Source organism: Halichoerus grypus, chromosome 12 (genome assembly GCF_964656455.1).
Source record: "Halichoerus grypus chromosome 12, mHalGry1.hap1.1, whole genome shotgun sequence".
Classification (NCBI taxonomy): Eukaryota; Metazoa; Chordata; class Mammalia; order Carnivora; family Phocidae; genus Halichoerus; species Halichoerus grypus.
In genome coordinates this window covers 2,188,257-2,328,900 of record NC_135723.1, presented here as the reverse complement: position 1 = coordinate 2,328,900, position 140,644 = coordinate 2,188,257, and the positions used below count along the sequence as shown (strand labels likewise).

General features: G+C 54.9%; 1 protein-coding gene and 1 long non-coding RNA gene across 2 annotated transcripts; both read left to right on the top strand.

The window, feature by feature from the left end:
• The first annotated feature begins 3,367 nt into the window (after positions 1–3,367).
• LOC144379641 (uncharacterized) lies at positions 3,368–9,779 on the top strand. Its single transcript, XR_013442967.1, has 3 exons — positions 3,368–3,455; positions 7,006–7,079; positions 9,673–9,779. It is a non-coding gene; the product is annotated as an uncharacterized LOC144379641 (long non-coding RNA).
• Positions 9,780–20,485: 10,706 nt separating this feature from the next.
• On the top strand, positions 20,486–126,371 carry PKD1L1 (polycystin 1 like 1, transient receptor potential channel interacting). Its single transcript, XM_078059866.1, has 51 exons — positions 20,486–20,532; positions 20,638–20,936; positions 27,169–27,342; positions 29,056–29,175; positions 29,637–29,805; positions 30,252–30,491; positions 31,772–31,904; positions 35,824–36,030; positions 41,519–41,700; positions 44,007–44,228; positions 45,210–45,370; positions 47,113–47,400; positions 48,097–48,162; positions 50,230–50,406; positions 51,194–51,271; positions 52,540–52,682; positions 53,744–53,864; positions 56,353–56,464; positions 59,213–59,408; positions 60,114–60,170; positions 66,013–66,225; positions 67,217–67,459; positions 68,947–69,057; positions 69,151–69,305; positions 70,489–70,589; positions 73,736–73,928; positions 74,392–74,475; positions 76,166–76,373; positions 77,393–77,499; positions 78,182–78,404; positions 79,820–79,993; positions 81,131–81,250; positions 81,339–81,384; positions 81,798–81,844; positions 82,481–82,634; positions 84,776–84,914; positions 85,849–85,956; positions 86,134–86,482; positions 86,734–87,374; positions 90,677–90,787; positions 95,435–95,558; positions 96,305–96,388; positions 97,140–97,312; positions 98,156–98,390; positions 99,034–99,138; positions 99,403–99,543; positions 101,059–101,193; positions 104,077–104,286; positions 107,896–108,057; positions 109,065–109,235; positions 125,189–126,371. The coding sequence occupies exons 1-50, from the start codon at positions 20,486–20,488 to the stop codon at positions 109,221–109,223; spliced, it is 8,247 nt and encodes a 2,748-aa protein (XP_077915992.1). The 3' UTR covers positions 109,224–109,235; positions 125,189–126,371.
• Positions 126,372–140,644: the final 14,273 nt, after the last annotated feature.

Here is a 140,644-nt window from a genome sequence, read left to right as displayed (position 1 = left end):
GCAGTCCTACCCTGCTCGGTGTGTATTGTGGACCCTACGAAATCCCCCCAATCTGTGTGTTTTGCTTCTCTTAATGACTGCCTTGGAACAAGGTGAATGCAAAAGTGCTTATGTTATTTTCCTGCTCATAATGTATTTTGTAAGAAAAATCAAAGTGATCACTGAAGTCTTCAGTGCTGAATAATGACTTCTGTGATGATCTGTGTCCTGTCAGTGTCCCTGTGACTTTGCAGAGAAGGAGAGGGTAAGGGGGGGTGGGGGAGAAGGGGGGGTGGGAGGGGAGAGTAGGGAGGGGGGAGAGAAGAGATAGAGAGGGGAAAGGGAGGGGGTAGAAGAGGGAGGATGGGGAGGGAGGGAGGGGGGATGAGAAGGAAGAGGAGGGGAAGAAGAGGTAGAGAGGGAGAGGAGAAGGGAGGCAGGTGGAAGAGAAGAAGGGAGGGAGGAGGTAGAGGGAAGAGGGGGGAGAGAAGAGGTAGATGGAGGGAGTGGGAAGAAGAGGGAGGAGGGAGGGGGTAGGAGAGGGAAAGGCGGGAGGTAGAGGGAGGGGGAGGGATAAGGGGGAGTAGAAGAGGGAAGAGGTGGGAGGGAGGGGATAGGAGAGGGAAGAGGGCAGAAAGGAGGTGGAGAGGGGGAAGAGGGAGGGGGTAGTAGAGGGAGAAGGAGGGAGAACAATTAGGAACCAGATCAGGCCGTCAGGTTGGCAGCCCTACCGCCCCGGGTGACCAGAGCGCCCCAGGCATTTGGGCTTGATCACTTATGAGGGTGTTTAAATACTGGTTTATGGATATTTAATTTTCTTTTGAAGCCCGTGGGGAGAAGAGGAGATCCTAGAGGGACAGGTGCCGTACTGACTCAGCGAGTGTTGGAGTGTGTAGGACGGTCGCTCTTCTAGCGGCAGGAGTAGATGTTTCTCGTACCTGGAAAAGGGCTTTGCCAGCGTCCTGTCCTGGCCTCTGCTGGGAATGCAGGGCGCCCCCTCGCTGTCACCCTCACCCACTTTATACGGCGCCTCCCTGGCTGGACCTACACTTTCCGCTGCACGTTCACACCAGGTAGGACGGCTCCTCTGAGGGGCGGATGCCCCTAGGCCTCGGTGGGGGGAGGGCGGCGGTGGGGGGGGCGGGGAATGGGTGGGTGACACCCTAGTTCCCCCACCTAGCAAGCTCCCTATTGGCCGATGGGCAAGGTGCTGAGGGCCAGGCCCTCTGCTGCTGGGACAGGGGAGAGCTGTCCGGCGATACAGGCCCATTGTGGGTGCCTGCCACGGTTTGGGGTGCGAGCAGGAGGCCCCATGGGAGCGGTCTGGGGGGGTCCGGGCTGGAGGGTGCTCCTGCGAGTCCTGCCCCTGCTCTTCTTGCTGCAGCCCTTTCCTGGGGTCAGCTCAAGGGAAGGTAAGTCTCCATCTACCAACGTCTTAGCAGCTCCCCTCACCTTTCCTGCAACACAATTACTGAATCCACCCCCCGCTCTGTTGCTGTGTGCTGGTGGGGGGGGGCTTGGGGCATCTAAAGAGGACAGTGAATGTGTGCATGCCCGCGGGTGCGGCCACTGGGAGCAGAAGGCACATGAGGGTAGGAGTAATGTGCCAGGTGTGAGCCCAGCAAACTCCATCCAGGGGCAGGGAGGGGGTAGGGAGTCCTGCTGTCACAGCAGAACCCGGATCTGCACTGAGGTGGACGGTGTGTGGACCATGCTGCCCTTGTGCACTGGGCATTAAATCCCAAATACGGAATTTGTAGTTTAAAAAATTCTAAATAGGTGGCTTTTATTCATTGAAATTTAGCAAAAACCACAGAAGATTGGAAGGCTGCATTGGGTACTTTGCTTTCTGGAAGGTTCTCCCAGGGGTTCAGTCCTGGTGCAGGGAAGTTGTGGGGGGAAGCCTCCAGGAAGGTAGGTGACTTCCTGGCGGAGTCGTGGCGGCTCCTCGTGAGGAGCTTCGATGTCCGTTTCTTAAAGCCACTAACTGATTCCATCCGGAGCATCTGTCCTAAAAGCTCCTATGACATTGTCCCATCTGCTGCAGAGCGGGCCACCCTCACCTCCGTGGCGTCCCTGCGTCCTCACGCTTCCTGTTCCCGGGGCGGCCTGGCCCACAGCCCCCACCGGTTGCAGGGTCTCCTGGCACCCAGAATGTTCTGTGTCCCACACTGACCCTTGAAACGTGGCGAACGTGATGGAGACATGGAATCTTATTTTAATGAAACTCAGCCCCAGGCGGCTACGGCGTGTGGGACGGCGCAGGGACATTTCCTCTCTCCGTGGGTCACTGCTTGGCTCCTTACTGTGTCCCAGCATATGGGGAGCTTCAACCCCGGACCCCGGGGCCCGCCCAGGAGGGAACACCCAGGAGCGCATTGCCTAATGCCAGCTCGGGGTGGTGGAGGTGAGCCTTCATATCCCCCCAGGAAGGTGACAGCTGCAGAGCTTTGGAGAAGGGCTTTGTTTGCCAGCTCGGTGGGTATTTGATTGCAGTGGATCCTTCCTGTGTGCACAGTTCATTTGAAAGCCTTTAGTGGTAAAGCTGGAAAGTACAGTTTCCCCGCAGGGAAGAGCCAAAGGGGGCTGGAGGCGCTGGGGAGGCCGGGGGGCGGGCATGCAGGCCCTGAACCCAGCAGGGGCTCCAGGCCCTATGTACTCACCTGCCCGATCGTAGGGCCCCAGCAACACTCTAGAAATCACAGGACTGCCAGAAATCTGCTCCAGGAACTGGTAACCTCCTTAGTCTTCCTCCCGGGACCCTCCCACCCTCCCCACCTGGGAACCAGCTTCTGCCACCAAGCGTGCCCCCACGTGGCACCCCATCTTCTCCAGGGCCTTGCGCACCCATAAACACTCCTGGAGCAGACAGAAAAGTGGTCTAGTTTTCTAGGGAAAACACGAAATAAAACTCACTTTTGTAAAATCCCTATTCAATTAGAATGTCAACATAAAGAATTAAGGAAATTGACAAATAGATGAAGAAGAGAGACTTTTATCCCGAGGCTAGCCCCGGGAATGGTGAGCAGCGGTGGGGCGCAGGTGGGAGCAGGGACAGGGTGGCGCCGAGGGGCCACGGTCCCCCGTCAGTCCTCCTCCCTGACATGGTGTCTGTCGTGGGTGCTGGGGTTTCTCTGACTCTCCGCCGCCAGACGCCCTCTTCCCCTGGAGTGCCGGCCCGGTTCAGACCGACTCACAGAGACCCCTGCACTTAATAAGAGAAGCTTTCTGTGAAAGTATTAGGGAAGCAAGCTTTTCGGTGGGGAGCATATTATTGGCAGGGTTTCCGCTCCCCCATGTGGGACGGGTGTCCGGGTATGAGCATAAGCTCCCCCCGACCACTGTCTTCCAGGGGACGCAGGGGGAAGCCAGCGGGCTGACTGCTGCGGCCAGAGCCCGGACCCAGTGACACCGGGAAGGACCTCGGTCCCGAGGGCCCAGGGATCCCTGAAAGGCGTTTCTGATGATCCGGAGAGGTGAGCGGCGCTGGTCTCAGGGACTTTGATAAGCTGTATTTTAAAGGGTGCACTTGGGACTTTTTCTTTCAAAAGGAGTATTTCACGGAGTTAGGCTTAACGTGTTTGTGTATTTGCCCATGTGTGTTTGCCTGTGTGTGTTGTGCTTCTGTGTATCCATCATGAGTGTGTGCTGTGTGTCTGGGTGTGCGCTGGCCTGTTTGTGAGTGTGCACACGGGTGTGATTACACACCTGTGCTTGTGTGTGTGTGCTCGTGTCTGTGAGTGTGCATGTGTTCTGTGAGTGTGTGAAACTGTGCCGTGTGCGCGTGATCTCTGCCCCCTCGCAGTCCCGAGTTCTTCCTCATAGGACCCGCGGTCCCCTTACAGCCACAGGGCTCACGGGCACGGTCCCTCCCTTGGAAACCACCCGGAGGCACCGGACATCCACGGCCTCTGAGGATTCTGTGACGGCGACTCTTGCCCAGGAGGTGGTGGGGGGTTGATCCTGTTGAAGGACCTTAGCAGGGGGCGTTCCCGGGGCACAGACTCCTAGCCCAGCCACCCAAGGAACAAACACGGGGAAAGAGCTAAAGGCAAAGCAGATAGATAGCGCTTCTGGGCAGTTTCCCCCCAGGGCCTGGCCAGATGCAGATTCCTCTGTTCTTCCGCCAGGTGCATCTGTTCACATGTTGGGGGGGGTCTCTGCTCTCCCCCCGGTGCATCTGTTCACATGGGGGGGTCCCTGCTCTCCCCCCTGGTGCATCTGTTCACATGGCGGGGGGTCTGTCATCTCCCGCCTGGTGTGTCTGTTCACATGGGGGGTCCTGCTCTCCCCCCTGGTGTGCGTCTGTTCACATGGCAGGGGGTCCTGCTCTCCCCCCTGGTGCATCTGTTCACATGGGGGGGTCTGTCATCTCCCGCCTGGTGTGTCTGTTCACATGGGGGGTCCTGCTCTCCCCCCTGGTGTGTGTCTGTTCACATGGCAGGGGGTCCTGCTCTCCCCCCTGGTGTGCGTCTGTTCACATGGCAGGGGGTCCTGCTCTCCCCCCTGGTGCATCTGTTCACATGGGGGGGTCTGTCATCTCCCGCCTGGTGTGTCTGTTCACATGGGGGGTCCTGCTCTCCCCCCTGGTGTGCATCTGTTCACATGGCAGGGGGTCCTGCTCTCCCCCCTGGTGCATCTGTTCACATGGCGGGGGGTCTGGCATCTCCCGCCTGGTATGTCTGTTCACATGGGGGTTCCTGCTCTCCCCCCTGGTGTGCGTCTGTTCACATGGCGGGGGGTCTCTCATCTCCCGCTTGGTATGTCTGTTCACATGGGGGGTCCTGCTCTCCCCCCTGGTGTGCGTCTGTTCACATGGCAGGGGGGTCCTGCTCTTCCCCCTGGTGCCTCTGTTCACATGGGGGGGTCTCTCATCTCCCGCCTGGTATGTCTGTTCACATGGGGGTCCTGCTCTTCCCCCTGGTGCCTCTTCACATGGGGCGGTCCCTGATCTCCCGGCCCCCCCCTTGCATCTGTTCACATGGGGGGGTTCCTGCTCTCCTCCCTGCTGCGTCTGTTCACATTGGGGGTCTTACAGTTTTGGGCATGTGTAGGTTTTCCTTGATAGAGCTGATCAGCAGAAATGTCCCCCATACCACCTTCTGTGAGTCCCTGTGCCTCTCCCGCCCTCGCCCCCGCCCGCGGAGAGAGGCCAGGCAGGTGGGGGTGGTGCAGTCAGAGTCAGAGCCCCCGTGGGGTCCTGGGCTCGGCCACCCGGCCCAGCTCTGGGGTGGAAGCTCTCATTCTTGGTGCTCGTGGGGTCTTGGTGGCTCCTCGTGAGGAGCTTCGATAGCCGTTTCGTAAAGAAAGCCACTAACTGATTCCATCTGCGTGGGGGGCAGGCGCCTGCAGTGGGTAGAGGTCCCGTGGGGCCTTCCCTGTCTGATCTGCCCCCCGTCCTCGCAGAAGTCCCTCTAGTTTTGCCGTAGGATGTGCACCGTTCCAAACAGTCTCGTTTCTGCTTTTTCCTTTTCTCAGTTCCCTGGCCTGTGGGAGATAGGTGTGGTCAGGGGTGGGCAGGAAACCCTTGGGGTGACTCATTCAGCAGCTGAACAGAGGCCCTCAGCCCGGACCGTCCCCATTTGTCAGAACTCCCCGGTCCCCCCCACCCCCGCCCGGCTCCATAAAGGGTCCTCGTCTGCCCTCTGCTGGCAGCTACCTGGTCATTGCATCAAGAAGCTGGTTTCGTAAAAATAGTCTTCCCTTTGCAGAAGTCCTTGCTTAAAGTGTATATACCCTCCTCGCTTCGCAGGCGCACAGAGAGGTAAGAAACCGCTCGCTGCAGTCTGCACGTGTTCTCACGGGGAGGCGAGCCCCAGCCTCAGGAACAGGATTAACACCTGCAGTGCAGATGCATGGAGCCCTGGAGGTGGGGGCGGGCCTGGGTAGCATCCCCGAATGGCACGCCATGTCTGGTCAAGACCCCAGTCCCTGCACCTCAGTTCAGGGCTATTTGATTCACTGCACATGGATCTTTCTGGAAGGCCAGCGGCCCCGTGGACGCAGATGCGGGTGCCCCTGGCCCTGAGAGGCCACAGCATGTAGGGGAATGGCCAGTGGGCCCCCCCCCACTGGGCCTCCCAGCAGAGGAACGTGCACCGCTGTGCACCGCTGTACACGGGGCCGCTGGAGCTGTGTCCTGAGCTCTGCAGGCGTCCCCTCTGTCCCCTCTGGGAACGTGGGAGACTGCAGTGAATTGTTGTGTCTGGAGGCATCACGTTTAAAGGCGGTGTGGCTGAGCGGAGCTGCCTGTCTTCCACAGCCGCCCCGATCTCACCTTAAAACGTACCTGCACTCTCCCTCCCTGGTCCACGGTGGGGATTACACGGGAGGGACACACTGGCGCGGGCTTCGCGACTATCACGCGGTGCATAGTCTCATCCCCGCTGGCCCGGGCCCTTCTAGTCCATGGTGGGTCAGGTCCATGCAGAGGGGAAGGAAGGTGGCCTGGGGACAGGGGAGGTGCGGCGGGCAGGGGGGCCACGGGCCTGACCTGCTCTGCTCTCTGCTCCTCAGTGCTGAAGCTGGAGGGAGCAGGGAGGGAGGGAGGGAGGGAGGCTGTTTTATTTTATTTTTTATTTAATTTTTATTTTTTAAGATTTTACTTATTTTTGCGAGAGAGAGAGAGAGAGAGAGAGAGAGAGAGCATGAGTGGGGGGAAGGGGCAGAGGGAGAAGCAGACTCCCCGCTGAGCAGGGAGCCCGATGCGGGACTCGATCCCAGGACCCTGGGATCATGACCTGAGCTGAAGGCAGACACTTAACTGACCCCCCCAGGCACCTGGGAGGGTCAGTTTTAATAGTAAGATGAGCAATCTGTTTCAAGTCACGGTTTGAGACCAGGCCCCACACTTGGAAAACACAGTCAAAAAACCATAGAAGGAACTTTCCGTCAGTGTGCAGCCAACTGCGTCCTTCGTTCGTTTGGGCACAAAGTACAGATATGGACGGAAGAGAGGGCACAGGCTGTCTGTGAATAAAACTGTTATTGAATGCAGCACCCCTTTGTTCGTTCCCACCCCATTAGGTGCGTCTGGGCCGCCTGCTTCTGGTCCTCCCGTGGCGCCGCGCCCCCAAGAGCCTCTGATGGAGTGCCAGTCGGTAAGGGCCCGGGAAGGGGAGCTGGGGCCAGAGCCGCTGACTGGGGCTCCTTGTGCGGGGATCCCAGCGAAGGCCACAGCCCTGAGTCCACCCCAGCCCGCACCTCCAGGGAGGGGCCGTCCTAGCCCCGTTTCTGGTGAGGAAGTATGGAATAAAAGACACAAGGCTGCTTGCCCCGAGCTTGCCAGTCAGGGACACTTCGGGCTTCGGAACTGCTGTCTGGACCCAGACCCTTCCTTACGCACCTCTCCTGGGATCTCCAAACTCGAGGGCATCAGACTCACTGGGGGGCTCATTGAAACCAGATTATGGGGCCTGCCCCGGACATTCTGCCTCCGGGGGTCTGGGAGGGGGCTGCTGCCGGTCCAGGGGCTGTACCTTGAGAACCACGGAGTCTGCGGGGGGATCCCGTAGAGCCACGTGATGGGGGTACCCAGGCTAGCGGCGGGGGGATGCTTCATGGCCACAGTGCTGGGGTTTCCCCCGTGCTAACACAGGACGATACTTCCATTATTAATATTTTAAAATAAAAATCTTAAACGGTTGCTTGAAACTTAATTTCCAGTGTTACTTTAGGTCGAAGGAATATTTGAGTTCTCCACTCGGGCCATGCCCTTGGCAGAAATGAGGAGCTTTAAATACTAGCAAGGTGGATGTACCCGGTGTGTGTGTTGGCAGGAGCAGGGCTCTGGCATCCATACTGAACCCAACACAAAACTAACCCTCGTGATTCTTATGTGAAGATCGTGGGGAATGGATTTTATTTATTTGACAGAGAGAGACAGCGAGAGAGGGAACACAAGCAGGGGGAGTGGGAGAGGGAGAAGGAGGCTTCTCACGGAGCAGGGAGCCCGATGCGGGGCTCGATCCCAGGACCCTGGGATCATGACCTGAGCTGAAGGCAGACGCTTAACGACCGAGCCACCCAGGCGCCCCTCACTCAGTGAATTTTTAAGAAGCCTCAGGAACATGGCTTGTAGGTTAATTTGGGTCGCCTTTTACTAGCATGAGGGTCAAATCCACTGGAGTCTTGATAGTAAATAGTGGTGTTGACTCAAAATATTTAAATCAGACTGGATGTCGTCCTGGGAGGTTGGGGAGGTTGAAGGCCAGTGTTACTGCCTGGGCGGCGCTGGGGACAGCGCTGGGGACGGCGCTGGGGACGGCGGGCTCTGGTGGCTAGGCGTCAGCACCCACAGCTTGGCTTCCTGCGTCCAGTGGTGACGCGGCTGATGGAAGCCAGGGGCTGGGTGTTGGAGGGGCCCAGAGGGAAACCAACCCAGAGCACGCCCTCCCTTCCACCCGACATCCCGGTCCTGCTCTGGGGACCTGCTCTGGGGGCTGCGTGTCTCCAGGTACAGGGTCCCAGGCTCTGCGATGGGCCAGGGCTCCGTAGAAATACTTCCTTTAGCTTTTGATTGTGGACGTTTCCAAGCATCTGCAGGACTAGAGAAAATGGCATCGCAAACACCCTTGAACCTGGCATCAGCTTCAATGGTGTTAAACCGTGTGCAATTCTTGGGTTAAAAATCAAAACTCCAGGGTGCCTGGTTGGCTCAGTCGGTGGAGCGTGTGACTCTTGATCTCGGGGTCGCGAGTTCGAGCCCCGCGTTGGGCGCAGAGATGGCTTAAAAAAGAAGTTCCACCGAGTAAGTGTGAAGATCTAATTGGCTTTGTTAAGCAATTCATGACTCTGGCAACATCCCATCCAGCAAGAGGAGATATGCTCTCAGGCATAGTGCAAAATGGGAGATTTTTATAGGAAGGATGGTGGGACAAGGAAATTATTAGCAAAGGACAAGCGAGGATTGTTCCAGGCAAGGTCACCTTCCCTTAGGGGAAGGGCAGGGGGTCTCATTAGTTGGGTCACCTCATCTTCCTTTGGCGGGGGCTGAGGGGGCCTCGTGACAGATTACATCACTGATGCTGACCCGGAAATTCCTGACTGACTGTTAAGACGGCTTTTGGAGGAGGCTGGAGGCGCAGTTAGGTTACGTATGAAGCCCTGGTTTGCTGACTTGGCCTGAGCGGTTCCATCTGTGGCCTGTGGCCTTCTTTCTAACGCTTGCTCCATCTGCTCCCAGCAGGCGAGGCAGGTGGATGCTGGCCTGGCTGGCCCCGGGAGCTGGGCAGGACACATCCAGAGGCCTCCTGTGGGAGCATCCCGGCTCTTAAACTTTGGGGCATCTTACTGGTTTTCACGTTGGCCTAGCAGATCCCTGCCTGGTCTTTGGGACTGTGGTTCCCTCCGTTTTGTGCCCATTTCCCTGATTTGGAAGCCTTGAGCCCTGGAGGAGAGAGGGACGGCCCTCTGGGTGCGGTCGTGAGTGTGGGCTCTGGCCTGGGAGCTCCCCGACATTGGCTGGCATTGGCTTACCTCCGAGACACTGTATTAGTGAGTTAGAAACAGAAGAGGTACCAAACGCGGGCACGGCCCCCACTCAGAGGCAGATCCCACAGGCACCCGACTCCATGACCCCCCGGGAGGCAGGTGGCATTAACCCGAGTGTGACTTTTGCTCACGGCATGCAGGATGTGCCCTCTCCTGGCTGCACATTGCAGTCTCAAGACCTGGTTTTTCCTTTTTCTCTAGAGGTCTGCGCTAATCCCGAGCCTTTTAGGAGCACTGAGAAGGTGAGCCGTCCTCCGGGTGCGCTGATACGTGGGAAAGAAGACGCAGGACTGGAGCGTCCACCCCCGCTGGTGTCCTGGGACGAGGTATTCCTGAGAGCCAGCCACCTCCGTACTTGGGGAGCTCGGGCTTTGCTTCCGGAAACCGCATGTGTGTCCCCTTACTAAGGCTGGACTAGCTGGACGTAGGAGCAAGTGTATCTGTGCGTGGCCGTCGGATCAGCTGCCAGAGGTGGGGCGGTGGAGGGCGGGACAGGTGGTCTCTAGGGTGTGAGGCAGTGTCTGAGCCCGCTGCGGTGGGTGAACAGTGCTCGTGGCCCAGAACAGAGCTGCCTGTGCGTGCGTGCGTGACCCTCTTCTGCTAGGACAAGCTCTGACTGAGCGGGTGGCGCAGTCCGCCCAGATCATGCATTTCTTGTCCTGACGTGAAGGAGCCAGTCCTGCAGGTGCTCTCGGAACCTCCGCACCCCCTGGCAGAGATTATCCTGCAGCTCAGCTTCCAGTGCTCCTAGTGGGGGCCCCCAGTGCTCCTCACATGGGGTCCTCAGTGCTCCTGGGGGGGGCCCCCGGTGCTCCTCACATGGGGTCCTCAGTGCTCCTGGGGGGGCCCCCGGTGCTCCTCACATGGGGTCCTCACTGCTCCTGGTGGGGGCCCCCGGTGCTCCTCACATGGGGTCCTCGGTGCTCCTAGTGGGGGCCCCCGGTGCTCCTCACATGGGGTCCTCGGTGCTCCTAGTGGGGGCCCCCGGTGCTCCTCACATGGGGTCCTCGGTGCTCCTAGTGGGGGCCCCCGGTGCTCCTCACATGGGGTCCTCGGTGCTCCTGGGGGGGGCCCCCGGTGCTCCTCACATGGGGTCCTCGGTGCTCCTGGGGGGGGCCCCCGGTGCTCCTCACATGGGGTCCTCGGTGCTCCTGGGGGGGGCCCCCGGTGCTCCTCACATGGGGTCCTCGGTGCTCCTGGTGGGGGCCCCCGGTGCTCCTCACATGGGGTCCTCGGTGCTCCTGGTGGGGGCCCCCGGTGCTCCTCACATGGGGTCCTCGGTGCTCCTGGTGGGGTCCCCCGGTGCTCCTCACATGGGGTCCTCGGTGCTCCTGGTGGGGGCCCCCGGTGCTCCTCACATGGGGTCCTCGGTGCTCCTGGGGGGGCCCCCTGTGCTCCTCACATGGGGTCCTCGGTGCTCCTGGTGGGGGCCCCCGGTGCTCCTCACATGGGGTCCTCGGTGCTCCTGGGGGGGGCCCCCGGTGCTCCTCACATGGGGTCCTCGGTGCTCCTGGGGGGGGCCCCGGTGCTCCTCACATGGGGTCCTCGGTGCTCCTGGTGGGGGCCCCCGGTGCTCCTCACATGGGGTCCTCAGTGCTCCTGGTGGGGGCCCCCCCGGTGCTCCTCACATGGGGTCCTCAGTGCTCCTGGTGGGGGTTCCCAGTGCTTGTCATGAGGATCCCCAGGATTTCCCATTGGGGGTTCCCCAGTACTCCTCATAGGGGTCCTCAGTACTCATCATGGGTGTCCTCAGTATTGCCCACAGGGTCCCCAGTACTGGTCATGGGGCCCGCAGTCATGCACACATACCTCTAAGGGCATTTGTGTCTGAAAAGTAACTGCATCTCAGTCCACCCCGTTCCTGTTGGGAACTCTTCCAGGCTCACCTGCTACTTTGGGAAAGTTCAAAGGGGGTTTTCACCTGCCTGTGCCTTTGGGGTTTCTGTGGTTCTCGTTGAGCCTGAGCTCACCCGCGCCCCGCACGAGCCCCCAGGGACCTGCTCCCTGGAGCCCCAGCCTCAAGTGATGGCCACAGGGAGCTGCACACCAGGGCCCTGGGCGGGTTTGATGATGGGGCGTTTTTGTAGCATCGCCTCATGCAAACTTGAGACTGTATCAGCTTGTAAAATGCTTCTGCTCCCCGGGAAGAACAGATAGGTCTTTCTAACTTCAGGAGGTTATGTCGGGTGTCTCCTCTTGGTGGGGTTGATTACACCTCAATTAGGTAACAGCCACATGCCATATCGGGATTTAGAAGAAATACAGATTGGTCATTCAGATGAACAAACTATATTTCTCATATGGATGTGGTCTTTGTTCATGGCTTCGGGCTCCCTGCTCCCCAGACCCTTGGACTCCTGGGTAGCAAAGGGCCAGAGGGTGTTTTGTGTTATGTTACGGAGACTTTAGACCCCTCCCCAGGGCTGGGAGGGCTGGTTGCCAGGGGAACCAGCCCTGTGATTCTTGGGTTGAAACTCCCAGTCCCACCCCTCGCTCCCACCTCTAGCTCCCTAAAAACCCCTGAGGACGGGATCACAGAGCTTCCAGGTTGGTGAGTACATGGAGATTGGGGACAGTAGGCCCTCCAGGGGCATGGTAGCCCCACGCCCCCTTCCTTTTCCATCTAGCTGTAGATTCGCATCCTTTATTGTATCCTTTACTGGTAAACATGACTAACAGTTTCCCTGAGTTCTGTGAGCTGCTCTAGCGAATGGAAAGAACCTAAGGAGGAGGGTGTTGGAACCTGCCATCTGTAAGCAGGTGAAGCAGAGGTGACAGCCTGGGGCTCCTGGCTGGCGCCTGAATGTGTGGGGGGCAGCGTCGGGGACCGAGCCCATCACCTGTGGGGTCTGACGCTGTGTCGGGTAGACGGTGCCAGAAGTGAGTTGAATTCTTGCTGGTATCTGAGAATCGCTTGGTGTTGTGGGGGGACCCCACCCCCCACTCTGGAATTGGGTCTGGGAACCGTAAAAGATCATAGTTCGTAGGTTAAATGTTACATAAAAAGTTGAAGAGCAAATTTGGTTTTCTAGAACAAACACAAATGAGTCAATACAGTTTCTTACCCCAAGTGAATGTTATGGGCAGTTAAAGTTATAAAACCCACTTTTGTAGTTCACGTGGCAGATCGGGCGTGATTTTTGGTAAATATATCTTGAGTTTAGAATGACAAGACCGGACGCACTGGGTGGATGAGCCGGGTCCTCACCCCATCCTGACTTCTGGCAAATCCTGGGTTTTTCAGGAGGGGAAGGCATACACCCTGTCTCCTTGTCTTCAGGACAGAGCAGTAAGGACTAGCTTAGCACTTTCTGTTCTCAGGATGTCTTGTTCTCCTAAAAACTGCTTCCCGTTAAAGCTTGGGGCCCCCTGATAGGAATTATGTTTTCATTAATGCCGAATAAAATATTTGCACCTTTTAGTAACGTTTGTATGGTAGTCAGTCCTGCCTCCCACAGCCTCAGGGGGCCCGTGACTCAGGTGTGGGGGGGTCCTCGGGGTCGTGGGAGGAGGGTGGCCCGTCGGCCCTCCCAGTGTGGTACCATCTTGCTCACCAGCCCTACCAGCCCGGAGGCATCTCCACCTGGTTATCTGTTGTTCCTTCGATTTGTCAAGTTTACCATTAGCACGACTCTTTCAACACAGCTCTGTTCCTGCTTAGAGCAGCCGTCCTGTCCCGGGGAGAGCACAGCATGTAAGTTCCTGCGGAGGCCATACGCTCTGGAGAGAGGTGCACAACTGGGCCTTCTCGTGTGAACTGGGGTGGGACGCCACCCTGTGGACCACCAGAAGGTTCCTAGACATCTCAAGCCTTTCAAAGGCAAACGGTGTTTAAAGTTGCACTTGCTGATTTATTTTGTGCATAATTTGTTGGGTGCTGTAAATAGAAAATGGGTATGAATGCAGCATCGAACCTCGTAAGGATTCTTTTACACCTTTGTATCTCCCTAGATACGGTTTCCTGAGGTCCTCCTTGGGAACTCTTGAACAACCTGGGCCCTTCCCTGGAGAGCTGTCCTGTGGTGGTTTTCCCCAGTAGAAAGCCTGAGTCTCAGCATATGCACTGCACGCTCCCTCCCCCCCCAAATTCCACCTTCTCAACACCTGGAGGTTTTCTTCCTCTGGGGAGCAGAGCATCTGGCCCGCACTCAGAGCAGGTAGAGGGCGCGGGTGGACAGTTCCGTGGGATGGGTCCCCGGTTATAAATTGGCTAAAACCACTTGTGCTAAAATTATGTCAAGCACTAGTTGAAGCTTGGACCCTCAGTCCAAGGATGGTGGGGTGCTGTTTGGGGAGCTGGGGGCTCTGTGAGTGTGGGACATGAGGTGGCAAGCCCAGAAAGTTCTAACGGCCCCTCCCCCAGCTCCTCCCTGCTGTTTGGCTCAGGAATTGTGGATTTTTGTCTCGGGAAGCTGCTCCTGCGGGGCACGGGGAGGCCAGTGACGGCATCACGGCCTGGTCCCCTCCCGGCGGCCCGTCTGCGCCCACCCAAGCCCTGAATTTGCCAAGCCCTTGGCCTTGTCCATTTGTTCTTTCTCCTGCTCCATCCTGCTTCCGCCCCAGCAGCCCGTCCCGCCCGTCCTCGCTTCTGCTTCTACGGTGTCCCAGACCGGGCCCGCCTCCCCGCCTGCTAGACCACCACCCTGGTGTGGCCACCTTCATCGGAGCCAGTGTTCTGCACGGGCTTCCCAGGGCCGCCATGACAAATCTCCGCAAACTGGGTGGCTACACGCAACAGAAATGTGTTCTGTCTCCTCAGTTTTCTGGGGCCGACGTCAGGGTGTTGGCAGGGTCACGCCCCCAGGGAGGCTGGGTGGGGAGGGTTGTGCCTTCTTCAGCTTCTGGTGCGGCTGGCATTCTCTCTGGTGAATGAGCCCCAGGGATGAGGCTCTGGGTTGATTTTCGGGGTCTGAGCCCAGTGGCTGCAGGAGGCAGGGATTTCTTGGGGGCCAACGTAGATCCATACGCAGCTCGAGCTGGGAGTTCGAATCCCTGAGCTCATTCTTTCTCTCCCTGCTTTGTCCAGCGGTTAGGAGTAGCCAGCTACTCTCATTATACCGACGGGCCCCCACTTAATGATGGCTCATCTTAGGATTTTTCGACCTTATGATGTTATGAAAACAGTAGAAACCATACTTGGAATTTTGAATGGGGTCTCTTCCCGAGCGGGCGATGTGCGGTACATCCTCTCTGGGGTGCTGGGTGGCTCCCCAGCAGGTGCACGGTCCCAAGGGTCAGCAGCCGATGCCCTGACAACCCTCTGCTCCCACGCAGCCGCTCTGGTCCTCACCTTCAGTACAGCATTCAGTCAGTTACAGGAGAGAGTCAAAAGTTTACTATAAAATAGGCCTTGTGTTCAAGGATTTTGCCCAACGTAGGCTCATGAAGTGTTCTGAGCACACTGAAGGCGGGCCAGGCTAAGCTGTGATGTTCGGGAGGTTGGGTGTGTCAAATGCATTTTCCACTTAACAGTGTTTTTAACTTACGATGGGTTCATCTGGATGCAGCCCCCCTGTAAATCAAGGAGGTCTGTGCTGGTTAGTTTGACACATGTCCTGCGGCGCCCTGCCTCTCGGAAGGATTCCATCGGGGTGCCCAGTGGTGCTGCCTTACCCATTTCAGCCCTGGGAACAGAGCCACTCGTGTCTCTAGGGCCGATGCAATGTCTGAATTGAGAGCCAATTCAGAATATCTCCCTTGGGATTCTTGCCTCTCACATCCTTTTTCAGTATGGTGGCCAGGCCATGGGTCAGATTATGCCACTCGGGTGCCCACACCTCTGTCTCATTCAGAAGGACATGCAGAGTCCCAGGTTTGAAGACCCCATCAGACCTCCCTGCCTCCCCCGGGACCCCCTACCTTCCTGGTGTCCACAGCTCTCCTGCTCTCCAGCTGGCTCCCCATGACCCCGAGACCATGGGCTCCGGGGGGACAGAGGGCTAGCCTGCTTTGTTCTCTGCCCGTTCTCTACAGCCCAGCAGGGCCGGCTGCTGTCCTGTGAGTGAAATAGTGTTACTTTCCCAAATTCACTGGGTTCTTATAAGCAGCTCTCAAGTTACTACTGTTTGTCCCCCTCCCAGAACATTTTGGAAACAACCAGCAGAGCAGTGTTAAGTGTTGTCAGCAAGAGGACGTGGGCTGCTTCGGATCGGGGTGACCATGCCGAGAGGTATGTCTGCGAGCCCCAGTGGAGCTCTGCTCTGCACACGGGCATGCGAGCGAGGACCTGCCCGGGCCGGGGTGAGCTCTGGAGCGCCGTCTGGGGTGCGGGAGGTTGCAGAGTGCACAGAACACCGATCTTGGTGGAAGGAAGAATGGGTGACTGGTCTTCTCGCGGGTGTGACACGGGTAAACTTGAAAACAGTGGCATCAGAGGGAGCCTGAGCCCGGGGCGCTAAGTGGAATAAGCCAGTCATGGAAGGGTGGATATTGCAGGATTCCATGTGCATGAGGCCCCTAGAGCAGCCGAGTTCCTAGAGACAGAGGATGGATAGTGGGTGCTGGGGTGGAGGGTGGGGACTAGAGGACCCGGTGTTCAGTGGGTGCAGGGTTTAGGGTCCGCGGGATGTTTAGGATGAAAAATCCTTGGGGTATGTTTCACAACACCAGGAAGGTACCAAGCACTGATGAAGTGTACATTTCAGAATGAGAAAGACAGTCGATTTTATGTTACTATTATTTTTTTTGCCACAATAAGAAAGTAGCATTGGGCCATCAAAAATTGGAAGTGAGTGTGCTTCTAAAAACACGTGGCGTGCTCTTGGACCTCATGGTAATCCGGAAATCTATGGTTTTACTCACCCTAATGAAAATTAAACATTGACGCATACAGAAAACAAGGAAACACCGGGTGCCCGGATACAGACGTTTCTTTGTCCTTCCTGGTGATTAGTGCATTTCCACCATGTTCACTGATGTGAGCCCCCCTGCCCCCTGCCCCCTGTGGCCCACCTGCCAGGCTGCTGGAACAGCCGTGTTCCCCAGGTCTCCCCAGGGACCTCAATGCACCTGCTCTCCATTTATTTGCACGATTCCTCCTTCCCCACAAAACCCCACCATTATTGAAGCCCTCACCCTATGAGGCAGAATTTGGGTTACAGAGACTAATAAGATCCTGTCCTCAGCTGGGGGACCCTCAATCCAGTGCAGGAGGGAAGCGTAATCCAAACAGCAAATAGGGCAATGTGGGGCCCTTCTGACTCTACGGAGATGCACGGGGGGTGTCGGCTGTGCCCACGGAGTCGGGAAGGCCTGGGACTGGGGACTGAGCTTGGGGAGTGAGCCGGAGGTCCGTTAGGTGGAGCCAGGGAAGGAGTCATCCCAGCACAGGGGGGAACGTGGCCCGTTTGGGGAAGGCGGGTGGATTGTAGGGACAGGTACCCAGCCCTGCCGGCAGCGCTGCTGGGACAAGCCGCTCTGTCCCGGTGGGGCTTGCCCCTGGTGACAGAGGCCCTTTTCTGTGTCCCCTGTGCCTAGATGAGGCCCTGCCCCTGCGGCCTCTTCCTTCTGGGGTCTGGCTGAGGGCAAGCTGGGTGCAGATCAACAGTTGCACCTCCTGACGGCCCTGAAGCCTCTCTCAGGAGCGGTTGGTGTCCCTCGGGTGCGAGTACAAGTCCCCGGCAGGGCGGGGACCCGAGGCAGTCTACCCCACTGCTACCGGAGCGGGGGAGGCCAGGGAGGGCCGGCGGGGGAGGAGGAGTGGGTGTGCAGGAGATTTCGGCTCTGCGGCTGTGGGCTGGCAGGCTTCCGCAGGGAGGTCAGGTTTATGTGTGACTCGGACTTGTCACGCGCACGGAGCGGGTGCACGTGGCCTTCTGTGTCCCCGCGTCGCCCCGCCGGGCCTCAGCCGCTGCCCTAACACTGCAGAGAGCAGATTGGGGGGGTGGGTGGAGGCCCACCCTCACAGAGCACACGCACACGGCAGGGGACCCAGGCCTGGTCCGACCGGTGACTATGGGGACACGGCAGGTCAGCCACTGTAGGAAAACCCAGAAGAACAAAGCCAAAGAGGGCCCCTGCTCCCCACACCTGTCCTCGTCCCGGCTCCGCCAGCCCCTCCTCACTGCTGGCTGCAGTCCTGGGGCGAGTGGGACCTGCCAGGTGGCCTGTGAGCCGTGTGCCTGGGCGCGTGGCCCAGGGCTGTGGTGATTGGAGTCCTCTGTGCCGACCGTAGCCTTCCTCCCCTGGGGGGGACCGTCCGGGCGTCCGCCTTGCAGGTGTGGTAGCTCCGGCCCGTCCGGCTGGTACAGGTCACTGGGCGGACTGACGCTCCTCTGGGGCCCCAGCTGAAGACTCCGTCTTCCTCCAGTGAGGAACTTCGGGGTTGATTGCTGCGGAGCGATTTTGGAACTTAGCCGGTGTGTAAGTAAACGTGTTCTGCTAGAGAGAAACCCCCGGTTGGAATTCGTGCTCTTGTGCGCCACCAGGCCCTCAGCGGGCCGCGGGCATCCTTGGTCCTCCGCTGCACCAAGCAGGGGTGCTGGGCAGCCAGTCTCAGCTGCGCACGCGTCGGGGGAGGGGGCCTTCCTCCCGGAAAACTCTGGAAACAGGTTTGAGCAGAGCAGCACTCTGGGGAGGCGCTCCCTGTCCGTCCTCTGGAGGCTGTGTGAGCTCAGTGGAGACCTGGGGGTTTTAAGGAACATCACTGCGTTAACAGCTGAAGGGATACGGGAACGGGTAGGAAGCCAGCAGCCAGGACAAGCGGACTAGGAACTGTGTCGCGGGAGGACGGCTGGCTTGACTGGCTGGAGAGCCCCTGGATGGAGAGAACGGGTGACCCTGTGCGGACAGGGAGGGCCTGGGCTCATGGGCCCTGTGGCATTTGTGCTGTGATCTGAAGTCTGGGCCCCTTGTGCCATTATCACAGCTGGAAGCTGGGCGCCCGGAGCCCACATACTTCCTGCCCAGCGTTAGGACAGCCTGGGCCAGAGATGTTCAGCTTCACCGGCCCCAGGACAAGGACTCGGCCCTGTAGCAGAGGAGGGGGACGGCGTCCGTGTCTGAGTGCCCTGGCCCTGACCGGCCTCGGCACATCCCTCCTGTAGGCCCCACGGGTCGAGGTAAACGGGGTCCTGTGACATGGGACATGAAGGGGACCCTCTAAGAGGTCCTCATCCTTGCTGGCTGTGGTCATGCCCCTCGCATCCCATTCACAGAACCTTGGAGGGCACCAGACTCGGTGAGCTGCCGCCATGCACGGGAGCAGCCCCGAGTCACAGGTGAATCCTGCAGAGGCCTGACTCTGGCTCAGGGGACAGATCCCTGTGACCCGAGCCCAGGCAGCCGCCCCTGGATGGCAGAGCACGTTAGGACAGTGACCGCCCTTCAGGTGAGCCATCTGAGGCGGGGTCCCAGCTGGGGACAGATGTTAGTAAATGGCCTTAAGTATGCTCCTCCTCGGTGACACTCCTTCCCAGAATGCTGGCGCAGCCTTTGCGGGTTCAGCTTCTACCTGCAGACACCCCGGTGTGACCCGGGCCGCCGATGAGCAGGTGCGGGTCACAGAGAGGCCTCCCGTGGTCGCACGGCCACACGAGTGAGCGAAGCACGGCCAGCCTTCCTGTCTCTGCCTTTTCCCCTTCGGATCCAGAAACTCCTGGGGACCTTCCGTGACAATGGCGAGCTTCTGGGGCAGCAGTGGCCCCTGTGGCCGACGGATGTGTGCGGCTGGGAGAGCCAGCGGTGACCTCTGTGGTCTTCTCCAGGTGGGTGTGTCTGCCTGGCGTGGGGGAACATCTCCGGAAAGCTGCTGGTGGGTCAGGCGGCCCTGGGGCTTGGGGGCGAGCCGTCTTTCCAGCTGCTAGTCCTTCGGACGCTGCTCAGCCGGTTTGAAAGTGTGATATGAACTGGATCCTCACTAATGGAAAATGTGCACCGCATTTTTGATGTCTGCAAGAGCATCCCCGCTCAGCCGTCCCCTTTGATGTGTAGCTGACCCTATAAAGGAGCTCATTCGTGGTCGCTTCGCCGGGAGCAGCGTGAATTCGGGACAGCGATGTCTCCCCAGGCTCCGGGTGGTTGCCGCCGGTGTGCCCTTGGCCACTGTGCCGGCTGGTGTGAACCCTCTCCTGCACCCCGTCTGCAATGCACGGGGCCACCCTGCGCTAACCCACCTGGATGAGGGAGCCCGCAGCCTCACGGGGACCCTTTATTCTCCAGCTTCCCGACCGTGCAGAGACCAGCGCTGACCGATGGCAGCCTAGACCCCGTCATGACCCCTTACTCATTCACCTCTTAAATTCCAGTGCACCTGTCCCGCAGTGGGCTCCCGCAGCGTGAGCACGCAGATCCCCGCCTGTCTCCCGGGACGGCAGCGCTCTGCAGAGGACGTGGCCCCGGAGCGGCTTCCAGGGACCGAGGTCACGGCGGCCACCGTTACGATGGGGACCCCCATCTGGGTGGCTGCGTCTGTTCAGACCCACACTCCGACCGCACCTTTTCCTACCTTACCGGGAAGGTAGGGTGAGGGTGGCGGGGAGGCCTGCGTCCGCCCTAGACCCCGATTCTGGAGGCATGCCCCGTGGGCTGGCGACTTCACTGTCTCCCTGTTCACCTAGTGGTGGCTGCATTTGTGACCAGTTCAGTCCCAGCGCCCTGGACCACACAGCTGGCCATTGTTTTCCCCACCAGAGCCCACGTTACTGGGTGGGCTTTGTATTTCGGGTTGGGCACACGCCCATCCAGACTGGAGTTGTGAATGATTGCGTGTTCCTAGCGGACAGGCAGGGCGCTCACAGCAGGAAGGGCCGCCGGTGGAAAGGCTGGTGCCCAGCCCACGTCGGGCGTTTTCACAGAACTGTCAGAGGTAGTGACTTCCGGGGAGCATGCCTTATAGGGCCCTTCCTTCAGCGATGAGGGAGAGCATTTGCATCGCGGCTGGGATTAATGCAGCCGGAGCGGGGGCTCTCAGATGGTAGGTGCCCTCAGCGTCCCCTCCTCAGCGTCCCCTCGGGCTTGCGGGCCCACGCGGGGCTTCTGACTCCACGTCCCTTGCATTTCTCACCAGGGCCCGCTGATGCTGCTGCCACTGGGCCCGGGACCCCACTATGGGAGCCGGGGAGAGTAAGCCCTGCCGTCAGGCTCCACAGAGCTTGCTCCCCTCCGGTCTGCGTCCCTCCCGGTCGGACCGTTGTGTTCTCTGAAGCTGTCCCTCCTCTCTCCCCACAGCTCCCTCGGCCACAGTGGCTCAGCGTCCTGGCCTCGTCCCAAGCAGCTCTGTCCCCTTGCTCAGTGTCACCCTGGGGCCATCTCCGTGCAAGTTCCTGCTGACACAGTGGATCCCGCCATCCGTGCCGTCCCAGACGCGGACGCCCAGGCACCTCCAAGTCTGGGCTTCCGGGGCCAGGTGGCTTCCCAAGCAGCTCTGTGTCTGGTGATGGATTTTGGGGACAGCTCTGGGGTTCCAGTGGCGATCCGCAATGTGACCGGAGTAGGGGCGGTCACCGCCTACCACCAGTTTGGGAAAGGTAGGGTGCTCGGTGTCAGGTCTGAACCCAGGTGGGGAGTGCAGGTGTGGCGAGACCCCAGAGATGGCGCTGGCCACACTGGGGCTGAAAGGAGACCCCACTCGTTCCTGGCGCCCCCTGCCCCCCCTGCCCCCTCCCCGGCCCCCCGTGCGTGCGTGTTCTGATGACGAAGGCCCGGGAGCCTGCACTGGGCCTGCTCCCGTACACTGTTCCTCACTGAATCCCGCCATCGGCCCTGTTCTCCATCTGGAGGAGCACGGGAGGGCCAGAGGGGCAGGGATTTGTCCTGAGGTCACACACCTAGTGAGCCGGTGACCCCCTCCACGGGAAAGCTCTGAGCTTTGGTGTGAGTCGCTGACACTGTCCTGTGGGTCACACATACACACGACATTGCACGCTTAATCTTCTGCACTAAACTGTCAAACTCTTTGCATTTAGACAAAGTCACAAAAACCATTTTTCTCCAGAGTCTTGGTGCTGGAACCCGTCTTCGTGGAGAAGCCCCCAGCGCTGATGTTGGGGGGTGGGAGCGGGTCAGTTCCAACCTTGTCCTGCTCACCAGCACCATGTCACTGTCTGCTCGCTTTTATTTTTTTAAATTATTTTTTGAATATGGTACATTCTCGAAGTTCCAACCCGCACCTTACAGGGAGGCGTGTGGTCACGGGCGCCCCCTCTCAGGCAGCACCGCTCTCTATCTCTGAGATGTCTCATGCGTGTGCAGTACCCCTGTGATCTTTCTGGAACACACACACGTGCACCAGGCGGAGCCCCGCTCCCTGTCGCTCACGTGCTCGCTCACGTGCTCGTCCGCATCCAGAGCTCTTCCCACGCGTGCCTGTGGGTGCCGAGGGGCCCGGCAGTGCAGTGCCCCAAATCTGTCTCACCGTTCTTCTACGGGTAGACCTTGAGGTTGTTTCCTAATCTTTCAATATTGCACACAACGTGCATGTATGTGCTGTTTCATAGAAAAGAGGAATTACTGCCTCAAATGCTAGGTTCATTTGTAATTTGCTGGTTGTTGCTAAATTGCTCCCAGGAAGGGTTGGCTGGTTTACAGTCCCCGGAGCAGTGTAGACATCAGTGTAAAAGGTGAAAACGTCTTTCTGCAGTTTTAATTTGCCTCTTACTAGGTTCAATCCCGCGAAAGTGCCAACATTTGCCGTATTTTACCAAGAAGAAGGGTACTTTCGTGGTTCAACCTGATATGCTGTTTGTATGAGCACTTTTAGTAATCATGAAAATTAGTCCTTTTCATCAGGTATAAGCTGCAATGAATGTTTTTCTCATTTGTCATTTGTGTTTGGGCTTTGCTTACAGCTTTTTTTCCTTTCCTGCAGCAATTTTAATTTTTTTAAATTTTTTATTTTTTTATTTTTTATTTTTTAGATTTTATTTATTCATTTGAGACACAGAGATACAGAGAGAGAGAGAGAGAGAGCATGAGCAGGGGGAGAGGCAGAAGGAGAGGGGGAAGCAGGCTCTCTGCTGAGCAGGGAGCCCGATGTGGGGCTCGATCCCAGGACCCTGAGATCACGACCTGAGCCGAAGGCAGACGCTTAACCATCTGAGCCACCCAGACGCCCCAGCAATTTTAATTTTTAAGTATACTTTCTCTTTTCTTATATGGTTTCTGGGTTTTATGTCATAGAGAGAAATCCCTTCCTTAATCCAAGTTTGCAAAAGAATTCTATCATGGTATCTTGCAGTATTTGTATGATTCTGTTCCACACAGTTGAATATTTAGTACGTTGGAGTATGCATTCTGGTGACGAGTCTGAGGGGGCAGATTGCATTTTATTTTTCTCTGAATGGCCACCCCTGGGCGCTGCTGGCCCTGCCCCCAGGGATCTGGAGAGCGCCAGCCCCCGCCAGCCACCCCCAGCCCCCGCCGTCCACCCCCAGCCCTCCCTCCCCACCCCTGCTTGTGGGGTGGGTTCTGCTGTCCATGCAGCTGGGCTCCCCTTCATTACTCATCTTTTCTAAAATTATTCTGGTTATTTTCACTTGTCCATTTTTCCACGTGGACTTTAGACTCCCACTGGCTCGCGTAAAGACGTCTTATTGGTATTTTTATTCAAATAATGTTAAATTCACGAATTGATTTCTGCAGACTGTTTATGCTCAAGAATCTCCCCTCTCATGAAAATACCTTTCTCTGTCCAAGTCTTCCTTGTGTCTCTAGAAGCATTTAAAAATGTCTTCATATGGAAAGTGCACGTTTCTCAGAGGAGGTTTTACTTTTCGTGCTGGGGTATATGAGATCTTTTCTTTCATTTTCTCTTCAAGTGGGTTGTCAATGGGATGTAGAAGAGTTGCTGGTATTGACTATTAATTTTGTACCCCTCTATCGCTCTGAATTGTCACGTTGTATGTAGTCACCATGAAGCTTACTCCTTAGTGTTTGTCAGTTACGTGAACATTATTTACACGTGGGTACACGCCATCCCTGTACCTCCAAGCTGACACCTGTCCTATCCTTGTCTCACTCAGCGTGGCTGCTACTTCCAGAACAAGGTGGCCGAGGACAGATGACAGTGGCGTCTTTGTCTCAAGATGCTTTCGGTGTTGCCCATTCAGCTTGGTAACAGATTTGGGGCCGACAGAGCTTCTCGAATGTTGAGGAGCTTCTCATCTTTCCTCCTTTATCAGGACTTTTTTTATTTTTTATTTTTTTATTTTAAATTCCAGTTAGCATACAGTGTAATATTACTTCAGGTGTACAATACAGCAATTCAACACTTCCCTGTATCACTCTGTGCTCATCACGACAGGTGCCCTCCTTCCTCCCCATCACCTGTTCCCCCATCCCCCACCCACCTCCCCTCTGGTGACCAGCAGTGTGTTCTCTAGAGTCAAGAGTCTGTTTCTTGGTTTGTCTCTTTCTCTCTATCTCTCTCTCTCTCTCTTTTTTTTTTTTTGCCCCTTTGCTTATTTGTTTTGTTTCTTAAATTCCACATATGAGTGAAATCATCTGGTATTTGTCTTTCTCTGACTGACTTATTTCATTTAGCATTATACTTTCTAGCTCCATCCACATCATTGCAAATGGCAAGATTTCATTCTTTTTGGTGGCTAATATGCCATTGTGTATGTATAACCACATCTTCTTTATCCATGCATCAGTCGATGGACATTGGGGCTTTTTCCGTAGTTTGGCTATTGTGGATAATGCTGCTATAAACACAGAGGTGCATGTGTCACTTTGAATCAGTATTTTTGTATCCTTTGGGTAAATACCTCTTAGTGCAATTGCTGGATCGTGTAGTTTTACTTTTAACTTTTTGAGGAACCTCCATACTGTTGTCTAGAGTGGCTGCACCAGATTGCATTCCCACCAACAGTGTAAGAGGGTTCCTATCAAGGACTTTTTAATTTTTTTAATTTTTTAATTTTTAATTTTTAAAAGATTTTATTTACTTTAGACACAGAGAGAGAGGGAGCAGATGAGCGGGGGAGGGCAGAGGGAGAGGGAGAATCTGAATCAGATTCCCTGCTGAGTATGGAGCCCAATGTGGGGCTGGATCCCAGGGCCCTGAGACCACGACCTGAGCCAGAATCCAGAGTTGTATACTCAGGGGCGCCTGGGGGGCTCAGTCGGTTGAGTGTCTTCCTTCGACTCAGGTCATGATCTCAGGATCCTGGGATCGAGCCCTGCATCGGGCTCCCTGCTCAGCGGGGAGTCTGCTCCTCCCTCTGCCTCTGTCCCTCCCCGCTCGTGCTCACTCTCTCTCTCTCTCTCTCTCTCAAATAAATAAATCTTAAAAAAAAAGGAACCAGTCTTTGAATTTCATTGACTGCATTCCTCCCCTAAGTTTATTAATTTCTGCTTTTATCTTTACTGCCTTCTTCCTGCTCTTATACAATGCTTTTGTTCTAGATTTCCATTTTGAGTTGGATGCTTACATTATTATTTATTATTCAAGTTTTAAAATCGCCACCTGTCGTATGGCCTTTCTCGTGTTCTGGCTTCATTATTAATTCATAGTTCCAGCCCATCATGATGAGTGGATATTTTCTCCCATTTTGCTTAAAAAAAAAAAATGCCGAGGTCGTCTTTGTGACTTAAAATGTGGTCGGTGTTAGGAATGAAACGATGACAGCTGGTGGGTTGTGGGGCTGCCGTAGCCCCATGCCCCTCGACAGAGCAGGCATGCTGGCTCCCGGCATCTTCCTGTCCCCAGCACCCGCACTCACCCTCCGTCTGGTCCTCGTGATCACACCCCTGCTGGGAACGCGCGTGTGTGTGTGTGTGTGTGAGTGTGAGAGCGTGTGAGGAGGAGGAAGGGGGCCTGGCCTGAGGCAGGATTCGGGGTGTCCTCCCCCTCGGCAGCACCCTGTCTCAGCAGATAGCCCAGCACCTGTCTGGCCCACACCCCCATGATTGCTGGATCCTAGAGTAAGGGTATATTTAGTTTTAAAGAAATCACGCAATTGTCCCCCAAAGCAGCTGCACCGTTTTTTTTTTTTAAGTTTATGCATTTATTTATTTAAGTCATCTCTGCCCCCAACGTGGGGGTCCGACTCACGACCCCGAGATCCAGAGTCACACACTCCTCCGACTGAGCCGGCTGGGCGCCCCACAGCTGGGCCGTTCTGCATCCCCACCAGCAGTGAGCGAGCGCTCCTGGGACCCCACATGCTGGCCAGCAGTGGGTGTCATCGGGGCTGATCCTGGCCGTCCTCGAGGGGTGTGGTTCCCGCGTGCACGGCTTTGACGTGGGACGCGGAGCATCTTGTCATGTGGTACTCCGTCTCACTGTCTCCTTGGGTGATGCGTCTCCATCCAGAGCTCCTCCGTCCACTTTTTAATCAGGCCGTCTGTTTGCTTATTTGTTGAGTGTTGAGAGTCCTTCATATGTTTTGGATAGCAGCCTTTATCAGATGCATGTTTTGGAATAGATGTGTTAGGAAGACTCATGGAATAAGATTCCCACTTCTTCTGTATTCGAAGTTGTTATATGTGAATGACCACTTGCTGGCTCTTCCATCCGTGGTCACACGTTCTTTTCTCGAGGAACGGAGGTGTTTCTCTGCTCCAGTCTGGCCAGGTGGGGTTCTTGGACCGACATCACCCGGATCTGATGTCAGGATAAAGTACAGATTCTCCGGCCGCAGACATACAGACTCAGAAATGCAGGGGCTGGATCTTAGTCCTCCGTGCTTTGGGGAGCCATCTGCGTGACCCTCACACTTGCCACGCTGTGGGGCATCTACGGTCAGCTTCCTGTTTCCTCCGTAGGGATGACTTGGTGTTTGGCTCAAAGTCATTGTTTATATTTGCGGTCCCGTAACTTTGTGGAAACACGCCTCGGTGCTGGCCGTTCCAGGTCAGCTCTCTCTGGTGCATGGCATGCCTTTCCAATATGTAAGTATGCTTTGTTTTCCTTCGTTTCAGGAAAGATTTTTGTTTAAGATTTTATTTATTTGAGAGAGAGAGAGAGCAGAGAGAGAGAGAGAGCGAGCGCATGAGTGGGGGTAGGGGCAGAGGGAAAAGAAGAAGCAGGGTTCTGGGATCCTGGGATCATGACCTGAGCCAAAGGCAGACGTTTAACCAACTGAGCCACCCCAGGCATCCCCAGAAAAGATTTTTTTTTTTAATTATGTCTTTAAATCTGTTTCTGTGCTGGCATTTCAGCTTTCTTTATGGAAGACTGGCCATGCACGTGCTAGGTCCCTTTGCTTCTCGAATCCTTTCTGCTCATTTCATCTTGCTTACCGTTCTCGCTTTCCCTCCAGACCCCTCCTGTCGTGCTCTCTGGTTTCTGTTTCCCTCTCGCCAGCCGGCTCCGCCCCACGCCTCGTGGCCCACCCCTCACTTCATAGAAGGCCATTGTGTGCACGTGTGTGTGCGTGTGTGTTTGTGATCGTCACAACCGCTGCATTCCTTTGCCTCGCTGTGGGCTGGCCGGTGTCTGTTTGCATCCTCGTGAATATGTTCTACTGCGTCGTTCTCAGGGCCCAGGGCAACGTGAGAACGCGGCACCCTTGGTTAACACAAATTATTAAGACGTTCATGACTGCGGAGCATGAAAGCACATGCCGAGCCCTGTTGCATGTCACATGCCCTGCACGGGTCCCCTGCCCATGAGGTGGCCCCTCCTGCAAGAGAAAGCCACCTGTGCTGGGTCCATTCCCAGAGTACTTACCCCTCATTGCCTTTGCACAGATATTCAGTGCTGCACGTGCTCTTCATAGCTCATCACGTGGCCGCTCTTGTGTCTCTTTCCAGAAGGAGTCTATGTGCTCAAGGCATGTATCTACAATGAGTTTTGTGGAACTGAAAAGGAGCTTGGGCCTTATTATGTGGAGATCGGCCCTGCGACCGTGTCCGTGTTCATGAATTCCAGCAGCATCCACAAGGACGGGCTTCTTGTCTTTGCTGACTGCAGCACAGGTCAGAGAGGTAAGAGACACGTGCGGATTCTGAACGCCCAGACCCGCCTCTGCCGGGTGGTACATCCAGGTCGAACTGATTCTCAGCTCAGACACGCATTCATCTCATCCTTTACCCCGCCTCGTTCAGGACACACTGATTGCACAGTACTGTGCTCTGAGGGGCACGTGAAGATGAAGTCCTACCAAGTCCTGGTCTCAGGATTTACGGTCTAGGAAAGACATCGAGGTCTGTGTTGGAAACACAGGACCTCGGACGTGGTGCTCCCTCTCGAAGGGCGTGGCCAGGGCCTGGGAGGTGTCAGGAGGGAAGGTGTATCACCGCGGGATAAGGAAGTTCTAGGGCAGGCGTTGGATCCATCATGGGCCTTGGGGAGGGGTCCAGCGGGTGTGGGGAGAGCATGTGGGGCTGGCAGCTGGGCAGGAACTCCAAGCACAGAGATGAGGCCCCACGGGCACTGGGGATGGATGAGTGCTCACGGCGGGGCCAGGTGCTCTGCTTGCACTTCGCTCCCATTGGGCCCCACAGCCACCAGCGAGGGGCTCCCCATCTGCTCAACATTGTAGGGGAGGCCCCGGGCTTGGGGGCCGGCGGGGTGGGAACGGAGAATCCCAGCCAAGTGTCAGCAGCATGTGGAAGGAAGGGTCGTGGGCACCCGTCGAAGACAATCCCAGAGTGCTCGGCCTGAGTGGATGGAGCGATGGGTTACGTTTCCCAGAAGCGGGGAAAAGGGGAAGCCAGTGGGCGTGTGTCCAGATGCGCTCACTCACCTGGAGCTCTTTGTAACTTGTTCTCCACACTGACCGTATGGTTTCCACGCAGTTAGCCTTGTGAGAGCCTCTCTACCCAAGAAATTAGAACACACGTGTGGGGGCGGGGGCTTAGCCTGTCCCCGGTCGTTCTGTGTCAGGAGTTAGAATCGGAGGGTCTGGCACGGATGCGTGCGAACGAGGTGTTCCCGTGCAAATCCCTATGTGTGCTTCCTCCCGCGGCCTGATACCGCATTCCCACCAGAATGAAGCTTCAGGTATTGCTCGTGGGATGGTGTCACTCTCAGTCATGGGGTATTTATTCTTCAGAAATTCTAATGCGCAGATGAATGAAACACCTACTCCGCGTGGTCATTGTTATAAATGAGCATTTTCTCCCTCTAAAGGGAAAAACTACACAGGACAACAGTCTTTGAAGAAAAGACCCACCTCCTTTCCTCATGTAGACACATGGGTTGTTCTGAGTCTTCCCAGACATGCCAGTCCTCCTCTGGGACCCGGCAGGTGGTTTGGTAGCCGCCCTCCTGGTGCACACGCACACACACACACGTGTCCCATATGTGCGGCACCTTGCACTGTGTGTCCGGGGGGTTACCAGCCCAAGGCTTGCCCCGGGGCCCCGTTGGGAACCTCGTGCAGTAAGCAGCCCTTCGCGTGCCCGTCAGGGAGATCCTTCCAAGGCAAGGCCGTCCAGCAAAGGGATGAACACGCTCACTCCACGCAGGGCAGGTCTCGGGAGCAGAAAACGCTTAAAATGTCGGAGACATTCCAGACAAGGCCCACGTTCTGCAGGCCTGACTGACTCCAAGTCTCCTGCGCCAGAACTTGGAACTCACTGGAATTCAGAGAGGGAAAGGAAAAGACGGAAAACACTGACCACCCCCGGCGTGAGACGGAGGGCCGGACTTTAAGGCCCTTACGTGTGTTTCGTTTTGTTTCGTTGTCCGTTCAGGCACCGCCGTCTCACTTCGACTTCCAGCCTGTCCCTTGGGGGACGTGGCCTTCACTTCTCAGAGCCGAGCGGGGGGCGGCCAGGCCCAGCACCGCGTCACGGTCGGGTATCGCATGCAGCGTACGTCTGCGCTCTGATTCCAGGCTCGTTCGGGTCCGTCGAGGCCACAAGGGCCCCGGGAGCACCAGACGCTGTGATTAGCTCCCCTGAGATTTGCATTTGCCTTTGAACCAGCTTGGTGTTGACCCGCAGTTCATTCTCGTGCTTTGTAGAAGCCACATGCGTCGAGGCTTCGACCTCAGGGTGTGGGGTGGGTCACAGTGCAGAATCCTCTGCACGCCCCCGGCCCCGTCCTGTGCTCCTTTGAGGAGAACTCACAGGGATGGCCGCTCTCATTTTGTGAGCTACGGTGTGGCCTTTGATCTGGGGCCAGAATTGCCCAGCGGGTTCCCACCGCAGCCCTACGTGTGGGCTGGGGACCCCCCCTCCCGGCCGTACCGTGTGGGAGGTAAGGATGCGGGCGTCCCAGCACGGCCCCCGCCCTCCGCGCCAGTGCTTCTGCCTCTCCCCCGCTCTCACAGCCGTCTCTGTCTACACAAACGGAACCGTGTTCGCCACCGATGTCCACATCACTTTTCTGGCTGTTACCGAGGAAATGACCCCCCTGGAGTTCGTGTGGTTGTTCGGAGAAGGTCCCCCCGTGAAGACAATGTCCAGGAGCATTAAGAAAAGACTTGGTGTCCCCCAGTGGTGAGTAAATGGGCGTCATTTGGCCTTAGCTCGTCTGCAGATTCCCCAGATGCCACTCGAATGATTTCGGAGTGCTTCTGTGAACAGGGGGGACGCACACGGAAGGCTAAAGGACGAGGAAGTCCCTCCCACTTGAACTAGGGGCGGGCGTGGGGCTTTGGAACTGGCGGTCCTGCGATCAGATCCCACCTCCTCCACCTAAGTCAGTCCCCGTGCAAGCAAGGGTCACAGCGTGACCCTGCCACTCTGCAGGTGACTACGTAATGACAAGGGGCAGTCCGGCGTCTCTGCCACCCCTCCCCATAAGCGGGGACCCATGAGGGCTGGGGAGTCCCTGCGGGTGAAACTGTCTCGACCCTCGCCCGCCGTTCTTGGGGCTGCTGTCTACCTCTGACCCGCTCTCGTCCCCCCCCGCGCTTCCCGCCCCCTCGGCGGTCCCACCTCAGGTACAGTGTGACGGTGCGGGCTGCCAGTGGGCGGGGCAGCGTGGCCTCGGAGCCCCACCGCATCAGGACGCAGAGGAGAATCGTCGCCAATCGGCTCGTGTGCCCCTCCTCGGCTCTGCTGAACGCCAGCGTGACCTTTGAGTGCAGACTCAACTTCGGCACCGATGTCACTTTCCTGTGGGACTTCGGGGACGGCACCGTGGGCCCCGGGGACAGCTCCGCTAGTCACGCCTACAGCAGGTGAGCGGCTCAGGCCAGCACGGCTCTGCGGGGGCGGCCGGAACGGCCTTTGCGAGGTGTGAGCCCCGGTTCTCCTCAGCCGACCTAGCAGTGCATGCGGTTGGCAGATACTGAAGAGAGACAGAGAAACGGACACTTGGAGCGCCCGGACACACGGACAGGGCCGTGGGACGCAGGGTGCAGGGCAGACAGAGCTAGAAGGTGCTCGGGAGGACTGCCAGAGGCTCACTGTCCCCCTGAAGAGCTTGGGCCGTGTCCTTTCATCCGGCATTTACTGAGCACCTGCTGTTTACCTGGAACGAAGCATTATGGAGATCCAAGCACAGCTGGGCCTGCCTGGGGGAGGCGGGCGCGCCCACGGGAAGCCACCGGGGGTCAGGAGGGTGACGAAGGGCAGGCCAGCCAGGTCCGAGCCTGAGCCTCCTCCCTGGCTGGAGGTGAGCCCTCGCCCTGGGCGCCCGTGGCTGAGGCTGTGGACACCTCTGGACGGAGCTGAGCCTCAGGCTGGCGTGGCGCCGTCCGTGCTGCTGTCATGGACGGGTAGCGTGTACAGAAGGGCCCAGAAGCGAGGCCCCTGTGGCCGGCAGCAGCAGGGAGACGGCAGATGTGCCTCGGCGCAGGACTCCCTCGGGAGCCCCTGTGGCCTCGCCACGCGCGAGGACGTGCCCGCATGGCCCCGTCACTGGCTCTCACTGTGCGCCTTCTCCGTGGGAGGTGGGGGTTCACGTGAGGAAGGAGTTGAGCGATGGCGCCCGGGTGGGCTCCCTCGGGTGGGCACCTGGGCCCGGGACCTGGGAATGTGCTCTGTGGCTCGGGGACGGACACGCACCGCAGCCTGCGCTGGGGTCAGCGGGACCTGCCTTCCTTATGGACGCGCCACGACAGCGGGTGGTGCTCTGGTCCTGAGGCTCAGGGAGCAGAGCAGGAAGATCATGCCCAGACTTCCCAGTTGAGGGGCTGGGGTGCATCACCCCATGGTGCACAGAGGGGCCAGGTCATGGCCGCCGGGAGGTGTCTCCACCGGAATGATTGTTTCTCCATCAGCAGGTGACACCGGCCTGGGAGCCGGGCATCCGGCTCGCCCCGCGCTGGGCGGGCAGCCAGTGTATTAACTGGGCAGCAGATGGCCCCTGTGGACACCAACCTCATGACCCGTGTGTCCTCTGTTCTCACGGATGGGCTCTCTGGCCAGCGAGTCCTCTAATGACGCAGGTGGAGGAGGAGAGGCAGATGCCTGGCAGGCTGGGTGTCTTCATTCCTGTGTGCTGTGGCCCTTGCAGGGAAGGACAGTTCACCGTCCAGGTCCTTGCCTTCAATGACGTCAGCACCACCTCCCTGAGAAAGCAACTGTTCATCGTGCGGGAGCCCTGCCAGCCGCCCCCTGTGAAGAACATGGGGCCGGGGAAGGTGCAGGTAGGGCTGGGCCTGGGGGTCGTCTCCGTGCTGGGAACGGCGGGGCTCCGGGGACCGAGGTCCTGCTGCACTGGACGCGAGGGGGTGCCTCTCGGGGCTTCTGAGGGCCCTGGCGCCGAGGTGGAGGGCGGGCCTCGTCCTGGCCTCGAAGGGGCCTTATGGCCTCAGTCACTCTGGTGTTCTGTTCGGCCTGCTTTGAGGAAATGTTTAGAAATTGCTTGTGGAGGCTGGCCTGGGGGGCTCAGTCGGTTCAGTGTATGCCTCAACTCAGGTCATGGTCCCCGGGTCCTGGGATCGAGCCCCGCATCGGGCTCCCTGCTCTGCGGGAAGCCTGCTTCTCCCTCTCCTTCTGCCTCTCCCCCTGCTCGTGCTTTCTCTCTCAAATAAATAAATTTTTTTAAAAATGGCTTGTGCAAAGCACTCAAGCATTTTCAGGAGAAAGGAATGTTTGGATTCATGTGATGTCAACTCCCAAAGACGTGATCGGTCCCCTCCCAAGTGCCTACTATGGGTTAGGAAACGGAGAGTGGCATTTTGCTTCGTTTGTTCCTTTGAGGCCTCTGGGTAGAGCAGGTTTCCCTTTTTGGGGAAGAAGTGTCCATGACACGTGGGGATCAAAGCCGGGACTCAGCTGCAATTCCAGACTTCGTTCTGTGCTTTCCAGCACGAGACGCAGGTGCTGGGCCTCTGACCGGGGTCTGGGGTCGGGCACCTCCTGCCCCAGATGAGGCGGTGGGGATCGGGGGCACACGGAAGAGCCCCTAGGGCAAGGCCCAGGTGGTTCCTGGCCCTGTGGGTCCTGTGGGACAGTGACGGCCCCTTATAGGCAAGACCCAGGCCCCCACCGTGCCAGCACACACCTGCACAGGCAGGGGGCTCTCCGGGTTGGGGAGATGGACAGAACATCAAGGGGGACCCCGGCATGCAGACAGGGAGCGGCCTGGACCCAGGGGAGAGGGGTCTGTGTTTAACTCCTGACTCTGCTCTTAGGTCGAGGCACCGGACGGGGCTTGTCCCTGGTTAAGCATGACCCAGGGGATCGTCCCTGGCATGTGGTCCAAAGTATTACTGGCTGTGTGACCTGGGGGTTCTGTTCTAGAGGGAATAGCCCTCCTCCATCCTCCACCCTCAGCCCTCAGTCCTCCTCCACCCTCCACCCTCGTCCCTCATCCCTCCACCCTTCTCACCCTTGTCCCTCATCCCTCATCCCCCTTCCCCCATCCCTCAGCCCTCCTCCACCCTCCACCCTCATCCCTTGTCCCTCATCCCTCCTCCCCTTCCTGCCTCAGCCCTCCTCTACCTTCCACCCTCATCCCTTGTCCCTCATCCCTCCTCCCCCTCCCCCCTCAGCCCTCAGCCCTCCTCCATCCTCCACCCTCAGCCCTTAGCCCTCTTCCCCCATCCCCCATCCCTCATCCCTCATCCCTCAGGCCTTCTCAATCCTCATCCCTCCTTCCCCTCCACCCTCATCCCTTATCCCTCGTCGCTCCTCCCCTTCCTGCCTCAGCCCTCATCCCTCATCCCTCAGCCCTCCTCCACCCTCAGCCCTCAGCCCTCAGCCCTCCTCCACCCTCCACCCTCCACCCTCATCCCTTGTCCCTCAGCCCTCCTCCCCCTCCCCACCCATCCCTCAGCCCTCCTTCACCCTCCATCCTCCACCCTCATCCTTCCTCCATCCTCCCTCCACCACCCTCCATCTTGTTCCTGGGGAATCCTGTCAGGCCGGGCGGTGGGCCAGGTGGGCACGTTCTAGGGGCCGTGCAGGGGGCACAGGGGGCTGGGAGAGGTAGGCTGGCTAGGAGGGGTGGGGTTGTGACTGGTAGGTACTAACATCCCCCCGTACCATTGTCTTTTGGCTTATTAATGTTAGCAAGTGTGCTTTTTCATGTGTTTATGTTCTACATTATGTTCACGTATTTATGAACTACGTTTTACAATTCTTATTATAAAAAAACTCTCAAACATAAATAAAAGGAGAAAGAGGAGTATGATGAACCATCAGCCATGTTGAGCGATCACTAAAATGTCACCATACTGGTTTCCTCTGTTCTTTCCTTTGTCGAAATATTCTAAAGTCCTTCCCAGATTGCAGCACATTTAAGCCCCAGGTACTTCAATGTGTAGCTCTAAAAACTAAGGGTGGTTTCTTACCTACATGGAATGCTGTTATCAAAACAATTAGCAATGATCTCTTAATATAATCTAAACCTAGCTCATAGTCCCATTGCTCTGTCTCCAGAATTTCTTTTTTTTTTTTTTTAAGATTTTATTTATTTATTTGACAGAGAGAGACACAGCGAGAGAGGGAACACAAGCAGGGGGAGTGGGAGAGGGAGAAGTAGGCTTCCCGCTGAGCAGGGAGCCCGATGCGGGGCTCGATCCCCGGACCCTGGGATCATGACCTGAGCTGAGGGCAGACACTTAACGACTGAGCCACCCAGGCGCCCTGTCTCCAAAATTCCTTAATGCAATTGTTTGTTTGATGTGGGATGCACAAAAATTTTTTGTTTCAAAAAGGAGAGAGAACAGGAAAAAAAAAAAAAGCTTTTCCTCATCAGCTAGACCTGTAAGTTTTCCTAAAATACAGTTTGTTCAAAAAAGCAAGAAAACAGTGCTTGAATCTTTCCCTTAATTCTCAGCTTTTAGAGTAAGCAGTTGGGCGCCAGCCACTTGTGCTGGTGACGGCTGAGTTGTGTGTGCTTTGTGGGAGACGGGGACAGAGGACGCCTCTGTCTGTCTTCGTGTGATTGCTGTTGTGTAGCTGTCCGGTCCGTGGCAGACACGATCTGTAATGGCTCCGAGCGGCCCGTGGGGGGCCTGCCGGGTTCGCTCCGGGCTGGGTCTGGTGCCTTCTACCACACGCCGCTGGTCTTGGAGCGCTTCTACCCGGCCCGCTGATAGCTGCCTTCTCGCCGGAAGCGGCGTCTCGCCACGGAGCCCCGGGCCTCCGAATGGGCGGCTGGGGGTGTTCACTGTTCCCGGGGCGTCATCGTGTGCAAGCTCCTTAGTGTACGCTGGTAGGAGATAGCTCGTTTGACATAAAATAAGTCGTGATTTCACCTGCTGTTTCCCCCCTAGAAACGTTACGTATGCAGAATTTACACGCTTTTGAAACATTTTATGCTTGAATTCTCTTGAATTAAAATCTCAATGTCTGGAACATCAACATCATTATTTATTAGCACTTTTCCTAATAAATATGTGAAATGTTTTCAAAGTAATAATACCAGTACTTCCACCAGAAATGAAACTACGTTGTGAGCTTTCAGATTTATCTGTGGTTCTTTGGCCCTTAGAATATATCCTCACAACACTGCACATTAAAGTAACTTGAAATATATCTCTCTTCTCTATTGCTTCCTTGAAATATGGTTACATTCCTTTGTTTTGGCTCTCAATTATCAGAGAACTTTTTGGTTTCCGTTGGTTTTGTTTTTGCTTTTTGATTTGATTTTTGAATATATACAACATTAATGTGAGTTCATAGTCAAAACCATACAATAAAGTGTCAGTGAAAATTTTGTGGTTTGCCCATGTATGTCTTTGCCCATTTTTCCATTGGAGACATTAAAAATGTCTTAGTGATTTTAAACAATATTAACTGTCATGTATTTTGCAAATGCTGTTCTTTTTTCTCCGTTGGTTGCTTTTTAAAATGATTTTTTAGCAAGATTTATTTGTTTTAGAGAGAGAGAGGGAAAGAATAAGAGCAGGGGAGGGGCAGAGGGAGAGAGAGAGAAATCCCAAGCAGACACCCCGCTGAGTGCAGAGCCTGATGCTGGGCTTGATCTCACAACCCTGAGATCATGACCCAAGCTGAAATCAAGAGTTGGTCACTTAACCCACGGAGCCACCAGATGCTCCTCTGTGGCATTAGGCATAATGGACGTTTTGAGACCGCTTTCTCTCTGACCCGCAGGTGTGGAGGTCTCAGTCTGTGACCCTGGGCGTGACATTCGAGTCTGAGATCCTCTGTGACATATCCCGAGGTCTCTCCTACACGTGGACCTTCTGGAACTCCCAGGGGTGGCCGGTGCCCCTGCCCCCCGCTGTCAGCACCCACAGGCAGACCGTCACCGTCCCCAGCTACTTCCTGGAGCCCGGGAACTACACCGCTCTTGCCAGGGTGAGTGGTTGGCTGACATATGTCCCACCCGCCTCGGAGCAGGAGCTCAGCCCCGGTCCCTCCAACCTGCTCTGTCCAAGAAAACGAGGGTTGTCACAAGTGTGGCTGGGCTCTCCAGAAATGGTCTTCCTCGGAGAGAGCAAACTGCATGTCCAAACGCAGGCAAAGTCATCATGAAAATCTCCTTACTCTTTTAGCAAAAGCCTCCTGAGCATCTGCTTTGTGTTGCTGAGGTAGTCCCCAGATGTCAGGGGAGTATCTGTGTCTGGAAAAATGGTGAAAATATGTTGTGGTCCCTTCTAGAACAGGCGGCTTCATGGAGCAGAGTCTGTTCGCAGGGAGGGGTGGCTGTGAGCCCCGCCTCTGGTCCTGCAGTGTTCCAGGTCAGGAGAGGATTGCAGAATGGCAGAGGCCGTGGACGGTCCCATGGAAGCACGTGGGGTTTGAGGGGCTGGGCGGTGGGACACGAGGCTGAACACATGAGTGGGAGGTTCTTCTGAAGACCAGGGGAAGGCAGAAATGGAGGGTTGGGCTTCAGTGCTCAGCGGGCCATGTTGGAAATGTTGGAGGGAGGTCAGATGGATGTGGGGGGAGGTAGGGGATTGTGCTGGGGTCTCTGAGCAGGAGGACAGGAGCAGTGAGGGAGGAGGGAGGTCAGGTAGAGTGTCCAGGGAGTGGAGGGGGGATCGTGGGGAGTAGGGGGGATGCAGGGGTCTCTGAGCAGGAGGACAGGAGCAGTGAGGGAGGAGGGAGGTCAGGTGAAGTGTCCGGGGAGTGGAGGGGGGATCGTGGGGAGTAGGGGAGATGCTGGGGTCTCTGAGCAGGAGGACAGGAGCAGTGAGGGAGGAGGGAGGTCAGGTGGAGTGTCCCGGGAGTGGAGGGGGGATCCTGGGGTGTGGGGGGCTTGCTGGGGTCTCTGAGCAGGAGGACAGGAGCAGTGAGGGAGGAGAGAGGTCAGGTGGAGTGTCCGGGGAGTGGAGGGGGGATCCTGGGGAGTGGGGGGGTGCTGGGGTCTCTGAGCAGGAGGACAGGAGCAGTGAGGGAGGAGGGAGGTCAGGTGGAGTGTCCTGGGAGTAGAGGAGGGATCGTGGGGAGTAGGGGGGATGCAGGGGTTTCTGAGCGGGAGGAGAGGAGCAATGAAGGAGGAGGGAGGTCAGGTGGAGTGTCCCGGGAGTGGAGGGGGGATCCTGGGGTGTGGGGGGCTTGCTGGGGTCTCTGAGCAGGAGGACAGGAGCAGTGAGGGAGGAGGGAGGTCAGGTGGAGTGTCTGGGGAGTGGAGGGGGGATCCTGGGGAGTGGGGGGGTGCTGGGGTCTCTGAGCAGGAGGACAGGAGCAGTGAGGGAAGAGGGAGGTCAGATGGAGTGTCCCGGGAGTGGAGGGGGGATCCTGGGGAGTGGGGAGTGCTGGGGTCTCTGAGTAGGAGGACAGGAGCAATGAAGGAGGAGGGAGGTCAGATGGAGTGTCCAGGGAGTGGAGGGGGTATCCTGGGGATTGGGGGGGATGCTGGGATCGCTGAGCAGGAGCACAGGAGCAGTGAGGGAGGAGGGAGATCAGGTGGAGTGTCCCGGGAGTGGAGGAGGGATCGTGGGGAGTAGGGGGGATGCAGGGGTCTCTGAGCAGGAGGTTAGGAGCAGTGAGAGAGGAGGGAGGTCAGGTGGAGTGTCCCGGGAGTGGAGGAGGGATCGTGGGGAGTAGGGGGGATGCAGGGGTCTCTGAGCAGGAGGATAGGAGCAGTGAGGGAGGAGGGAGGTCAGGTGGAGTGTCCGGGGAGTGGAGGGGGGATCCTGGGGAGTAGGGGGGATGCAGGGGTCTCTGAGCAGGAGGACAGGAGCAGTGAGGGAAGAGGGAGGTCAGATGGAGTGTCCCGGGAGTGGAGGGGGGATCCTGGGGAGTGGGGGGTGCTGGGGTCTCTGAACAGGAGGACAGGAGCAATGAAGGAGGAGGGAGGTCAGGTGGAGTGTCCAGGGAGTGGAGGGGGTATCCTGGGGATTGGGGGGGATGCTGGGATCGCTGAGCAGGAGGACAGGAGCAGTGAGGGAGGAGGGAGATCAGGTGGAGTGTCCCGGGAGTGGAGGAGGGATCGTGGGGAGTAGGGGGGATGCAGGGGTCTCTGAGCAGGAGGTTAGGAGCAGTGAGAGAGGAGGGAGGTCAGGTGGAGTGTCCGGGGAGTGGAGGGGGGATCGTGGGGAGTAGGGGGGATGCAGGGGTTTCTGAGCAGGAGGACAGGAGCAGTGAGGGAGGAGGGAGATCAGGTGGAGTGTCCCGGGAGTGGAGGAGGGATCGTGGGGAGTAGGGGGGATGCAGGGGTCTCTGAGCAGGAGGTTAGGAGCAGTGAGAGAGGAGGGAGGTCAGGTGGAGTGTCCGGGGAGTGGAGGGGGGATCGTGGGGAGTAGGGGGGATGCAGGGGTTTCTGAGCGGGAGGAGAGGAGCAATGAAGGAGGAGGGAGGTCAGGTGGAGTGTCTGGGGAGTGGAGGGGGGATTGTGGGGAGTAGGGGGGATGCAGGGGTCTCTGAGCAGGAGGACAGGAGCAGTGAGAGAGGAGGGAGGTCAGGTGGAGTGTCCGGGGAGTGGAGGGGGGATCGTGGGGAGTAGGGGGGATGCAGGGGTCTCTGAGCAGGAGGACAGGAGCAGTGAGGGAGGAGGGAGGTCAGGTGGAGTGTCCTGGGAGTAGAGGAGGGATCGTGGGGAGTAGGGGGGATGCAGGGGTTTCTGAGCGGGAGGAGAGGAGCAATGAAGGAGGAGGGAGGTCAGGTGGAGTGTCTGGGGAGTGGAGGGGGGATCATGGGGAGTAGGGGGGATGCAGGGGTCTCTGAGTAGGAGGACTGGAGCAGTGAAGGAGGAGGGAGGTCAGGTGGAGTGTCCGGGGAGTGGAGGGGGGATCCTGGGGAGTGGGGGTGTGCTGGGGTCTCTGAGCAGGAGGACAGGAGCAGTGAGGGAGGAGGGAGGTCAGGTGGAGTGTCCGGGGAGTGGAGGGGGGATCTTGGGGAGTGGGGGGTGCTGGGGTCTCTGAGCAGGAGGACAGGAGCAATGGAGGAGGGAGGTCAGGTGGAGTGTCCGGGGAGTGGAGGGGGGATCGTGGGGAGTGGGGGGGTGCTGGGGTCTCTGAGCAGGAGAACAGGAACAGTGAAGGAGGAGGGAGGTCAGGTGGAGTGTCCGGGGAGTGGAGGAGGGATCGTGGGGAGTAGGGGGGATGCAGGGGTCTCTGAGCAGGAGGACAGGAGCAATGAAGGAGGAGGGAGGTCAGGTGGAGTGTCCCGGGAGTGGAGGGGGGATCCTTGGGAGTCGGGGGGCTGCTGGGGTCTCTGAGCAGGAGGACAGGAGCAGTGAGGGAGGAGCCCAGACAGGCAGCCCTTGTGTTTTGGGGATGGGACAGGGGAAGGAGCCAGAAAAGGGGGGAAGGTTTGGTCTGTCCTTATTAAGCACCTTAAGGATCTGTGTCACCAGTTTTATTTAAATTTTAAAATAGTGGAAATGTACTTAAATTTTAAAATAGAAATGTTTTGTTAGTTGGAGTCTTTTAAAAAAATCACTTGTTCCTGTAATGGTCTGTATTGTTTCTTGGTTGAACACAGCTTAAACTCTTCAGTGTCCACTGTCACATCGGCAGGGGTGAGTAGGTATCCCATTTCTGTGACGGATTGTGCGCTCTCCTTGTCACCAAGGAACACGGGAAGTGACTCCTAGAAGGGTAGATTTCAGCTGGACTGACGGGGCCCATCGCAGACCCTGTGACCCAGGTCATGGTGTGGACCACGCTACCAGCCTAACTTCCTGGTGTCCCAGCTGGGGCATGAACGGGGTGGTGGAGTGTTCCCGAAGCAGGCCGTCTGGCCAGCCTCTCCGAGAGGCCAACTCCCTGTGGTCTGGCCTGAAACTTTGCAGACCACAAATACTGTGGTCGGTTTAGTTAGAAATGGTCATTCTCGCAGGGCCTGGTTCATACTGTGTAAGGTCACAAGTGAGTGCCACGTGACCTGGCAAAAAGAGGACAGGACAGGACAGTGTGCCCCTGGGGATCCCCCTACATCCACTGGCTCTGAGCAAGGGTGCGCAGTTGGATAAGGTGCGCGAAGATGGGCATTGACATGATCGGTGAGACCACGTGCGGGTAGCCTGTGTGTCCAGTGCTGAGAGTCCCTTTTCCCCAGGCCCTGGACAGTGGGGTCACAGCACCCTCTCCTGCCCATGTGGGAAGGGTGAAGGTGAAGGTTGGCTTCATTGCTTGGCACACTTACTCATGAGCATGTCCTTGCCCGAGAGTGGGCTCCGGACGTGTCTTCCTCCAGGTCGTGGGGACCTGACTTGATGAGGTGCTTTTGCTGATGTCTGAGCTTGTCATCACGTTGCCTCCAGGGGTCATACCCTCCGATGTCCAGACCGCCCATTGTCACTGCCCACCCACTTCCCAGCCTTTGGACGTTCCTGATGGTTCCTCCAGCAGGAGGAGTTGGGCAAGCAGAGATGGGAGGTGTAGGTGGGAGTGTGGAGTGTGACCAGACAGTAGTCGGTAGATGGTTGTCAGGTCCCCACTCGGGAGAGCCACCAGCAGGGAACCTCGGGAGCCTTTCTGAAGGAGACCACCAAGGACCGGGGCCCAGACCAGTGAAAAGAACAAGTGTGACGCTCTGCTTTTTTTTTTTTTTTTTTAAATTGCATCAAACTTCTCAAAGAGCCCTTTTGAATGGCCTACTTACAAAATGTTCCAGTATTCCTGAGTTTCAAAATATTTGTTTTAAAGTTCATTTACATTGCTTCAAGACCATTGCATGGGGGCTGGAAATGTAGTTTGTTTTTTTAAGATTTTACTTATTTATTTGAGAGAGAGAGAGAAAGAGCCGGGGGAGGGGCAGAGGGAGAGTCTGAAGGAGACTCCCTGCTGAGCACGGAGCCCAACACGGGGCTCGATCTCACCACCCTGAGATCATGACCCGAGCCAAAATCAAGAGCTGGACACTCAACGGCCTGAGCCAGCCAGGCGCCCCCGGAAATGTAGTTTACAGAAAGCCAGCTAGTGCCATCCAAGACCAAGACCATGGACAGGGTTCCTGTCGGCGGAGCGGGGGACCCGTGTGTCACTGCGGGAGTACCTGGGGCGTCCCGGCTCTGTGTGCACCCCCAGACGTGAGCACGTGTCCCTACCCTCCTCCACTCCAGCCGCCTTGCTTCCGCCTGGCATGCGGGAGGCTCCTTCTCTGACACAGTGACCGGTTGGGGTTCACGATAGCGGAGCCCCTCGGTACAGCGCTGGGGGCACGTTTACACTCATCCTTCCACTGTTATCCTACTTGTTTTTAAATTTATTTTTTTTTTAAGTCATCACTACACCCAAGGTGGGCTCGAACTCATGACCCTGAGATCAGGAGTCGCACGCTCCGCTGCTGGAGCCAGCGGGTGGCCCAGTTTCCTTGCAGTGGTAGAGGGGCGTCCGGCTCCAGCGCGCCTCCTGCCCAGTGCCCTGGGTGACGTCCCCTTGTCGCCGCGGTCCAGGTCCAGGTGGAAGGCAGTGTGGTGCACAGCAACTACAGCGTGGCGGTGGAGGTGCGAGCCCGGGCCCCCGTCAGCGTCATCTCCGAGGGCACGCACCTGCTCCTCTCCAGAGCCCCCTCGTTCACCGTCGTCCTCACGGGCTCCCAGTCCTACGACCCAGACCGCCCGGGGGCCGCCCTCAGGTGAGCACCGGGAGCTGAGCTCGTGTCTCCCTCGGGATCCTACCATGAGGGAGTTTAGGGAACGGGTGTCACTCAAATGTGAGTGTTTTGGAAAATGAAGTTTAAGTGTTGTCCCAGCCCCACAGCCTGCGTAGCTTATCCACAGTGGACCTTGCTTTCTGTGGACTCGAGGCCGGAAGGCCAGATCGAGGGGCCGGCCGATCGGTGTCTGGGGAGGACCTGCTTCCTGGTTCCTAGCTGGTTCTTCTCATGGTGTCCTCGCAGGGGGAAGGGGGGCTCTCGGGGGCTCTGCTGCAGGAGCCCCGTCTGTCCCTTCCCTGAGGTTCCACCCTTGCGACCTAATCCCCTCCCAAGACCCCCCTCCCCACACCGTCACACTGGGCGTTAGGTTTCCACATTTTAGAGGGACACATTCAATCCTTGGCAAACACGTTACGCTGTGATTAAAATTCTTGCTTTGGTGTATGGGGGACTTGATCTCCGAGTGTCCCACATCCCTTACTGTTGGAGGTCCCTGGCTCAAGCCTTGGCCCCCTTCTCCATCCACATGCCCTCCCTGGTGGCCTCACCCGGTTTCCTGATGTGGACGTGATCCATGTGATAGTCACCTCGAGCATGGATCCTCCATGGGCGCCATCCAGAGCCCATGGCCTGGGAGCACACATCCTCTGTGGACACCGTCCCTGCGCCGGTCATCTCGAGCATGCATCCTGCGTCCAGATCCTTCTTGGCCTCCGGGCTGGGTGTCCCACCATCTCTGCAGCCTTCCCATTCTGCTGACAGAAGGATCCTTCCCATCGTTCGGGCCAAAACCTTGAGCAGTTCTCTTTTTCTCTCCCACTTCTCAGCCAGTCTATTGGGAAAACACATTGGCCCCATCTGGGCTGAGTGGCGTCTTGGGCTTCCTTCCGTGAGATCTCCTCCCTGGTCCCCGTGCTGGTCCCGACCACTGTCAGGCCGTTCTTCACAGAGCAGTGGATGGAGTCTTTTAAAGCCCTTACTGTCACCACCCTGCCTCCTTCCGTCTGCGCTCAGACATCACATGCCCAGGGAGGCTTCCGATGACCCCATTGACGGCGATGACAGTCCCATCCTGACTCTGCGGTGTCTTTTCCCGTGGCCCCTTCTCCCCGTGACATCCCATATTTGCTCATGTACTGCGGTCACCATCAGTGCTCTGTCCCCGCTGGAATGTTCGCTCAGGACCGCAGGGCTGTGACTTGGCATATCACTGTGCCGGGCACACAGTGGGTCCTCAAGCAGTATTCCAGAGAAGTTAGAGGTGCTGCTTTGTTCTCTTCACCCCATGAGCATGGACATTTGCTGCGTCCCGAGTGCGGGCTTTGGTGGAGGCGGGAGGCGGCCCGTTGGACTCGCTGGTCACAGGCACGTGATCTGGACAACGCACATGGCTGGCTGCGCACCTCCCGTGCCCCGGCCGCGGGACACACAGTGGGGTCTTGTTCACTCTGCACCCTCCCCTGAGAGCCCCACGTGGCGCCCGCGAGCAAGAGTTCAGTGTGTGTCTGCTCCCTGGGAGCGGGGACTGTTCCCACCCAGCCCTGGAGGAGGGCCACCCCCGCCCGCGAGGGCCTGAACTGGCCCTTTGCCGACCAAGCTCCTACAGGCTCTGGAAACAGGGAGGTTTAGAACCGGCGCCCGGGTTCAGGTTGCTTACAGTCCAAATAGGGAAATGAACTTGGAGGCAGGAGCAGCAGTGTAGACTTTGGGGGCCGTGTGGGGTCCCTGCCCCTGCTCAGCCCACACCTCCTTCCTCCCCACGCCTCCTGGTGGGGCTGCTGGCCTCGGCGTGTCCGCCCAGAGTAGGACCCGCTCCAGGCAGGGGTTGGGGTGGCTTCCTGGCTGTTGAGTGCAGTGGTGACGGTCACAGGGCAGAAGGCCGTGCGTAGGGGAGGTGCCAGGCGCCCATCTCCTGGCCCGTCCCCCTGCGCTCCGGGACGGGCGGCTCCCGAGGACTCGGCCTTCCCGCAGTCAGAGGCAGCGTGCTCCTCGGGGGCTGCAGACATGCCAGTGGAGGTGGGAGGCGGCATGCGCGGGGCCCGAAGATTAAGTGACCAGAGCAGGGCCCCGAGCCAGTGAGCCGGGCGGGGCAGGGCCCGGCCCCCCACCTTGGCGGCCTGCTCCAGTGTTGGGAGCTCCCACCCCACCGCCGTCAGAGAGTAAGGGAAGCATTGTGTCCCCCGGCCCGCTGCTCCCCTACGGCCCCAGGAAAGCCCCACGAGTGGCCTGGGGTGGCCCCCGGGCTGCCGGAGCAGGTGCGTTCAGCCCGCTGGCTTCTCCCGCAGCTATCACTGGACGTGCACGGCGGCCAGCAGCCCTGGGCACGCATGCTTCGCTGCCTCCTCTGCACGCGGCCTGGGCGCTGGGGCTCCCTCCCTGGCCTTCCCTGCGGACTCTCTCAGCGGCAGCTATGACCAGTTCCTCGTGACGCTGACGGTGTCCAGCGCCGGCCGGAACTCCTCAGCGGCGCAGGTGTTCCTGTCCCCTCGCCCCGACTCGGCTCTCAGGTACCGCCTGCCCCTCGCTTCCTGCAGGCCGGGTCCGAGGGGTGTGCCCTTCCGTGCCCTGCCCGGCAGGCATGGGAGCCACCTGAGGGGCCTGCTGAGGAGAGAGGGGGCTGACCAGCGAGGTGGGGGGACCCCGCTCTCCGCTGGCCCCGGGGCAGAGCCCGCCAGGCAAATGCTGACACGTGGGGGCTCCAAGGAGGAGGCGCCCCTCCGTCACGGCAGCTGCCCCAGGACAGGGGTCTGCTCTGGGGCTGGGGGCCGGGGCTGGACGGAGGCTAAGGCGTCACGGGGCCGGGCCAGTTGTGACGTGGGGGCAACACCGGGCGCGGGGAGCGGGGACGTGGTCTGACCGCAAACCGGACGTGCGACATGGAGGCCGGGCTAGCACCCGAGTGAGGGCCTCGCTGAGCCGCAGACACTGGACGCGGACTGGCATGGGCCACAGTCCCCCGGGGGGCGAGCGGGACGCCTGGAAGGCCCCGGGCGAGCAGGGCTGCTCCCGTACGTGGACGCTGCAAGGGGTCTGGGCAGTTACCATCGCCTCGTTGTGCACAAACGGCTCGGGGCTAGAAGTGGGGAGACCGGGGTGGGTTCTGGAAGGCTGTGCCTGGCCAGGGCCAACACAAAGGAGAGGACGTGGGCTGCGACACCGAGGTCAGACCGATGACTCTGGTGGAGACCACCCCCCCAGGGGTTCAGGTTCGAGCCCATGAAAAATCCGTCTCAGCAGACAGGATTGGGCGCCTCTCCAAGGTCCAGACACACCCAGGCCACCTGCACGTTTTAAGGCTCCTGATATGTATGGAAAGTGGGGGAATCAAGGTTCCAGGGGGCGCAGTCGACACAGCACGTGACTCTTGATCTCGGGGTCATGAGGTCAAGCCCCACATTGGGTGTGGAACCTACTGTAAAAAAAAAAAAATTTGAAAATAGAAAGTCTGGTGCTCTCCCTAAAATCTCCAACCTGGTTTCACGGTGCAGATTCGTCCACATCTCCTGGGTCAGCTTTAAGGACGTGTTTGTTAACTGGAACGAGGAGCTTTCTTTTCAAGCCAAGTGTGACGAGTGTGGTGAAGGGCCCCATCTGTCCTACTCCTGGGACCTCTTCCTGGTCAACGGGACAGAAAGGACCCGAATGGAAGGTAAGGTCATAGCCGCCTTCATTTTGTTAACCCAGGGGAGGACTCGGGTATTCAGGGATTGCTGAAAATGTGCAGCCTCTGACTCGTCCGGACCAGTGTCCCTGGTCATGCCCATCACACCCCCAGCCCCTCTCGTTTATGCTCACGGGGACGGAGATGCCTGGATGCTGCAGCCCAGCCTCCTGCACACGAGCCCGGACCCAGGACTCCCCTCTGTCCCTCGCGGCTCCTGCTGTCCTTGGGGCCACTCCTCGCCCCGGCTCTGCAACCCGAGACTTCAGGCACTTCTCCAAGACGTGGTTTTCTTGGGTGGGTGGGGGTCCCACCCAAGAAAGGCAGGGCGGTGGCCACGTGACATGAGATCACGTGTGAGAACGTGCCAGCTCTGGGGTGGGACGTGGCCTGGGTGCGAACCAGGAGGGAAAGGGGTTCTCGTCGGTGGCATCTGTGATAAGAGAGATGATTGTGAATGGCAGACAGAGGAGCTTTGGTTTCCAAGCTGGGTCCAGCTGGTTCCTGGGACAGAAGTGTGTGCCCAGCCCTCAGAGACCCACACTTACTTATTCTGAATCTGTTCCACGGGGCCGCACAGAGCTTCCATACAAGGGCTCTGAGTGCAGCTGACCTCACAGCGAGGGGGACAGGAACACATGGGGCCATTTTTTTTGTGCCCTTCTTTGCAGGGGAGCCGTTCCCACATTCCTGACGTAATGGGGTTTTCCAGAAGCAAAGCTGGTGGGGAATGCATGGGAGGAACCAGCATGAACACCCGGTGGTTAAACTTGCAGCCAAGCCAGTGACTATCCAAAGGCCATGCGTCTCCCTTTAACGTCACAGAATCTGGCTCTGTGATGGCAGCGAGGACAAGCTCACTCTAGCGAGATGTCCTTGTATTACATCCGTAAAAATTTTCTCTTTGTCGTTCATCCTTTCTCGTAAATTGTACCAGCGCTCTTTAGAGTTGTTGCACGAGACGCGGACAGGTGAGTGGGGGTTAGGAGCCCCACGTGCCCAGAGTGTGTCTAGAATAGGCGTGAATCACCGTGCCAGGCGTGCAGGTGTAGGGGGGGCCCGAGGGGAGCAGACCCCAGGGGAGCTACGCCGGCCACCCTCCAGCTTCCCAGGGGTGGGCTGCCTGCCTCGGGGGGAGAACTGCGCCCCGCCCCGGGCATTTTCTCGGACGTGTCCTTCTCAGATGTGGATCACGTTTGTTAAAACGGATGCTGATGTAATCGTAGACCTTTTTGTTTATTTATTTATTATTATTTTTAAAAGATTTTATTTATTTGAGAGAGAGAGAAATGGAGAGCACAAGCAGGGGGAGCAGCAGAGGGAGAGGGAGAAGCTGGCTCTCCACTGAATGTGGGGTTCGACGTGTTACTCAATCCCAGGACCCTGGGATCATGACCTGAGCCGAAACCAGCAGTCAGACGCTCAGCCAACTGAGCCGCCCAGGCGCCCCCCCCATAGGCCTTTTAAACCACATAGTTTTTGGGCGCCTGGGTGGCTCAGTTGGTTGGGCGACTGCCTTCAGCTCAGGTCATGATCTCAGGGTCCTGGGATCCAGTCCTGCATCGGGCTCCCTGCTCAGCAGGGAGTCTGCTTCTCCCTCTGACCCTCCCCCCTCTCATGCTCTCTGTCTCTCTCAAATAAATAAATAAAATCTTTAAAAATAAATAAATAAAATAAACCACATAGTTTTTCTGGTCCGAACGTCTCACCCTGTCCCGTGTTTGTTCAAGTTCCTTTTTGTAGAACAGTGGGGCTGCTGGGCGCCGCTGGACTGGGGGCCATTTCGAAGCTGCCAGAGTCCAGCGCACCGCCCACGGAGCCGAGCTGGCTGGAGCTGCACGCAGTGGGCACACCATCTTCACGGGAGCTGTCACCACAGACCCAGGGCCAGCTGGTCCTCTTGGCCACGGGGAAACCCTCCTCGGGGCCCGCAGTCGGCCGGCACCGGGTCCCTGCTGCGGGTGAGCAGGGGTCCCCAGGGCCCAGCCCCCCTGGGAGCCCGTGCCCCTCCCCCTCTGGTAAGTAAGTGCCGCTGTCCTGTCACGTCCGCTCGGCTTGTGGGATGCTCCTAGGGTCTCAGGGCCTTCCTCCCTAACTGCAAACCCTGTCCAGGCTCTGACAGCCGTCCGTGCACACGGCCTCCTTCCCAGCCACCAGTCCCTTCACTTTACCCCTGGTTTTCAGGCTGCCCAGACACTGTTCCTGTGCCTCAGAAGTCGAGGGAGGAGCTCGTTGTCAGGGAGCAAAGTTCTGGCCCAGAATCCGCCCATCCCTTATTGTCCCTCCCCAGTGACGCCATCGAGGCTGTGCTTTCCCTGGGCTGCGGCCTGGCAGATGCCACCCCGTGCCGGGGCCCCTGGGGCTCAGGGCAGCCGCCGGACCGGCCGGCTGCGGGGACGGGGCTGTGACGTCTGCAACAGGACACGCTTGTGTCCACTTCCGTCCTGAGAGGAAGGAGCGCGAGGCTCTCTGACGGGGCAGTGGGAGCTCGGAGAGCGCGGGGCCCTGCCCCCAGCGGCTGGCTTATCCCGCGGAAGCCGCACACCCAGACACGGCCTCCTCCACTGTCGCGGTGACGTGGTGACACGTGCAGAGCCGGCTGGGGCTCGACACTCAGACCCGGGCAGCCCGCGTGCGCTGTCAGGAGCGTCGTATGGACTTCAGGGGAGTCTGTGGCTTTAAATGACATGTCACGGTTTTCTCCTCCTGTGTAGATTTTGAAGCCTATTACAGCGATATCCAGGAAGCCGTGCCGTCCAGAGGGAGACAGCCCGCCGACTGTGAGTCTGTGACTGGGCCTCCCCACGTCCCCGCGCCAGTCCAATCTCCGAAGCCTCTGAAATCGGGAATTGCCCCTCTGCTCCCCCGCATCGCGAGCTCCCAGAGACGCAGGGCACCATCTGACCCGCATCTTCTAGCTCACCCACTGCTGCACTCCAGCTCCCCTGTGCTTCAGAACCCCAGGTAGCCCCAGGCCCGCAGGCAGGCGCTGCTGGTCCGTGAGTGAGCGATGCAGAAAACACCCCCTTAGCGCCCTTTCCGGGATGTCGCCGTGGAGCGCTGCCTCCTGTCCGGTCGGCTTCTGTTTCTCCCTCTGTCCCCTTCTTCCTGTCTTGTATCCCCTCTGATTCTGCGAGAGCCCAGCGTACTTGTCCTACTTGAAGCAGGTGCGTGTGCTGCTCGTGGCTCTTTCCCCGGCTGTCTGGCTCTAGCTCTCCAGGGACACGTCCAGGGCAAGTGTGGACCCCCATCCCAGACGATCATGGGGCCTGGAACCCTGGCGCACAGCGAGTGTGTTCTCGAATGGACAGATGCATGGTTGGTGGATGATGTATCTGTGGACAGAGGTGCTGGATGGTCCATGGACAATGTATCTGTGGACAGGGGAGCTGGGCGGTCCGTGGACGACGTATCCATGGACAGGGGAGCTGGACGGTCCGTGGACGACGTATCCGTGGACAGGGGAGCTGGACGGTCCGTGGGCGACGTATCCGTGGACAGGGGAGCTGGACGGTCCGTGGGCGACGTATCCGTGGACGGGAGCTGGACGGTCCGTGGGCGACGTATCCGTGGACGGGAGCTGGACGGTCCGTGGGCGACGTATCCATGGACAGGGGAGCTGGACGGTCCGTGGGCGACGTATCCGTGGACAGGGGAGCTGGACGGTCCGTGGGCGACGTATCCGTGGACAGGGGAGCTGACGGTCCGTGGGCGACGTATCTGTGGACAGAGGGCCTGGACGGTCTGTGGACGACGTATCCGTGGACAGAGGGGCTGGACTGTCTGTGTACGACGTATCTGTGGACAGAGGAGCTGGACGGTCAGTGGACAGAAGAGCTGGATGGTCATGGAGGATTTGACCGTGGGATCTGCTCTGTTTTCGCCGGCATCCTCCTCTCCTGCCTCTGTGGTTTCTTCAGGCCTGTCCGTGCTCCCTCCTGTGACCACACTCACGTGTAAGGGGCTGGCTCCACGCTCACGGCGGGCGCCTAGTAAATAACACCGAATGAAGAGAAAGCACTATATAAATAAAATTGCCTGATGGTGACTGACTCAGAATGGGGGGGTCACGTTCTCCCTGCATCTTCTATCCGTGGCTCTGAGTCTGGAGTCAATTTGCCCTCTGCGATGTCCCGACGTGCCGCGTGCTGGACCACGCAGGAGCCCTTCCTCTGTCTCTGCTCCCTTCCTGCTGCCTAGACAGACAGCCCCGCCTGCTTTCAGGGCACTCCCAGACCCCCCTGCCTCCAGGCCCATCCTGGGCGGATTTTTGGCACTTTCTCCCATCTGGTTTCCCTCTTTCCCACCCCCTCCAGCCACATCTCTAACCGCTCTCCAGTGTTCACTCCAGAGCCCGTTCTGGCCTCTGTCTGCACCTCGCCCCCCAGGGGACCCCCCCGCCCATGGCCCACGGCCCACCGGCTCTAAGCCAGCCCCTTCCCCTGCCCCCCACCCCTCCTCACGCCCTGCCGTGACTGTCTTCGCTCACGGTCAGCTGGCTCCCTAGTCTGGAGGCTGCCAGCGTCGTCTGGTTTGCTGGGCTGACTTGCTGTGCTGGGCCCTGGCAGCCGGGCCCCTGTCACTCTGCTGAGCGGATCTGCCCTGGACCAGCTCCTGGGCTCAGCGAGCAGGGTATTTGCTGAGCAATTGAGGATGGGCAGGAGGGGATAGGCCATCGCACCACCCACCACGCGGTGACAAAGGACAGCTCTGGAGCGGGGGTGGCTGCTGAAGACATTATTTCGATATGACACGTCCAGCAACACTGGCGCAGCTATGACTTAATATTTCAGAAGATCGTTGGCACTTACTCCCTGACCCTGTGTGGGCTTGCCTTGTCTTCCTAGGGGCCGATGCCAGCCTCCCGGGAGCAGGCCCGAGTTCGAGTGCTGACGGGGGCCGCGGGGATGGGGACAACCTGCTGGGCCCCTCGGCCCCCCTGGCCGCTGCCAGGCCCACCCTCGCGGTGGACTGGCCCAAGTCCCCGGTCGGCCGCGCTCGCTTCCACGGCTACACCTCCTCTGGTAGGAGCTCTCTCTTCAGATCCGGGGGGTTGCAGCCGGTTCACAAGGGTTTGGGGACCAGCCCCTCTGTTTCTTCTGCAACATTTCCTTTCAATAGAGAAGTCCTTGGGGTCATCGTGCCTTTTCTGCTTGTGCGTGTCCCTCCGTGGACCCAGGCAGAGGCTCCTTATCAAAGGCAGAATGCGCTCTGGAGCCCGCCAGGGGCCACACCCGCAGACGCACCCGGTGGAGGCTCTGGGCCTCCCCTGTCGTCAGAAGGCTGCCTCCTCCCCCTTCCCCCCGCCCCGGCCCCCATTTCGGGAAATAATGGTTTCCCTGTTGAGACCACCAGCCTGCGTTTCGGGGCCAGCCTCTGCCCGCTAAGGAGGGGACCCAGTCACCAGTGGGCAACAATCACACCCAGATTTAAGAAATGGTTCACAGTCTTCAAGACGAAAAACTCGCTCTGAAATGCCTTAATCATGCCTCGTGGACAAGGTCAGTGTGTCAGCGAGCCAGGTTGGACCCGGAAGCCACCATGAAGGGTACAGCGTGAGATCCTGCCAGCGTTCTCTTGTTGGGAGCCAAGTGTGACCCAGGATCAGGGTCGCTGCCCTCAGGCAGGGGAGGCTGGAGGGGAGCCTCCAGCTCCGTATAGAGGGTGGGCGGCAAACATCTGGGGGCATTTGCAGGTAGGAACAAGCCTGCTCCACGGGAGTAGGGGAGAAGCCAGCATGGGAGGGGTCTATCTGCCCCCTGCCCTGCAGAGCCCGCTGATGGCCCTCTCCCTGTGGCCCCTTCTCCTCAGGTATCACGGGACACACGGTGACGATAAAGCCATTCTCACTGAGCCCTGGGGACACATACGTCCTGCAAGCCTCTGTGGGTACGTTACGCGCTCAGCTGGACCTGGGGCGTGGGAGGATGAGAGTTTTCATTATATTCAGATTTTTTCTGGAAATTGCAGCCACTTCTGACCTCCCGGGCTCTTGTTCCAGAGCGTCCTGACCCTCCCTCCGTCCCCACCATCCCGCACTGCTCATTCTTACCTCCTCCTGTGTTTCTGATCCTTATGGGATCAGGTGGGTGTTCAGGTCACGGTAAAGGCTGAGATGTTGGCCTTTAAAAAAACCCGGAACGGGGTGTGTGTTTGATTTCTCCAAGACAGCCGTGTACGTTGATTCTTTCCCTGAATTGGTTGATAATCCCGACGCATATGTGAAACCCAGGGAGGTGGAGGTGTTTGTGGGGTCCGTGTACGTCAGCCGCACGTTGACCCGGCGCCCTGCTCCGCCCCGCTTCCGGCCTTTCCATGACTTAATCACATCTTCCTTTTGGGGCAGTCTTGGACCTTCTGCCCCATTTCTAGCGGTTTTTAGTTCCATATGACAAGCGCAGACGATCCGACAGTTCATAAGCGCAGGGGGTTGGGGTCAGAGTCCACATGTTTGGGCTACTTGAAACCCCTAGTGCATTTCTAGGCTTGTCTCCCACGTCACCTTCCTCTCAGGAGAAGCACGAGGCCGATGTCCGTGAGAAACCCCTCAGTAGGGCCCGTGGGGTCCCCGAGCTTTGTTCTCTTGTTCTCCTTTCCCCTGTGTCTGCTGACGGCTCTGCGAACGTCCATCCGCCCGTCCGCGGTGCGTTCAGAGACGGAGCCCCAGGCCCCTGTGTTTGGCACGAGACAGACAGCACTGCTTTTGCTTTCACAAACACGGCAAAGCAAACCTTTGGCCCTCCCTGCCGTTGCCGCTATTTGTCCAAGTGACGAGACTGGGGGCCATTTTCTTAGGCAGGTCACGCTCCTTCCAGGTGGGGGAGACTCAGCCTCTGTGCGGGAGGCCCGGGGTGTCCCCGCGTGTCCCCACTCATCTCCCCGTGCCCCCTGCCCCCAGCAGCAGCACTCGCCCCCCGGGGTTCCTGCCCACACTGGGCCGGGCCATGGAGCAGCCACCCCCTTCTCTTTGACTTGACCTTGTGATGGGCTCCTTGGCCGCGTGCCCACGTCCTGCGCCCTCCAGAATCCCGCGGAGGGCGAGTCGCAGGGATGACCGGCTCCACACCCTGGCAACCGCCCGGGGTGTGCTGTGAAGACGTAATCATGCTGCTGTCTGTCTCCAGCGTGGGTTTTAATCCTCGTCCTCCTGTCTGTAGCTTCCCCGCACCGCTTACTGGGGAGAGCTCAGCTGTACGTGACGCTCAATCCGGCTCCGCGGGACGTGGCCTGCCAGGTGCAGCCACATCGTGGCCTCGAGGCTCACACCGTCTTCAGCGTCTTCTGCATGTCGGGGAGACCGGTACGCTTGGCCACCCCGAGTCTGTTCCAGAGGCTGGGGTCAGAGGCCGCCCTCAAGGGGTGGCAGCAGTCTGGGGAGATGCCGTGGGACGCGAAGCTTCATCCCGGGGTTTGGCGGCAAGAGTGCCGTGACATTGCTCCCCACCCTTTCAGGGACACACCGCCCCACTCCTGTCCTGATCTTGCTCCTTCTCTCTGAAACCCACCACGTGCATCCCTGGAGGGTCCGATCCTGGCCTCCCTCAGGCCGCAAATGCCCTGCTCTTTTTTTTATTATTACATTTCATTTATTTTTTAAGGTTTTATTTATTCATTTGAGAGAGAGAGCACAAGCAGGGGGAGTGGGAGAGGCAGAAGCAGACTCCCCGCTGAGCAGGGACCCCTGACACCAGGCTCGATCTAGGATCCCGGGATCATGACCTGAGCCAAAGGCAGACGCTTCACTGACTGAGCTACCCAGGCATCCCTGTTATTAAGTTTTAATTTTAATTCCAGTGTAGTTCACATACAGTGCAGTATTAGTCTCAGGTGCACAATACAGATTCAGCACTTCCCTACATCACCCCGTGCTCATCACGACAGGTGCACTCCATCCCCATCACCTGTTCCCCCATCTCCACACCCCTCCCCTCTGGTGACCCTCACTGTGTTCCTTGTAGTGAAGAGTCTGTTTTTTGCTTTCTCTCTCTTCCAATGCCCTATTCTGACACCAAGAGCGATTCACGTGAGCGCCTCCTCCTCAATCCCCAGTCTGTTGTATCCCCTTCACCCCAAGGAGGCCCAGGGATCTGTGTCTCTGTGGCTGGGAGAGCACACAACCCCGTCTGACAGATGCAGCCACGGTGCGGGGTCCTCGTGGCTCTAGGAGAGGGGCCCTGGAGGGGAGAGGTCACGCCACATGCATGCGCATTCGGGCACGGGATGTCAGCACCCGCCCCTGCCTGTCTGTATGCGACGCTCTCGGGTGGAGTGAAGGTTGCAGGGGTGTGGGTTTATTGGGGATGTAATTCACAGTTTATTCATCTATACACTGTTCTTTCCTCCACGTGGAACGGATCCTAGGACTTCCGTTACGAATTTAGTTATCAGATAGGAAATGCCTCCAAACGCCGTCTGTACCACGGGAGAGACAGCCAGTATTATTCCGTGCTGCCAGCCGGCGAGCCCTTGGACGATTATAAAAGTAAGTCAAGCCGTGACTTTTTTGGGTGGCTGGCTGTGCTCACTTACGGTTCTAAACCTTTCCCCCTGGCTTCCAAAAACGAGAAAATGTTAAAACTGTGTATCTAGAAAATAAAATTCGTATCTCTTTATCTTAAAAAGTCTCATGCTTTTTAGATTAGGTGGGTTACCTACTTTTAAAAAAATTTTTAAAAAGATTTACATTTATTTGAGAGAGAGAGCACGTGAGCAGGGGGTAGGGGTAGAGGGAGAAGGAGAAGCAGGCTTCCTGCTGAGCAGGGAGCTCAGTGCGGGGCTCGATCCCAGGAGCTGAGATCCCAGGAGCTGAGCCGAAGGCAGATGCTTAACGACTGAGGTCTTAAATTACAACTGAAACATAATGTAAATGCCAAAATGCCAAAGCACATCCTGTATTTATGAATTAAATGTTTGAGACCGACCTGTCCCTTATTCACTAATGAAGTTTGTGGTATCTGGTGAATCCTGCACTGGTTGTCAACAGCACCAAATCAAGGGGCTCCCACCACGAAGAAAAGGCCAGGGTAAAGGGGTGCAGGGTTAGTATGTGTTGTTCTCAGAACAAAATCAGCTCTGCCGTGCCGACAGCTTCCCGGACCCCGGGAGCCTGCCCGCCCTGAGCCCGTTAGAGACACAGCCGTTTAGGAAAGTGGCCCCATCCGTGGAACCCACTCCCGTTGAATAAAGCTCAGGGCTGGGTGGTTCCGAGGGACAGGCAACTTGGAGTTGCCGATCTAGAACTTTCTTTGAACTGGCCAGCTGAGATTATTTCCGCCTGAGGTCTGAACTCGCTCATCCACTCGGTTTCCTTAAACCTCTCCTCTCCTCGAAGCCTAGCAAGAAAGGTTCCTTTTTCATGAAACCTTGCCTGACCCCCAGTGAGACGCACGTGCACCTGCTCCTGGGTGCAGCTCAGAGACAAGGGGCAAGGGCGTCCGAGCCGCACACTGTCATCGGTGAGGATGGGCACGTCCACCGTGTGTCACTGAGCACGGTGCGCGTTGGTTGGACAGACGGACGGACGGAGGTGGTTTTCATGGGCCTGCATCATAAATTCCTCCACAGCGAAACCGCACATGCCCTCTGTCTCCTGGAAATTTTCCTCCAAATGGATGCTCGCCCCCACCCCGCCAAGCCCCCCACTTGCTGGTGTTGGGTATGAAGCCCGGCAGGGCCCCTCCCCAGATGCCCGCCTGCAGGGCAGTGTGGGACCCTGTCCGCAGGGGCCTGCAGACCGCAGGGCTGGCCAGATGCCCACATAGGACGTTGGGGGCCTCAGCTCCGTGTTGGACGAGAGGGTTCCTTAACGTGCATCTGTAGACCCAAATTTCAGGCTACGGGCACCGAGCGGTGTCAGGGTGAGTGATGTGCACATTCCCAGAGTGTGCACGAGGCATTACAATGGTCAACGCCATGACGATCGACGCCTACGAGTATCTGACTTCCAGATTCATACGAGGGTGAACACAAGCAGAATAAATCAGTGCGGTAGACACCAGATCCTATCCTGTCCCGTCTCGTGCGAGAAGGTTCCCCACGGACTCGGCGTCAGGTTGGAGTCTGGCCTGAGCTCTGCTGGCGTTCTGCACTCTCTGCGTCCAGCCGGAGGACCCGTGTTATCCGCGGTGGAACCCCCACCGTTCTTGCTCAACTGCAGCTGTCTCACAGCTGGAAAGGGGGCCCACCCTCACCTACGGGCTCAGAATCCTGGGAGGAGCGGGTGGAGCCCAGCATTTGTTTGCAGTGGTGATTGGGTGGCCCGGCGTCCAGGGGCCACGTCGGGAGAAGCACCGACCTTCAAAATTAAGTCCCAAGTCCTTGGCTTTGTGTTTCGGGTTGAGAATGCTTCATGCCCCTGGCACGCTCCAGGTCCGCCTTCTGCACGTTCCTGCGGCCGGCCCTGCGGCCTCCCCAGGCAGCAGCATCTGCGCGTCTCTGCCCCGCAAACCCCGGGCCTGCATCCTGAGGCCCCAGCAAAGCTGTTCGCTGCCACGCTCCTGGCACCTGCCCTGTTTCTGGACATCACTGAGGAGCTGCTTAAAATGTTACTCCTACCCTTGAGCCTCCGTTGCTGAGCGTGGGTTTCATTCTCGGGGTTTCCCACTGGCCCGGTTTCCCGTTCACTGGGGGGGTCCTGCCGCCACTAGCTCCCGGGGCCTGCAGGTGGGACGAGCGAGCGAGTGAGCGGAGCACGTCCTGGCTCCCGTGGCCCGTGGCGGCCCCTTCTGCCGCATCCTCGCGGCCGCTCCTGTGTCCCCGGCTCTCCGGCGCTCAGTGCCCAGCACTGCTGTGTGGCCCTGGATGCTGGAGCGCTGGCCTCGCCACAAGGATGGGGCGGCCTCGCGCTCAGAGCCCGTGCCTGGCTGTGTTGCGACGTCACCACCGTGGGCCCATAGGTCCGCCCCGCAGAGATTCTGGTTCCTGGGGGCTTGATCTCCACCGTGACCCTCCTCTGCCATGTTCCCTTCCAGTCACGGTGTCCACTGAGATCACAGACGGCGCGGGCTCCCGGGCGCCGCCGTGCGCCGTGACGGTGACCGTGCGGCCCCGTTTCCACGGGAATCTCTGCCTGGACGAGGACACGTGAGTGAGCCGCACGGAGACACCCTCACGCACGCATGCCTGCGTCTCCTCGGGAGCGGGGTCTCCGCCAGGCCAGCCACAGGTGGGGGGACCCATCTTCTCGGGGTGAGCAAAAGAAACAGCCAGGGTTCCGCAGTCCTAACTCCGATCTGCGCAGAGTGTGGGCAGGTGCGTCAGGGCCTGCAAAGCACAGGCCGGGCTGGGCTGCCGTCTGCGTGCCGTTGGTCCCTTGGCTTCAGGGCGCTTACAGATCCGCATGCTGAGCCCTAGCGTTGGAGCATTTCCATTGTCCCCCTAAACCCGTGGGCTCGTTAGCGGTCACCTTCCTTCCCCCACAGCCCCAGACGGCCGCTAGCCTACCTCCCGTCCACAGATTGGCCGGTGCTGGACATCTCTGCAAACAGGGTCACAGCCTGCGTGCTCCTTTGTGCCGGCCCCTCTCAATAGCTGGGGCGTCTTTGAGGTCCTTCCATGTCGTGGCGCCATCACAGCCCCGTTCCCTCCTGTGATGTTCTGTTGTGGATCCGCTACGAGCTGTTTGTCCCTTCCTCAGCTGGCGGGCGGATGATGTGTTTCCACTTTGGACTGTTAGGAACAGAGGTGTGGACATGTGTTTTCGTTGTTCTTGGGTAGATACCTAAGGGTGCTGCTGGCTCATAGGGTCACCCCGTGCGTACCATGTGGGGGAAGCAGCCAGCCTGTTTTCCGGAGTGGCTGCACCATTCCCACGAGGCTCCGTCTACACCACACTGCTGATACCTCTCTTTTCCACTCTAGCCATCCCAGTGCCACTGAAACGGTGTGTGCGCTGGGCCTCAGAAACGTGCATTTCCCTCATGACTGACGGTGGAGAGCATCTTTTCATGGGCTTGCCCATCTCGCTTGGAGAAATGTCTGTTCACGTAGTTTGTTTAAAAATTGGGTTGTCTTTTTCTGATGAAGATGTAGGAGCTCTTCACATATTCTGGAAGCACGTCCCTTGTCAGAGACATGATTTGCAAATATTTCTCTCCAGTCCGTGGTTTGTATTTTCTCTTCCACGTGGTGTCCTTTGAAGCACAGAAGTGTGTGATTTTGATGAAGTCCCACATACTGATTTTCTCTTTTATTGCTTGGTATATCCATAGGATTTATTGCTGTGCTTTCTTCTAGGAGAGTTCTAGTTTCTGCTCTCCCACTGAGCTCTGTGATCCACTTTGGGCTAACGTGTGTGTGTGTGTGTGTGTGTGTGTGTGTTGTGAGGTAAGGCTCCAAGGTCATTTTTCCACAGGGAGCTGTCCAGTTCTTCCAGCACTGTGTGTTGAAAAGGTCAGTCTTTCCCCAATAAATTATCTTAGTCCCTTTGTCAAAAGTCAATTGACCGTAAATGCTGTGGAGTCTCAATTCTACCCCCTTCTTCTCTGTGTGACTTCCTGCCCGTACCACACTGTCTTAATTACTGTAGCTTCGTAGTAAAATTTGAAATTGGGAACCATGAACCCACTAACTTTGTTCTTTTTTTTCAAGATTATTTTGTTATTCTGGATCTCCTGGTTATTACTTTGTCAATTTTGGCAAAAAGCCCCCTGGGATTGTGGTAGGGATTGCATTGAGTCTGTCGATCACTCTGAGAATATCGTCATCTTGAGAATATGAAGTCTACTGATCTACGAACAAAGTTTTCCCTTTATTTAGATTTTAATTTCTTTCAGCAGTGTTTTCTAGTTTCCAGGGTACAGGTATTGAATTCTTCAGTTAAGTCTAACTATAAGCATTTTATTCTTCTTAATGCTATTGTAAATCGAGTTGTTTGCTTAAATTCTGTTTGTGGATTCTTATTGCTAGTGTGTACATATACAATTGATGTTTATACGATTGGTCTTGTATCCTGCAGCCTTGCTAACCTCATTTATTTGTTCTATTAGCTTCTTAGTGCATTCTATGGGGTTTTTCAGTGTGGAAGAGCATGCCATCTACAAAAGAGTTTTACTCCTTCCTTTCCAGCCTGGATAACTTTTTTTTTCTGACTTAATTGCCCTGGTGAGACTCTTCCAGTTCATTGGTGAGTAGAGGTGGAAGTGTGCATATCCTGGTTTTGCTTCCAGTCTAGGCCAGGAAGCATTCTGTCTTTCACCACTGAGGGTCATGTTAGCTGTAGGTTCTCCGTGGATGTATTTTTTGAGGTTGAAGAGGTTCCCTTGTATTCCTAGATTTGCGCTATTTCTATCATGAAAGGGTAATGGATTTTGTCAGTGCTTTGCTGGATCTATTGAGATGATTATGTGGGTTTTGTCCATTACTATGGTAATTACCTTGACTGATTTTCATACTGGAGTTCCTCTTGCATTCCTGGCACAAGCCCTGCTTGGCCATGGTGCGTGGTCTGTGATCATGACATAGTGTCCAAGTACGGTCTGAGTGTGCCCCGTGCTGTGGTTGTGAGTTCGGATCCTTGCGAACCTCCAGCCCGCTGTGGCCACAGTGGCGTCTTTGTCTAGATCAGCCCTGTCCTCCCTTGCTTGCCACGAAGTGTCTCTGTCATTCTGCTTGGCGGCTCTGCCCGTCTTAGTTCTGATCAAGGGTTTTATGGAATTCTGATGTTCTGCTTCACTGTGTCTTTTCCGAGTTTTTCTTGCACAGACCGTCCCCTGTCTGTCCCGACCCACCCACGGAGCTCTCCCTAGCAAGTACCCCTCCTCTGCTCGTAGGCAGGCTGGAAAGTTTCACCGTGGGTTGGAGCAATCCTGGTGACTCTTCGATTTCCTTCAGCTATAACTCCAGCCTGAAGCACCTCTCCACCCTTCAGCTGATGGGCAGTTACACAGAGGTCAGGAACTACATCACCGTGATGACCAGGGTCCTGACTCGTTGGGCTGCAGAGGACAGAAGTCCCTCGTGTGGCCAATGGTCACGAATACAGGATGCGCTGATTTCTTCTGTGTGCGGACTGCCTTTCGCAGATCAGGTGCGGGCTGGGGAGGGCCCGGTGCCTGGAGGTCGGCATCTGCGCGGATGGCTGGCTCGCCTTGCTTATGATACACAGTGAAGAAATGGGGTGCGGAGGGCCAGCCGGCGAGGCCTCTCTCGTCAGCTCATACTTGCACAAACAAATGCTGTTGGTTCGTAAAACAGACTCTGTGCTCAGCGATAGCATGCAGATCATTGTGCTCACGTTTCTCTAAGTAAAGTGATGCGAATCCCGCCTGACTTCACCTTGCCAGCAGCGAGATGACGGAGTTAAATGTACGATGACGTGCGGCTTCTAAGGAAATGAGCATGTGGCATTCAAATGCCGCCGTCCTGGGTCACTGGCGCCTGCGCCTCCTGCCCCCATCGCCACTAGAGGGCGCCCGCATCTCAGCGCAGGCCTCCTGTCTCCGCCACCTTGATACCCAACCCATGCTGTTTCTCCCTCCAGGACACCTCTCACCCTTTTCCAAAATTTCCCTGAGCTCTGTCTTCCTCCTCCCTCCCCTCCGGTCACACTCCTGCTGGGCAGGGGAGGCTGGTGTCCAGCGGACACCCAGAGGACACGGGGCCCCGGGAGGCAGGTCAAGCGGATGGTCCCTCCCCGTTCTTAGCTCAGAAACCCGGGACTGCTGTCTGCAGCAGCTCTGAACTCCGTGACTAACTTGTCCCTCCGGTGTGTTTGCTTGTTTCTCCCGGTCAGGAAGAAATGAGCGATTCCGTTCTCATGTTAAGGGACCTCCTACGCTTCCCTCATAAGGTGAGTGCTGTTTCTTTCCAAGTCTATTTTCCTGCCCCCTTTTTTTTTTTGGCCTAATTGGGAGGACTCGATCAGTTCTCAAAGAACCTACAGTGCAGGGTTACGTTTTGACACTTAAATTAGAACCAGGACTTGCCCTGAGAATTCACATGAATAGCATCTCCCGTCCCAAATCACGGGGGAGGAACTTCTTCCCTAATACAGAAATTAGAAACCCCAACGTAGAAATGGATCCTGACAGTACCATCCGTGCTATAGATACTTCCGGTAAGGGGACCGCTCTCTGTTCTTAATCGAGGTACTGGGTTTTCCAGCTCCCCGCTTCTTTCTTTGTTTTCAAGTTTTTATTTAAATTCCAGTCAGTTAACATGCAGTGTAATCTTAGTCTCAGCTGTACAATATTGTGATTCAACACTTCCCTACATCACCCCGTGCTCATCACGACAGGTGCCCTCCTTCCTCCCCATCACCTGTTTCCCCATCCCCCACCCACCTCCCCTCTGGTGACCAGCAGTGTGTTCTCTAGAGTTCAGAGTCTGTTTCTTCATTTATCTCTCTCTCTTTTTCCCCCTTTGCTTTTTGTTTTGTTTCTTAAGTTCCACATGTAAGTGAAATCATATAATTGTCTTTCTCTGACTGACTCATTTCGCTAGCATAATACTCTCTACTTCCATCCACATCGTTGCAAATGGCAAGAATTCATTCTTTTTTGATGGTGGAATAATACTCCATTGTATATATATATAGCACGTCTTCGTTATCCATTCTTCAGTCAGTGGACACTGGGCTGTTTCCATAGTTTGGCTATTGTTGATAATGCTGCTATAAACATTGGGGTGCATGTACCCCTTCGAATCTGTATGGTTGTGTCCTTTGGGTAAATACCCAGTAGTAGAATTACTAGATCATATTGTAGTTCTATTTATAACTTTTTGAGGACCCTCCCTACTGTTTGCCAAAGTGGCTGCACCAGCTTGCATTCCCACCAACAGGGCATGAGGGGTCCCCTTTCTCCGCATCCTCGCCAACATCTGTTGTTTCTTGTGTTGTTGATTTTAGCCGTTCTGACAGGTGTGAGGTGGTATCTCCTTGTAGGTTTGATCTGCATTTCCCTGGTGCTGAGTGATGTTGAGCATCTTTTCATGTGTCTGTTAGCCGTCTGGATGTCTTCTTTGGAGAAATGTCTGTTCATGTCTTCTATCTGTTTTTTGTTTTTGTTGTTGTTTTGAGAGACGGAGAGCAAGAGCGGAGATGGGGGGAGGGGCAGAGGAAGAGAACCTGAAGCACACTCCCCACTGAACGTGGAGCCCGACATGGGGCTCGATCTCATGACCCTGAGATCACGACCTGAGCCAAAACCAAGAGTCCTAGCTTAACTGGCTGAGCCACCCAGGTGCCCCCAACCCTTCTTTCTTGTCAAATCCCCGGCTCCCGGTCTTGAGCTCTTTGCTGCTTTTTCCATGTCTCCTCTGCAGGACAGTCCCCAGCTTGGTCAGAATGTCACTTATTTACAGTCCCTCTGGATACCACCCCATTTCTGTGCCCCTCCACAGGGCAGAGCCTGCAGAAGGTGGGCTCTTTGCCTGCTGCGGCACACGCATGGGTAAGCGGTCAGGATCTGGCTGCCGTCCCCACCTCCACGCGGAGCCGGCTCCTGCCCAGCCCTGCAGACGCCCTGCTGCCCAGTCTGCCCTACCAGGACCACCCCGGGGACAGCCTCTGCCTGTGACCACTGTGGGCTCCTCCCTTCCCCTTTGCTTGGTGGGTGCCCGAGGGCTGTGTCCCTGGCCCTACACTCTCTCTGCACTTCCTCCCTGGGAGGGGGTCTCACAGCCTTTTCCGTTAAATCCCAGTGACGGTGACGCTGCACTGTGGTCTCTGCCCCGACCCTGTACCTGGAGTTGCAGACTCGTCAGTACAACCGCCCACGGGTCCCCCGCGGTGGTGTCTGGTGTCTGTGCTCCCCCATCCTCCTCCCCCTCCCCCCACCCCCTTCCTGTCTGTCATCCCCTGCTTTTCCTGCTCAGGGCACAGCACCTCCCACCCCCAAGTCCGCCAAGCCCAGGGGCCACCAAAGAAGCCCTCTCTTCCTCATCTGTCCCTGTGAGTAAAGTCTGGTCAGTTCTTCCTCAGAAACATACCTGGAAGCTTCCTACCTCTGTCCCCGCTGCGGCTGTACTCCCCAATCCACGCAGACGACCCTTCTCATTCCACACCATCTGGCTGTGTCCGACCGTGCTCCCTGACCCCCCGACTGTGCTCCCTGACCCCCCAACTGTGCTCCCTGCCCCCAAATGTGCTCCCTGACCCCCGACTGTGCTCCCTGTCCCCCGACTGTGCTTCCTGCCTCCCAACTGTGCTCCCTGCCCCCGACTGAACTCCCTGCCCCCCTGACTGTGCTCCCTGCCCCCCGACTGTGCTCCCTGCCCCCCGACTGTGCTCCCTCTCCCGACTGTGCTCCCTGCTCCCGATTGTGCTCCCTGCCCCCGACTGTGCTCCCTCTCCCGACTGTGCTCCCTGCCCCCGACTGTGCTCCCTGCCCCCGACTGTGCTCCCTCTCCCGACTGTGCTCCCTGCCCCCGACTGTGCTCCCTCTCCCGACTGTGCTCCCTGCTCCCGACTGTGCTCCCTGCCCCCGACTGTGCTCCCTGTCTCTCTGACTGTGCTCCCTGCCCCCGACTGTGCTCCCTCTCCCGACTGTGCTCCCTGCCCCCGACTGTGCTCCCTCTCCCGACTGTGCTCCCTGCTCCCGACTGTGCTCCCTGCCCCCGACTGTGCTCCCTGTCTCTCTGACTGTGCTCCCTGCCCCCGACTGTGCTCCCTCTCCCGACTGTGCTCCCTGCTTCTCCAACTGTGCTCCCTGCCTCCCAACTGTGCTCGCTGCTCCCGATTGAGCTCCCTGCCCCCGACTGTGCTCCCTGTCTCTCTGACTGTGCTCCCTGCCCCCCGACTGTGCTCCCTGACCTCCAAATGTGCTCCCTGCCTCTCTGATGGTGTTCCCTGCCCCCCCGACTGACCTCCCCCCGACTGAGCTCCCTGCCCCGACTGTGCTCCCTGCCCCCCAACTCTGCTCCCTATACCCCGACTGTGCTCCCTGCCCCCCGACTGAGCTCCCTGCCCCCGACTGTGCTCCCTGTCTCTCTGACTGTGCTCCCTGCCCCCAATCTGTGCTCCCTCTCCCGACTGTGCTCCCTGCTCCCGACTGTGCTCCCTGCCTCCCCGACTGAGCTCCCTGCCTCTGACTGTGCTCCCTGCCCCCCGACTGTGCTCCCTGCTTCTCCGACTGTGCTCCCTGCCTCCCGACTGTGCTCCCTGCTCCCGACTGAGCTCCCTGCTCCTGACTGTGCTCCCTGCCCCCCCTCGCCAGGACATTCCTCCACGCCCTCAGGGCCCTTCTGTTCTGTGCACCCCATAACGGCGGCCGTGACGCCAGCCCAGCACCGCAGACAGAACGAGTGACGACGTGGACGGCCCTGCACCCTGTTCCCCTCCCTCCTGCCCGACTCGCATCCTCACCACCTTGAACTGCTCCACGGCAGCAGACACACCTGGGCGGGAAGGCCGGCCACATCCCCACACGAGTGCCGGAGCCGTCCATCAGCCGGTGACCCTGGCTGCCTTTAAAGCATTGGTGACTTCCCAGCAGCTCGAGGACATCAGTTCTCCCCCGCCTCACCCCTGCGCTTGACCCGTCTCCAGCCCCTCTGCCGTCACCTGGCACCTTCCCCACGGCCACCTGCCATGCTCCCGTCCCTGAACATCTCTCGTATCCCTGAGACAGCGTGTTCTCCCTCAGCCTGAAGAGCTCCCACTCACACTAGCACTGGTTTCTCCTCCAGGCGAGGTTCAAACGCCCCCTGCTCTGAGGGCTCCAGAGCCCGGCAGCCAGAGTCCCCTTTCTCTGGACAAACCCGCGCGTGACTGCGTCTGGGCGCTCTAGCGCCTGCGACTCACGGTTCCTTTCTGCTTGTCTGTCTTCCATCTCAGACTGGATTGGGTCAATAACGGACCAGCCCTGGCGTGTCGGCGACCCGACCAGACCCACGTCTGTCCCCACCACACACGCAGGTGTTTAGTAGGTGGGCTTCCCGGGGCGGTGCAGGGACGAGGCTCCTTTCAGCTCGTGCTCCCCTCTGGCTTCCAGGCTGGAGGAGGGCGTGGAGAAGGGGCACCACTTGTCGACAGTGTTGCCTGGAGGTGCCACCGCTCACCCTGTCACGTCCCCCGGGAGGTCCCGTCCCGAGGCCACTCCTGGGCTCCGGGCTCCCAGGGATGGAATTACCCCCCTCCGGGTCAGGAGGGTGCACCTGTTGGAAGCCAGACCTCTCTGCCTCGGTCTCCCTCACACGTCTGCACGCTCCAGGGTCTGCCACGGCCCTTGGCTCAGCGGTGCACAAACCTGAGCATGCCTGTCATTTCCAGAAAACATTTCCGATCGTTTGGGTTGAAAAACGTCCGGTGGGAAAAGCGGCCATGATGTATTCCTTAAAGCGTTTGTTTGAGTTCAAGTAAGAGATTCTTCTTTCCATTTGGATGATAAGTCCCTTTGGGTAGGCTGCCTTTAACAGCGGCATCAGTGTATTTCCAGAGTAGCTTAATTTTACTGCTGGCGAACAGGGTTTCATTGCAGGGAGTTATTTCCAAAACATTACCGTTTTGGTTAAACAAGCATGACTGCCAGATAGTGGGATCTTAATTTCATCTCATCGATGTGCATTTATTAGCAATTCCCGGGACCTGCTAAGGCACAAAGCAGATCATTTAGTCCTGTCTTTCGGGCACCGATGAGTGAAGCCGCATGTGGGAACACATATGCTTCGATAAACATGCCAGGTCCTGTAATGACGAGGATGACAGAGTGTTCCAGAAAGGTGCTGATGCAGAGCACTTCACATGGCAGACGTTTGAAATTGTTTTTAAAAGATAAGTGGGAAGAATCATGATTCATCTTGCTCGAGGTGACCGTGAGCTCATGGGCATGTCTTTAGAAAGAGTTCTCATCTGTCAGCAATACATACTGACGTGTTGGTGGGTAGAAATAATACCTGAGATTTGCGTTTAAATATTGTTTCAGAAGTCCAAGGAGGGAGGGGCACCTGGGGGCTCCGTCAGCAAAGCATCTGACTCCTGATTTCGGCTCAGGTCATGATCTCAGGATTGTGAGATCGAGCCCCGTGTTGGGCTCCACGCTGGGCATGGAACCTGCTTAAGAGTCTCCCTCTGCCTCTGCTGCTCTTGCTCCTGTTCTCTCTCTCTCTCTCTCAAATAAATAAATAAATAAATAAATAAATCTTAAAAAAAAAAAAAAAAGAAGTCCAAGGAGGGATAGAACATCTACTGCGATGAGTAGGTCACAGCTGGGAGGGGGCCTGTCATAGCACTGTATTATTCTCTCTACTTCCGTGTGGGTCCGAAAATGGTCCCTGTTAAGGGTTAAGGAAAAGAGAGGAGTAGGATTTTGCCAGCAGGTGCAGAGTAAGGGCATTGCAGGGAGAAGCCTTGGTTCTTTGGGAACCGTAGGAGGGTCTGTGCGCTCCAGACGCCTGTAGGAGGCGGTGGGGCCCATTTCAGGGTTTGTGAAGCGGTTGTTGGGTTCAAAGCAAGTAGCGTCTTAACATAAACGGCCATCAGAGACCTTTATTTTCTGTGGTTGTTTCGTGGGTCAGGAGACTGAAGACCAGAGTAGAAATTGGCACCAGTGGCGTAGGCCAAGAATCCGCTAGACTCCAAATCCGGGCTCGAACCCCGCCCTCTCGAGCCATGGTGCTGTTTCTTTATTTCCAGCAGCGATGGAAGAGGCAGGTATGGGGAGAGTCTCCGTTTGCCTTCTCTTTTCCTGCAGTTAAGCTTTACGAGCGCGGCTCTCATCCTCAAAGCCGCCCGGGCACTCCTGGCTCAGAGCCCACTGTCGGGGAGGCTCGCGGTGGATGAGGGGCCAAGGCTTGAGCTCATCCTGCTGGTGTCCGAAGTCTTGGAAGCATATGACCAGGACAAACCGAGGACTGCGGGCTATCTGCAAGAAGAGGGGATTAAGGTCATCTCAGATCTCTTGTTGGTAAGCCCGACTTTCTCTCCACGGGTAGCAGCCATCTCCTCTGGTAACTGCTTCTAGAAACCAAAAATAGAATTGGTTTCGGAAGTACTATGGTGATGGTTCTGGGTGGTCGCGGGGTCCTTGGAAATTTGGGTGTTGAATTTCAAGTGTTTCATGTGAATCTATTCATGTTCCTGTGAAATGTTTCTCTGCTCCATCCTTCCGTGTTTTGGGAGATTTCCTTCTGGGATGTCTGGGGCAGTGCTGGACTTAGAACCAGCATTTCTTAGCACACTTTCTGCTTCTTGAGGAGTGAAGAGAAGTAATGCAAAGGATTTCTAATGTGCATTAGTGTAAAGAGCAACCCTCTGATATTCAACTACAGAAAAATCCACCCAAGTTTGTTTCTGCTGCAGTAACTATGGGAAATTGGAATTTACTGGGTTTTTCCCCGTAAGAAATGGCCAACACTTTTAAGGAGCAGTAAGTTAATAGACAGGCTCTGTCTCTCCTCTCCTACTCATTTATCTGCCCTCCTGTCCAGACCCACTGGTTTACCTTACATTTGGGAAATCAGAAAATAAACAAAAGCTCAAGCTGAATCTCGTAATAGCGACCAGGATTAGCAACTCTGCATGCGTGCTCTACACATCCTTATATTTGCCCTCGCTGACCCCCACGGCGCGGGGCTTAGGTCCACTGCCAAGTCCACGGGGTGTTCAGGCTCCTTCTGGATGGGCTAAGAAGCTGTAAGAAATATAACCGAAGTATCACACTTGTTGCAAAATGAGTAAGATCACAGGAAGATGTCAAAACCAAAGAAAGCAGTTTACGTCTTACTGTTATTGGGCATTTATAGCTTTATATCAAAATAGTTGCTGGGGCCCGTGAATCCCAACCACGCTGAGATGGGCCGTCTTTCCCATTATTTGCCGCCTCGCCCCTGGTTCCGGATCCCAGACAACTTACTCATCTGCACTGGGAACGTTTGACTCTCCGGGCTTCGTTTCAGGATGGCCTCTCTGCAAACAGGGAGCATCAGCTCCACGTCAGCACTGGGCAGATGGAGTTCCACATGCTTCTTCATCGCGACCTGCGGAGCTGCGTGCAGGGCCTGGGCTCTGTCCAGGTGCACTTCCCTGCAGAGCTGGCCGGACAGAGTCCTACAGGGGCGGAAACACAGAGCCCATGCTACGTGAGCCGCCTCGTGCTCTTCAAGAAGAGCCCGTACCCAGGGGGCCAGGCTCCTGGTCAGGTACGATGTGGCGGGTGACCAGCCCCTTCCAGTGACCACCTCCAGTGTGCAGTAATGATGCTTCGATGAGGAAGAAGGGACCAGGGTGGTGGGCACCTGGGTGGCTCAGTCAGTTGAGCATCTGCCTTCAGCTCAGGCCATGACCTCAGGGTCCTGGGATCGAGCCCCGCATCAGGCTCTCTGCTCAGCAGGGGAGTCTGCTTCGCCCTCTCCCTCTGCCTCTCCTCCTGCATGTGCTCTCCCTCTCTCTCTTTTTCTCTCTCAAATAAATAAATAAAATCTTAAAAAAAAAAAGAAAGAAAGAAAGAAACCATCTGAAGGACCCCAGGAATGGCAGGGAGATGGGAGGGCAGAGCCCGGCATTTTCTGTGTGTTCCACACCCCCCAGCCTGGCTCAAGTACCTGATGATGTCTGATGGATGAATGCACCAATTAATGATGGGCAGCTTCTTTTGCTAACAAATGCTCATCTTATAAAACATTGACCTTTTATTATTTAGGGAAATAGAAATAGAAATGGTTAACCTGCATATGAAAATCAGACTAACGAGCAGTAAGGAAAGAGAAATGAAAATGATTTTTTAGCGCACAGCAGTGCAGTTGTTTAAAGAGACTCACCTGTGTGGAGGTGCAGCGAGCGGGCGTCCGAGGTGTGTGCTCCCGAGCAGCGCTCCCGAGATGCTTCAGACGCCGGACCTGCCGCTGTACTTGCAGGAATCTACAGAGGAGATGAGCAGACTTACTCAGAGCAAGATGGGTAGCTTCATTTATTCAAAACAACATGGTTCATGATAACCCAAATAGCGTTGTACCTGAATGTTCAACGGGGGCCCAGCTCACTGGTGATTTAAATGAATCATGATCATCTATAAATAGCCAGTTAATGATGTCAGCCGGAGAATTTTAGTGACTTTGGAAGCTCTTATGCAAAAAACGCAGAACATGCATCGTGTGCCGTGTACGTCGCTGGCACAGAGAGATGGTTCAGATGTGGCGTCCCCAGACGGGCTCTCTGAGTGGAGGTGTTCTGGACCCCTTTCTGTCGCTTCCTGATTGTCTATGATCTGCCGCTCTTTCTTTTGTATGAGCTTTCCAAGTAAATAGCAAGATTACCGGGGCACCTGAGTGGCTGTTTGTTAAGCATCTGACTCCTGATTTAGGCTCAGGTTGTGATCTCATGGTCCTGAGATCTTGCCCTGCATCAGCCTCCACAGTCAGTGGGGAGGCTGCTTGGGATTCTCTCTCCTTCTGCCCCTCCCCCATCAGTTAAAAACAAAACAAAACAAAACTGCTTTAGAGACTAAAAATTATCAAGGTAGTGAGAGTGATCATCCAAGGGCAGCATGGCGTCCCCCAATCCTGCCATTCTAACCAGCTAAAGGAGCCGCGTTTTTCCACGCTGCCCCCTACCGTCAGGTGCCCAGCATGGCCCACGGGAGGGGTGTGATTGCTGGCCCCACTGCTCCTAGGCACTCCTGTCTCCGCAGATTGGCCAGGTGGTCGCCCCGTCCCTGTTCAGCTGCTCCAGCAGGAGACCCATCAGCAGGTGGCGGCTGAGGGAGCCCATGACCGTGGAGTTCGGGGAGGAGGATGCCCTGGTGAGGGGTCTTTCCAAGCTGCCTTGAGTTCATGCAGACCACACTGGCTGGCTTTTCCTGCCTTTGCTGACCTTGCTTTCCATTTGGGGACAGGAAAATAGAACTAAGATGACGTTTGTGCTGCTCCGGGATAGAGTGAATGTTCATCAGTTCATCGGGCATTCTGCAAACCCCCAGGAATCTCTGCACATAAGGATAGACTTTTCTAGGCCTGTTTTGAGAGCTTTCCCGGTCATGGTGCTGGTAAGGTGTGTTGTGGGGGGACCGCCACCATGGGATCCAGATGGCAACAAGAAGGACAACATGAGTCATGATAATCGTGAACATCTCGTGAAAACCAGGGAGTGAAATTCACTTTCCACGCAGTCCTGAGGCTCGTGGTCTAACGAAATTATGGGACACAGACACTTGCTTGGGGAGTAAGCTTCCTGCTTTGTTTCCCTGAGATTGGATTCTTGCCCGCTGAGCTTGTTAGAGTAAGAAACACCTGAGTGTCGGGGATAACACAGGGGCCTCATCGGAATCCAGTGCTCTCTCCCAGTATAGACCTGGGTCAGAATTCTATTTTTTTTTTTTTAAAGAAAAAAATGTGTTCAGATGATGTGTCAGAGGAGACTCGATAAATGAACCCTGTTTCTCAACGATGTTGGGTTTGTGAGGCTTGGGTAGCCCATTTCATGAACAGATCACAAGGGAGCACTAAATAAATGGCCACCTGGGAAGGTTTTTGGAATCCTGCATTGACAGTGTCAGTGGAAGCCCCCGGCTTTGGGAGTTCGTGGTCCGTCTGGATGGGCCCAGGTTCTGTCAGACCATCTCTCCTCCCCGCAGGCTGGGTCCTCCCTCTGTCCCACTGCCCTGCTCGGGTGGGGCCCTCAGCCACATGGCCTTCTGCAGGGGGATGTCTACACCGCGTGCACCGTGGTCTCCCTGTGTATGGTTGGCTCCACCCTTCTCCTGCCACATGAGCCGAACCGTTATCGGGAGCACATCTCTTTTCTCCTTTGGGTTTTCCCTTAATTCTTTAGGTCACGCAGATAAAAAGGTCAGTTGGTTCTGACCAGGTTCTCAGTGACCGCGTGGGGCTCACTGTCCCCCGTCCTCCTGTTCTGGCTGCTCGCAGTTACTGCAAGGAGGTAACTAGGACCAGCAGGTGCATCTGCCTCAGCGCCCGCCTTCCCAAGTGTGCAGAGCGGTACTGTGTTATTCCCACAGGCTGTGCCATTCATGTTTCGGACTGAAGGTTTTCTTCTGTAATGAGTGAGGAGGGACAGTGTTGTGTGGCTCTTATCGAAAGCCCAGTGGCGCCGTGGAGTCCCGGCCTGTGTCCTTGTCGTCAACAGGGTGTTTGCTCAAAATCCTATGACTAAGGTCTTTGGGAGGAAAAAGCAAAACAGAACTAGACACTGTTGCATTGTTTTTCCATCCTAGGTTCTCTGAGAAACCTACTCCTTCTGATTTTCTCGTGAGGAAGGTCTACGCCTGGGATGAGCAGACGGTGCATGTGTATGCACCTGCTGGTCCTCTGAGAGGTCAGTGGACAAGGTTCCATATGTTTATTTTTATTTTGTTACAGATTTTATTTATTTATTTGAGAGAGAGAGAGAGAGAGATCGAGTTTGAGCCGGGAGGGGCAGAGGGAGAGAGAAAGAATCTGAAGCAAATGCACTGAGCGCGGAGCCCGACGTGGGGCTCGATCCCACGACCTGAGCCGAAACCAAGAGTCGGATGTGGGGCTCGATCCCACGACCTGAGCCAATCACAACCTGAGTCGAAACCAAGAGTCAGACGTGGGGCTCGATCCCACGACCTGAGCCAAACACAACCTGAGTCGAAACCAAGAGTCGGACGCTTGACCAACTGCGCCCCCCAGGTGCCCATAATTTGTAGTTGTTCATTGATGACAAGAGCTGTTAGAAGGGATGCACGGATAGCGGTGTCTTTCTTCACTCGTGGTGGAGACAGGAAGCCGCGTCAGAGCAGGTGGCCCATCTCGGCGCAGCCTGACCGCGGTCACCTCTGCACCGCATCAACACTCCATTTTGGCCAGTTTGGTGGACCTTCCCCGAGCCCCGAGATCTGCCTGCTGGCTGCTCCTCTGGCATCTGTGTTTGCCTCTCTCGTTTGCCATTCTGCCACCCAGCGTCAGGGGCCTGACTCGAGGGCCTCCCTGCAGCTCCCGGGCCCCTCCTGGCCCTCACTGGGGTCTCTGTTCTCCCCCAAGGGCAAGAAACGGGTAGCGCGCTTCAGGGGTCCACACGGCGTAAACACACAGGTCGGGCTGATTCTGCAGGCTGTGGTCCTCGCTCGGGGATTGGCTTCTGGCTGATGCCCCGTCTCCTGTCTCCACATTTGTGTGGGATGTGACTCTTTTCCTCTGAGAACCGGTCTCTCTGAGCTCTTGGTTTCTTTTTAAAATGGACAAATCTGTTATCAAATTCAGATTCTCAATGGCAATTTATTTTTTTTAAGATTTTATTTATTTACTTATTTGAGAGAGAGAATATGAGCAGGGGGAGAGGCAGAGGTAGAGAGTATCTTCAAGCTGGGTCCCCGCTGAGCAGGGAGCCCAACGCAGGACTCGATTCCAGGACCCTGAGATCATGACCTGAGCCGAAGGCAGACGCTTAGCCACCCCTTTCTTTTTGTCAGGTTTTACTTTACTTTCTTAGAATACATTGTCCTAAGAGTACACGGTCGAAAATTACTCGAATTAGTTCTTTTCGGTGTGGACTTCTGTTGACAGTTTTATGGACTGTTGGGTTTATTGTTTTTTCTAAATATGTTTACATGAAGGGTTACTGTTCTCCATTTGCTTTTTCTGTTTGTTTGTTTGTTTTTAAGATTTTTTTATTTTTAAGTTATCTCTAACCCCCCAGCATGGGGCTCGAACTCACAACCCGGAGATCCAGAGTCACAGGTCCCACCGACTGAGCCAGCCGGGCACCCCTGATCTCCATTTGTTTTTATCTAATTTTTTAAAAATATGTGAGACATTTCTATTGCTCAAATGTCTAAGCCTTATTAAAAATGTAGATACTCAGGGGCATAGGAAGTGTCTAGATGCAGTATTCTAGGGTCGAACGGTAAACGTGTGTGCAGTTTCCGTAAATATTGCCAAACTCCATGCCCCCCCACTACGAGCACAGGGCCTGTTTCCCCACAGCTTTGCCAACAGACTGTTTTCAAGAGTTTGAATTTTGCCAGATGGATATTTGAGAAATGGTAGTTTTAATATGCAATTTATGTTGGGATTTGAGCATTTTTTCATACATTTAAAGGTCATTACCTACTTTTTTTTTGGTGAATTCTTCATATACATCCATTTCTCTCTTGGGTTTATTTTTTCTTGACTCCGAGAGTTTCCAACTTTGTTTTTATTGGGCTGTTTTGCTTTGCAAAAGCTTTTTGTAAAAAATAGTATTTATCAACTTTTTAAAAATTACTCTTAGATTGAGTCCTTATTAGAAATTCATTCCTTATGCCCAGGTTATGAGAGAAAATCATTCACATTTATGTTTTCTTTGTGTGTCTGCCCAGTTCCACGTGTGTTTACATTTAGATCTCTGATTGGTGCTTATCACTGTAGGTGAGATACAGATCTCATTTCCTATTTTTATAAGTGGTTAGTAGCTAATTGTCACAACATCGCTTATTAAAAGTCTTAGGGGAAAGGGATGCCTGGGTGGCTCGGTCAGTTGAGTGTCCCAAGTCTTGATTTTGGCTCAGGTCGTGATCTCAGGGTCGTGGGATTGAGTCCCGCTTTGGGCTCTGCTCTCAGGGGAGTCTGCTGGAGATTCTCTCTCCCTCTGCCTCTGCCCCCCCACCTCTCTCTCAAATAAATAAATAAATCTTAAAAAAAAGTCTTAGTCTGTTGAGTCACAGATCTGTACCTCTGAAGCAAATAATACATTATATGTTAAAAAAAAAAAAAGAAGAAGATAGCAGGAGGGGAAGAATGAAGGGGGGGAAATCGGAGGGGTAGATGAACCATGAGAGACGATGGACTCTGAGAAACAAACTGAGGGTTCTAGAGGGGAGGGGGGTGGGAGGATGGGTTAGCCTGGTGATGGGTATTGGGGAGGGCACGTTCTGCATGGAGCACTGGGTGTTATGCACAAACAATGAATCATGGAACACTATATCTAAAACTAATGATGTAATGTATGGTGATTAACATAACATAATAAAAAAAAGCAAAAAAAAAAAGTCTTAGGGAGAAATTTTAAATAAATGGAATGTTAAATATTTTTACTTCTAAACATAAAAAGTTACCCCCAAGTGATAGGCTAACGACACACGGCCACTGCGTTGTCCTTCTGGGGACCGCTGCAGACCCAGGACTGGCAGCTGGCTGACGGGCCAAGGAGAAGCAGGAAGGGGTGTGTGGAGCTGGGGAAGCTGCCTCCCGGGTCCTGTGTCTCCCGGGCGGGGGGCTGGCCCATTCCGGGTGTCCAGAGGGACCGGAATATAGGCAAACATATCCAACACTCTGCCAGCCCCCATGAAAATCGGCAGCGGGGAGCCTGCCTGGACCCATTTGGCTCGCAGTTTGCATGCCCTGGGAGAGGAGGCTCCAGACGGCCTCTCCCTGCCCCACTGCCCACTGCTCTGGCCGCCTGGGAATGCATTATGCCTCTCTGCAGACTTCAGGTGTATTTATTTTTTCTCTTTTTAGACACCAGCTTGGGATATTTATCCTTACTAGACGCTGACTATGACAGAAGCCCTCCGAACAAATACTTCGCGCCGGCAGTGAACTACACGGTGCGTTTCCAGTGGGTCCAGTGCCTCTTCTGGGAAGCAAGGGCGTGGAAGTCTGCAAGCTTCTCTGCACAGCCAGGGGCGTCTCCAGAAAAAGTGACCTGCAGGTACAGACGTGCTGTGGAAGACGCACTCGAGACTTCGAGGGGCTGGCTGCATCTTCTTCCGCGCGGGGCCGGGTGCTTGAGCCTCCCTGGCCGTGGTCCCTGTGCAAACGGCGACAGGACCTGGTGTGTGTGCCCCTCCCCGTCTGCAGCCTCTAGGAGAGCAGGGTCTGGCTTTTCAGGGCTCACCCCTGAGGTGACAGCTGCAGTAGGTGTCCCCCGATGTCTGCTGAACCGCGCTGGTGGGCGTCTGGTTGGTGGCCGCACATCCGCCCACAGTGGGGCTGGGCTTACGCCCGCCGGCCTCTGGGCTGAGCCGGACCACGCACGTGTGGACACTGAGCCGTCTGCACGAAGTTATACTTACTAGAACCTGTCACCCTTTCTGCCCCTCTGTTAACCCATGTACGTGACACTGTAGACTCGCAGCACATGTTTGGCGTCCTAACCCGCGTCTCCCTCCTAGCTACGACCGCCTTGCGCCGGTCTCTGTCGCAAGAAGAAACCTGAACGCCAGTTTTTCAGTGAGTGACGTTTCCAAGTGGCAGAGGTGAGGTTCGCTTTCTAGATCACAGTGGGATCACGCGGGATGCCCATGTGTCATCCCGCAGATGCCAGAAACCCATGTCACCTGTTACTGTTTTGCATTTTGGAATCTTCTCTGTCTGTACCTACATCCGCAGACAGGAGATGTAAAAACACGAGTAAGTCAGCATACTTTCCGTCGAGCTCAGCTTTGGCTCACCATGAACCTGGTCAGTCGGCGCTCACTCGCTCATTCTCGTCAGTGAGGACACAGTGGTCTGCCCATCCTGATTTATGCATATTCATAGCTCCCTCTTTCTCTTCAAAAGCGTCCCATTTTATCATATTACTATTATTTTTAAAGTTTATTTATTTATTTAAGTCATCTCTACACCCAGCATGGGGCTCGGACTCACGACCCCGAGATCAAGAGTCATATGCTCCTCAGACTGAGCCAGCCGGGCGCCCCCAAAGTGTCCCATTTTAGATAATAGATTTCAACTCAAGCTTATTTCTGTGGCCCATCGTTTTACCTGGAACAGGTGTATTTGGATTCTGGACTGTGGGTTAGTAGGGGTGCGCTTGTGCGGGCAGGAGCCCTCCGCCCGGTCACCCACACGGAGCACCGACCGGGCTTGGTCCCAGCAGGCGGAGTGTGTGTTTGCTGAATGAACATCCGTGGCTGGGTCTGCATTTCCTGGTGTGCGTTGGGTCTCTCTTATGTTGATGTAATGGGGAACTCTACCCCGTACCCTATTATTTAATCGATCATCAAAGAGTTGATTGCTTTGTAGACCAGTAAGTGGATTACTGACACCAGGGACCCAGTGAGTGGGGCTCAGGACAGCTGTGGTTTCAGATGTGACGGGTGGGGGACAAGCCGTCAGGAGAGGGACAGCCCTTGGGACGCCCAGATAAAAGGCAACACCTCGAGTCAGGCAGGGGCAGGTGCATTCTGGGAGGACAGCATCCTTGCAGAGCACCTGCCTGCCCTTTGAAACCCATCAGAGTCCCGTAAGACTCCAGGTTAGGGTCCTGGCACTAGTGACTCGAAGTGGACCCCACTCTGTGGGCCTGGAGGGTTTGGTGACCCCCACCCCGGGCAGCCATGGTCCCTGGGAGCAGGAGGTGAGGGCCAGGTGCGGTGGGGAGCAGGCAGCCCAAGCACGCAGGGCGGGAGGGATGGGGCAGATAGACATGGTCGCCAGGAGGGAGGCAGCGTCCATTATGCCCACATGTCCATGCATTTTACAGACATCGTACTCCTGAGTCTTCATCTGAGCAGTGAGATCGGTGTTCTTGTCACGTTTCATCAGGAAAGCTCCTCAGAGGCCGTGAGTGGCAGCACCACACAGGCTTCAGATGCGGAAGCTGGTCTGTCACTGGGCGCCTCTGTCCGAGTCCCTGCTCCTGAGTCAGCCTCCAGCCGCTCCTCCCCTGGGGGCTCAGACCCATCCTAACGTGGGGACGGCAGAGGCCACGCCATGCCCTCCACCCTCCCCTTCTTGGCCTCCTTCCCCGTAAGATCTACTTTCTCCTCCCAGTTACAAGACAGACAGGCATTTACAAACATATCGGTGAAGACCAGCAGGGGCCTCTGTGTGTGTGAGTGTGTGTGAGTGTGTGAGCGTGAGCCAGCGGGGGGGCGTTGGTTAGTCTTTGCCTGACGGTTTATTTTCATAATTTACCATTTATTCCCCTCCTTTCATTTACAGCCACCCGGAGAACCTGCTTCCCAGTATTTTGGTGGTGGTTTTTACGATTCTTTATGCACTTCTGGTTACTAAAAGCAGACGTGTAGATCGTCACGAGAAGAAGAAAGCTGGTCACATTTTTCTGCAAGAAGATGCTCCCCCCGGCCACCAGCTGTATGCGGTCGTCGTGGACACGGGCTTCCGGTCTCCTGCCCGCTGTAGTGCCAAGGTGAGCGGGTCATCCCGGGACTCGCACTTTGTGGTGTGCAAGGCTGTGGATGGTGGGAGTGACGGCCCCAGACACACCCCGTGTGGAGACTGGCCTTCCCAGCTGCCCCATGTTCCTCCATCCAGAGTGGGGGCTCCTCTCCCACCTCGTGCACACCCGTGCGAGCCCTCCCCGCCCTCAGGGCCGCCCCCTCGAACCTTTGTCTCTCTCCACCTTCTCCGTGGAGAGCAGCCCGCACGTCCAGCCCCACGTGAGGCAGAAGGACCGACAGATACATGGGGCAGATGGGCATCACCGGGGCGGCCCCACGGGAGGAGCAGGGGCCACTCCACAAGATATTCAGGGACCGTGGCTTTTCCTGTGGAAAAAAGCACTATTAAACCTCTACTTCACATTACACCCCAAAGCAGCTCCACAAGACTGGAGACTTACAGATTAAAACAAAATTTAGAAACCTCTCGAAGAAAATATGTGCTTTGCGATGGGGAAGGATTTTTAAAACTGGAAATAAATAAGGCACTTCCTTAAATGAACGATTGATCGCATGTTTCTGGGCCACTGAAGCTGCCCCACTGGGGAGTGGCGAGCCCCATGCGGCTGAGAATGTGGGTCTGCAGGGTGCCTCATGCACCCCAGTCATGGTCACAGCCCCCTGGACGGCCCTCAGGCCTCCCCCGTCTCCCCTCTGAGCCGAGGAAGGAGGACGTGCCCACTGTCTGTCCTCTTCCTCCTGAGACAAGCACATGCCCTAGTGAATCCAAGTTGCCGTCTGGCTTTTCTAGATCAAACATGTAGAAATCCGGCCAGCCTGGCAGGACAGGCGCTCCTTCCCAGGTCTCTCCTGGGGAAGTGTGGGAGGGGCCGTCCAGGGATGGGGCAGGGTGTCCCCTTGGTCCCTCGGGGCTGGAAGGTTCTGGGAAGGCTGGGGCTGGGAGACGGTACGAGGACGCCCCTTTCTGGCTCAGCTTAGTGTCCTGTGTCCAGGATCTCAAACCCCCCCCTTGTGTCTTTGTTTTGAGGTTTACATTGTTCTCTGTGGTGAGAATGGGTTTTCAGAACCCAGAGAACTCTACTGTCCAGAGAGGCCCCTGTTTGAAAGGAATTCCAGACATACTTTCGTCCTGAGGTGAGCGAGGCCCGGCCGAACGGTGTGGCCCTATCATGAGCCCAAGGAAGCAAAATGCACAAAGTCACTGTCCAGTAAGGAGCGTCGGCGTGCACACGGACGGTCTTATAAAGTCGTTCACGGTGCTGTTTGACATAGATTCGTGCGGGAGGGAGCGAGGACGGGTGTTGGTTCACACGCTGCCGACACTCAGACGGCACGGATCCCGCTCAGCTAATTCGGGTCCTCCTAAATTGGGAAGAGCAAGGACACGTGGCCGTGCAAAGACCGTGCGCTTGGATGGGGAGGGATCACTGATCAGGAGTCCAAGCACCTGCCGGTTTCAGAAAATGTGGAGAAACTGCACTAAATGCTTTTTCTCCTGGTGAACCTCGGGCATGGTCTGTATCGGTTCGGGTCCCATCTTCACTAAGAAGAGGTGAGCTCCAGACTTGTCCACGCCGGACACAGATGCGTGACGGAGCTGGAGTGCCCGGGGTTCCGGGGAGCCGGCAGGCATGTGGGAGCTGGGTGTGGGGTCTGCGCCCCATGCTCCAGAGGGGCTCCGTAGGTCACTCTGCGTAGCACGCATGTGTTGATGCGTCCACGGTACCTCCGAGGGTGAGAATCGGGGCTGGGGTCGCCCTGCGGGGGCCCCCACCGCACAGACCCTGGCCTGACCACGGCTGCTGTGTGTCCTCAGCGCCCCCGCCCTGCTGGGCCCGCTCCGGAGCATCCGTCTCTGGCACGACAGCCGTGGGCCCTCCCCAGCCTGGTACGTGAGCCAGGTCATGGTGAGAGTGCTGGCCCCTGGGCACGGGCGGAGCTCACTCTTCCCCGCTGAGTGCTGGCTGGCGGCGAGCAGGCAGGACGGCCGCGTGCAGCGGGAGCTGAGCTGCCTGTGCGGGGGTCTCGGCTTCTGGAAGGTAGGTGACCAGCCAGCCGCCCGGCCGGCTGCAACACCAGCTCTGCTTCCCCCTGCAGCCGTTTGACTAACCTGCACTAAAGTTAACCTCAAGGTGGCCGTATCCTCAATGATGCCGCGAGCGAGTGAGCCTATGGGAGAGAATGAGTTACCCTTGCCAGGCGTTATTGCCGTGACGATTTTCCTGTAATAACATTCACGGAATTTACTGTTGCCTGTGGTCTGTGGAGTCCAGAGGGCCGCTAACTAAAGACGGGAGTGCCCTGTGTATCCTGAACCCCAAGATGACCAGTCAGCAGTATGGGTGTGATCTGGGGGCAGAACAGCAAGGGATCAAGAAAAATGACAAAATCACCTAGAATCTCACAAACCACCCCTGAAACTCGCTCTGCGCGTCTGGATCTCTCCCCATATGGGAATGTGTTTGATCTAGTTGTGATGACACTTTACGCATTTTGTGCTTTCTAATGTATTATCTTCATGAATTTTCTTTAGAAACATCACTGAAGGGCCATGTTGGACGTTGTGATTCTCTTTAGTTTAGTTGTAGAAACACTTTGATGGGGGCTTTGTGTTCCCGGTGACCAGTTTCGCAGGCTGGTCTCAGACGGGCAGAGGCCAGTGAGGGCTGGTGTCCTCCCACGTCACCAGATCCTTCCTTCCAGCATGTCCCTGTCGCCACCTGTCATGGGCGCTTCTGATGGAGTAAGAAAGTGATTGCAGTGCATCGGCAATATGGAAATTCTTCAGCTCCCCAAAACTGAATGCCTGGCTCAACCAACTTTCCTTAGATAATTATTCATGTTGTTTATTCTCCAGCTGTTTTGCTTGAGGACCTGTGGGGAGAAATCTGTATGTATTAGTCGGTCCATTGATACGAAGAGATAATTCTCATGTCGTTAAAACGGTTTTCCCTCGCTGTGCTTCTGTGTTCTGCTGCTCATCACTGTTTTTCTAGAATAGCCTTGAGCCCCGAGTGTTCCTTGAGTTCCACTGAGCCTTTTGAACCCCGTGCGGTTCTGTAGGTAATGTGCCGCCCACCACGTGGCCGACGCCGCAGGGCTACTGAGGACACCCAGGTGGCCCAGCACGCTCCCGGGCTGCAGTGCGCAAAAAGCCCAGTGAAAATGACCTGTGTTGCAGGGAATGTGCTGGGAACAGGGAGGGCTTGTAGACAGGCTGCGAGGAGAAGGGCGCGAAGACCCTCAAGGGTGAGGCAGGAGAGGTGGAGGGACAGCTTGTCCCAGAGCTGCGGACGCCCCAGCGCAGGTCCAGGGCGCTGGGCATATGGCGGGTGAGGGTCTGCGGGGAGCCAGCACCCGGCCGACGAGCTGGCAGCATCACCCGGACGATCACCGCTTGCCCAGCAGGAGTTCTCGCCGTCGGGACCAGCATCTCTCTTCCGGTGTGTTTCAGCTCCTGTATTCAAAGTTCACGGAGTACCTGGAGGATTTCCACGTCTGGACCTCCGTGTACAGCCAGCCGTCCCCCAGCAGCTTCCCGCACACGGCGCGCCTCACCGTTGTCTTTGCCTTGCTGTGCGCGTACGCCTGTCTCACTGCCCTGCTCACGGCTGCGGGACGAGAGCAGGTGGGCGCTGGGTTCTCCTGGCAATGGCTTCCAGTTCCCAGACCTGCCGTGTGACTCGTTCTCAGCCCAGGAATTAGCAAGACTCGCAGTCCTGGCAGAAGGGTTCCAACGGGGGGCGGGAGGCAGCTGCCCCGAGCACTGCAGAGGGGATGCCGGGCTGGATGGAGCCGGGGTCTGCGGGGTGGTGGGCTCGGGGTGAAGCCGGCACAGGCCTGCCTCCCTGACCCCTGCCACGCAGAGCTCGCGCCCTCCTCGTGCCACGGAGTGCGACTTCTCCGGAGGGGTCAGCAGCCTGGCCTGTCCCAGAGCACACTCCTGGATTTTTTTTTTAAGGTTGGCAGTTATTTCAAATTTTAAAAATCCTCTGGCCAGAAAAGACAGGCAAGAGTTCTGAGGGCCACGTTTGCCCTAGAGATGCCACGGGCAACCCCAGCCTCGTGGCCGCTCACAGGAGGGAAATGAATCGGCACAGGCAGCGAGAGTGGGGACCCTGCCTTCCTATGGAAGCACAGCATGATTTTGGGCTGTGGGGAAATAGTCCATTTTGCTTCTGATGACAACCTCGTGGCCACTCAGGGTCCCCCCAGTGGCTGGCAATGTGGTGAGGGGCTCTTTCTAGAAATGGTGTCCAGCGAGAGCACAGTGTTCAGAGCACGTGTGAGAATAGTAACGGATTGGCGGAACCTTTAAAACCGAGGGACAGGTGCATGGAATTTGAGGGACGGTGATAAATTGCGCCAGGCAGCAAGAAGTTGAAAGGCTGGGTCCAGCTGGGACAGGAACGGGCCCGCGGTCCGAGAACCTGAACTCGCCCTCCCCTCTGGGGTCGACCTTTGTCTGACCTTCTCTGCTCACCAACGCGTCGGGGTTACGGACGCCTTCTCATCAGATTGTAGCAAGGACTCAGCTGGGGGCCCACGAGGCGTGCCTGGCAGAAATTGGGCACGCAGAAAACATTCATTCAATCTGGAAAGATGTGTATATTGGAAAAACAAAAGGATTCCTTGTGAGTTTCCATTGTTTCCAAGGGTTCAGGGAGACAGGGCTTTGGTTAAACGCAGGGTACACATTCACATTAAAGACCTTGGTGACTACAGCGGACGCATTCCGGCTGCCCTGACCGCTGCCTTCCTACAGCTCCCGTGGGCTCTCGGCACCCCTGATGCCGCCGCCGGGTCCTTCCGGACGGGTCTCCTGTGCACCCTGCTGGTTTCTCCCGGGGCTCAGCTCTTGTCGCTGATCTTGAGGCTCAGCCAGGTATGGGCAGCCCGCCCGTGTGCCCTGCTGTCCCGGGTCCTCCCACATGGTGGGATGCCTGCCCCGAACAACCCCCTTCCTTCTGCAGGAAGCCCGCAGGCCCCTGAGAAGAGCACCCTCAGAGGCAGCTCAGGGTAAGTGTGCATTTAAGAACAGCCGGGAAGGTGTTTTCTGTTTGTTTACAAGTCACAGCAACAGCAGATGATGAGGTTTCCCCCGTCCGACCTGGCTGATGATGAGGTCTCCCCCGTCCGACCCGGCTGGTCCTCTTCGAGAGGCCAGCTTGCGAAGGAGACCTCGGGTCTCCTACTCCCCGTGTTCACTGCTGTTCACTGCCAGGACAGAGGGCTTCACTCCATCTGCATGAAAGGGGCTGTGCAGCCCACGCCCAGATGCCACGTGGACGGGCCACACTGGCAGCCATGTCCTGGGTCTCAGGGAGGCCCGTCCTGGTGGGGCCGCAGGGAGGGCTATTTCCTGAAGGAGGCTCTCTCCCAAAGAACCCCAGATCCCTTTAACGTCATAACCTGGACTCCATTTAAATCAGGCCCTCACTCCCGGGGAAGGACGGCAGACGCCCAGAAGACGCACGAGGTAAATACAGTTATGTTTCTCTGGTGTCTCCCTCGGCCGTGGCCCGGACACAGCTGGTCAGGCCCAGGGGGAGACCCCGAGCAGGGCAGGTCCTGCAGAGAGAGGGGGCTGCTCCCCAGGGGGTTCGAGGCCCACTGTGCGGAGTCCCAGTGGAGGCCACATGAGAAGGGGTGTGGTTGCTGGTCGGTGCGGACGTTTGGGGCACGCATGGTTCCTTGTGCTTTTGAATGTCCGCCTCCCTGCTGAGAGCTCCCGTCCTGCGTGGGCGCGCTGTCCCCAGGCGCATGTCCAGGCCTCGGTCCCCTCTGCTCCCCTGCGTGGGGCTGCCTCTCTGCCCTTCCGCGGTGAGCCTCGCCCGCCCCCTGCTCGGCCTCCCGGAGGGCAGGTGGCACCGTTGTTGGCTGCAGCCACCCCATCATTTCCCACGGGCGCCCCACCACCCTCTGCGGATGCAAACGAGCTGGTCCCAGGGCTGCCCGTGCCTCCTCTCCAGAACCTTCCCCCCAGCCTGAGGCTTGTGGAGGTGCTGGCCCAGCTCCTGAGAAAGCTTGCAAGCCGTGCTGCGGAGGACACGATACGGCACAGAGAACTGTGGGTGCTGAGGTGTTAACCCCATCCCCATGTTATCTCTTCCAGTGTCACAGCCCCTCGCGGTGCACCAGGGCCTGCGGGGGGGCAGCAGGTGGCCGGCGTGCGGGCTGTCCGTGCCCAGAGCAGGAGGCCTACAGAGCTGACCCCGGCCAGCAGGCTCCAAGGGAGAAGGGGACCCGCAGCGCTGTCCATGTGCAAGGTGACGTCGGGGCTGGGGGTGCAATGCTGGGCCCCTTCCTGTGTCCTGGGCCCCTGGGAGACACAGGGGCCGCACAGCGGGAGCTGGGTCCGATGAGGCTGGACGCTCTGGTCACATGGACACCAGGCCTACCCGAAACAGCCCTGAGTTTTGTTCCAAAGTGCTGGCCATTTCTGCTCTATACTTACATGGGTTTGCTCACGTCTTTTAAAAAGTCAGGAATAGACCCTTCACTTGCTGCGGAGTAGAGTGCCTAGCGACAGCCTCGGACGAGGCGGTAGCTCAGCGGAGAGCCAGCGGGGACGGGGCCCCCGGGGGGGCAGCCAAGCAGCCGGTCAGTGTTGCCCAAGGGGGCCGTCCGGGGCCTGGCTGGGCAGGTGCACGTGGCTGTGGGGCCCGGGGCTGCGGGGCGCATGAGCAGCATGCTTCCCGGCTCCGGGTCGCCCAGGTTCAGGCGCTGGCCGTGGACACTGCTGCACGGACCGCAGTTGGCGAGGCGGCACCGGTGGTGGGAGGCGGCCAGGTCTGGCTGGGCTGGTGCACGCAGCACCCTACGTGCTGGGGCGTGGGGTATAAAATACCTGGTTTCTGTGCGCGGATGGGGCCTGGGGCCAGCAGCCTGCCGTGCTGGTGCCGGAGGGCACACACCCGGGAAAGGAGACCCGCACCCGACAGCCCAGCACACGCACCTGGCCGGGAGGGAGCACAGGAGTGCAAAGGGACTCGGGGGAGGTGTCCCCCTTGTACGCGCAGCAAGTGTCCTTCCCTTGCCCGGTGCCTCCTCCCCGGCAGGTACTCCTGAATCCGCGTCAGCTGACCACCTTCTGCCTCTAGACGGGCCCTGGGGGGTCTTCCTATTGGAACAATCGCCTGAGAAAGCAGAGCTCCATGGCCTCCTCTTGGAGACATGAAATGTGGGGGGGACCCTCCGACTATGTGCTTGACTCCAGAGAACTTACCCAACAGAGCCCGCGAGAGGCGGCTGCTACCCACCTGGTCCTCCTCCTCTGCGTGGCTCTCTCTGCTCCCTCCCCCTCCTCTCTGCTCTTCTCCTGATCCTCCCCCCCTCCCCCCCCCCCCGCTCCTCCCTCTCCTCCCTCCCTCTCCTGCCCTCCTTGGTTCTTCTCCCGGCTCCCCTCCCTTTCCTCTCTGCTCCTCCCTCTCCTTCCCACTCCTCCCCCTCCTCTCTGCTCTTCTCCTGGTCCTCCCCCCCCTCCCTCTCCTCCCTCCCTCTCCTGCCCTCCTTGGTTCTTCTCCCGGCTCCCCTCCCTTTCCTCTCTGCTCCTCCCTCTCCTTCCCACTCCTCCCCCTCCTCTCTGCTCTTCTCCTGGTCCTCCTCCCCTTCTCTGCTCCTCCCCTTCCCTTTCCCCCACACTCCTCCCCACCCCCCTTCCTCCCTCCCCCTCCTTTATATGCACTATAAAAACTCTAAACTGTGGCTCATACATGGCATCATTCTGATGGAGAATGCTGAGTATAAAAAGCACTCTGCCCTGAGAACGTGAGAAAGCGAGGCCCCTTTTCATCCAGGCTGAAGGTGGGGGTTCCTGCACACAGCCGTGTAGCTGCCGTGTAGACCCAGCTGCTCTGCACAGAAAGGCAAATCTGTAACACCGTGCACGGGGTGTGTGCAGGGGTGCGTGTATACATACAAGGAACTGGCTCGTGCGCTCGCAGAGGCCGGCTGGTCTGATGAAAGCTGGAGACCCAGGAGCACCAGTGTTTCAGTTCAAGTCCAAAGACAGGAGAAGGCAGGTGTCCTGTTTCAGTTCAAGTCCAAAGACAGGAAAAGGCAGGTGTCCTGTTTCAGTTCAAGTCCAAAGACAGGAAAAGGCAGGTGTCCCGCTCAAAGGCCCTCAGGCAGGAGGAATTCTCTCTCACTCTGGAAGGTTGGCTTTTTGTTATATACCAGCCTTCACCTGATTGGATGAGGCCCACCCACTGAGCAGGCAACCAGCTTTACTCTGTCCAGCCACTTACATGTCCGTCTCTCTAGAAACCCCCTCATGGACACGCCCAGAACACTGGTCACCCAAATGTGTGCACACCCACGGCCCAGTCCCGCTGGTAGAATTAACGACCGCATTCGGGTGGACAGAAGTGATGCGGCCTGTTACGTATACCCCTCTGCTCTCCTTTAGCCCCCAGCAGCGGGTTTCGAGGCCTTGCTGAGCTTCGGTGGCCGCGGGCACTGTTGCCTTGGTCAGGCTGCGCAGCGTGGGCCGTTTGCGGGATGGTCTCTGTGGCCTGTGGCTTAGGGACGGCGTTTCTAGGATACAGGTGAGTGCTCACGGTTTCAGATGTCCCCGGGTCTTTGGGTGGGAGAGTCTAGCACTTAGTAAAAAAACTCCCTGCATTTCTGGGAACGCAACAGGTGGGCCCAGATGGGCTGTCGCTACTTTGGTCCTCATTTCTCCCTCCAATGCCCTGGGGGTGAGGAATTCGTGTACAAACCCCAAAGGGCCGCTGGGCCCGGCCGGCTCTGGGACAGCAGCTCGGCCTGGATGGCGTCCCTGTGTCACGAGAGGCCGCGAGACCCTCGCTCAGGAAGGAGGGACCCCGGTTGCGGAGCTCCCACGAAGCTGGGCTCGGGGTCAGGTGTGCTGGTACGATTCGGACTCTGTCCGTCCACACTGTGGCCTCTCCGCCTCGTTCCCGGGCAGCTCGGGCCCCCAGCGTCCCCGGGGCGGTTCAGCGTGGCTCCCGTGGGCCCAGGAGGGGCAGCTGTAAAACCAAGACGCATCCCTCCCCCCTCCCCACTCCTCCCTTTCTTCAAGTGCGCGAATTGACTCACACGATGATGGCTGATGGCGGGCAAGTTGCTTAAAAAACAAACTCCTCTCCGTGACTCAGTTTGCTCAGCTGTGAAATGGGAAAAGTCACAGGGTTCGAGGAGGAGCTAACGCAGTCGTCCGTGCCCGGTGCCCGGCACCTGCTCAGTGTTGTGCAGACGCAAGCTTCGTTGTCGTTACCGTAATTAACCCCCCGCCCCGTGCTGTCCGCATCGCTGGGCCGGCTTTTCCTCTCTCTCACGCTCGGCGGCTTCACGGGGCTGACGCCCCTCGCGACAGACAGAACTCCCTCCGCTGGGCAGAGCCACAGGGCGCCCGGCTCCGCGGCCGCCTCCCCGCCTGCCGTCCCGAGGACGCGGGCCCTTGGGTGCGGAGCCCCTGTGCGCGCGGGCGGGCGCTGACGGCTTCTCCCGGGGGCACAGGTTCAGCCCGACGCAGTGCGCGCGCTGGTTGCACCTGCTGACGCTGTCCGTGCTGTGCTGCGCGTTCATCTCGCAGCCGCTTCTGGTGAGCGGGGGCCGCCTGCGTGCGTCAGTCTGCGTCCGCCGGGGGCGGGGCTGGGGCGGGGCGGGGCGGGGCTGGGGCGGGGCTGGGCTCCGCGTTCCTGGCGCGGTAAGCGGGCGTCAGTCTGCGTCCGCCGGGGGCGGGGCTGGGGCGGGGCCGGGGGCCGGGTCCGGGGCTCCGCGTTTCTTCATGTTTTGACTGAGTGTGAGGAGCACCTGGGAGCCGTGCTGCCCGCGGACACCTCCCAGGACGGGGGGGCCTCTTGAAGCCCATTTTCCCTCGAGGACACGGAGCCTGGGGAGCGGGGGGCCCGGGAGTCCCAGGCGGGGACAGCAGCTTGTGTGGGGTTGTGAGCGGGACGCAGGGCCGTGGGGCAGCGGCCGGCACGCATCGCCGGGTCTCTCCCCGCAGCTGGGCCTCGGGGCCGCGGGCTTTGCCTGGAGACGGCGCGACGACCCGCGCTTCTTCACCGCGTCTCTGCGCGCGGCCACCGAGGGCCTGGACGCCGAGCTGGAGCAGCGAGCGCGGCCCCGCGCGAGCCGGGCGCAGGAGGTGAGGCGCCGTCGGTGCGCCGTCCCAGCCCGTCCGGACCCGCACCTCCCCTGCGGGTTCAAGCTCGGCTGCGGTCCGGGGTGATGTCGCGTCTTACGCTCCCCGGTGTGCGCCACGCGGTGGGTGAGCGCGCGGCCTGTCTCCCCCTCCACCCCCCAGAGACGTCGGAGCAGCCGGTGCCTGAGCTTATTCTAAATTATTGAAGCGAAATGAGAGATAGACTCCTCGGCCGCAGTTAGGAAACCTCTAAGCCATTACGTGTCCGGGCCCCGCGAGAACGTCCGTCCTTCCCTGCTGCCTCCCTCGTCCTGCTGACGCGGTGGGCCCCGCCGGCGCGGGCAGGCTGGGCGGCAGGAAGGAAGGGGAAGGGCTGCGCGGGGACGCGCTCAGGCTCGTGCGGCCTCAGTGCGGTGACCTGTGGGCTGTGTCCTCGGCGCAGTGGGCAGCGGTGGGCCGGACCGAGGGCGCAGCCCAGTGTCCCGGCAGTCAGGCCTCACCCCTACCTTCTCCCACCCGACTCCCGTCCTTCCAAAGGTGCCAGTGAGCTCCTCATGCCTCCCCTCCTCGAAGTCACCTGTCGGCCCCCCCGGGACGCCGTCGGTGACAGTGACAGGAGCGGACTTCGCAAATGGCCCACTGCCCGCCGGCCTGCTGTCGGTGACCCGTACGAAGTGTCCCTGTCCCCAGCCCCAGGAGGCGCGCACAGCGCCGCTGCTCCCGGGGCCTGGCAGGAGGCCGGAGCTCCCCGGCTCACAGCGCTGCCGTCCCCACAGATGGTGGCCGCCCGACAGCGAGCACGCCGCCTGCGCTGGGCACGTCCACCGTCCGCAGCCCAGCTCAGCGTCATCAGGGAGAGGACGAGAAGAGAGACCCGGACAAGGGTGGCCCTGAGGTGGGTGGTGGCCGGCCGGGCCTTGCTCTGCTCCCGCGGCCCCTGGGAGCGGGGTGTGCATGGGGGGGCCCAGCCGCAGGGCAGGGGACACTGAGGGGACAGGGGTCCGGAGACAGCAGGTCTGGAGGGAGGCTGAAGCCGCTCCTTCTGCATATGCTGCGCCTCAAATTCTGGAAAATCCCACAAAAATGAAAACGAGAAAAGCAGACGTAAGAGAATTGAGTAAAGTAACAGGTTAAAACACTAAAATGCAAAGCCCAGTGTCCGTCATATGCACAGTGAAAGCCAGCAGAGGATTTGCCAGAAGCTCTTTAACGTGGCCGAGGACTAAAACACCACAGACACACGCGGGCATCACCGCGAGAGGAAGTGCACCAAACTTCCACAGGAGAAGCGTGCGCGGCCCTGAGAAGCAGATGGCACTTGAACACACGTGTTCTCCAGCTCCGTCTAGAATCGTGTCTGACCTCAACACAGCCCCGATCAAATGCCGCTGGACCTTTCTTTTCTTCCTTCCGCTCCCCTTCTTTACCGGATCTGGTCACTTACGAAGGCCCTTGGGAAGAACAGCCGCGGAGAGCCGGTCGGGAAGGCCCGAGGCGGCGGACTGAGTGGGGGCTCGCTGTGCGGGACGTGCCCGCAGGGCACAGGCCTCTCCTAAAGAGTGTGGCTCTGCGAACGGACAGAAGACGGCCCCGTGGCCGGGATGGGAAATCCAGGACCAGACCCGAATGCAGATGCCACGGCGCACGAGTCTGTGACGGAGGCGTTATCTCAGCGCGTTGGGGAGAAGATGGAGTTTTTAATGAGGAATAAGTGAATGGTCGTGAGGGTGGTGTAAAAAAACGAAAGACCAGATGCTTTCGTCACAATGTACACAAGTTCATTCCACACGAATAAAGATTTAAATGTGAAAACAAAACCATACACGTCCCAGAAGAACGTGTGTGTCAACGTATGACCTGTGGGCGGGGAAAACCTCCTGTGACTTAAAATCCAGGAACGAAAAGAGAAAACAAATTTGGTGACATGTAACTTGAAGAAGAAAAATCTTGTGTGACGAATGATGCCATAAGTTATGTAAAAAAGCAGTGATGGATGAAGGAAAATATCTGTAGCAGACAAAGGCTTAATCTTAAAATACAAAGAGGTTCCAGAAAAATGAAGAAGACCAACCGCCTCTTTAGAACAAAACTGGGCTCAGGAAGCCGACACTTCACAGAGAAAAGAAATGCAGATGTCACTTGCACTTACGACGAGAGATCACAAATTTAAAGTACAAAAGTCTGGAAGTGAGACCACGTGCGGCAGCTGGTGAGCTTGTGGAGACGTGACATCACGTGGTGCTGGCGTGAATGCAGGCTGGTCCCACCCGTGGGGACCGGGAAGTCCTTTGCATGTCACAGATGCACATACCTCCTCCCAGCATCGCTGCTGCAGGGAGCCCCTCAGGAGAACCCGAGAAGACCCAGGTGCAAGGCAGGCGATGCGGGACCCCTTGTAATAGAAACAGCCTAAACATTGAAGCACCTGGGGGGCTCAGTCGGTTGAGAGTCTGAATCTTGATCTCAGGGTTGTGAGTTCAAGCCCTGCGTTGGGCTCCACCCTGGATGTGGTGGAGCCTACTTAAAAAAAAAAGGGGGGCAGCTGGGTGGCTCAGTTGTTTGAGCGTCTGCCTTCGGCTCAGGTCATGATCTCAGGGTCCCTGGATCGAGCCCCGCGTCGGGCTCCCTGCTCAGCGGGAAGCCTGCTTCTCCCTCTGTTGCTCACCCAGCTTGTGCTCTCTCTCTCTGACAAATAAATAAGTAAAATCTTAAAAAAAAAAAAAAGGGGGAGAGGAAGAACCAGATATTATATGTCTCCTGATGGAAAACACATCACCTAGGACGTAACCTACCCCAAATAGCCTGGTCTTTATCTGAGCACATTTTTGTGCCAGCGTGTTGTTGACAAGAGAGCACACACTGTGTCCCTAGGAAGCAGGACACAGAGAGAGAGAGGTAGCAATAGAACCAGTTTTCTCAATAAATAAGCCACAGAGACCAACTAGGGATGGAGGTGCTGCCTCTGGGGTAAAAGAGACACAAGAAGGAAATAGTGAATTGAATCCACAGTAGTACCAGACTAGTAAGAAAAACCATATGAGGGGCGCCTGGGTGGCTCAGTCATTAGGCGTCTGCCTTCGGCTCAGGTCATGATCCCAGAGTGCTGGGATCGAGCCCCGCATCGGGCTCCCTGCTCAGCGGGAAGCCTGCTTCTCTCTCTCCCACTCCCCCTGCTTGTGTTCCCTCTCTCGCTGTGTCTCTCTCTATCAAATAAATAAATAAAATCTTAAAAAAAAAAACCCATATGATCATCTCAGCAGATGGAGAAGAAACCATTTGACAAAATTTGACATCCATTCACGGAAAAGAAAAAAAATCTCAGCAAGCTAGGAATAGAAGAGAACTTCCTTAAACTAATAAAGGGTATCTGTGAAAACCCTACACCTAACCTCACACTTGCCGGTGAGACAGTGTGTGCTTTTTAAAAATCAGAAACAAGGTGAGGAGCTCCCCGTCCCCCCAACTCTGGTTAAACCTCACATGGGAAGGCCCAGCTGGTGCCGGAGGCAAGACCAAGAAACACAGCGTTTACAAGTTTGAAAAGAAGAAATACAACAGCCTCTTGCAAGAAGACATGAATAGTCTATGCACAAAATCTCGAATATTCTAAATAAATCTAAGAAAACGTGCAGAACTGATAGGCCGAAAATGACAAGACACTAATGAACAAAATCAGAGAAAACCTAAAGAAATGGAGGGACATGTCATGTCTGTTGGGACACTCGTGTTAAGATGTCCATTCCTTCCAACTCGATATGTAGATTCAGTCCCAGCCGAAGTCCCACAAGCTTTTCTATAGATATTGGCGAGCTGATTCTAAAATTTATACGGAAAGGAGCTAGAATAACAAAAACAATTCTGGAAAAAGAACAACAAAGCCAGAGGACTGATTCTACCCGACTTTAAGTCTCCCTACAAAGCCAAGCCACGGTAACCAAGACCCCGATATTGGTGAGCGGTCGGCACAAATGTGCTCAGTTAATTTTTTGACAGGGCAAGGCCCTTCTCATTGGAGGATGGATTTTAAAAATGGTGCTAGGAAAACTGGATGTCAGGTGTGCGGGAAAAATGAACCTCAGCACACACTTCACACCTTATACAAAAAAGGATTTAAAAGCCCAGTTCCCAAAACTGTTTTGCTGGGTCTAGACACCCAGGGTTGGTGTAGATGCTAATTTTAAAATGTGTTTCTTGTAGAGACATCTGCATGTACACCCTCATGCTGCTTCTGCATGTGTTTATACTTTGTGGGAGATGCTCCCAGGATGAATATTCTCTCAATCAAGCCATCCGGAATGAGTTTACAAGGTAGGATGTTTTGTCCACCTTCTCTAGACCCCCGACCACCGCACTAGGAGTGGTCTGCTCGTGGCCAGCATACGCTGACGGGGGGACCCAGAGACCAGGGTTTCGGGACGGTGGCGAAGCACCTTCTCTGGGCCTCCGTTTTGCAGAAGTAGAATGTCCTGATGGAGAGGACTAGATGGTCGCCATCATCTCACGTAGGAAACACGGAAAAAGTGGTCGAATTGACTCGGACATTGTTTGCCCCACTGTTAACAGGAGGCCTCTTTTTGCAGACTTTGGGCACGTTCAGAGCATCTCATTTTGATTAATAGTGAATGATATTTTGAGGCACGTTAAGGTCTGGGCACCAAGACACTAAAACAGGTTATTGGGGTGGTTTTTTGGTGGAGGCTGTCTGAGTTCCTCGACCAAAGACTATGGCAATTTGCAAGAAATGGCACATGATTTCCAACGGTGGTAATTCCACTTGAGCTCTCTGCCACTTCTCAAGTGCTCATCGGTCTCTTCCTACTTTTAAAAGCAATAGATGTTGGGACGCCTGGGTGGCTCAGTCGGTTGAGCATCTGCCTTCGGCTCAGGTCATGATCTCGGGGTGCTGGGTCGAGTCCTGCTTCGGGCTCCCTGCTCAGTGGGGAGTCTGCTTCTCCCTCTCCCTCTGCCTACTTGTGCTCTCTCTCTCTGTCTCTCTCTCTGTCAAATACATAAATAAAATCTGTAAATAAATAAAAGTAGTAGATGTTCATTGTAGGTAAGCATGGAAGAACTGAAAAATAGAAAGCAGAAAAATCTCAGTAACAGTACCACCCAGAGGCAACCACGGACAGCATTTTGTCGTGCCAGAATTTTCTCCATGTTTCAGCATTTCTGAAATCGGAACAGGAACTATATCAAGGTGGATACTTTCTTTGTGTGGCATTCTTTTTTTTTTTTTTTTGACAGTTGTTTTTAAGTGACTTTGTTTTCACCTGCCAAAAATATTCAGTCTGATAGTTGTTTCAGAGAAGTTCGGCTTTGAGTTCTGAAGTGCATGATATGAACTCATATTGATTCTTTACTATGGCAGAAGTAAAATACAGTGTTCTAAGATTTACTTTCTCTTTCCCTGGAGAATATTTTATTTTATTTTGTTTTTTAAGGATTTTATTTATTATTCTGAGAGAGAGAACACGAGCAGGGGGTAGGGGCAGAGGGAGAGGGAGAAGCAGGTTCCCCGCTAAGCAGGGAGCCCGATGCGGGGCTCGATCCCAGGACCCCGAGATCATGACCTGAGCCGAAGGCAGACGCTTAACCAACTGAGCCACCCAGGCATATCTCTGGAGAATATTTTAACATACATTCCTGCATTTTTTTCTATGACTGTGTTGTCCTTGACTAAGTAATTCAATTTGATGTACTTTATTTTTGTTGCTTTTGGGGGGCAGAGGTGGGTGCCTGGCAAATCTATTTAATTTTATCTATTAGTTAAGGGCGTATTTCTTTTTATCTTCCGTGAGAGAGCTGGTGATTAATACCCACCCAGGTGACAGGCGAACAAATGTAGGGTCAGAAGCCACTAGTAAAGTGGTTCATGAGTCTGGACTCTGCAGAACACAGTAATGCACCTGCTCACCGGTGAGCATTCTAGCCGTGAAACTGCCTCCCCCTTTGCAGAAACGGCTGTTCTTTCCATGAACGACCCACTCGTCAGCTCTCCAACCCCCCACGTAGGCACAGTTAGTGCCAGCAGGGGGCGCCATGCGCAAAGCAAAGTGACCATGTGGGTCGTCCTCTCTCGAAATGGAAGGGAAAACCTGAGCTATTTCTGGCTTTCATCGTTTAGTTTTGATCTCATATTTCGTAAGTCAGCACTACTTGACATATTTCTCATACGAATTCTTGCCTCTTGGTACCCAAATCAGAAATATCGCAGCTGAAATAATATTTGTGAGACGTGTCCCGCGCAGAGCCATTGATAGGCTTGGATTCCTGGCTCAGAGGCTGGCCCCCTGGGTGTGCGTGGACCCGTATCTCCCACTACGATGCAAAATGCAAAATCCCGTTACCTCTGGTGTGCTGGCCACCAGGCAGGGGCATCTGTGTGTCCGGGTTTGTACTGGGATATCCAAGCTGGACCCTCTCCCCCACCGTCCCCCGGTGCCTGATCCTGAATCTCCAACAGCATCTTAGGCTTTAGAGTTTGCCGGCTTCCAGGAAGAACGAAAGCACAGTTGGATCCAGTCTAATTCAGGGACCTGGCTTCGTTCCACTTCGCTCAGTGAGCAGGTGACTCGGGCAAGCCCTCCGACTCTGGGCTGAGTATCCCCATCTGCAAAGGGAGGCAGTTGCGCTGCTTGATTTCTTAGGTCTTCACCAAAAAAATGATCACGATATTGGATTCCGTCATATTCAAGTTTTCTTTGAAGTCTTTCTGGACTCAATCAAGTCTTCATGAAAGTCCAAGTAAAACAGAAATAAACCACCGAATAAAGCACCAATAAATGAAAGAGTCACTCTGTCCAAGAGCCATAAATGGGGTATAACTACTGACTTTAGTTTTGCAATGTTTCGCAAGCTCTGTAGGCCTGTTTTATTTAATAGCTCTAGTTAATATGGAGTGAGAACATTCTTGGATGGTTTGGCTCACTCCCTGCCTGTGTTGAGAACAAGGCGTGAGTTGTGCACAGTCTGGGCGCGTGACAGCTATCTCTGGTCACATCCAGGTCTTTCTTTTTTTTTTTTCTTAAAAATTTTATTTATTTATTTTAGAGAGAGCTCGGGGGGTAGGGGAGAAGCAGAGGGAGAGGGACAAGCAAACTCTGTGCTGAGCGCAGAGCCCTATGTGGGGCTCGATCTCAGGAGCCTGAGATCATGACCTGAGCCGAAACCAAGAGTCAGACGCTCAACTGACTGAGCCCCCCAGGCGCCCCCACATCCAGGCCTTTCTTGAAGACTTTGTTTCCTTAACGTCATCCCACTGAGAGCGACCGTCAGAAAGTGATATTATTCCCTCCAAATTGTGGTTCAACCAGGACTTCGCTCAGTGTGTGGCGTATAACCAACACCGTACGAAGGGTCTGCTGGATTAGGCTCTAAAAATGGACAAACCAATGAAAGACGGAAGTCATGTGTGAGTGAGTCCGTAAGGAGAAGGAGATAGAAGCAGTAAGATAGGTTAGCTCACCAGACTTACTTCCACGCTCCACGGAGGTGTTTGAACATACTTATAGGCCATGCAAATGTTGATTGAGATCATTTGCTTTTCTCTATTAATCTATGCACTAGTGACTTATCACTAACATGTCACTAACAGGACACTTCTTCCTCTTTGATTTCTTTCCCTTTTATATTGTCCAGTTTCTGTCATGACTGTCAGGGTTTAAAGCACTTCCTAGGTGTCTCTAAAATCTGCCCCAATCAGCAACATAGTATCTGCCCCAATCCCTCTCCAGGTGTGGTGGTAAGTGTAACACGGGTTCTGGGGAGCGACAGCACCCACCTGTCGCACCTGCCCGCCTCTCCCCGTGCTGTCAGCGCTCCCGCCACGGTCCGTTCCACGCTACGGCCGTGGGCGTGGAGCCGGGACGGCGGGTGGCGGCCGACTCTCGGGCCACTCAGGGCTGGGCCCTGGCCGCGTGATGGCCCGACCTTGCGCTCACGTCTGTTTAATGAAACCAGAAAGGTGTTTGAAGAGCTCATCATCGCTGTGTTCTTCGGGGGGGGTCTAGATTTGGTGGCTGGACGAGGCAGGACGATGAAAATTGTGTCCTTGGATGACTGGAGTTTCGATCTTTTCCTAACTTGTCATCGCTTTCCCACAATATCACTTCTCCCGAGAAGCATTCTGGTCTTCCCTTCTCGTGGAGGGACACCCGGCTGTAGGAGCTGCTGGACGCGCACTGGCCTCTGCCGTGGGGACGTTAGCCCCACACCATCCTTGCCTTTCCATGGGTCCTTCCCACGAGGCCACGTGGAAGGAAGGGTTTTAGGGGTAGGTGAGAAGTATTTTGCTCTCTAAAGAAATTTACCTTTTCCTTTTCCGTCCAGCTGAGCAGCTTGGAGCTCCTGACGCTCTGGTGTGCAGCTTGGCTCCGTCTGAGTGAGCGGAAATGATCAGTCGTGTCCGTCTGCAGTGATTTCAGGGCTCCCTTAAATCAGTCCCTTGTTGGAAGGTGAAGCAGATATCCGATAAGAGTAACACAAATTAACTGGAAAGAAACCAGACCAACGTCTGTTGACCCGCAGCTACGAGCGGTCCTGCGCTGGGTCTGCGCCAGTTTGCTGAAGGCTCGAGCCGTCTCGGGCGGCGGGCTCGCAGCTGGGGTGGCTTCTGGCTGGGGAAAGGACGGGCAATGCCGGCCTGCAGGCAGCGGGGTCGACAGGACCGTGCCTCTCCCCGCGGGCCCCAGCTCCCCGCACTTCTGCTCCCCGCCCCGTGCTCGCTCTGCACTGGCCTCCCCACGTCCCACACGAGGAAAGCTGTCGGGGGGACAGGCGACCAAGGGACAGGGGCTTGATATCAGGGCCCTCTCCCTGCCTCCCGCCGAGGAGCAAAGTGGGCTCCGGACTCACGCTGTACTTGCGACTGCGCATGACTTTGCTTCCATTCCTGCAGTTACCACCAATTTGTGTCGGAGAAAAATCGCTTTTTGTTTCTGCTCTTGTGCTCAGGGGTGCTGGGAGCGTCTCCGGCGGCCTGAGAAGTGTGGGTGATTGGTGGGGCTGGAGTCTGACCACGCTGCTGGACGGCCTGCATGGGGGAGGCGCCTCCACGGCCGGCCCGCCGGGTGCTCAGGTGGGCTTCCGTCTGCTGTCCACTCGGACTCATAGCAGGGCAGTGCGTCACGGTGGGGCGAGGGAGCCAAGATGCTTGACCTGCAACACTCTGCACACTCTCTCTCTCTTTTTAAAGATTTATTTATTTATTTTAGAGAGAGCACAAGCAGGGGAGGGACAGAGGGGGAGGGAGAGAAGATCCCAAGCAGACTCCTTGCTGGGCTCAGAGCGCGACGCGGCTCGATCTCACCACCCTGAGATCACAACCTGAGCTGAAGCTAAGAGCTGGACGCTCGACCGACTGCGCCGCCCAGGCCCCCCCGTGTGTACCCTTGGATGACCGCTACGTTGAAGGCCAGTGGCTGGTGGTGCATCCCATTGCTCCTCCATGTCAGCACACCCGCCTTAGCCACACACGCACCCCCGGACACTAGCAGGTGCCAGGCCGGACTGGACGCAGGGCATGGCAGGTCCACGTGAGCTTGTGGGCCAATGGGGATGGCTAGATCAGTGAGCAAAATGCTGTGACACGGGGACACGGCACCGAGGGACAGGGGGGAGCATCCAGGAGGCTTCCAGAAAGAGGCAAGCCTTTCCCCAAATTCTGAGAAAAAAATTACCAGTGAAGAGCATTTCATAGAATATGAAGGTAATAAGCCTGTTTTGGGACACTGCTCCGTCCCTCTGACGTCTAAGAATATGGCACGCAGCGTGTTCCAGCTTCGCGGTCTGTCCAATGGTCTTGCGTTTCCCTTCGTCCTCCAGCCTGGAGCCCTTGGTGGGAAGTGCTACCTACTGGGCACTCCGGTCATCCAGCAGCTGAGAGATCCTTCTGGCGGCGTGTGCGAGGTAAGCCGCTCTCCTCCTGGTTATTTCTTTGTGTGTGTGCGTTTTCTCCCAAGCATCGCTCTTTATTTATGTATTTATTTTATTGAAGTAGAGTGAATATACCGTGTTAGGAGTTTCAGGTGTATGATACACTGATGCAGCCATTCTATACGTCCCCTGCCGCTCACCATGACAGGTGCACTCCTGAATCCCCCTCACCTGTTTCCCCCATCCCCTGGCCCACCTGCCCTCTGGCGACCACCAGTTTGTTCTCTGTAATATACAATTAGAGTTAGAAAAGTCTTGGAGACGTTGGGCAGAAAGGCCACGGACCAGGAACCCTCTCTGGGAGCCTGGCTGTGACTTGAAATCGTCAGAGGCTGCGGTCCGGGACAGCCAAACCTTTCCCACGCCCTCTGCTGGTCCTGGCACGCTGTGGGAAACCAGGACATCTCTCTCTAAAACACAGAATACTCCCAACCAAGATTCCTGCATCTTCTCCTGGTTGGGAGGGGCTGCTCGAGGGCATGCAGCTCACCCGTGTCCTCCCGAGATGGAGCCCTTCTGATGTCCAAGCCCGGACGGGTGCACGGCTCAGGTGCCAGCCCCCTCGTGGTGGAGCCCTGATCCTTCGGGCTCGGCTAGAGCCCAGGGATGACGAGGGGGCTTTAGGGAGCAGGGGCCGTGTGTGGCCAGCCTTGGACACCCCAGGCCAAGGGCTAACTTTGAAGCAAGTGTCTCATTCTCCTCCGACTGGTGGTTTCTCCTCCAGCTTCCCAGCCCACCTTCAGCACTTTCCGAAGACTCTCCTCCACCACATGGCCCCAAAGTCGGAGACCCTGACACCCCCTCCACGGCAGATCCCGCCATCCAAAGAGTGGCCCCGAGTGGCCCCAGAGGCTGTGGGGCCAGGGGGCCCTGGGTGCTCAGCCTGGGCAGCACAAGGTCAGTGGGGTTCAGAGGTCGGCTCCGCCGGGCCTGCCCGTCCATGGCTCCTCGCGGCAGCTGGATGCCACGGCACGCCCATCCTGAGTCAAGGGCAGGTGTGTTCTCACTGCAGAATGACAGGAGTGAGGCCCAGGGCAGGAGGCCATGTCAGGAGATCAATGCCAATGGAGGGCTTCAGTCTCTGAGCATAAGAAGGAACAAGCCGAACGTTCCTCTACAATTTGCCAGAGGCCTGGAGGTCAGGGAGCCTAATGGACACTTGCCCTCGCTGGCTCTGTGCTGAGTAGGATGCTCACGGGGCCTCATGGTCCTCACGTGCTCTGTGAAGGAGGCAGCCCCACCTCGGTCCGGCGTTGTGCAGATGAGCCTCCAAGTTGCAGCCACGGTCCACGGTTGGTGGCCCGACTCTCTGGCAGCCATGGCAGCACATGACCTGCGTGGGGGAGGACTGTCTGAGGGTGACAGGGGGCCCTGTGGCAGGTGATGGGTGCCTCTGAGTGATGCAACAACACAGAAGGGAGATTCTTTCATTGTTACCAAACACAGGTCAAAGTCAGCTTCTTCCCAACACCAGAGTAAGTCCACAGCAGAAAAGATAAAAGAAGATTCTAGAGGCCTTGCAGAGAGAGATGGTCACCTCTCTCCGAGTTGTGCCCGTGAGAGATGGAGGGCCTCCCTCCCCTGGAACGTCCCTGCCTCAGGGTCCCGGGCAAGGAGCGGGGACACGCACAAGTGTGTCTGTCCAGCCCCAGGAACCCGGGTGGCCTCAGGGGCCCGGGGCGCGAGGCTGGGGGTGGAGGGCTCCACGCAGGCTTTGCCCCGACGTGCACCACTTTGCAGGCCGGCAGCCCACGCAGCCCTGAGCAGCCTCCGGGCCAGCAGGTGGATCGACCGCAGCACCAGGACCGTGTCTGTGCACTTCGCTCTCTATAACCCTCCCACTCGACTCCTGTCCAGCGTGTCCCTTCGCGCCGAGCTTCTCCCTGCAGGGGGCCTGACCTTCTCCCCATTGGTGGAGTCGCTGGCTGTCTTCCGCAGTGACTCGGCCCTGTGGTCCAGCCCCACGCTTGCCGAGGTGGGTCCTCCTGCCTCTCCCCTGCACATGGATCCCGGGCTCCACCTGCGGCCTGCTCCCCACCTCCACCCGGACCCGCAGGGTCGCAGAGCCCGGCACTCAGTACCGTCAGTCTTTCTTTGGTTTGACATGAACGTTGGCCCGCACCAGCACTGCTCCCCGGAGGGACAGAGCAGCGTCCCCAAAGAGGCTTTATTAGCTCCAAAGTGTCAACCGGAAGGGTCCAGGGGAGCTCAGCAGGACTGACCTGCCCGGGGACTGGGACGGGTTTAGCTGCGACCCTTACTAAGCATCCTCTCACGGCTGGCGCTCTGAGTGGATGAATGCAGGCGAGCAGGAATGCACAGCTCATCCAGGCAGAGAGAAGCATAAGCAGAGCTTCAAGAAATTCCCGATATAGGAGCTTCGAAGGCTGTATGTGGCCAAGGAGCCGATGATATATATATATATATATATATATTTCACAAATATGAGAAAACTCATCTCTGGAGCTGGGTGAGGACGGGCGGGGAGGACCTGCCAGGGCACGCTCGGGGTCTGCTCGTGTGCGGGGCCCGCGGAGAGCTCACCCGTGTCCCTCACCCCTGGCACGGTCCTGTCCGACTTTCTGTTTGCTCTGCTCTGTTGCTGTTCCCTCTACCAGCTGGCCTTCCTGCTGCTCAGCCTGACTCACCTCTGCTTGCAACTCTGCAGCCTGGCCGAGAAGGGTTTCCGTAGCTACTGGCGCAAACCAGGGACCTGGCTGGAGGTAGCCGCTCCTGTCGTTTTCCGTGGGCAAAGCAGGAACAGTGAAGCCCTTACCTGGAAATGAACCTATTTTTAGTGGGAAACTGCTTATGTCCTGGCTGATTCCACCCGTCGTGAGGTCTCCCCCCGTCGTGTTCACGACAAATAGCGTGAGATCGGTGTCCACTTCTGCTCTCGCACCGACGTTGCACCCTGAGCCGCTCGGGGGCCACGGGGGGCCCCTCCCCCGGCGCCCCCTGAGGCTCCTTTCTCTTCCCCGCTGCAGCTCGCCGTAGTGGGAGCCGGCCTCGCCTGCCACGCAGCCTCCAGCCACCTGGCCACGCTCGCTGGGGAGGTGACCGACCACTTCCACAGAGGACGCTTCCGAGGATCTATGGATCTCACTGTGGCAGCCTCGTGGAATCAGGTACGGCAGGGCGTCCAGGTGGGTCCATGCCCTGTGACGCTGTCCAGAGGAAGAGGTCATACACGTTCTAGAAGGTTCCAGACAAGGCATTTGTTCCATATTGAGGGAAAATGCTCTGAGCTCGAGGATGAGGGTGAGCGGGGCAGGGAAGGGCTGGAATCCACGCTGTGGGCTGGGGCGCCCTGGTCTGTGTGCAGCACGACTCAGGGCACGGAGTTGCTCCAGTGACTCCCTGTGACCCTGAGTGGGGAAGGAGCAGGTGTCGAGGTGGCGGAAAGGAGGCACCGGCAGACTTAGGCACGTCAGGTCTGTCTTCTCTCCTCCTTCTGCGCCGTCCAGAGGCGAGCGGTGTGAGCCACGGGGACGGGTGGGGCTTCACGTGGTGGTCGGGCCATCAGAGCAGGGGATGGGGGCTCCATGAGAGGAGCAGAGCCAGACCAGTGCACACCAGGGCGGGCGAGCCCAGGCGGGTCCTGCCGGCAGACGTGGATGTAGGTGGGCGGAGCCCCATGGTCCGCTTCCTTGTCCTGCAGCCTCAGAGCTCACCTCCCCCATGCCGCAGGACTCCTGGAGCTCCCTTTTCCACCCAGTGAGGGCTGCCAGGGCCCCAAATGGCCTCATCCCCCCGGGCTGGGCCCTCCTAGAATAACCTAGAAGGATGGGTTATTCTGGAGCGCCCAGGTGGCTCGGTGGGTCTGCCTTCGGCTCAGGTCATGATCCCGGGGTCCTGGGATCGAGCCCCGCATTGGGCTCCCTGCTCGGTGGGAAGCCTGCTTCTCCCTTTCTCCACTCATGCTCCCTTTGTCTCTCTGTCTCTTTATCAAATAAAGAAAATCTTAAAAAAAAAAAAAAAAGAATGAGTTATTCTGTGAGCCGGGTGCTGACTGGCCTCCAGGCTGGAGGGGGTCCATGCATGATGGGGCCCCGAGGTCGAGCTTCACATACAGGTTACTGGCACAGAGCACCCCCTCCCGGCCTTCCTGTCTCCATTAAATGTCACCGCATCCTCATGGCGCTTACCAGCCTCCACTATGACCTGCGTTGTACTGACTTGGTTAAACGGCTGGAGGCTCCAGGAGGGAGGGAGATGGACGCTCTGCTTCACCGCCGTCGGGGGGCCGCTCTCTGGGACGGACGGTGGGCTCCGGGTCTGCCTGTCACAGCGTCCGCGCTCCTTGGCCCTCCTCCAGCTGGATTCCAGCTGGCCGTGGGCGCCGCCCCCCCAACCGTGGCTGCAGTGCCCAGCTTCCCTGCTGGTTCAGGGAACCACGGGCCAGTGGCCGGCACTGCCCGTCTCTGTGCCCGCCTTGTCCCCGGGTCACGGAGGGCTGCGCCTGGGCCTCAGGAAGGGGCAGTACCCACTCTCTACGTACGTGATCTTCTCGCGGTGTGGGTAGGGGCAGTCCTGTCGAGGGGGCACCGTGGGGCGACAGTGAGTGCGGTCTAGCATGCCTGTGTCTGTGCGCCCGCCGTAGCCATTGGGACACACTGACCTGCCCTGTCCTTCCGTCTCAGAGGGTGACCTGGCTCCAGGGGACCCTCTCGTTCCTCCTGACGCTGAAGTTCATCTGCTTCATTGGCATCCCGAGCACAAGGGCATCCTGCTCCTTCCTGCTGCGTCGCTCTCTGGCTGGCATCTGCACGGCAGGGGTAAGAGGGCTCCCCGGGTCGAGTTATCTCCCGACAAACCAGCACGGTCCATGTTCTCTGCAGTGAGCTCTTTCTCCAGGGAGACACGAGCTCTCAAGGTGAGGCGCCGCCTAGAGGCCCGGGCGTCCCGCATCCCGGAGTGGTTTTAGATCAGGGGTGCAGGTGGTTCTAGAGTGAGGAGTGCCCGTGAACACGGGAGCCCAGGCGCACTCCACACGTGCTCTGCTGCACCCCTTCCCGGAGCACTCGTCCTTACGACTCATGCAAGGAGCTGTCACCACCTACGGAGCGGGCTCTGCACACCAGGAATGGCACCTGGCTCTCTAGTAATTCCCGCCCTGATGATCACAACCAAGCGCGGCAGGTGCCGGGGTGGGGGGAGGAGGGAGGTTCTTCCTCGGAGAGAGGAGCAGGGTGCTAACTCCAGTGACAGACCCCACTTCCCTTGCTCCTAACTCTGGCCCTGCACCCGAAAACCCCCCTACGAATACCTGAAACCCACTTGAGTGCTGTTCACCCCCCACGTGGAATTGTGCCTCAGTGGGCTGCAGAAGAAAGCACACGCGTAGGGTTCTCGGGAAGCCTGGCTCCCACCCCGGGGGGTCAGGTCTCAGTCCAGGGCTGGCCCAGTCTGGCGGGCTGTTGACACCCAGAATCAAGAGGGCCAGAGCCCCACATGGGATGCTGGCCAGATTCTGGGGTGCAGGTGATTCTGACCTGGCCCCCGGGGGGAGGAGCTTGCACCAGCCCGGCGGCCCCTGTCCTGCCCCTGCAGCTGGACTGTCGTCAGGGCAGGGGGAGGGTCCAGACTAGCTGGTCTGATGAGGGGCTCTGGCTGTCAGGGTCCCAGGCTCAGGCAGCTCACGGCGAACCAAGCACAGATCTCCAAACCCTGCTGGCCTTATGCTCAGTGGGACAGACTGCGCAAATCAGGGCAGAAAAAGCTGACCCAGGAGTTGGAGACCTGGCTTCAAGCCTGGCTGCACCTCTCCTGAACCCACTGTCACAACCATGGGGCCGTTACCCGAGCTCCAGCTCCGGAAGCTCCTGGCACGTGTGTATGCCTGGCGAGGTACCACGGGCTTAGAGATTACGTGTGTGTAGAACTTATGTACTAAACTGGTCATTATTATACCACGTAGCAATGCGAAGAATGCTTTTTTTTTTGTTAAGAAAACACAGAATATCATGAATAAATTGTGTCCAAATTAAGTAACGGAATCTGAACCGTTCAGAAATTAGGGGTGTGCAGGGAAGGGTGATCACACTTGCTTGGTCCAGATGGTGGACCGCTGGTGGGGTGTGATTCCACTTAGGGAGTAAATAATGGTGAAATGTGTGCCAGAGTTTTTGTAGGGGGGCCTCGGGTGCAGGGCCGGGGCTAGGAGCGAGGGAAATGGGGGCCCGCGGGGGCCTGGGACAACAGGCTGCTGACCTGTCGTGCAGGTGAGTTAGATACACACATACACCCTGGGCCCAGGGTGCAACCCCGGGCTCCTAGGCCAGGTGCCCAGCCTGTTACAACAGCCAGACCACAAAACTTCACCTGAACTAAACTGAACTGCCTTTGCCTCTTAAGTGGTTTATTTTACTGAGCCCTTGCTGGGTGCTGGGGACATGAAGAGGGTGAGAGAACCAGCCCCTGGGACAGCGTGGCTGCCAGCAGCTAGGGCGGAGGGCAGGGAGGAAGCAGGAGAGACGGCTCCCCCAACTTGAGATGGAGGAGGGAGGGGAGTGGGCGGGGGTGGGGGGAGGGTTGGGGCAGGGAGGGAAGGGGGAGCGATAGGGAGGGGAGGGGGAGAGGAGGGAGGGAAAAAGGAGGGGAGGGAGGGGAGGAGGGCAGAAGGAAAAGGGGAGGAGAGGGAGGGGGGAGGGAGGAGGGGAGGGGAGGGGGGAGAGAGGAGGGGAGGGGAGGGAGGAATGGGGTGAGGGAGGTGAGGAGGGGAGGGGAGGGAGGGGGAGAAGGGAGGAAGGAGAGGGGGAGGGGAGGAGGAGGGAAGGGGAGGGAGGGGAAGGGAGGACAGAAGGCGAGGGAGGAGGGCAGAGGGGAGGGAAGAGGAGGGAGGAGGGGGAGGGGAAGGGCAGGAGGAGGGGAGGAAGTGGGGGGAGGAAGGAGGAGGGAGGGAAGGGAGGAAGGGGGAGGAAGAAGGGAGGAGAGGGAGGAGCGGGGAGAGAGGAGGGGAGGGGAGGGAGGAGGAGGGAGGGAGGGGGAGGGGAGGGAGGAGAGGGGGAGGGGATGAGGAGGGGAGGGGAGGGAGGAGGGGAGGGAGGAGGAGGGGAGGGGAGGGAGGAGGAGGGGAGGGGAGGGAGGAGGGGGAAGAGAGGGAGGGGGAGAAGCAAGGAGGGGAAGGGAGAGAGGGGGAGAAGGGAAGTAGAAGGGGGGAGGGAAGGGGGAGGGGAGGGGCAGGAGGAGGGGGGCGGGGAGGAGGAGGGGAGGAGGAGGAGGGGAGGGAAGAGGGGGGAGGGAAGGAGGAGGGGAGGTGAGGGAGGAGGGGGAAGGGAGGAGGGGAGAAGCGAGGAGGGGAAGGGAGGGAGGGGAAGGGAGGGAGGGAGAGAAGGGAAGTAGAAGGGAGGGAAGGGGGAGGGCGGAGGGGAGGAGGGAGGAGGGGGAGGGGAGGGGCAGGAGGAGAGGGGGCAGGGAGGAGGAGGGGAGGGAGGGAGGAGGAGGGAGGGAGGAACAAGGGAAGGGGGGAGGGGGAGGAGAGGGGAGCAGGGCCCCAGAGGGTGTGCATGAGACAGAGCCGGGCCACTAGGGATGACCTGATCAACGCTCCAAAAACCTCCTCTCCAAGCTTGTTGTTATTTTAAGGCGCTTGGCAGCCTGCACACTAGTCTTGGGCTCCCAGGCCCAGGGCCCAGAGTCACGGGTCTTTCTCCCTGCAGCTGGTGGGCATCCTGACACTGGCCGCCCACTGCCACCTGCGTGCGGTACCGCCGGGCACCTTCGCAGACTTCTCCCGAGGCCTGCTGTTCCGTCTTCCGGGAAGAAGCCAAACAGACACATCCCGCCGTCTTTCCGGGTCTGACCTGTGGGCCCTGGCTTGGTGCTGCGGGGCCCTTTTCACAGTAGTGAGCACTGCGTGGTGGGGAATGGTACGTGCACACATCCCAGAAGTCAGGGTGTGCCGGGGATTCACCTGCTGTCGGGGCAAAATTCTCCGTGGTCCGTGTGCACCTTTCCACATGGCCTGAGGCCACCTGCCCTACACTGGGCAGGGCTGGACATTGCTGCAACCTGAACAGGTCCAGCAAGACCAGCATCCCAGACTGCTGCCTCCTCCAGGGAGCCCCTGGCCCTCCAAGTGCTGAGCCACACCCCGTCTCTTTCCCAACCTCCTCTCATGGTCACTGCTAACTCTTGCCTTGTTATTTCAAACTTCTCATCTTATAAAGGTTTCACTCCATCAGCCAGCCTTCACTGGATAGGTTCTCTGGCTTTGGGGCTGAGTTAGGAGTGGGGCTCCCTGTTTACCACGTTCCTACTGATCTACCACTTGCAAACGTAGTCATTTCACACACACACACATCCCAATGTAAACTCAGACCTTGACAGTACTCAGACCTGAGCACTTTGTTTTTTTCAGTGTTCCTAGCTCCCTGCTCACTGCTCATCCATCCATCTAGTCTTCCATCTTCCCACCCATCCATCCATCTACCCATCCACTCACCCATCCCTCCACCTAACCACCTATCCATCCATCCATCCATCCATCCATCTATCCATCCATCCATCCATCCATCCATCCATCCATCCATCCACCGACCCATCCATCCACCTATCCATCCATCCACCCACCCATCCATCCACCTAGCCACCTATACATCCACCTATCCACCTATCCATTCACTCGTCCATCTACTCATCCATCCATCCATCCATCCATCCATCCACCCACACATCCATCTACTTATCCACCTATCCATCCACATATCCATCCATCCATCCATCCATCCATCCATCCATCCATCCATCCATTCACCCATCCACCCATCCATCCTTCCATCCACATATCCATCCATCCACCCATCCATCCATCCATCCACCCATCCATCCATCCATCCACCTATGCATCCATCCATGCATCCATCCACCCATCCACCTATCTATCCATCTACCTATCCATCCAACCATCCACTTGTCCATCCATCCATCCATTCACCTATCTATCCCTCTATCCACTCATCCATCCATCCATCCATCCATCCAAACATCCATCCATCCATCCATTCACCTATCCATCCATGCATCCACTCATCCACTCATCCATCCACCCATCCACTCATCCATCCACCCATCCATTCATCCATCCATCCACTCATTTGTTCATTCATGCACTCATTCAGCAATTACTTAAAGAATACCTATTGTATTCAAGCAATGGTGAAACAAACATAAGAGGACATGGTCCACAGTCCGTAGAGGAAGACATGTGTATAAACAAAGAGTTATAGCAATTTTTGTATTTTTGATACATTTCTTTTATTGGATATGTGGTTTGCAAATATTTTTCCCATTCCGTGGCTTGTCCTTGTCATTCCTCTAACAGTTTTTTTTAGCAGAGGTTGTTAATATTTATAAAGGCCAATTTATCAATTTTTTCTTTTATAGATTCTACTGGTGTCCTATCTGAAAACGAATGGCAACCCCACGGTCACACACATTTTCTCCTATGTTTCCTCTAGAAGTTTTATGGTTTTATGTTTTAGATTTAAGTCAGTAGTCCATTTTGATTTAATGTTAGTGTAAGGGACAAATTTCAGCTCAGAGTGAATGTTCTTTCCTGTTTGGGATATCCAGTTGTTCCAGCACCATCTTTAAAAAGCATGTTGAGGGGCACCTGGGTGGTGCAGTTGGTTGAGCATCCAGTTCTTGAGTTCGGCTCAGGTTGTGATCTCAGGATCCTGAGACTGAGCCTTGTGTCGGGCTCAGAGCTTAGCACAGAGTCTGCTTGAGATTCTCTCTCTACCTCTCTCTTCCCCTTTGGCTCATGCTCAATCTCTCTCTCTCTCAAATAAATAAGACTTTGTTTTAAAAAAAAGCATGTTTTATTGTCAGCGTATCTTTGTCACAAATCAGTTCCTGGTTTCCATGAGTCTGTTTCTGGGTTATCTGTTCTGTTCCACTGATCTATTCTGTCGCCAATCCCACACTGTCGTGATTACTAGAACTCTATAGTAAGTCTTCACATAGCGCAGGTGAGTCTTCCAGATTCGTTCTTTTGCAGTTTGGGCTGCTCTAGTTCTTTTGCCTTTCCATATGAATTACAGAATCAGCTTGTCGGCATCTATGAAACAGCATGCTGGGATTTTGCTCAAGATTGCTGTGGATGTGTAAATCAAATTTGGAGAGAACTGACATCTTCATAATAGGAAGTTTATCAACCCAAGAATCCTGTCTGTGTCTCCATTCATTTAGATCTTTCATGTCTGTCTTCAGTGTTCTGTATTTTTTAGCAAATTGTATGCAATTTTATTTTATTTATTTTATTTTATTTTACTTTATTTGAGGCATCTCCTCAAAGGGAACAGCACCTGGGGGGGAGGCAGGCATCCCAAGAGTGAAGATGGTGGCGAGGCCCATGCTGGATTTGGGAACGATGCTTGGAGCCAGGCACGGTGGGCCCTGAATGTCACACTAAGATGATGAGGTGCTTGGGCTTTATCATCAGGAACAGGAAGGCGGTGGTACCCGGGGGTCCCTGAGAGCAGGGGTCGGGACGCATTACCGCAGGCTCCTGGGGCTCGTGTGGCTGGTAGAGCAGGGAAGCCTCAGACCCGCATATGCTGTCTGAATGGACAGTGTCCTGTCCTCAGGCATCTAGGCATCCGTGCAGGGTTCTGACACGTGGCCAGGGGTTCAAGGGATTTAGGGCTGATCCAGGAAACAGATAAGACCACGAGAGACAGTAACGCGCACAAGGTGTATGTGGCCACGTCCTGACGGGTCACAGCCCGAGACTGTCTAGAGGCTGTGTCTCAGGGCCACCATCAAGAACCGGGGAAGGGCAGGGGCACGTGGGGAGGGGTGGGAGAGGGGTCTTCTGTGTGTAGACGTCGCCCAACAGCAAGTGGGAAGTCTGAGTCAGAGATCCCAAGGGCAGCGGCATGCTGGAGTCCGGAAACTGGTAACAGCTGTCTGTGATATTCGCAGGGTATGCAAAGCAGGCTCTGAAATGGCTCAAACTTTGCTTGTTTGGACTATTTTTACAACAGTTGAATGCGTACAACTTTGAGTTTGGTGCCTACAGGCTTTCTGAGCAAGCAGGTCTCAGCCTGCAGTAAAGAAGGAAACAAGCTGGGGCCGCTCTGCAGAGAGCATGTGAGCTCGTCTTCCTGTCTCCTGGGCACAGGCTCAGGCTCACGCGGTCGGGGCCCCCCGAGAGCCTGGTGGGGCTGCAGAGCACCCCGAAACCAAGTTTGCATGTGGAAATGCACACCGTGTTGACAATCTTCGTCCTCAACTGTTAGAGACTGAAAACAGCCTTTATGTATATATCCGTTTATATATCCATCTTGATTGTTGAATTCACCTTGTTGCGATTTAGTTCCATGCACCCGATTTTTTTGCTCAGCAGTTGCTGTCTTACTAAAAGGTCATAAAATAGCATCATCAGATAGAATCCCCATTTTATAGTCTATCACATTAACGAAGCCATGTTTTGGTTGATAACATGAAATCTGTCTTTTCTTTCTTCTCCCCAGCTGAGAGGTTCCCTCACGACTCTTGCTCGAAAAAGGAAATCTTTTCAAAGCCAGTCCCTCGTGAGCCTGGCCGACGTGACTGCCTGCGTGTGGGGGGCGGCCCGGGCCTGGCTGGGGCTGGAGAGGCCGCAGCGGGAAGAGGTGGAGATGGCTGGGAGGCGGGTAAGCTGTGGGTGTTGGATCAGCGAGCACGATGTCTCGCCCGGAGGATGCTTTCCTTGTAACCTCACTTCCGGTTATTCAAGCACGATGGGTTTCTGTGCCCCCATCACTGCAGGGCCGTGGCATTTCCAGCACTTAGCAGATTACCAAGCAGGTTCTCTTCCCTTAACTCATGGTATCCTTGGATGACCCTGTGAGGTTAGAAAGACTGAGTTTATGATTCCTCCCCCACCGCAACACACACACACACCCCACCATGTCCCTACAGAACAGCCGTTTGCTTTTGGTTTCTGCCCACCGGTGCCACACTTCTCCCCAAACATGGGGACGTGGGTCAGCCTAGTCCCCCTGACATGACTGCAAGCAAACAAAGCAGGCCTTTGCACGCTGAATGCCCAGCTCTCCTTCACGACGGATACTTACATATCTCTGAGTACAGTTCCAAAGCCAATCATGTGCAATTGTGATCTTGGGCATTTTTATAGGGCTTCACTCTTTATTACGTATTTTACCATCCCTTACTGCCTTTAACCCCACGTGATAGTCCTCATATAGGGATTCTGAACCCTAACGCTTACCTGCATATGACCCGGGACATCAGGGATGAGTGTGCACACACGTACGTGACCTGGGGCATCAGGGACGAGTGTGCACAATGTGTATGTGACCCAGGGCTTCAGGGACGAGTGTGCATGTGTGTGTGAGCAGGGGAGTCAGGGACGAGTGTGCACACGTGTATGTGTCCTAGGGCATCAGGGATGAGTGTGCACACATGTACGTGACCCAGGGCTTCAGGGACGAGTGTGCACACGTGTGTGTGAACCAGGGAGTCAGGGAACTGAGATCAAGAACTCAGGCCCAGCACCCAGGTCTCTGACTCCAGTGAGCTTTCTCACAAAGCACAATACCATCTAAAGTCAGTACCATGAAATGCTTCAGAAAATGAGGGGAAAAGAAAAAAATTCATTTCTTGAGGGCATTCACTAATCTAATTTTCTTTGCTTCAGAATTACTACCTGGATGAAGTTTCCGATCTGCTAGATGAACTTCTGTGGAAAATTCATGGTTTGTCTGACAGCCTACAACGTCCTCGTCCAGAGCTGCGATTTGGTGATACGGGAGAGACCAGGGCAGAGGGCCGTCCCTCGGTGGGCGTTTCTGCCTAACAAGCCACTGGGGTAAGCAAATGAGAATTTATTTTTATCGCTCTACTTTAGAGCAAGAAAGTTTTTTAAGTTCTAAGGGAGATACGAACTGGTTGCCACTCAGATCATGAGGTCTATTTGCATAAATATCCCCTCTGGGTAGGTAGCTGGTGGGAAGGTGTGCTGGTCAGAACTGAGGAACTGCTTAATCACGGAAAATGTGTCCTGTGACTTCCAGCTTATGATGGTGGCAGAAATATCTCTGTGCTCCCTGACCTTTGATTATAGCTGGGAGCAACAGAGATAGGGAGAACCAGAAATGGAAATTCCATCCTCCCACACACCAGGAAATATCTGTGCTCCAGAACAGGACCAAGAATCCCCAAAATGGTGGCCACTACAGAGAAAATTAGACCAAAGGGGGAGAGGATCCTGCCACTTCCCAGAGCACACAGAGTTCTCCAATCTCAACAGTACACGAGGGGGGTGGGGTGGTAATCAAAGGAAGGCCCCTGGTTTGGATGAAAAGATAATACAACACAACAGAGTTAAAGGAATCCCCTGGAACATGAGTGCTGGGGACATGGGGCTGAAGGAAAGCCATCTGTTGCAGAAACCGTCTGTTGATGTGTAGCCAGGAGAGGGGCTGTTGGTGGCCCACAGGTCTGGAGCCCTGAGATGCACACACTGCAGCAGGTACACGGTGAAAAGCCAGATGAGTGTTGGGCTCCAGCATGACATGTGTTCTTGGGGGGCTCCCTGAGATCCAGAGAGACACCGTGGAGCCCAGACCAGCCAGCGTCACACAGCCCAGTGGCATGGGCATGCTCCCTGGCCACAGTGAGATGGACCCTTTGTGCAGAAGTGGACGCTCATAACAAACACAAATCACCACGGGGTGATGCAACATGCTGCCCAAGAAAGCAGTCGTTAAAGATGACCATAAGGGAAGGAGATCAAGAGCAGGCCTGCAAAGGATTGCTACACACAGGTGAGATTGTAGGCAAGGTGTTCTCCGCATGCAAGACTAAATGCACAGAAAATTTCCCTCTCTGAAATAAGAGAGCAGAGCCCAGATGACAGAGCTAAAAAGTGGAATAAAAGCACAAAGGAGAATGGACAGAGTTGAGGAAAGAAAAGAAACAGATGCCAGAAACACGGGCTGAGCAAAAGAAAAAAGTAACAGATTCATCACAGAAAAGAGAGTGAAGGATCCAGATGGCAAGTTTGAGAACAAAATGAGATTAAAAAAAACCCCTAAAATTGATTTTAGGGAAAATCATACACATAGAAGTCAGACAAAGAAGAATATGCATAAGGCATAGAAAAGACATGTGTCATTAGTGTCTCCCTCTACCCACCCCAGAGAAGAAAGAACAGGAAAAAAAAAATATTTGAAGATATAATTTATGAAAACTTTCCTGAATTAAAGATACAGATCTATATGTTTAAAGAGTAATTGTATCCCAGGGAAGAAATGGATTCAAATCTATTAAAACAAGGACAAATCTTAATAAAGTAATTAGAGTAAAGAACTAGAGAATCTTACTGACATCCCGATACCTTCCCTATCTATCCCCCGAAGATCAAGTCACTTCCAAGTTATTAAAATTATTTAAAGGTTATTTACTAATAATTATTTAAATTGTAAGAAAACTATTTAAGTGTGCACATCATTAGAAAATTGGCAAATGATAGGAAAACATAATTGTTACAGAATAGGAAATACGATGTCTGGTTGTGTGAAGAACTTAGAAGAAAATCTATGAAAAAAAAAGGACAGGTGCCCCTTACTGTCTTTGTAATATAAAATAATGGAAAAGTTCAATACAAAATTTCAGAAGAAAGATGATTCTGTGCATTTGTATTCATTCATACCATAAGGTTAGTGCTATTATTTCTAGATTCTAGGTTTAAAACAAAGTACCATGTACACCGCTAACTTAGTGCTCAGAGGAAAGTAGGGTCTCTGTTATGGAGTGCAGCAAATGAAAGTAAATAAGTCTTCAATTGAAATCATCAGGAAAATGTGCATACGCACACGCATGCACACGCATGCACACACTCACACGCAACGCACACACATATGCACATACACACATGCACACACATGCACGCACAAACTAAGCATTTGTAAAGATGAAAATGTAATTTAATTAAATCAGCAAGAAATAGCCTGAGATCAATCTTTTAACAACAATTAAATAAATTATTAGCTAATATGTAGCTAAATATGATGGAAGAAAGTGCAATAAATGCACAGAATAAAAATGAGAAAGCAAAAATTAAGGAAATTCAGTGAATTATAAAATATTTGGAACACGGGAACAGCCCTCAATACTCCTTATGCACCAGCTAACTCGAGTCAGACAGAAGCCTCAAGCAGCGTGAAGACCACCCTTCCAAAGGCACCTTGGTTCCGATGGTCCCACAGGTGACATAGTACCAAACTACAAGAGACACATACGTTCAAAATGTTCTCGGACTGTTGCAGAGCACAGAGACAGAGAAAGCTTCCAGATGCACTTCTACGAATCTAAGTAATGTATTGATATCAAAATCGGGCAGAATATCTCTAATTTAAAAAGACAAAACAACCACATGCCAGTCTTACTGATTTTGATACCAGAATACCTAAATTGAGAAAACCCTATAAAAGATGAATGAACCCTATCAATGAAACCGAGGATTCCAGGGAATCACGCATTGCCCCAAAATGTGGAACCCCTTCTCCCCATTGAAGGAGGGCAGGAAGCTTGCTGCTCTGTGGTCTTCACACCGGGCCACGGGCTCTGTGTGGAGAGAGGACCTTCCTGCCCCTCCTCCTGGAGCTGGTGGTGTCCCAGTGAACAGGGCGGTGAGCCTGCCTTCCAACATGATGCCTGGGGCATACTGATCCTGATTCCCTAGAAACAAGTATCTAGAAATCATAAAACAGGACTTTGGGAATTTAGCATTTTCTCAGAAGAATACTGTTGTGATTGAAGGTTATGATCTTTATTAAGAATGTAATCTTGCTGGGGCACCTGGGTGGCTCAGTTGGTTGAACACTGGACTCTCGATTTCAGCTCAGGTCATAATTTCAGGGTTGTGAGATTGAGCTCCATGTCGGGCTCTATGCTGAGCGTGGAGTCTGCTTGGGATTCTCTCTCTCTCTCTCTCTCTGCGCTCCTCCTCCCCTGCTCATGCTTTCTCTTTCTTTAAAAAACAAAACAAAACAAACAAAAACAATGGCAAATTGAATCCAGCATCAGATTAAAAGAACGATATGCCATGATCATTTATGAGTTTTAAACCAGTCAAAGAAATGTTTTAATATCAGGAAACAGATTAGTGACCTTCACCAAGAAATGGCAGACTATCACTTGATTTTCTCCATGACTGTATTTGATGAGATTCGACATCCATTTCTAATTTTTAAAACACACTCTTAATTGATATAATTCAAAAAATAAGACCGTATGCCAAGTCAGTGCTATGTGTCATGGTGCCATGCCCAAGACCTTCCCACGGAGCCGAGGACGAGGGGAGATTGTCGGTTTGGAAGTCCAACAGGAGAACTTTTAAGGGATTTACTGGTCTCCTTCCTGGACACACTGCCCGAGTTGATATATCTAATAGCGGACAGCCACACTTAACAGCGTGGTCGCTCGTGTTCCCCGCGCACAGAGGGGGAACGGCACCAGCCTGTGCCGTTCAGACCAGTTTCCTGAGGTTTGAGGACAATTGCACTCCACGCCCACGGAGGCGCGGGGCTGCCTGTGGATCCCAGTTCCTGCGCCGCGACCTGCTGGCCCCACGCGGGACAGACCCTCTTTTGTATGATGTGATCTGAGCAAACAACCCGTTTGAATTTCCTAACTTCAGGGCAGCTGTTCTTCATCTTAGCCTTTAATAATTCAGATTCGTATCGTTATAAACTGGGAGGGTTGGTTTCCTGGAGCTCTGCGAACCGCCTACAGTCACATTGTTCTTTGTCTTTCTGGAGTGACTCAGTGCAGCGACATGCCGCGGGGCTGCCCGTCTCTGCGCTCTCGTCCTCGCCCACTTGGCAGCCGCAGGTGCCTCAGCACGCTCTCTGCTCGGCCGTGTCGATCCCACCCGGGGAGAGCTGCCCACCAGAGGACTTTGCCCCAAATTCTTCCTGATGCCCGGACCCCGTCACCTCCCCCCAACCCCGCCGCCCCAGGGACCCACTGCTCTGTGGGAGCGGCCAGGCCACTGAGACTTCAGTGCAGCTTCGAGAGGCCAGAGGGGTTTTTCCTGCTGACTTTCCTCTGGATTCGCTTTTATGAATATGGCTGAGTCAGGCAGGAGCATCCAGAAGGTCAGGAACATCCCGACCTCAGGTTACAGTCCGCCTGAGCGGTTTTGGTCCTTCTTTACAAGGACGTGTCATTCCTTAGCACCCACCTGCCAGGAGGGAAGCTGGGCATTTGGTGTAGCCGTGGAGGATCCGCGGCTCACTTTCCACCTCCATGGAAACCTTCGGAGAGGTTTGTGTGTGCCCTGTGAGTCAGTGACTGTCAGGACTCAGGGGGCCATCAGAAGGGTGGATTTTCGTCCCACTTCTTCCCTTACCTTTGCCAGTTTGCGGGTTATCTTAAAAGATATTTGGAAGACTTGCCTTTCCTTAATGTGGACAGCCTACGAATGTCATAGAAACCCGTCCAGGAAATTTGCTGAGCTCCCCGCCTCAAATCCAGGACTTTTTGTGGTCCTAATTGGGTTCCATAAACCTAGCTTTCTGGACTCATGAATACACGAAACTCGAATCCTTGAGAAGAGAACAGGTTATGAAGGGTTGGTTTAAGGAAATATCTGCTTGGCCTGAGCACGCAGGAAGTATGGGCTCCTGGGAGAGGCAGGTGGGACTGGTACTTGAGCACCTGCTGAGTGGGATTTGGTTTTAAGCACTGGCTGGCTGGTGGATGGGCCTAGGGTAGTGACTTAACGTCTTGAACCTCAGTGTCCACCCCGGTGAAGGACCAAGTACTGTGGCGGGCACAGCTCCCAGGGGCTGGGGGCAGGGGTCCAGTGATGTCTGTGTCTCCTGAGAAGACACAGTATTCCTGGAACTTGGAAAATACAAGTCTCAGAATTGGGGGCAAAGTTCTCAGCAACTCCGGTGCCCACTTGGATCTGCAGCATGAAGGGCCTCTTTGTGGGAGGCTGGCTGCAAGGGGCCATTCATGACGCAGACGCTGGGTTACAATGAGGTCTCAGGGTGCCCGGCTGGCTCGGTCAGTGGAACCCGTGGCTCTTGCTCTCGGGGTCGTGAATTCGAGCCCCACACTGGGTGTAGTGATCACTTAAAAATAAAATCTTTTAAAAAGACAATAAAAAATTAAAATGACAGGGCACCTGGGTGGCTCAGTCGTTAAGCATCTGCCTTTGGCTCAGGTCATGATCTCAGGGTCCCGGGATCGAGCCCCACATCGGGCTCCCTGCTCAGCCAGGAGTCTGCTTCTCCCTCTGCCTCTCCCCCCTCCCTGCTTGTGCTCTCTCTGTCTCTCCAATAAAGAATAAAATCTTTAAAATAAATTAATAAGATGAGGTTTCCTAGGAAGAATGCACTCCCCCATAACTCCCAAGATTCACGCGATATGCAGCAGGAGATTGGTCCTGGATCTGACTGAACTGGCCCAGCATCCCTGCTCTGTCACACCCTGTCCTCTCAGTGCTTTCTACAGAGCCCGGTGCTCAGGAAGTACGTAGTAATCGGTGATCGGCCAAAAGAAGCTACTAGAATATGTATATGGGTAGAAAGAAGGAAAATAAAGTAAATAGGGCAGAGTGTTAATATGTGATTCCAAATAGAGGTATAGGAGCGCTCAAGTGAACTATTCTTGCAAGTTTTCTTGTACGTTCAAGATGATTTCCAAATGAAAAGCTTTGGGGCGCCCGACCAGCTCAGTCGGTGGGGCGTGCGACTCTTGATCTCGGGGTTGTGGGTTTGAGCCCCATGGTGGCCGTAGGGATGACTTAAAAAAAATAAAAAATAAACGAAAAGGCTCTGTTGAATCACTGCACGGCAAGACAGCAACATGCTAGAGCCACAGCTGTGGGTGTGATTAGCTGTGATGGTTCTTGTTTTTCTAAACTTTTCTCCATGTCTAAGTGTACCTTGGAATTTTTCCCTTCCGCGGACATCACAAGGAAAGCTAATTAAATTTAAGAGAACTATTCCGCTGTGATTTACAAATGCATAATATATCAGAAGTGGAAAGGACCAGACAAATGTTGAAGCAGAAAGTCTTCGGAGATAAATTTCCTCTGCTTTCGGGATTATATTTAAGTCTGCCCGTGATAACTTCACAAGACGGAGGGCTGTTGTCGGACTTTGTCAGACTTGATTCATTGCTTCCTGGCAGCCCGAGCTCTGGCTAAATTGAAATATTATTGTTAATCCCTTCATCTCAATGTGTGCTGGAGTAACACTTGAGACGCGATGGATAGAAACCAGGACTTCTGTGTGCCTATGAGAACGTAATTTATTTACGTGAACCAAATTATCTCATCGTGGGAGCCAAGGAAGCTGGATTCCTAAAGACTAAATGGCACTATCAGATGGCTGCCTTCCGAAGAAGTTGTTTTAGCTGAGAGTCTTTCAAACTATGGTTATGTCCCAAAATAATAAGCAAAATACTGCATTTGTTTGCCGGGGCGGCTGCAACAAAGGCCCAGAAACACGAGCGTAACGTGTCACAGTTCGGGAGCCCCGGGATCTGAGATGGGGTGCCGCTGGGCCTCGCGCCCTCTGAAGGCGCCGGGGATGGGTCTGTGCCAGGCCTCCCCCCTCCCCTGCCCGGCTCCTCGGCTTGGGGACCCCCAGCTCCTGTTTTCCTGGGGTGTCCCCCTGCGCTTGTCTGTGTGTTTTATGAGGACATGGTCACCTGGGGTTAGGGCTCCCCCGTGGGACCTCATCTTGATGTGATCATCCGCAGAGTGAGGTCGCATCTATAGACACTGGGGTAGCACCTGGGCGTCTTTGGGTGGGGGACCCATCACAAATACCTTTGAGCAACTGTTGCTATTTGAAGACAAGGGCTATATCGTTTCAATTAATTTCAACTTTTTGAAGAATTTCATTCCACTAGGGTGAAAAAAGTAAAACAAAAATTTCACAAGCTTTCTATTTTTTTACTCTGCATAGATCCTCCTGCGGGGAGGCTTTCATAGGACAAATGTTTGCATCTTAGGACATGTTGATTATCGTAAAAACTACAGAAGGAATGAATCATCTGAGTTCTCGGACTCTGAAAAAGATCAGGTGATAACCAAAAAAGGAATTCTTTTTTGCCACTTGAAATGGCAGTTTAAACTAGGAGCACGATGGGGCTCCTGGGGGGCGCAGTCGGTTGAGCATCCGGCTCTTGATTTCAGCTCAGGTCATGATCTCAGGGTCCTGAGATCGAGCCCCACGTCGGTCTCCATGCTCAGCAGGGAGTCTGCTTCTCTCTCCCTCTCCCTCTGTGCCCCCCCCCAGCCCCCCCAGGACTCTCTCTCTCAAATAAATAAATAAATCTTAAAAAAAATACAGGTGCACAATTGAGCCCCCCCCTGAAACCATGGGTGTCTGTATGCCACAGCTTTAGGGAAGGACTGACCCCACTCCCCAGCAGCTCGGAAGGAAGCGTCTAGTCTGGGTGGGTTCTAGTGCAGTGGATCAAAGCGGGTGCCGCACTTGGGGATGTGTCCCGAGGAGCTCATCCCGCATCATGACATCGAGGGGTGAGGCATGTAATTTGCAGTGGGACCAAGGGGAGAGGCAGAGCAGTGGCTAGACCTTCCCTGCCAGACCCCATGCTCCCTTTCTGGCATCCCCAAGTCTCTCCTGGGTGGAAGAGAAGGGGTCCTGATTACAGCAAGCACTGTGGGCGTGCCAGATCCAAGCACCCCACTCACTGCCCCGGCGTGGGAACGTACTGGACCGGATCTGCAAAATTAGAGTGCCTGTAGAAGGCAGCTGTGGAAGTCTCAGGGACTGGGGATCCCTGTTCCAGGGCTGGCTACCTTCTCCCCGATGTCTCCCGCTGCTGTGGATTGTCTGGAACCGGCTAAAGAGTGCAAAAATACTAGCCTTTGGCCTCAGAAACGTAGAGGCCTTAGGAAGGCTTTCTGTGCGGTGAGCAGAGCTCAGTTGTTTTCCAGAGATCGGTGCTGGCCAGGGGCACCTTCATAACTTACTGCATTTCATTTTCACCATCTTCCTGGCCCTGTTGTCAGGCAAGGAGCAAAGAAACTGGATCATCAAATTTCAGGAATGTGAGTGGAACCTTTGGATGACCTTAGCATGCCCAGTGCCCTGCAGATGGTGAGCAGGTTTGTTCCCAAAGCTGTGGGTGACAAGGTTTATAATCCTCAGAGGTGGTTGGTTTCTTGGACGCTGAGTCACAGGAGAGGGATGACTGTGCTGGGTCGCGGCAGTGGTCAGGATGGTGATGTGGGGCAGAACGACGGACACAGAGGTCATGGGGACAGAGCAGAGAATCCAGAAATAGAGCCATGCAAACAGGCGCAACCAGTTTTTGACAAAAGTGCAAAACAATGCAGTGAAGGAAGAATAGCCTTTTCAACAATGGTGCTGGCGTAACTGGACAGCCGGAAGCAAGAAAAAAGTGAAAAAAAAATAGTGCCTCAATCTGCACCTCACACCTTAGACAAAAATTAACTCAAAACAGATCAGGGACTCAAAGGAAAAACGTAAAACCACAGCATTTTTGAAAAAAGAAGAACCAAAGAAGCAAATCAGCACAATCCATAAGATCAAAATTAAAAGCTTCGCTCTACAAGCTACCTTGGGAAGAGGGTGAACGGACAACTAGAGATTGCAAACCACACATTCGACAAAGGACTAGTATGTAGAATATATAAAGAACTCTCAGAACTCAGCAATAAATTACAAATAATCCAGGTAGAAAACGGACCAAAACATGAACGGACATTTCACTGAAGAGAATGTCCAGAAACTCACGAGATGTGAGCCTCAGCAGCCACCAGGGTGACTCACAGTGGGACCAGTGAGGCGTCACCCCGCACCCATGACCACGGCTCAAGTAAAAGTAGTGACACTTAACGGGGCGTGCATGCAGAGACCAGCTCTCTCATCCATTGCTGGTGGGAATGTAGCGTGGTACAGCCCTTCTGGGAAATAGGCAACTTCTCATAAAATGAAACACAAAAACTTAGGATCCGGAAATGGTACCAGAATGGATACATTTGTCCCAGAGAAATGGAGACTGGTGTTCACACAAAACCCTGGGCATGCACTTTCCTAGCTTCCTTGTAATACCCCTAAGCGGGGAAACCTCCCCGATATCTGTCACTGATTAAACAGCTCAACTAGGGGCGCCTGGGGGGCTCAGTCGTTAAGCGTCTGCCTTCGGCTCAGGTCATGGTCCCAGGGTCCTGGGATCGAGCCCCGCATCGGGCTCCCCAGTCCGCAGGAAGCCTGCTTCTCCCTCTCCCGCTCCCCCTGCTTGTGTTCCCTCTCTCACCTTTGCCTGTGGAACACTATGCCGTAGTGAAGAGGAACAGGGTATCCGTGTGCCTAGCAACCAGGGTGAGTCTCCAGGGAGTTATGCTGACTGTCAGAGCCAAGCTCGGGTTACATACTCTGTGATCGTGTTTATGTAACATGCTTGAAGTGACAACATTATAAAGTTGGATAGCCGATTCTAGAGCAGGAGGGAGAGACGTGCAGCTAGAATAAGGCAGCAGGGGGGACCCTGGGGATGGAATGTTCTGTATCTTAACCGTATCGGATGTAACATCCAAGTTGAGATGGCCCTGTGGTTGCGAGAGACGAGAGACGTTACCATGAGGAAGGCCAGGTAAAGGGTTCATGGGATCTCTGTACGAGGTTTTACAATTGCACGTGTACCTACAATCTCTCAAAGTAAAAAAAAAAAATTAGTTTAAAAATAACTTAAGGTTGTTCTAACATGCAAAACTAGCATGATGGAAATGACACTTTATAATTAATAAAAAATGTAATGCTTTCTCTAGCAGACAAGAGAGCGGTCCCGATCAGAAATGTGCTTTACAACCTGCACAGCTTCCTGGTACCTCCCTCCTCCAACCGGCCCGGGGTTTATCCCTTCCTTCGATTATCTTTCCAGGGTGAAAGTTCCAGAGCACGGAGGCATCTGCGATCCTCCAGGGGGTGGCCGTCCCCAGTGCTCTGATCTGCCTAATGGGGTCCAGCCCCGTGCTGGGCCCCACACCATCCGTTTCCACTTCCTGTTGTACCAAGACTCAGACGGGGGAGATCCCATGCCACGGTGGATCCTGGAGAGTCCTGCTTGGAAGTCCCAAAACTCGGGATTATTTGGGATCAGAGTAACATGTTTGTGTCAGGAACCAGATATCTGCAGAGAGAACGCCGGCAGAAATGTGCGTGGAAGAAAGATCAGGGCATCGGCCAAGCCGGAGAGAGACAGGAGCTCTGCCTAAAGCAGGAACCACCTCCCTGACGTGACAGCTCAGCGAACGGGCAGCCTGCTCCTTACCAAGCAACACGTTTCCACCACGAAAGGTCCCCGGCATCCGAACAGCATCAATATCCCGGAACGAAATGGACGAAGGACAGCGAGTCAGCCCAGGACCATGCAAGTTCGCTGTCCACATGCACCACTAAATACCTAGGGCGGCCCACTTGACGGGACGTGCAGCCGGCGGGCTGACTGATGGGCCAACTGTCCGCACGGTCTAACACCTTCTACTTCCGGATCCACGTTCGCTGCCCTCGCCTAAGAAAGAAGTGGAAATCCTCGTGGTGCTGGGCAGGGCCGATGCTGTACTTCGGTTGTGCTTTAGACCAGATAAGTTGAGGCTATGAGAGCATTTTGTCAAAGACCGTTGAGATTCTCCACGGGGCAAATGTCCTGACTGAATTACTGATACAAGAGTTTGTCAGCTCAGCTCATGTTTAAGAAGGTGCGGCCACCAGTTTGTTCTGTGGGCAAAACTCCTTCTGAGATAAATAGTCTTGCCTTGCATTCCGGGTAGGTCTGGTTCAAGATCCGAGGTGCCTCTGAGGTCAGTAGGGGCCATCACGGACCCCCGTGTCGGGGACGGCAGTTGAGGGGAGAGACCAGCGCACACGGGACTGAGAAGTCTGTCCATGCGAGAGCCATGAAAGAGGAACTTCTAAGTCGCTAACCTGTGTACCAGTGATACAGCCACATTTCCAGCGCCCTTGTCCCTACCCCAGATCTAAATGCACCGGGAATTGGTGGCTTGGGTCAAAGACCTCAGCACATCAAACTACAGAAGTGGCTTTATTAGTTATTATTTGTATTTATTATTTATTCTTTGTATTATTTATTGTTTATTATTTGTAAGAGAAATACTTTCCTCCTTCCACCCAACTGTGAACTATATTTTTTGATGATGTCCCCATCTCCACCTGACATTGCCCCACCCCCACTGTCCCCACCTGACATTGCCCCACCCCCACTGTCCCCACCTGATGTTGCCCCACCCCCACTGTCCCCATCAGACATTGCCCCACCCCCCTGTCCCCATCAGACATTGTCCCACACCCACTGTCCCCACCTGATGTTGCCCCACCCCCACTGTCCCCACCTGACGTTGCCCCACCCCCACTGTCCCCATCAGACGTTGTCCCACCCCCACTGTCCCCACCTGACATTGCCCCACCCCCACTGTCCCCACCTGACGTTGCCCCACCCCCACTGTCCCCACCTGACGTTGCCCCACCCCCACTGTCCCCATCAGACATTGTCCCACCCCCACTGTCCCCACCTGACATTGCCCCACCCCCACTGTCCCCACCTGACGTCCCACCCCCACTGTCCCCACCTGACATTGTCCCACCCCCACTGTCCCCACCCGACGTTGCCCCACCCCCACAGTCCCCATATGAGTCCCTTCACTTGCCTGCTGACTCCTGGCGATCCTCCTCTGGCCCTGTGTGTACTTCCTGTGTGTCCAGAATGATAAACACGAGTCCAGGAACAGGACGGTCAGGAGAAGATAAGTCCTGTGCTGCTGTGGCTCATGGGAGTCTGGTTTTCCTTCTCATCAGCCCGGCTGGGGTCATCTGGTCTCAAAGAACCAGCTTTGGTTTCTTGCCTTTCTCTGTTCAAGGCACTGATTTCTGTCCTGATCTTTAGTATTTTCTTTCTCCTGCTGCCATTAGTTTAATTGGTTCTTCTTGTCCTTCGTCAGATAGAAGCTGGGCTCACTGGTTGGAGATGTTTCTTCTTTCCCACTGCAAGCATTTAGTGCTATGGTTCGCTCTCAAAGGATGGCTTTAGCGCGTCCCCCGGGCTGTTACAGGCTGCGTTTTCATTTTCATTTAGTTCAAAATACTTTCTAATTTCCCTTTTGGCTTCTTCTGTGACCCCATATGTAGAAGCGTGCATTTTATTCTGCATGTATTGGGATTTTCCGGATGTCCTCACGTAACTGATTTCTAACGTTATTCTGTTGTGGTCAGAGAACATACCTCATGTGGCTCGAATCCTTTGACAATTCTTGGGACTTGTTTTATGTCCCTGAACGTGGTTGGACATCATAAGGAGCGTGTCCCCTTTGTCACTGAGAGAGCGCTCTGTGGCTGTCCCCGAGGCAGGGCTGGCTGACGGCTTTGTTGGAGGCTCGCGCACCTGCTGATGGTCTGTCTGCTGGTGTCGGTCAGGACGTGGGGACAGAAGTCACGTCCTGCGGCTACAGATCATCTGCTTCTCTTTGCAGCGCCGACAGCTTTTCTGACTTTGTCCTTATCCTCGTTCCTCTGTATGTAAAGTGTTCTTTCTCTCTGACCACTTTTAAGATTTCCTCTCTGTCGCTGGTTTTGAGCCATTGGAGTACAATGTGCTTGGGGTGGTTTTCTTCCTGTCTGCGATGCTCAGCCTCGCTTGGATCTGGGGATGTACAGCTTCCATGAAAACTGGAAAATTTGGAGACATTTCTTCAAGTATTTTCCTGACACCCGCCCCACACCCTTCATTGGCCTCAAGCATCTGTCAGGCCCCCTGACGTCCCACAGCTCACGGGTGTCCTTTTCACTTAAAACAATCTTTTTTTCTCTTTGTGTTTCATTTCGAATATTTTAAATAGCTATATCCTCAAGTTTGCTAATGTTTCTAATTAAGTAATTAACCCAGTGTCTAATCTTCCCTGAATCCCACCCAGCATGTATATTTATACACACACACACACACACATCTTATCTCACGCTTTATAGGTTTCATCTCTAGGAGTTTGACTGGTTGTGTTTTTTTAAGATTTATTTATTTGAGAGACAGAGAGAGGTGGGGGGAGGGGCAGAGGGAGAGAATCTCAAGCAGACTCTGCGCTGAGTGAGGAGCCCCACACGGGGCTCGATCTCACAACCCTGAGATCATGACCTGAGCTGAAACCAAGAGTCGGACGCCCAACCCACTGTGCCACCCAGATGCCCCTGATTAGTTGGTTTTTTAAAACATATCTTCCGTGTCTCTACTTCATTTCTTGACTATCTAGAAATCCAGGTATAATAAGGTCTTTGGTTTATGCCCACTAACCAGCATCTGCGTCCCCTCCGCATCAGCTTTACCTGTTTGATTTCTCTCATTTGGGTGACACTTCTCCCCTGCTCTGCGCACCTCCTACCTGCTCTACCACGCTCGTGAATCTTAGCCTGTTGGACGCCGGGTATTTTTGTATTTCTGTGAGAATTCATGGGCTTTGTTTTGGGATGCCGTTGAGTTCCTTGGAAAGACTTCTTGACTCTTGCTTTGAAGACAAGTGAGGCAGGCCATGGGCAGCCTTAATACGCAGCTAATCGTTGTCACTGCAGAGACGAGGCCCTTCTGGAATGTCCTGCATGAGGCCGCGCGGACGATGAGGTTGTCCGCTCCGGCCCCGCGTGGGCACCGGGCACTGCTCTAACCCGCTCAGCTGCTCTCGGCTCGCAGACCTGTGGAGGGCCCCTCTGGGCCTCTCTCCTCTGTGGGGCCCCTGCGAACGCCAGCTGCCGGGACCCGCAGGCCCTCACCTCTGCCCCCCAGCCCAGGGAGCCCACCGCACCCTGCCTCCGTGCGCCCTCCCTGGAAACTCAGGCAGCGGGCCGCGCATCCTGGGGCTCTTCTTGCTCGTTCCTTGTCTCCCAGCAAAAGAGGGATGAACTGTTGACTCACGGGACGATGGGGACGGGTCCCCCGAGCCTACGCTGAGTGAAAGCAGCTGGATGGCTGGAGTCTGCACCCACCGAGTGCTTCCATTCAGACGAGATTCTGGGACAGGAAAACGAGCGTGTGGTGACAGAAGCCAGACCCACGGCTGCGGGGGCCTGGGGGGGGGCTGGCGGGGCTCTAGCCGGCCACGAGGAGACACTTGGGGGCCACGCAGCCGTAACAACCTTCAGTGACGTCATTGAGAGGTCGAGCTCCCGAGCCAGCGTGCTGGTGGCCTTCCCGGCCAGCCCAGAGCACGCGCCCGCATCCAAGGGGGGCTCTGAGTCAGAACCTGCACAACGTCCGGGAGACACCAGGTGCTGCAGCGCCGCCCCAGGCTCTGCTCACGCCCTCCACGGGGCTGACGGGCTGTTCGGCCGTGGCCGTGGCCGTGGCCGAGGCCGAGGGCAGAGCAGCGAGGGCCCCGCTCCTCACTGCGGCGGCCGTGCTGGGGGCCTCTTTCCTTCCATCTTCGTCAGTCTGCTGTGCCGACTAGCAGGCCATTATCGAAGCTCACATTTCTTTGATTACTGATGAAGCTGAGTATGGCTTTTTTTTTTTTTTTTATGTGTGCTGGCCACTTTTTTTTTTTCAGTAAATTGTTCATGTACTTGGCCCACCTTCCTCTTCTTTCTTTTTTTTTTTTTTCTTAAGATGTTTTATGTATTCATTTGGGAGCAACAGAGAGTGAGAGAGAGCATGAGCACAGGGTTGGGGGGAGGAGGGGCAGAGGCAGAGGGAGAAGCAGGCTTCCCGCCGAGCAGGGAGCCCGATGCGGGGCTCCATCCCAGGACCCCAGGATCATGACCTGAGCCGAAGGCAGACGCTTCACCGACTGAGCCACCCAGGCGCCCTGGCCCATTTTTCAATTGGGAAAAATACTTTTGTGTCTGACTAGAGGAGATCGTTATTCAGGAAGTGTGTTAATTTGCCAGGGCAGTCAGAATGCCGTAGCACAGGTCGTGTGGCCCGGATGGAAACGGATTTCCTCCCGGTGCTGGAGGATGGAAGTCTGAGATCGGGGGTCGGGACTGGTTGTCCTGAGCCTCTTTCCCCGGCGGGGAGACACCGTCTTCTCCCTGTGTCCTGACCTCCTCCTCTTACAAGGGCACCAGTCAGATGGGATTAGCGCCCATCCAAACGGCCTCATTTGGCCTTAAACACGTCTTTTTTAAAAGCCCTATCTCCAAATACGGTTATATTCCGACGTATGAACATGGACAGGACTGTCAACATGTGAATCCCGAGGGGACGCAATTCGGCCCATAACATTAAGAATTCTAACTATTCTACCTACTTGGTTTTTTGCCTTTGAAATTCTAGTTGATAACAAATACAACAGACCATCTATGTATGTGTGCATATTTTTCTGTTGCTTGCCACAAGCCAGCCACGGTTCGAAGTTTTTTTTACAAATATTAACTAGTTGAGTCTTCACATAACCCTGAGAAATAGGTTTTATTAGCATTTGCCCTTGTGTGGGGGCACAGAGGGGTAAAGTAACGTGTCGCGGGTCCCAGAGCGAGAAGGCGGTGACGCTCGCACGTGAACCGGGCACTGGGGTTCTGGAACCAGCATCTACACATCGGGATGTCCTGCCTCTTGGGGGGAGCAGAGTCCACGGAAACCTCACCCCGGGGTGGATTCAGCTTCTGCCCTTGGGGTTCACTCCACAGAACCTTCTCCATCCTGACAGATCATAATATGGATTCATCTTTCTGTCCGCTACTTATTTTAGGTGGATTTGGAATTTGTTTCAGTGTAAGATGGTTTTCATTTTTTCTTTCTGGCCACCAGGGAGGGAGGACTCACGGCAGCCTGGTGCCATGCTAAGGCGCTCTCGAACATCTGAACCCACACGACACCGTCCGCAGCCGACGTCCGGACTTTACAAGGACAAGAAGCAAGGTTCCAGGAAGGCGCCCATGATTCCAGTTCACACAAGTATACGGAAAACTAAGTCACAATCAAGGCTTGTCTGTCACTAGACCATCACTCGAAACCCCCTTCCCAACAGTCCACATTGGGGTAAGATTCCAGCTCTGCCATTTTCCAGGTGGTTCCTTTCCCAGCTGCCCTGGAGCTTCGTATTATTGTATTTGTTTGCTTATTTGTTTTACTGAATCTGTCCCGGTATCAAAAGACTATCATCTTATTTTGTGAAGTTTCTGTTCTAGCTGTTGAGTCTCGGTTCCTATAAGGTAGCACATAAATCTAATAAATGCAATAAAATGGACTGGGATGGGGGCGCCTGGGTGGCTCAGTCGATTAAACATCTGACTCTTGATTTTGGCTCAGGTCATGATCTCAGGGTGGTGAGATCAAGCCCCCCATTGGGCTCCCCACTTGGCGGGGGATTTGCTTGGGATCCTCTCTCTCCATCTCCATCTGTCCCTCTGCCCCCCCCCGAAAGAAAGAAAGAACGAAAGAAAGAATGAAAGAAAGAACAAAAGGAAGGGAAGGGAAGGGAAGACAAAAGAATTGGACCAGGATGGGATTTTGATTTTTAAGTAGGGTTTTTCAAATAAAGTTCTCATTTTGTAAAGTTAGCAATTGAATCTTGCCAGATTAATGGCTCTTATTTTTCCTGACTTACTAATTCAATATAAAATGGTTATTCAAACTGAACCTTTGAAGTTGGCTAGGTTGCTCTTTTGAACCCATTTAAAAACCTCCATGCTCTTTTTGCAGCTTCTTGGGGTACAAAAAAAAAGAAAAGAAATTTGAAAACGATGTGAGGTGATGATGTTTTGGTGACCACTTGCAGCATATATAAACATCAAATCCTTACATTGTACACCTGCAACTAATATAATGTTATGTGGCAGTGATGTCGATAAAAACATTAAAACATATGATACAAAAAAAGTTTTTTAGAAGTATTTTTATTGCAAACAATGAATTCTATGTATTCCTGTTTTTCTTTATTCTCTTTATACCTGGCCTCTCTCCAAAAAAATGAATAAATGAACAAAATCTTGAGCCGGTGTATAAACAAGGATGTCAATACTGCACGGTAGTCAATAAAGCAGCTGGGGAATAAAAGTCGTGGAGGAGAAAGCAAGCAGTCGGTTGAGCGTCTGACTCTTGGTTTTCACTCAGGTCATGATCTCGTGGCTCGTGGGATCGAGCCCTGGGTCAGGCTCCACGCTCGGTGGGGAGTTCACTTTGAAGATTCTCTCTCTTCCTCTCCGTCCGCCCGTCCCTGCCCCACACTCACTCTCTCTCTTTCTCAAATAAATAAATAAATCTTGAAAAAGAAAAAAAGAGGGGCGCCTGGGTGGCTCAGTCATTGGGCACCTGCCTTCAGCTCAGGTCATGGTCCCAGGGTCCTGGGATCGAGTCCCGCATTGGGTTCCCTGCTCAGCGGGGAGTCTGCTTCTCCCTCTCCCGCTCCCCCTGCTTGTGTTCCCTCTCTCGCTGTGTCTCTCTCTGTCAAATAAATAAATCTTAAAAAAAAAGAAAAGAAAAGAAAACTGAATGAGGTTAAAGCAAGCTGTGCCCCTGCCTCGTGGGGGGATAAAAGGCAGGCAGAAGAAATAGCAAGTGCAAAGGCCCTGCGGTGCTGCCACCTCCCACCTGCAGCATAATGAGAGAGAGACAGAGACAGAGAGAGAAGGGGCAGAGAGGGCGGGGGAGGCAGGAAACTAGGTAAGGGGATAGCCAGCAACCAGGGCACAGGGGAGTCTTGCAGACACAGTAGGATTGTGAACTTGATTCTCAGTGTGAGCAGGGAATGGGATGATCGACGAATTTTTAAAGACCTAACTCTGCTGCTGCATGGACCAGAGGCTGTAAGGGAGCAAGAGATGAGGGAGGGGAACTGGCTGGGAGGCCATGGAGCAACCCAGGCAGAAGGTGGGGGTGGTTTGGTGTTGGGTGAGAAACGGCTGGTTTGGGGAGTTTGTTTCAGGGTAGAGCTCTCAGACTTTGTGACTGGAGTGGGCTTCAGGTAGAGGAGTCGGGGTGGCCCTGAGCGAGGCTTTGAGCCGGAGCGACTGGCAAAGTGATGTATGTGGGACGGAATGGGTACTTGACACGTCCATGGGGAATTCATGGTGTTGAGACCATTGGTGTCCACGTGTGTGAAAATGAATTCGATTCATGCCTCACACTACAAAAAAGGAGTACGTTCCCAGTGCGTTTGAGACCTAAATGTAAGAAGTAAAACTTTAATATTTTTAAAAGAAAAATAAGAAAAATTAGTATGGCCTTATTCATAGCAGAAGTTTCTTTTTAAACAAGACACAAGCAAAACTCAGAAAAATTAAAAGTAAATTGTGTTATTTATAGCTTTTGCCCAGCTTCACTGAGATATAATTTACAAATAAAATTATAAATATAACGATTTGGTATACATATGCATTGTGAAATGATCACAATAATTAGCTAATTCACACATCCGTTAGCTCACATACTTATCGTCTGTGTGTGTAAGAGCACAAGACCTGTTTTGGCAAATGCCAAGTATACAATGCATTATCATTAACTGTTGTCACCATGCTGCCCATTGGATCCCTCTAAATTACTCGTCTTATAACTGAAGGTTTGTGCCCTCTGATGGATGTCTCCCCGCCCCTCCTCCCCTCCACCCCTGGTCGCCACCATTCCATTCTGTTTCAGTGAGTTCCAACTGTTTAGTTCCGCAGGTAAGTAAGAGCATGCAGTATCTGTCTTTCTGTGCCTGACTTAAATTTCACTCAGCATGATGTCTTCTAGGTCCATCCATGTTGTTGCAAATGGCGGAACTTCCTTTTTGAGGCCAAATAATATTCCATTGTACATATGCCACATCTTCTTTATCCATTCACCGGCTGACAGACACTTAGGTCATTTCCATGTCTTGGCCACTGTGAATAATACTGCAGTGAACGTGGAGTACAGATACCACTCTGAGATAGGGACTTAATGTCCTTTGGGTAAATAGTGGGATTTACTGGATCACGGAAGTCCTATTTTAACTTCTTGAACCTCCATGCTATTTCCAAAATGGCTGCACCGATTTACATTCCCACCAAAAGTGTACAAGGGTTCCCTATCCTCCACATCCCGCCAACATATGAGGTCTCTTGTTGTTTTGATGACAGCCATTTTCTGGCAGGTGTGAGGTGGTATCTCATTGTGGTTCGGATTTGCATTTCCTTGATGATGAGTGATGCTGAGCATCTTTTCATGTACCTGTTGGCCATTTCTATGTCTTCTTTGAAAAAAAAAATCACTTCCTTTGCCCATTTTATAGTCAGGTTATTTTCTCATTTGCTTTTTACTACGAAGTTATGTGTGTTATATATACATACCAGGTATTAACCCCTTATCAGATACGCTTTGTAAATATTTTCTCCTGTTCTGTAGATCGCCTTTTATGTTGTTGATGGTTCCTTTGCTGTGCAGAAGTTTTTTAGTGTGAAATAGTCCTGCTTGTTTATTTTTTTCTCTTTTGTTGCTTTTGCTTTTGGTGTCAAATCCAAAAAACTCGTTGCCCGGACCAATGTTAAAAAGCCTCGTCCCCAGGGACGCCTGGGTGGCTCAGTTGGTGAAGCATCTGCCTTCGGCTCAGGTCATGATCCCAGGGTCCTGGGATCAAGCCCAGTATTGGGCTCTTTGCTCAGTGGGGAGACTGCTTCTCCCTGTCCCTCTGCTGCTCTCCCTACTTGTGCTCTCTCTCTCTCTCTGACAAATAAATAAATAAAATCATTTTTAAAAAAGAAGCAACCTCTTCCCTGTGTTTTTTTCTAGCGGTTTTATGGCATCAGGTCTTACACTGAAGTCTTTAATCCATTTCAAGTTATTTTTTGTGAGTGGTAGGGGTCCAGTTTCATTCTTCGGCATGTGGATGTTCAGTTTTTCCAATATTATTTATTGAAGACTGTCCCTTCCCCATTATGTGTTCTTGGCACCCTTGTCAAAGATCAGGTGCCTGTGTGGATGTATTCCTGGGCTCTCTATTCTGTTCGTGGGTCCACATGTCTGTTTGTATGTCGGTACCATCCAGCTGTTTAACATGGTTTGAAATCAGGAAATGTGGTGCCTCCAATTTGTCCTTCTTCTTCAAGGTCGCGTCAGCTATTTGGGAGTCTTCTGTGGTTCCATGTGAATTTTGGGATTATTTTTTTCTATTTCTGTGAAAAATGCCATTGGAATTTTGATAGGGATTGCATTAAATCTATAGATCATTTTGTATAGTATGGATACATTAACAATATTAATTCTTCCACTGCAATAACACAGGATATCTTTCCATGTATTTATGTCTTCTTCAATTTTATTAACAGAGAGAGAGAGACAGAGAGAGAGGGAACACAAGCAGGGGGAGTGGGGAAGGGAGAAGCAGGCTTCCCGCTGAGCAGGGACCCCGATGCGGGGCTCGATCCCAGGAGCCTGGGATCATGACCTGAGCAGAAGGCAGATGCTTAACGACTGAGCCACCCAGGCGCCCCGGTCTTCTTCAATTTCTTTCCTCAAAGTCTTATAGTCTTCAGAGCATAGATTTTTCACCTCTTTGGTTAAACTTTTTCCCCTAGTGTTTTATTCTTTTTGATATTATTATTAAGTGGGATGTATTTTGTGTAATTTCTTTTTTCACATTTAAAATGTTAACATTTTTCTCTGAAACTAAAACCTATACACAGAGTGAGAAGACAGCCGTGGGGTGAGAAGCGATATTCTTACCTCATATAACTGACAACGGATTAGTACGCAGCATGTACAAAGAACACCAACAAATCCATGAGAAAAAGGCAAAAGTACAAAACCAGGCAAAAGTGAAAGGACACGGGACAGTCCAATCAGAATAGCAGCAACTGTACAAGGAAAGAACAGATGTTCAAACTCATCAGGAATCCAGGAGCCATTAAAATAAGCTGCCCTTCCACTCCGTACCCCTCAGTTGGGCACAGATTAAAGGGCGTGATGACATGAGCACTTGCCAGGCGGCGAGGAAGGAAGAAAACCCCTGTATGCTGGAGAACTGCAAATTCCTACAATCACTGCTCAAAACAATTTGCCAGGAAGCAAATCTTCTGGGGGCGCCTGGGTGGCTCACTCTGTTGAGCATCCGGCTCTTGGTTTCGGCTCAGGTCGTGATCTCCAGGTCGTGGGATCGAGTCCCGTGTTGGGCTCCACGCTCAGCAGGACATCTGCTTCAGATTCTCTCTCTCTCCCCCCACCTTCCCCTCCTCCCACTTGCCCCCCCCAAATAAATAAATAAACCTTGTCTTCTGCGGCCTGTGTGAGGAGACCACTGGTGGCGCTCTGTGTATACCTGAAGAGCCAACGCTGGGAAGCTCTGGGAGACAGTGTCCTCCTCGGGCTTCCTGTTCCCCCTGCACCTCGCTGGCTGAGCCAAGCCTGCAAGCCTCGACTGCTCTTGACCTGCCATTTTTCAAAGCTGTGTTTATAGGAAGGAACCGCAAAGGATGCGGTGATGTCACCCCAGAACAGAGTGGCAGCTCACGTACCATCAGCTCTACACCCGCGGGGTCCCCCCAAGGTCAGAGGCCCTCTCTCGAATGGGACCTGCAGCATGTGCAGCTGTCACCTGGCCCTCCGTGGTCACCCCGTGGGCACTGGGTGCAGGGAACCAGTGCCCACACCCTGGCCCTCTGGCTCTGCTTTGGCCGTGAATAACAAAGTCCTCCGTCTCTGACCCCGGAACCTTATGTCTTCCTCCAGTGGCCCAAAACTGGGGCAGCCTAGCTTGCTGGCCAGCAAGTGGATGAGATCCCAGGCCTTTCCCAGTTCTTGACCCAAGCCACCCAAACATCCACCATTATTACGATTAAAGTGTGCAATGCCCGTGAAATGAAACGCTATGCGCCAGTTAAATGAAATGACTTATGCTTCATCTGTCAATATTATCACATTGCAATGAGCACCGTGTCAGGTGAAAACACACTTATTACAGAATGATGCACTCCCGTGCAAATTCAGTCCTTTTCTCTGTATTGTGTGTGGATGTGGTCGTCTGTAACAGAGCAGAGTTACGTCCTGGGGATGAGAAACAGCAATTTAAGGACAGGGAGGGGAGCACAGTGGGGCTTCTCTGTGTGTTTTATTTCTTAGTGAAAACGGACACAAATATGGCAAAATGGTAGAATTTTTAAAGTGGGCAAGTAAGTTTCCTTATGCTTTTCTGTACCTTCCAAATGTTCCATAACTTAAAATGCCAGTGGTGATGGCATGATCTGGCTCGGACCCACAGCCCGGCCTCACATTTTCCTTCGAATATGAATTTCTGTTCTCGCAGTTGCTGAATTAATGCTTCCAAGTATCATACATACTTCTGAAAACCCCTTCCAGCCCAGCAGCCTGGGAAAACCATCATGAATCGGCCGGGCGGGGAGGAAATCAAGTTTTTTAACTTGTGTTAAAAAACAAAACCCCAAGCCCAGAAGCTCCATTAGAGTCCTAACGAGGAGGCAGAAGGAGGACCCACGCGACTCCCCGTCTGCTGGCCGGAGCCCCCAGCCCCTCTCCCCCTGCACCCTTGCCCGGACCTCCTGCTCCTGACCGCCCGAATCCGCAAAGTGAACTCGTGTGGACACAGGCGCTGTGGACACAGGCTTTGCCTTGGGAGAAAAGATGAATCACTCTGCGCCGGTAATCCGATCTCTGCCCTTCTGCTGGTAAACAGTGGAAACACTCACAGGACATTCTTCGCTTTCTTAAAGCCGGGGCAGCATATAAAAGGGCCACAGGGGCTTGGCCTGAATGGGGGGAAGCCATTTATCACCTTCAGGGAAAGAGAATGTAAATAGGTTCAGATTTATTCTCGGGTCCTCCCAGGGGCCCAGCCGCCCCAGAAGTACTCACCTTGTCTCGCTGAGCGGGCCAGGGGTCAGAGGTCAATAGAGCCACTCTGGGGGGCTCCGTGTGGTCCAGCAAACGGGCCCCACAAGGAGATGCTGTTTAAATCCAGAATTGCTTTCACCGAAGCTCAGGGGTCAGCCAGCCCGCGTTGGAGGGGTCCGGCCATTCGTCCTGCCCCTGGCTGCAGGGGATATTGGGTGATTCAGATCAGAAATACAGGGGAGCTGCCCCAAGAGGATGGGGGAGCCACACACGTGTCTTCCACGGTTCTGAGCCCGTGGTGACACCTGCTGGCCCCCACCCCCAGGCCTGCCGCCGCCCGCACACTCGGCGTGGGGGCATGGGGACATGCACAAAGCAGAGCCCAGGCTGGGCAGTGGCCGTGGTGTCCCGCAGAACAAGGCGGGCTCCCCCAAACCGGACAGCACCCCGCCAGCTGGGCAGCAGACTCACCCAGGAGCCTGGATGAGGAGGGAGACCCAACGCGCAAACTCCCAGAGAACTTTCAGAAATGGGTTGGGGCCCAGAGGGCTCTCCGATTGGCCTCTGGCCTCAGCGTGTTGGAGGAGAGACCAGCGAACTGCACTCTCACGTGTACATCAGTGTGGATCTGCGTGATCCAAGGAGACAGCCAAAGGCAAGACAGTCCTGTGCATTTTGAGGGTCTCAGTACCCATCCCCGCGTCGGGTTGCTGGGCCGCCGCCCCAGAGACCTGGAGGCCAGAAGCCCGTGATCGCTCTGAGGCGGGAAGGAGGGAGAATCCACTCCCTGGAGTGTAGACGGCCACCCACTCCCTGTGTCTCTTTGCATCGTGTTCTCCCTGTGCCCGGCTCTGTGCAAGGTCCCCCTTGGTTTCTGGAGTGCCATCATACTGGCCTATGTCCACCCCGCTCCCATGCAGTCCCATCTTCACCGAATTCCATCTGCAAAACCCTACTTCCAAATAAGGGACAGAACATCCCGAGGTGCCAGGACTTCAATATACGAATTTCAGAGGGACACAACTCAACTCCTGCCCCTGCCGAATCACCTCGTAGAAAGTTTAGGGCAATGTGCTCCCCCCATCCGCAGCATGTTCGGCTGACCCTTCATTACTGTCTCCCCAGTGCTGGCTGCTATCTTTTCTTTCTTAATCGATTCTTGATGGGTTTGTTAAAACTGGGAATTCATTCTTCCGTAAACTGGCCGTCTGTGAATTGGCTGTTTGGGGCCTTCCCCAGACCGTGAGAGCATTTCTCCCCTCGTAGTGGCTGGAACTGAAAAGGATGCCGAGAACAAGCAGGTGCTAAATGCTCAGTGAGCACATGGAATGGTCCCAGCCCGATCCTCTGGCACCTTCACGTGAGGAGCATCCTTCGAAGAAGCCACCACCCATGTGGTAGAAGTAACAGACCACTTAGAACCAAAGCACAGGATTCAAGTCTCAGCTCTGGCAATTTCTGTTATTCTTCCAGACTCTTGAGGCCTTTGTTTTGTCGTAGGTAAGATGGAGACAAGTGAGCATCCTCACTGGGGTCCTAACGATGCAGTGGGCTCTCAGGGCATCACACTCTGGTGTGTGGTGTGTCGGTTCTGGGGAAAGTCTGGGCCACTCTGCAAGGACCAGTAAACAGGTCACACGTCACTGGGGGGGACCATCTGAGCACGAGCACCAGGCTATTAATACGAATTAGTGGGTTTCTGTGTAGAGAGGAGGCTTCATCCTTCAGTTACTTGTTCCATGTGGCAGAATTGAATCACACAGGGGAGTTCATGGACCGAAAATTAAATTACTTGTCATATTTTTTATTCGCTTGTTTCCTTCTTTCCCTGGTAAATTTAATTTTTCTCATTCTAATGAAGCTCCCTGGGAAAATCGAATCAGAATACTGAATCCGGGATGGAGAGGCATAGATGGAAGTGGGTTTGGTGGAAGGTTCTCGAGCCAGCAAAGGGTGGTGTCGGGGCGGGCTTCCCCTCGGTCCTTGGTGGAGAGGATGTGTCACGGTCGGTGCTGACGCCAGCGGGCTGAGGGCCAAGGATGTGAGAATACAAACTATCCCAAAGATAGTTTTCTGGAAGCAAAAGACAACCTTAATTCAGTCGCAACCTGCTCTGTGTGTGCTCTCTCAGAAATGAAGGAAGCCTATCTATAGGACAGCGTTTTCTAGAGTCAACCTGTCCTCCAACAGCTGGTCATTGCCAATCAGCTCCATTGACAACTTTGAGATGGGATCTCATTCCTCTCCAGATGCAGTCTGAGTTTGTATGGGGGCCTTGGTCACACCAACGGGCCACCCTCCAGCCCTGGCGGAGCTCCACACATGCAGTGGCCCCGAGTGACGTGTCCTCCTGCCTCCCCAGCCGTGGACCCCGGCTGCCTACACCCCTGGGTGCGCTGCCATGCTGGGCGTCCACACGGGCCAGAAGGGGGCCCTTCCCCTGGGGGTCAGTCGTGTGCACACCCACGTTTCTGAGGTCTCATCACCTCCCAGAGCTTAGCCCAGAGAGCGGCACTTGGGGGCCGTTCCCTGGGGAGATCGCCGGACCCCCTCACTCACATGTGCATGCACACACACGTGCACACACATGCACGTGTATGCAAAGCCACGCACGTGCACACATGCATACATGCACACTTACACGCATGTACATGCGTGCACAACTATGCAACCTTTGGGGACAGTCATGAAGGAGGGAGGCGTTCTTGTGGGTTGTTTCTCAGGCCAGAAAGAAGAGACAGATGGGTGTGTGCTCATTTCTCTCACATCTTCTTAATTCCCTGAGCACTTTGTTTGGAGAATCTGCACTGGTGAGACTTGGGATTGTTGTCACTATTGCTCCTGATTGTTGTCTTCCTTTTCCAACCACCCCCTCCTTTCTCGAAGCCTTTCTTGAATGAAGGCGAGGGGAGAGGCTAAGCATGAGTCGGGAACAGCAGGGAGCAAAAAGAAACTGATCCCTTGCTGAAAAAATTTAACAACAGTGTCCCCTTGTGCCGTGAAAAGCCCACATTCCAACAGCAGCCTGTGCTGGGGCTAGAGTTCAGGGATTTATCTCAGTAACCGACCGGGTACCTGCTCTGGCCTCCGCCATCCTCTGCAGACAGGATGCGTTGATGAGGTGCTGGGGGAAGCGTGACGGGAGAGGAAAGGCTTCACTCTGTGGCCAGGGGTGGGGACAGCACTGGAGTGAGGCCGGGAGTGAGGCCGGAAGCTGTAGGCGTGCAGTGTGAAAAACATATAAAAAACACGCTCTCCATCCCAGGCACTTTTAGATATTTTATACAACTTCCCAATTTCCATATCATCTGTAGAGTCCATGATGTTTTCTCCATTTTATGGAAGAAGAAACTAAGGTTTTGAAAGGCTACAGAATATTCCCCAAAGTGTTCCTAAGTCCTGAGTCTCCCCTTAGAGCGAGGGGCATAACCACCACCCAACAGCTCAGGCCAGAAACCTGGATTCACCCTGGACTCCCGTCTTCACGCTGCCCACCTTCTCCGTCTAGTTGTTCAGTCAGTGAGCGGGCCCCCTTGAGGGGGCCTCCCAGAACCCGAACCCTGTCCTTTCACTTGCCGCCATCTTGCCTCAGCCACATGGCTTCCTGCCTGGATTGTTATAACAGCGTCCTACTGGTTTTCCAGCCATTAGCTCTCCAGTCGGGTTATGAAAAGATTGTTAGGCTTCCCTGCCTGGCTTCCTGGGACACCTGTGCAGACCTCAGCTTCCGAGAGATCCCATTCACCTCCATTCTCCAGAAGAAGCATGCTGGAATTCTTTCTCGCGTATCTAGTCGAGCACTGGGCTCAAGTCTGAGATCTCCACTTGCTCACCAACAAACTGAAGCGCGTTTTCCTGAAATCTAGAGTAATCTAAAGTGTACGAAACCAGGATGGTTTGGATCCAGACATAAATCCTTAGCAACAGGGAACACTTCTGCTTGTTTTTAAGTGTACTTTATTTTGCCCGAAACTAGGAAGACACACACGTGCTGATTCATTCACAAGAGTTAAAGTAAGTTTTAATTCTGTTTCGACTTTGCAGCTGGCCATCCCAAAACGAGGCCACAGATCCCTGTGTAATTCATTTTCTGAGCTACAACCTGGGGCAGAGACGGAAGCCCGCCGGCAGAACACGGTGTGGGTGAATTATGGCATCAGGCTCCCAGGTCACGGCTGGTTTTCATTCCTTTTGCTCAGAATGGTGCTGTCGGTGTTCTCCAGACACTGCATTGAGAAGTTGGCCGTCATCTAGGAAGGAACAAATGCTAACATCTTCCCACCTGGTTGGTGTTCTTAGTACACAAGAGGAAGCTTGGCCTTCATTTTCTGGAAGTATGTAACAAATAGCTTCCCTTGAGCAGAAAACACTGACCGCTTCATGACTGTATTCAGATGTGCCTTTTGTTCAACTCCAGCCTGCCCTGCACTCCATCTTGTATTTTATGGGTTCTCCATTTCCATCTTGTTTAAACTAGCATTTTGCCAGGCACCATTCTGCCTCCCTGACTCATTTTCTCCTTCTTCAACCCGGTAGGCAGATGTTGTTACCTCGGTTCCTACGAGAGGCCACTGGGTGTGGGTGAGACGCTCCATGCCTTGCCTGTGGCCACGGATGGTAGGTGGTGGAGGCAGGACTGGAGCCCCAGATCCTAACATGCTCCTTCCACTGTAAGCCACTTGGCGGGCTCCTGCTGAGCTTCTGGATGCTGGGACTCTCAGCATACCAAGAGCTGGAATGTATGTCTGAGACAAGATCGTGTAATTCCTTAATCTCCGTGTGGGTAAATGGAAGTTCTGAAGGATGGGCTGCCTCCATGTGGTGCAGACTTTGATGTGGAATCAGAGGTCCTTGTTGAATGACCGTTCTGCCAGTTCTGGGTGATTCAGGCGAGTCTCGTAACTGCCCTGAGCATCAGGTACTGATGCACCCCTCATGGGGTCGAGGGCAGTCGCTCTGACAACGAGCAGGTCTTCAGTATCAGCACCCAGATGTGACCCCTGCCTGGCAGGTCTCCCCCAGGGAGGGAGGCAACCCCAAATTAAACTGTAAAAGTACTGTTGAGATTATGTTGACACCTGCAAAGCTCCTGGCACATTCTTGATTTTCCATAAATGAGTTGACCTCTTGATTGACTTAAGATTTGACCATTGAAAAACAAAAATCATGAAACAGACTGTTGGATGAAAGGAGATTAGGGAGACATGACAATCAAATGTAACGTGAAATCCTTGACTGGGTCTTGCTTAGAAAACTTTAAAAGAGGGGCGCCTGGGTGGCTCGGTCGATTGAGTGTCTGACTCTTGATTTTGGCTCAGGTCGTGGCCTCAGGGTCATGAGATCGAGTACCACACAGGGCTCTGTGCTCACTGGGGAGTCTGCTTGGGATTCTCTCTCTCCCTCTCCCTCTGCCCCACCCTCTCTAAAATAAATAACTGAATCTCTAAAAAAAAAAAATTTTTTTTAAAGACATTTTGTGGACAAAGGAAAATATTTGAATCAATATTAAATTTCACAGGGCATGATAATGGCCTTGTGGCCCCTATGGAAGAATATCTTTGGAGAGACATTTCCTGGTGAAGGGCCATTATGTCTGCCAATGCTTTAAGTGGTCCATATATATGTGTGTGTGTTTATATATAAAAGAGAGAGAGATAGAGGAAACTACCTGCCTAGAAACTCAAAAATGATACCCACCCACCACATAATCTTGGGAAATTTTTAAAGGACATTCCTTTTAATTTAGTAGTTATGCTTGTTGAAACATATCCTAAAGAAGTCCTCAGAGATCCCATATGACTTCTTTGCCACTGGGTAGAAACAGGTGGACTCCGTTAGAGGGGAGGCCATCCCACATGGATACTCAGTCCCCAGAGTCTGAATCTTGAACAGCAGGGCAAAGAGACCCAAAAGGATGGGAGTCCTGCTCCAGGAACGCATGTTCTGCCTGGAGCCTGTGCGCCCAGCCCAGGGTCACGGCCTCCTGTCATTTCCCTACAGGCAGCCAGGCTTGGCCACCATTCACAGTGAAGAAACACAACAGATACAATGAGGAAATGCATTTTTCAGTCATGTTGGGTAAAGTATCTTACCCTTTCAACAATCCCATGACCCAGCATTCTTAGTTCTCTTAAGTGAGTGATCTAAAATCCTTCTGTATATGTTGACATAAGCCCACCATCCTGTCACTGTCTCAAAGTGACGGAAGTGATGGCCAGCAACTCCCTGATGCCCCTCTAGCTGCCTCCTCCCAGAAGTTATGTGACCCCACACCAAAGAATAAACATGCTCATCCAGATTTGCCCTACCCAGGGCACAGACAGCCCTATCTCCAGAATACCTCCCAGACCATCGACTCTGATTAACACCTCTCTGGTGGTCTACCTCCCCTACAGAGCCAGGAACGATGCCCCATGTGCCCAAAGGTCTCCCACAGTGTAACGTAGGTCCACCTGCCAGGGGCCTTTTCCCGCTGTTACCCCTTGACTCCCAGGCCTCAGCACGGAGCCCGAACCTCAACAGGTGTGCAAAAATAGTTACTATCTAAATAGACAAATGAGTCGGAATACCTGCAAACAGAGAACAAAACTAGTGGAATAATTTTTAAAGGTTATAAACCATGACCATTGAAAAGCTAATAGAAGAATATTATGAACAGTCCATGCCAACAAACTTGATAATTTAACTTAGATGGACCAATTTCTTGAAAGAGGCAGTCTATCAAACTCATAAGAAATAGATAATCCAAATAAGCCTATATTGATTCATAAATTTGATCCGTACTTAATAACCTTCCCAAACAGATGCATTGACTGGTGAATTCTACCAGACATTTAAAGAAGAATTTATACCAATTCTCTATAGTCTGTTCCAGAAAATAGAAGCAACATAACACTTCCTAGTACATTCTATGAAGGCAGCACTGTCCTAACAACAAAGCCAGACAAAGACATTACAAGAAAAGGAAACTACAGATCAATACGTCTCATAAACATAGATGTGAAAATTCTCAACGGATATCGGCAAATCTAATCCAACAATGTATGAAAAGAATTATACACCATGACCAGGAGGGATTTATCCCAGGTGTGCAAGACTGGGTCGACATTCAAAAATCATGTAATGCAATCCATCACATCAACAGGTTGAAGAAGAAAAATCAGTCCATTCATTAAAAAAGAAAAGATTATGAGAGAAGGCTGTTTCTAAGGACTTTATTGTCCCCCTAAGAAAATCGGTTCCTTAAAACACCCCTGTAAACACAAGATTTCAATTCCTAACAAGCTAGATCAAACCCACAAGCTGTCAATCACCCACAGGAGCTTTCCTTCTCTCAGGCTGCCTGGGAGGGAGGCCAGGCTGGCTCAGGCCCCGAGGGCCCCACCGGACATCTTGGCCAGCATGCTTCCAGGCTGTGCTCCCCATGGCCCACCCATCCTCTTCCTCACCCTGTCTTACCCCTCAAGGACTGACCCCACCAACACCCTGATTTGGCAAGACAGAAACCAGGGCGTTATCCTTGACAACAAGGCAAAGTGGAGGCCTTGAGCATCCCACGTGCACACACCTCGTCTCAACACCTCCACCAGCCCCTCCGACAACATGGACAGGCCGCCCCTCCGCTGGACTTGCCCTGCGGAGGCTGCCCCTGGGTCGCTGTAACCTGATTCTCTCTGTAGAAGAAGGTCAAGTCTGGGCGCTGGCGCACTTCATTGGATTTGATTAACGAGGCTGTGGAGGGTCTCTGGGGCACAGCTGCCCCGATATGCACGCTTCTTTCCAGGGCCAGATACGCCAATTATCTGTGTTTTCCTTGGGAGAAGACGGAGGAAGTGGGCAGTTAGCAAAAACACAGACTCACTTATTCTAATAAATTGTAGTGAAAAGTAAAATATACACGACCCCGCTCATAAAGGAGAGCAAGGCCCAGTAAAGAGAAGACAGCAAAAAAGTAAGAACAAGATGTCTTCTCCTTGGCTTGGCCGGTGGTGCCCACGGCAGCATTTACCATATTCTCAGCCTAGGGAAATGCCAGAGTCCAGATATTTTTGTTCCACAAAGAGCTCATACAAATGATGAAAACCAGCTCCCTCGAGGCAAGAGAGCGACACACCGATAATTCACAACTGAAGAAAAAGAATTCGGGAACATCCATGGGAGAAAATCGTCACCCTTCCGGTGATTAAAAAAAATAGCAATGACCCTAAGGAGGTGCCTTCCATTGCTTATAAAATTAACAAAAACGTTTGAAATAATGTCGGGCCCAATGCTGGTAAAATCAAGGAAGTTCCTACGATGTTGGTGGATGTGGAAATTGGTACAACTGGTTTTAAAGGCAATTTGGCGGTACGGATTAAGACCTGTAAAAGGTATGAATACCTTTTCACCTGATATTTATATCATGGAAGCAGTAATTTATGTCAGTAAATATGACCCCCCAAAATCCCAAACTATTTAATGTAA

Bases quoted from the DNA above. Each gene is read 5' to 3' on its own strand.
- PKD1L1 (XM_078059866.1), top strand. From the start codon at position 20,486: ATGCTGCTGCCACTGGGCCCGGGACCCCACTATGGGAGCCGGGGAGA. The intron at 76,374-77,392 runs GTGAGCGGGTCA...CTTTGTTTTGAG, and splicing joins CTGCCCGCTGTAGTGCCAAG to GTTTACATTGTTCTCTGTGG. The intron at 82,635-84,775 runs GTGACGTCGGGG...GCTCTCCTTTAG, and splicing joins CAGCGCTGTCCATGTGCAAG to CCCCCAGCAGCGGGTTTCGA.